The sequence below is a fragment of the Ursus maritimus genome, unplaced genomic scaffold (genome assembly GCF_017311325.1).
Source record: "Ursus maritimus isolate PB19 unplaced genomic scaffold, ASM1731132v1 scaffold_36, whole genome shotgun sequence".
In the NCBI taxonomy this organism is placed as follows: domain Eukaryota; kingdom Metazoa; phylum Chordata; class Mammalia; order Carnivora; family Ursidae; genus Ursus; species Ursus maritimus.
This window is the reverse complement of record NW_024426230.1, coordinates 4863983-5008161: the sequence shown is the minus strand read 5'-3', so window position 1 is coordinate 5008161 and position 144179 is coordinate 4863983. Positions and strand designations below refer to the sequence as shown.

The 144179-nt window shown below is 34.1% G+C and overlaps 1 non-coding gene across 1 annotated transcript; it reads left to right on the top strand.

The window, feature by feature from the left end:
• Positions 1-142729: 142729 nt before the first annotated feature.
• On the top strand, positions 142730-142836 carry LOC121100339. The gene has a single exon (XR_005832089.1). It is a non-coding gene; the product is annotated as a U6 spliceosomal RNA (small nuclear RNA).
• The last annotated feature ends 1343 nt before the right edge of the window (positions 142837-144179 follow it).

Sequence of the window (144179 nt, the reverse complement as noted above, 5' to 3'; positions counted from 1 at the left end):
ATGCAGTATTATTAATTATAGTCATCATTCTGCTTTTATGAGTTCAACCTTTTTTAGATTCCACATATAAATGAAATCATGCAGTATTTGTCTTTTTGTGTCTTATTTCACTTACTATAATGTTCCCCAGTTTCATTCATGTTGTCATACATGTTAAGATTTCTTTTTTTTAAGACTGACACACACACACACACAATTTCTTTACCCATTCATCCGTTTGATGGACACTTAGGTTGTTTCAATATCTTGATTATGGTGAATAATAACTGCAGTGAACAAGGTATACCATATATATATATATATATATATACATACACACACACACACACACACACACACACACACACACACAATGAAAGTGCAGGTATATCTCGTAGATAACAATTTTATTTCTTTTGAATATATCCCCAGAAGTGAGATTGCTGGATCATACGGTAGCTCTATTTCTAATTATTGCGGGACCTCCATACTGTTTCCATAATGGCGGTATCAATTTACATTACCACCAACAGTGTATCAGAGTTTCCTTTTCTCCACATCCTTGCCAACACTTGTAATCTTTCGTCTCTTTGATAATAACTATTGTAACTGATGTAAGACAATATTTCATCTTGATTTGCATTTTTCATTTGCATTTACCTAACGACGAGTGATGTTGAGCATCTTTTTATGTAGGTGCTGGCCATTTGTACATCTTCTTTGGAGTAATGCATATTCATGTCCTTTGCCCATTTTTTAATCAGTTTATTTGTTTTTTGGCTATTGATTCTTTTGTGTTCCATATATATTTTGGATACTAACCCCTTATCAGGTGTATGATTTACAAATATTTTCTGTCATTCTTTAGGCTGACACTTCATTTTGTTGATTATATCCTTTGCCAGTGCAGAAGCTTTTCAGTTTGATGCAATGCCACGTGTCTATTTTTGCTTTGCTGCCTGTGATTCTGGTGACTTCCCAACACCATTTATTGAAGAGATTCTCTTTTTCCTCATTGTGTGTTCTTGGAAACACAGTTGAAGGTCAGTTGACCATAGATGGGTAGACTTATTTCTGAACTCTTTATTCTGTTCCTCTGGTCTGGATCTGTTTTCATGCCAGTACCATTCTATTATGGTTACTGTAGCTTTGTAATATATTTTAAAATCAGGAAGGGTGATGCCTACAGCTTTGTTCTTGTCCAAAACTGCTTTGTTATTCAGGGTCTTTTGTAGTTCCATAAGACATTTAGGATTGTTTTTCATCTGTTTCTCTGAAAAATGACATTGAATCTTCATAGAGATTGCGTTGAATTTATAGATCACTTTGGGTAGTGTGGATATTTTAACAATATTAATTCATCAGGCCATGAATATAGGATATTCTTCAATTTCTTTCATCAATGTTTTGACATTTTCCATGTAGAGATCTTTCACTTCTGTGGGTTAATTTATTCCTAAGTACTGTATTCTTTAATTGCTCCTGTAAATGGGACTATTTTCTTAATTCTTTTGATACTTTGCTGTTAGTATACAGAAATGTAATGCCTTAGGTGTGCCTGCAACTTTGACGAATTCTTTTATTCTAACAATTTTTTGGTGGTGTCTTAAGGTTTTCTACATATAAGATTAGGTAATATGCAAACAGACAATTATACTTTTTCCTTTCTAAGAAGGAAGATGCCTTAGATAACTGTTATTTCTTTTCTTACCAAAGTGATTTTGCCAGGATTGCCAATACTATGTTGAATAGAAGTGGCAAGAGTGGGCATCTTTGTCTTGTTCCTGATATTAAAGGAAAAGTTTTCAGTTTTTTTTTACCACTGAAATCATGTTGCTGTGGGCTTTTAACACCTGACCTACATTATGTTGAGGTACATCCCTTCTTTACCTAGTTTGGTCTTTGTTTTTATCATGAAAGATGTTTAATTTTGTCAAATGGTTTTTCTGCTTCTTTTGAAATGATCATGTGATTTCTATCCTTCATTCTCTTAATGTGGCATATCATGTTTACCAATTTGCATGTGCTGTTTGAGATGTGCAAATGCCCCTTCAAATCAGTATTTTTTATCCTTTGGGTAAATATGTTGGTAGTGCAATTGCTGGGTTGTAGGGTAGTTCTACTTTTAACTTTCTGAGGAAACTCCATGATGTTTTCCACAGTGGTTGTACTATTGTTTGCATTCCCACCAATAGTGTAAGAGGATTCCCCTTTCTTTGCATCCTTGCCAACATGGTTGTTTCCTGTGTTGTTAATTTCAGGCATTCTGATAGGTGTGAGCTGATATGTCACTGAGGTTTTGATTTGTGTTTCCCTGATGATGAATGATGTTGAGCATTTTTCATGTGTCTGTTGGCCATCTGGATATCTTCTTAGGAAAAATGTCTATTCATGTCTTCTGCCCATTTCTTAACTGGATTGTTTATCTTTTGGGTGTTGCGTTTGATAAGTTCTTTATAGATTTTGGATACTAACCCTTTATCAGATATGTCATTTGCAAATATCTTCCCTCATTCCGTTGGCTGCCTTTTGGTTTTGTTGATTGTTTCCATCACTGTGCAGAAGCTTTTTATCTTGATGAAGTCCCAATAGTTCATTTTTGCCTTTGTTTCCCTTGCCTCCAGAGATGTTTCTAGTAAGAAGTTGCTATGACCAAGGTCAAAGAGGTTGCTGCCTGTGTTCTCCTCTAGGATTTTGATGATTTCCTATTTCACATTTAGGTCTTTCATCCATTTTGTATTTATTTTTTGTGTATGGCATGAGAAAGTGGTCCAGTTTCATTCTTTTGCATGTTTCTATCCAGTTTTCCTAACACCATTTGTAGAAGACATGGTCTTTTTTCCCTTTTTTTTTGTTCTTTCCTGCTTTGTTGAAGATTAGTTGACCGTATAGATGTAGGTCCTCTTCTGGGTTTTCTATTCTGTTCCATTGATTTATGTGTCTTGTTTTTTGTGCCAGTATCATACTGTCTTGATGACCACAGCTTTGTAATATAGCTTGAAGTCCAGAATTGTGAGGCCTGCAGCTTTGTTTTTCTCTTTCAAGACTGCTTTGGCTATGTAGTGTCTTTTGTGGTTCCATAAAAATTCTAGGATGGTTTGTTCTACAAAAAAATATTTTTTAAAAAAGACAAAGGATTTGAAGAGATATTTCTCCAAAAGAGACATACAAGTATCAACAGATATATGAAATGATGCTCAACATCACTTATCATCAGTGAAACTCAAATCAAAACCAAAATGAGATATCATCTTACATGGTTAGGACAGTTAATATAAAGAAGATACAAAATAACAAGTGTAGGAGAGGATGTGGCTAATTTGGAACCTTTGTACAGCATTGGTGGGGATGTTAAACAGTACAGCCACTATAGAAATCAGGATGGATCTTACTTAAAAATAATTCAAAATAGGATGATCACATGATCAATCCCACTTCTGCATATAAACCCCAAATAATTGATACCAGGATCCTGAAGAGATATATGCATTCCCATATTCACTGAAGCATTATTCACAATAGCCAAGATATGGAAATAACCTAAGGGTCCACTGACTGATGAATAAATAAACAAATGTGATTACACACACACACACACACGCACACACTGGATGATTTTTGAGCCTTAAAAAAATCTTTCCATATGCAATCACATTAATGAGCTTGGGGTACATTATTCTAAGTGAATTAAACCAGCCATAGAAGGACAAACGCTACATGATCCCATTATATGAGATAACTAAAATAATGAAATTCATAAACATGAAGAATGGGATGGTGTCTGCTGAGGGTGAAGGGAGGTGGTTGCTCTTCAATGAGCCTAAAGTTTCAGTTACAAGGTGAGTAGGTTCTAGGAATCTGCTCTACAACCATTGTGCCTAGAGTTCACAACACTGTAACACTTACATTAACATTTAAAGTGTAACAACACTTTAAAATTTGTTAAGAGGGTAGATCTTTATAAAGTGCTATGACAATAATTTTTAAATGTCATAATATTAAATAAAATAGTATTATTTGAGAAAATGAATAAGAGAAAAATATGTTACTGAAGATAAAAACACATTAATGATATACTTGTGAACATTAATGTATTTAACGATTACTTTGAAATGTATAAACAAAATTGAAATGATCAAATACATAATTTTATTTGGAAAATTTAACATACTCCTTTTGGAAATCAATAGAACAAACGGAAAAATATTAGTAAGGATACAGACAGGCTGAATAAATTGACTTAGTAAACTTGATCTAATAGATAAATAATGACTGCTGTACTCTAGTTACATAGATTAATTTTTTTCTAAAACCTATACAATACTAATGACAATAATTGTATATGGATTCATAAAGATTATATCAATAAACCCAAAGAGCAGATTTTTAATGTTGTATTTTTAACTGCAATAAATGCAATTAGAAAATACTATTTAAGAACTAACCAAAATATTAAATCTTTTGGTTAAACTTCAAGACTCTTCTAAATAATTCATCTGCAAATGAGGGAATCATTCAGTCTGCAAATAAGCTTTACAAATTATAGATCTAAACATGTACACAGAAATATACAGAATTGAAGTTCATTTCTTTTTCAGGTAAATACCGAGTGTATACACAAAGAAAGGCAACTTTCAAAGAGTTATTCAAAAATTTGGGCTAACAGGCTCTGCATTGCTTTCTGAGTGTGCTGGAGGTTTATACTGACCAGGCACAGATGTAAAACAAAACCCTCTGCTCACAATCTACTGACCAGAAATTGTCACAGGGACACTCTAGGAAGAAAAAGAGTGTGAAGGCAGTCCCTGGCTGACTGCTTCCTTCCAATGTCAACTCTACCTTTGGAATATGGTACCTGTATTTCACTTGGTAAACAATGTCTTTTTCAAAAGACAGTGAAAGCACTACGCATAAAAATGCTAGGATGTGACTCCATTTATTTTTTATGCAAAATAAAAACTTGCAATGCCAACCTTATTAGGAAACAAGATTTAACTGAATATATTAGAAATTAAGGTCAGTAATTTAAAAGAGCAATGGAATAAATCCAAATATTGTGGAAGAGAGGATTAAATAAAATTAAAAGCAAAATTCATGACTGAAAACAATTAAAAATAGATGCTTTGAGCTTTCAGTTCTTGGATAAGAGAGTATAGAACCAATTTTCCCTATGCTTTCTTTTTCTTTTCTCTTTTTTTCCCCCTATTCCTTCTTTCTAAATTCAACTAAATACTTAAGAAATAATTCAAAAGACAACCATAAAAGGACTCTGAAGAAGGTAGACTGGTTGGGGCCCATAATACTGAAAGCGGGACAGCTGTGAGTTACCTGGGTTTCATTTTACCTATACATATAACCTATACATATCTAATTTGGTGTCAGGAAGCCCTCCAACAGGAAAACAAGCAACAAACAAACAAAATGAATGATAAAGACAACAACAACATTTAAAAAACAAACAAACAAACAAAAAACAAGAAAAACCTGATCTCTTTGACCAAGGGATCTGCAAAGGGCTGGGCAGCAAAGACTTGGCATTAAGATCCATAAAAAAAGCAGCCTATGTCCATTTTTCTGTGGCGGCATCACCAGCAACGCCCTGGCAGGCCAAGCCATCCCCTCCCCTACACCTTCCGACAGCTGCACCTTGTCTACCCACAGCAAGATCTTCAGTGCAGCTTCTGAGGGCCACTAGAATTTATAGGTTATATCTAAACAGGGCACCTGCCTACCATTTAAATAGGATAAAAAATAGTATACATATAAATGGAACTCAAAGGCATTACGCTAAGTGAAATAAGTCAGAGTAAGACAAATACCTTATGATGTCTCTTATATGTAGAATCTAAAAAAATAAACAATCTCGTAGATACAGAGGACAGATTGACAGAGCAAGAGGCAGGGATGGGGCATGGGAGGAATAGGTGAATTGATTTTTTTGTCTAAATATATTGAATACATTTTTTAAAGAGCATATAGTATAATATTTGTGTAATAATCAAATTATTTAATGAAAATAAGGTATTTGTATATGACCTATGTGTATGTGAGTAGGGAATGTATTAAGAAAAACAACTTCATAAAAACACACTAAATCATTAATAATGACTATATTTGGGTTGGAACTGGGAGGAGGGGGTGAATGAACTTTAGTACTTTTCTCTTTATTATTCTCTACTTTTGACATTTTGACCATATATGAAGCTTGAGGGAGGCAAGCTTCACGGGCAAGGAAAAAAAGGATGCCTACCAACTCATCAGCTGACTAAGCTGAGTCAACCAATCCTTCATAACAAATGGGAGGTTAGATATTTTTGAAACTCATACCATGTAACAGGCATTCTACTAAGTGGTGGATCTCTTGTGGGGCTGGGGCAATTGGCACTGTTCAATGTTTATGATTAAATAAACTCGCTATGACTTGATTCAAAGTATATAGCATTGGGTATATTATTTCTCTCCTTACTTTTTCAAATTTCCCATCTTAAACCAAATACTGATGATGATAATCTCATACAGTTATTGAGAGGATTAATGAATTAATACATTAACATTAGACCTTTGCCTAGCATGTTATATGTGCTTGGTAATACCATCTACTACTATTCTCTCCATTTTACAGATAATGAAGTTAAGGTGAGTAAGTTAAAAACAATTACTCAAGGTCATACATTTACTAGACCTGAAACTAGGAATTGAATACAGGTAACTGACTCCAACTTATGATATTTATCATTGCATCTGATGGCCCTCATCCTATGTTCAATCATTTGGCAAAATAAGTTGCAAATGATGATCTCTGCAAATTAAAGATAGGGTATGGACTCAGGGAAGAGATGAATGGTAATCTTCCATTGCACAAAGAAAGAACAACATCATCAACACAGTTATTTTTTGAAAGGAACAAAGGAACAATAATAAAAAAATGTAGGTATTTGGGTATGGATCTGTGTCTGAATTGACATATGGTAAGCATGGTGAGGTATATTTTAGTTGAAGAATAAACATAAATTAAGGGAGCTCTTAGTTGAATATCAAAAATTATTTTATAGCAAGTACATTAAGTATTATAACTACTTCATAATTGAGTGTGGGATACCTGGGTGGCTCAGTTGGTTAAGTGTCTGATTCTTTGGTTTTGGCTCAGGTCATGATTTCATGATCTCACGGTGGTGAGACTGAGCCCTGAGTCGGGCTCTGGGTTTAGCAGGGAGTCTGCTTCAGGAATCTCTCTCTCTCTCTACCCCTTTCCCCACTCTCTCTCTGTCTCTAATAAATAAATCTTTAAAAAATAATTGAATGAAATATTGACTCCTTAGAACAGTTGTACAAGTATTTTTAATAAACCTAGAATTGTAAATATGTCAAGAAACTGGCAAGAGATATTTGTCAAGGGAGCACAGTTTTCTGATAGAAGAGGATAATTTGCATGGTTGGGTGTGTGTCTTTTCTATTAGCTGTTGCTCTGGCTCTATGATTAATGAATGTCTCCTATTATTTTGCTTGCAGAAAGTATCTGCCACTTCAACAGGCTCAATTTTAATTTAATGCTATAATGAACATTTATTTTATTTTCTTAAATATAATTGCAACATTTAATCACTTTTTAAAAGTTTCTGTGGTAATTGTTCATTATTTCATGAGATAGTAAATTTAACTGGATTTATAGGTAAACGATGTGCTTACATATTCTAAATGTTCATATTATGTTTTTTGGTTGCTTTTGAAGTGTCCTTTCCCTGAGACAGCTGTGCACTTCTCCAAGGATAGTAAGCCTGTCCTGATCTTCATTTTAATTTTCTACAAAGTATTTTCCCTTGGTAGGAAGATAGTTTTTTTGAATGTTTGGTAATTCACGTATCCATTAATTTAAAACAATGCAGAAGAACAGCAGGGAAGTATATTAAGGTTTGCCCAGCAACTTGTGTGCGTGTGTGTGTGTGTGTGTGTGTGTGTGTAGCCAGTTTCTGTATGAAATGAAAAGGACTTCAAATAGAGCCTTTGCATATGGACGGAACATAAAGTTTAGTGCATAGTTAGGACCATAGTTAGGAGCATACATGATATGTTCAAGACATCAGAAGACATCTTCATTATATTTCCAATTTTGTTTTCTGAAAGAATAATCTTGCTAATCATAACATATACTTTCCTTACTTCTATATCCCTTCTTATCTATCATCCAGATTCCATGGTCTTCAAATCATGCTGCCAGTCTGTTAACTTCTGTTGTTGTTTAGAATGTGAGTGATAAAAACCCAATCATGAATCAACATAAATATATTAATAGTTGATTATGCACCAATAGTGAATGAATGAACTGTTGGAAAAATTGCACAGTGGATCAAACTGATTCCATTCTAAATTTGTGATCGTAAATGGAGGACTCTTTCTATCTTATTGTTTATCTATAGTGCTTACAATAAATAGTATCTGGTAAATAAAAGGCATTCTAAATTATCTGCTGAATCAATGAATAAATATCCAAAGTGTAAATAAATCTATCCTTTATCTGCATCCTCTTAATACCAATAGAAGTTGCAATTCCTGAAAGTCCAATTCTCTTTTCACTCTTTCAGGTAGCTTAATCTACATCAGTAGTTCAATTACTCCTAAATGCCAATGGCAGACAGATTCTCTGATACATGCCTCTTAGTTCCAATCCTATGAATTCATTTATTGCATGTCATTTTTATTTGCATATATCAAAGGCACTTCCAACTAAAGTTGGAACTACAGCCCTCTTCCTGCTACCTTCAGCTTTTTTTGGTCTAGTTCTTTCCCAGGGTTTCTTGCTTCAGTGAATATACCCCTACCTGAGCCAGAATCTCAGAATTACCTTTGAAAAACTTCCTATCCATCCTCTTTCACTGTCATTTCCATCATTAAATCCTATCTCTTTTATATATCTAGAATTTTCCAAATTCATATTCTTCATTCCATCTCCATTGCTGCCACACTGGTCTAAGCTACCTTTTATGAAAAATGTATTTAAGTTGAATTTACAGAGTGTGTGTGTATGGTCACTATATCAATCAAGATAAGAAAACTTTCCACCACTCTAAAAAGATCCCTCCTTCGTGGCTCTTAGTGTTCAATTTCCCAACCCCACCCCCTAGGCAATAATCAGTCCGACTTCTATCACTGTGGCTTAGTTTTGTTCATTCTAGAACTTCACATGAATGGAATCAGAAAGAATGCACTCGTTTTTGGTTTAGCTCCTTATTTTTATTAAAATAGTTTTGAAATTCTTCCATGTAGTACATATCAATGATATGTTCTTGTATTTCTCAGTAATAGTCTCATTATACAAATACAGGAAAATGTGTTAATCCACTCAAGTTTGTTGTGTGTTTTGGGATTATTTAAAATTGTAGCTATTATAAATAAAGCTGCTATGAGTATTTCTGTATAGGTTGTTTCCTGAATATATGATTTAATTTCTCTTTGGTAAATACCCAGGACTGGAATTTTGCTATTTTATGTGTTAAGCTCATGTTTGATTTCACCAGAAACTGCCAAACTGCTATGTTTCAGCTTTAACCAATTAAAAAAGCCAGAGGAAAAAGAAATGAAACAATGGTTTTCAGACATTGGACAATAGTCACTACAAGACTGTGATTGCTGAGAGGAGAAACAAATGAGATGAGCTCTAAAATTATGCTATCGTATTGCTATGGCATAGTCTCCAAGACTCAGTGCAGAGAGTGAAGTCACATCCTTTTCGCTCTTCTGCTGAGTTGAGGACATAGAGACCAGATTTTAAGGAAACTGAGGGGACTAGAATTTGCAGGGCAGAGCAGCACAGAGTGGGGAGCGGTATAGAGAAAGGGCTACTAAAAGATGCAAAAGAGTTTTCTTGAATCTTTGGTTGCATTAAATTTGTACATGCATGGCATGAAAGTCCACAAGGCCAAGGAAAGAACCAAAGAAGAGTAAGTCAAACAATTCCCAGAGCCCATAGCAGCCAGCTTGGAAAGACCTCCTATTACACAGCATATTGTACAGTCCTGAGAAGAGTCTTGCCCTAGAATAAAGGATGCTCTGTACCTACCTTAGCAATGCCAGAAAGCAAGCTCTAAATGGACCAAGTTTTGTTTGTTGTTGTTGTTGTTGTTGTTTGCTTGTTTGTTTGTTTAACTGGATGTCAGAAAAATGCCCTATGCTTTTCAAACTGGTACAGCTGATTAATGAACAAAAGAAGAACACTGAAACAATTCTGTATTTTTTCTCTTCCACAAGAAAGGATATATGATACACAATTTAAGCCAATGAGAAATTGCAGAAATCAAGTGGAATCTTTATAAGTCAGGTTGAACAACTAACTGTCCTTATGAGCATAAAACATACACACACACACACACACACACACACACACACCTAGAACTATTATTTAGCAAAAAAAGTCTCTAAGAATCTCAATGGAGGAGTGACAAATCCTTAGCCTAAACCAAAAGAGTTGTTATTTCCTGCCAAGTTAACAAACAGAACTTGAGGAAAAGGGTTTATCTGTGAACTTCACCAGCTCTGATCATAAATTGTTATTTGATTCATTCAGATCGAATCTATCAGAGCTGGTCCTACTTTCATAGATAAACTCTTTACAATGTGTGGCTTGTAAAAATTCTATTTTTGGACTCACTGTGATTAGTTCAAGACAGATCAAAAACTTTCCAAACATATGTGACAAAGGAACTATACAGTCAGATAAAAATTAAAGAAGCTTATATACAAATTACAGAAAAAAACATTGATGGAAGGCCTAAGAATAAGAAAATTTTGTGAATTTTATTTTTTTTAAAATTATCTGAGAAATCATCCTTTGGGAGCAGGGGGACTTAAGTTTCTTGGACTCCAAAATATTTTAGTTTACATTAATTATTATCCAAAATATAGTTTATCTCCTAAAGTTTGACTCTTGGTTTATTTCATATAGATATAAACAAGTTGAAGAATTTATAATAGATTTTTATTCATGAATGTAAAATTCTTACATTTATAGTTAAACATTTATTCAACAAAGTACATTATATGGAAATGGTAACATATTATACTGACATTTAATTTTAATTTTAGTCTAAATTTAATTTGATTTGAAAATGACATTTCCTCTGCTTTGGATTCAGACCTCCTATTTTCTACACTTAATATATATATCAGATTACTTTTTGTAAAGAATTACTTGTTTTCTTCTACTTTTTACATTAAAACTGTTTATTCACTTTCTGTGTAGCACTCCATACCTCTGAAGTAGCAGAAAATTTAAAGTTAGTTCTCCTTAGAGAGAACAGTAAGCACAGGTTTCTAACTTCACCAACAGTAAGCTTCTAACTAAACCAATATTCGAATTCACCGTTAAGAGGGTATATTACATTTCAGGAAGGTCTGCTGAATTGGTTCTCTAGACTATAATATTTAGCTCTTTCTGCTGTGCATTTGTTATCTATTCCTGGCAGCACTTACAAGATGAACTCTCTAAACAAGTCCTTAAACAAGTCGTTTGAGGACTTCTATGGAAAATTTTCCTCCAACTACCAAATCAGGTCTAAGTTGCATAGTTATAGTGTCATAATTCAAAAAGCTAAATGTGGGTGATAAAACTGTCCATGTGTCCAGGTGCATGTATGCATCTCCAAGCATATATGATTGCTTGGAGCAGAAAAGGAAAGACAATCTCCAATTATAAAATAATACTTAATATTCAGTGTCCACACTGTGTTAGACACTATGAGATTTCCATATCTATCATATTATTTAATCTTTCTACAACACTAAAACATAGGTATTATCATTATCTTTATTTTACAGATCAGGGGACTGAGTTAAAAGATGCCATATAATGCCTAACATCACTCACACCACAGAGTAAGATAATCACACCCAGGTAACCTAACTTCAGAGTCTATTTGCTTTGCTTTTTGCTATTGCATTTCAAAACTTGAGATTTAAAAAAAAACATTAATAGTTTCTTAGTACTATTTTCTCTCACTTCTCCCGCTTTGTAGAACGGAAAATAAAGATTAGTGTACAGAAATGCAACAGATTTCTGTACGTTGATTTTGTATCCTGTGACTTTACTGAATTCATTTACTAGTTCCAGCAGTTTGTTGGTAGGGTTTTTTGGGTTGTTCTATATATGGTATCTTCTCATCTGCAAATAGTGAAAGTTTTATTTCTTCCTTGACAATTTAGATGCCTTTTGTTTCTTTTTGTTGTCTGATTGCTGTGGCTAGGACTTCCAGTACTACGTTAAATAACAGTGGTGAGAGTGGACGTCCCTGTCTTGCTCCTGACCATAGAGGAAAAGCTCTCAGTTTTTCCCCATTGAGGATACTATTAGCTGTGTGTTTTTCATTTCTATACACCAAAAATGAATCAGCAGAAAGAGAAATCAAGGAATCAATCCCATTTACAACTGCACCAAAAACAGAGAAATACCTAGAAATCAACCTAACCAAAGGGGTATAAAAGATCTGTACTTTGAACAACAGAACACTTATGAAAGAAATAGAAGATAACACAAAGAAATGGGAAAGCATTCCACGCTCATGGATTGAAAGAAAAAGCATTGTTAAAATGTCAATACTACCCAAAGCAATCTATACATTTAATGCAATTCTTATCAAACTACCATCAACATTTTTCACAGCACTCTAACAAAAATTCCTACAATTTGTATGGAACCACAAAAGACCCTGAATAGCCAAAGCAATCTTAAAAGAGAAAAGCAAAGCTGGAAGCATCACAATTCCAGATTTCAACCTATATTACAAAGATGTAGTCATCAAAACAGTATGATACTGGCACAAAAACAGACACATAGATCAAAAGAACAGAAGAGAAAACCCAGAAATGAACCCAAAACGATATGGTCAATGAACCTTCAACAAAGCAGGAGAGAATATCCAATGCGAAAAAGACAGTCTCTTCAACAAACAGTGTTGGGAAAACTAGACAGCAACATGCAAATGAATGAAACTGGACAACTTTCTTTCACCATACACAAAAATAAACTCAAAATGGATTAAATGCCTAAATGTGAGACTAGAAACCATAAAAATCCTAGAGAACACAGGAGGTAACCTTTTTGATATCAGCCATAGCAACTTCTTCCTAGATATGTCTCCTTAGGCAAGGGGAAGAACAACAAAAATAAACTACTGGGACTTCATCAAAATAAAAAAGCTTCCGCACAGCAAAGGAAACAATCAACAAAACTAAAAGGCAACCTATGGAATGGGAGAAGATATTTGCAAATAACATATCCAATTAAGGGTTAGTATCCACAATCAATAAAGAACTTACCAAACATAACACCCAAAAAGTAAATAATCCACATAAAAAAATGGGCAGAAGACATGAATACATATTTTTTCAAAGAAGACATCCCGATGGCCAACAGACACATGAAAAGATGCTCAACATCACTTATCATCAGGGAAATGCAAATCAAAATTTCAATGACATATCACCTCACACCTGTCAGAATGGCTAAAATCAACAATACAAGAAACAACACGTGCTGGTGAGGATTTGTAGAAAGGGAAAGCCTCTTGTACTACTGGTGGGGATGCAAACTGGTACAACCACTCTGGAAAACAGTATGGAGGCTCCACAAAAAGTTAAAAATAGAACTACCCTAGATCTAGCAATTGCACTACTAGGTATTTGCCCAAAGAATACAAAAATACTAATTCAAAAGGATACATGTACCCAGATGTTTATAGCAGCAGTATCTACAATAGCCAAATTATGGAAAGAGCCCAAATGTCCACCAACTGATAAATGGATAGAGAAGAGGTGGTATATATATATACAATGGAATATTACTCAGTCATAAAGAAGAATAAAATTTTGCCATTTGCAAGGACGTGGAAGGAGCCAGAGAATATTATGCCAAGTGAAATAAGTTAGTCAGATAAAGACAAGTACCATATGATTTCATCCATATGTTGAATTTAAGAAGCAAAACAAATGAACAAAAGGGAAAAAAGAGGGTGGCAAACCAAGAAACAGTTTCCTAACTATAGAGAACAAAGTGATGGTTATGAGAGGGGAGGTGGATGAGGGCATGGGTAAGATACTTATTGCGGATTAAGGAGTGCACTTGCTGCGATGAGCACTGGGTGATGTATGCAAGTGTTGAATTACTATATCATACACCTGAAACTAACATTACACTGTATTTTAACTAGCTGGAATTAAAAACTTAAAAGAATTCTCTGTATACAATTTTGAATAAAATTGAAACTTAAAGACACTACAATATGAGGCAGAGAAATCTTTTTAGTTATTATGAATTATTATGGAAAATAATTATTCAGATAACAAATGTGGAGATGAAAAAGTTCTATATAAATTTGTCAGGGAATATCTAGCTAGAACAGAATTCAAAGATTTTGCAATAGCTCATTTTAATAAAATACCAAGAATAAGATTTACGGTATTATGTGTGTACCCCAGTTAGTCTACAGAAGCCCTGCATCCAAATTAATAGTCTTACTTGGTAGAAAACATTTCCTTCTTTGTGCAAAGTGAAACACCACAGAGAATTGAGAAACACAACAGTTAACACACAGACTATTGAAATATGCTTTCCTTGTATACCAGATTCCACATGATTTTGTATTTTAAATACAGTGTTTCATTTGTTAACAAAAGGAAGCCAAAGAATCAGTTGTACTCTCTGAAAAATGGAATGTAGAAATCTAAGCAATGCTAGATTGCTAGATTGTCTCAACAAAGTGAGACAACTTCAGCGTGAATTTTTTTAAGTTCATAGAAAAAAAAGATATTAAGCCACCTGCAAACTGTGTTCTAGTTTATAATAGTGTTTCAAATATCCTATGCATTTTCTCTCTCATATTATTAGAATGATTTTAGTAGTGACCCATTGAGGTCAATGATGTTAAGGGCTTCTTCCTGTTCACACAGCTAGAATTAACTGGCAAAGCAGAGATCAAAATCTAAGTGTTTTTACTCCAACAAAGTGCTTTTTCTTATAGACCAGAAAGGACTAGATTCTCACTGAGGACATGTCTCATAGTATGTCAAACTTACCAGTATAAAAAGACAACAAGATTATTTTTCCTGTAGGACACAAAATTTCTTTGAAAATATTCTAATCCTTAAACCAGTTAAATGCTGAATGTTATTAATATCTAATACTATATTAAATATTATGTAAAATAAATGAAGACTATTGAAAATTTTTGATTTCATACTAATACACAGATTAGTATTCTTTTACAGTTTATGTAGCTGATTCTATGTGCTTTTTACATTTACTGTACTTCCACAGTGTTAGATTTTTTCTTTTCTTTAGGACATCAAGAAATTAAGCTCGGGCTACTATGTCAGGTCTGCTGATACAGTTGCCCAATCCCTCTTGTAGAATTTTTTACAATAGATTTTTATTTAAGAAACTAACGATCACCATCATTCTTCTTTACTCCAAGCTGGGAACAGTATTGTTAAATTTATACTAAACAGCCCCAGTTTTTTAAACTGCCACTCATCTGACATTGAAAATGAAAACAAATATACTTTCTGTCCCTGTGCTGAACAATTCTGAGACAAAACAGATACACCCTTTCCTGTGCTAAGCAAAGCTGTGAACTAGCAAAATACCTCACTTAAGTAAGATAAAACTTTGTTGATCAAGGCTCTCTTCGAGACCACCACCACAGCTTGCCCACTAATACAAAGATAACTTGTCATAAACTTTGCCCACCCACCCTGTTCACCAACCTAAAATCACAGAATCAATGCATTAAAACACTATAGATATCTTCCACTAATTTTTCTTTTTTGAGATACTATTAAGACTGTCTCAAAGTTGGTTCATCCTTCCTGAAGTTACTCTAGTAAATTCATCTTTACTTTATCCACAAGTTTTTCTGCTGATCTTTAGCGAGAGCTGACTGTCAGCAATATAGCTTCCTACCCACTAATTATAGAGGCCACTTTCTTTTTCACACATTCCAATTCATTAGTGTCCCTTGTAAAATGCGTTAATGAGGAAAAACACACACACACACACACACACAATATTGTGGGTGTGGCACATATCCAAAAGAAGTAAAGGTGTAACAGAATAAATGGGATAAATGATCTTCATAGATGTTCTCAAATGTATGTTTTAAAACTAAACTTTCTAATACTGAAATATATTCTCCAGATTATAATTTTAAAATCTATGTATATATAACTATATAGAAATAAAACTGTGTATTAAATTTATTTCCAGTGTCATTTAGTTTACAAATAACTGTAATTATAGGAACAAGATAACTTTGTATTGATGTAAAATTACCTTCATACATAGTAGATATTTAACAAATGCTTCTATATTCAAAGAAGAAAATGAAAATAAAATCATAACAAAATAAAAACATGTATCTTAAGAGAATAACTGAATTCACCAGCCCACAGAAATGTTGTCAACAAATTCTACATATTGTTTTTATTACAAATTTCTGTGAAAAAAAAAAAAAGTATCTTTACCACTATCTGTTATGTGCCATGACTTAGTGGATGTTCTGTTTTATTGATTGTAACAGTTTCTGTCCAGCTAGACACTACATCAATGTTTTAAACATTTCTGTTGTATTGATTCATGACTATTGTCCCCTTAAAGCCAATTTGAAGAATACTGAAAGAACTAATGATACATATCAAAATTTTCTTCTATTATTATCCTAAAATAGTACTTGTTTGAAATATTATCCAGTAAAAATTTTTCTTCTGAGATATGTAGAAAGCTATCACTATAATATATGCTCAATATGTGTTAAACAATAAGTCATGATTCAGTTCACAGTCTTAGTTTTAATTAAATATACATTAATAGTGCCTACTTTATTCCTGGGATGGTGTTAGGTTCTGGAATATAAGGAAAAAGTGTAATTTTTTAAAAGGTAACACATTTGTTGATTCAAAATTCAAAACACATACTAAGGTACACCATGGAAAAACCATCCTAAAACAATTGCCCTATAAAGAAGCAGCCGATATTGGCAGTGTCTCATTTGTTAACAGAGACAATAACAGGAGATGCAAATTAAATGCATATATGTTTCACATTACATTCCCTCTTTTTAAAATTAATTTATTGAGGTATGATTTACAAATAATAAAGCCACATAGTTAAACATAACTTTAATAAAATATGACAAATATACAGTATAAATACCACGAAAATCAAGATATTGAATATTTCCATATTTGCCAAAGTGCATCTGTACCCTTTTAAAATCAGCACCTGCACCCTCACATCATACCAAGAAACCACTGATCTTTTTTCTGCCACAATAGGTAGCTTTTCCATTTCTAGAATTTCACATGAATGGAATCAAAGGGCATACTTCTTGTGCCCGATTTTTTTTCCTGCCTTCATAATATTTCTGAGTTTTATCCATGTAGTTTTTATGCACTGGTAGTTTATTCCTTTTTTATTGACTATATTATATTGCATGGACATAGCTTATTTTATTTATCTATTCATCTATTGATACATATACACATTATTTTGGGGTTTTGGCTCTTATGAATAAAGTTACCATGAGCATTCACATGTACATTTTTCTGTACAAATATGTCTTCATCTCCTTTGGATACATTTCTAGTCGTAGAGTTTAGCCATATAGTAAGTATATAATAAACTCTGCAAGAAATTGCCAAATATTTTCCAAAGTGGCTGTATCATTTAAAGTCACAGAAGTAGTGAATGAAGCTGAAGTCATGCCTTTTCTCCATCACTTGGCATTGTTAATACTTTTAAAGCCTTTCTATTGATTAGTTATTGGTATCTCACTATGTTATTAATTTGGATTTCTTAACTAAATGCCTTGAGTGTCTTTTCATGTGCTAACTGGACATCTGTATTTCTTCTTTTATAAAGCATCTGCCCGATTTTTTTTTGCCCACTGTTGGGGCTTCTTTTCTTATTGAGTTGGTATGGTTCTTTATTGCAGAATATAAGTCCTCTGTCATCCATATTAATCAGTTCAAGCTTTCATAATAAATACCACAGACTATATGCATAAACTACAGAAACTTATTTTGCTAGCATTACGGGGGCTGGGAAGTCCAAGTTCAAGGTGGTAGCTGATTGGATTCCCGGTGATGGCTCACTTCCTGGCTTGTGAATAGCTCCCTTCTTGCTATGTCTTCATATGGCAGAGGAAAAAAAAAAAAAAAGAAAAGAAAGAAAGAAAGAAAAGAGCTTTCTGGTGTCTCTTCTTATAAAGATACTAATCCTACTGGATCAAGGCCTCAAACCTATGAACTCATTTAGCAATCACCTTCTTTAGGCCCTACCTTGAAATGCAGTCATACTGAAAGTTAAGTCTTCAACATTTGGATTTGGGGTGACACACTTCAGTCAATTTTTCTTTTGTGTTTTTTGCTTTTTGCATTTTATGTAAGGAATGACTGCCCAACCTAAGTTAATGAATATTTTCTATTCGTATTTCTGCTCAGAAGTTTTATAGTTTTAGCTTACATATTTAGACCTGTAACAAATTCCAAATTGATTTTTAATTATGGTGTAAGATAAGGATTAGGATTTTGGTTTTGGTTCTATATACATCTGGAAATTCCAATATCATCTGATGAAAACACAGTTGGGTCCAAGATCTCCAAGGCTACCAGCAGACTCAATGATTTGCTATAAGGACTCACATCCCTCAGAAAAGCTGTTAAACTAGTGGTTATAGTTTATAATAGTGAAAAGATACAGATTAAAATCAGCAAAGGGAAAAGGCACATGGGGTAAAGTCCAGGAAAAACCAGGCATAAGCTTACAGGTATTCCTTCCCAATGGAGTCACTTGGGGATTTGCTAACTCTTCCAGCAATGAGGTATGACAGCATTCGTGTAGTTTTGCCGACCAGGAAAGCTTACTCAAGCCTTGCTTTACAGGGCTTTTATTGAGAGTGCCCACCCGGCCTGGGTTTCTCAAACTCTGCACACTTACTCTTCCCTCACTGAATTACTTTGGCACTTCTGTCAAAAATCACTTGACCATGGGGCACTTGGGTGGCTCAGTCTGGTAAGCATCCAACTCTTGATTTCAGCAGATCATGATCTCTGGGTCATGAGATCAAGGCCCGCATTGGGCTTTGTGCTCACCAGGCAGTCTGCTTGAGATTCTTTCTCTCTCTTTTCCTCTGCCCCTCCCCCACCCCTCACTCACACACTAAGATAAATAAATGAATCTTTAAAAAAATCAATTGACTATATACATATTTGTTTATGTGTGGGCTTTGTTTTTTTTCCATTGATCTCAATGTATATGCTTACATTAGTAACAGTCTGTCATAATTATTGTCGCTTTATAGTATAAATCTTAAAGTGGTGTCATGATAAGGGCTCTCTAAATGCAATAATGGTGACTTAATTCTGTAACTCAGAAGTCCTGCATTTGCTTAGGATAGTCACCTGGATCCTCAGTTTCTTGTTAGGAATGGACTGACAACAGAAAAATAATCAGAGAACAAATTATTTTAACGAACTATGCATGGCCTCTAACACTGTATTATGAATCCATGTTATCCAGTGACTATTTTTTCTATTCTGTTCTTTCACTCCTGGCCATGTTATTGATCACAGATAGATTCACAGAGAGATCAATGATATCAAATGGTATTCTAAAGATACATTTTTTGTTGAACTTTGTATTCATTATTTCAGTCATTTTTTTTTCTACAAAAAGTAAAACTAATACATGTTTGTTCTTGCAAAAGGGGCTATATATTAAGTAAACTATTAACATAGGGAGATACTGATTTATATATATTTTTTAAGATTTTATTTATTTATTTGACAGAGAGAGAGAACTAGGGGAGAAGGGTTAGAGAGGGAGGGAGAGAGAGATAAGCAGACTCTGTACAGAGTGCAGAACCCAAAATGGGGCTCAGATCCCAGGACCCTAAGAACATGACCTGAGCCAAAATCAAGAGTTGGGAGCTTAACCAACTGAGCCACCAAGGTGCCCCTTGATTTATATTTTTAAAACCTGTACCCACTGATTAAGTGGTTCTTTGAAATTTCTTCATATAACGAATACAGTAAAACCTCTATTATTTCAAACTAATGAGAAATATATCACTGATAAACTTGGTGAAATGTTTTTGGAATTATTACCAGAACAGAAAGAAACACCAAAAAAATATATTTTCTAAACTGAATATACTAACTGCTAACCAATAAAATGCCCAATTCTAAACTATACTACAGTTTATTTATGAGTTACCATTAACCATAGATCCAAATACCATACGTGGAAAAGCGAATCTTTGTTAATGCTTTGTGTATATATGTGTGAGTGGACATAGTAGTACTTGACCGACCTCATTTTTAATGTGAAAATGCTATATTCGGCTCTGTAACACCAATTAAATTTACTTTTTCTCGGATTCTCCAAAAACAAGTGGGAGGTGGGGTCAATAATAGTTTTTCATCCCTGCTTCATGGTAATTTGCAAATGCAAAAAGAAAATAGTTGTTTTTAGAAGAGGACAAATATTCAAGGAACGTCTAAAACAATAATTCTCAAGCTCCTTCAAACTATAATTTAAATGTGTATGCATTTTGTACTTAAATGTGGATATACATTTATTAAACTGTGTGGAAAAGAGGAATAGTAATGAAACCATTCTGTTCTGTTCACATTGTCCACTTTAAGTTAGACAAGTAAAGGATCTCACATTTTATGGAAACAAATGCCCTATTTATAAGGAGGGGCTAATTTAAGGCTTTAGCAAAGGGCCCATAAAGGTAAGGAAAAAACACATACTTTTATTTTCTTTTGACAGACTTAGGCTTTGAAATAAGACAAAGGCAAGGAGAAAGAGATGATGAAAGGTGGAGAGATGAAGCTGCAAAAACAGTCTTTATCTTGATTCATTCAAAAGCTTAAGTATTTGGTATGGATTATACACATGTTTGAAGACTGACTTCAGCAATATTCAACAGTATGATCTCCCCACATCTTTGTCCTTAAAAGTTATGACACTCATGGCATAAGTACTAATAAAGTAAGAACCTGAAACCTTGACACAAATGCACATAATTCTACCATAACTTCTACATTTGCTTTTTCTCCCCAGTTCACTTTTCACATTCATAATTTATATCTCACTGTCCTTATAAGAATGCTGTGAGTGGATATACAGTTATAACTGTTTCATTGTTGATAAAATGAATGTTAGTTAGGATTTAGTGCTCCTTATTTGTTTTAGAACATATAGTTTGAACACCGGGTGTATACGAGACACTACAGAGAATGGAGTAGAAGGATAAAATAATATTCAAAACATAATGCCTATTCTAAAAAGTATCTATGATATCCTAGGATAGAAGATATTATATGAATATCAAAATAAAAAAAATAAGTGTACAAGCAATCTAAGCAAAGTATAGAAAAATCTCTCTGGAAGTCAGCAAAATAAAGATTATTTTAGCTATAATTATTTTATTTTGATTTTATGAATACAGCAAAATTTGATATGAGATTTGATCCAATATATGCCAACATGGGAGTAAGAAAGGATGTGACATCTCATTATAATCCTCTAGTAGGTACCACTTGTTGAGCACTTACTCCATGCCAAGTCTTAGCTTAGTGCTTTCATTGTCCTAGTTAGTTCATAAATTATCACATCAGCCCTATGCGAGAGAGAGCATAACTATTCCCTTTACATAGATATGGAAATTATGTTAGAGCTTTTATAGTATATATAAGTCACACAGCTAATAAGCAATCCAGGATTTAAGTCTACATTGACTACAGAGCTCCAAGGCTGCAGTCATTGGAATCAGTCTCTCTCTTAATCAATCACATTTGAACACAGGAAGGCATATAATATATCATCACTTAAAAGATGCTATAAAATTTTTTAAACACACTAGTATTTCTTGATTAGTCCAAATCAGAATTTTTTCCCATCTCATGATGGTTTATAGCAAATATTAATAAAAACTTGAGTTACATTTTTAGGAGGGTACAAAAATTATAATATAAAAATAAAACCAATTAAAAAGAAGAATAAATTTGTCAATATCATTACATATAGAAAGAAAGCAGAAAACGATGACTAAGAGGCATTCATTTGTTCTTGGATTTTCAAATCTAAGAATTACCTAGTCTTGCTGATTCCAGCTCAACATTTCTCAGCTGGGGCATATGTTGGGTCTAATAGGGATGAAAGACATCACACTCTGAAGATGATACAAGTATTAGCTAGCATGTATTGGGAATACCTGTAAGATTGAATTTTGGGAGTGTTTCATCAAAGGGGCCAGCAGCAAGACTAAATATTAAAAAAAAAATTATTAATTTGGTGGCACTTTCTGAAGATATAGGATGCAATACCTGACAAGGACCCCAGCGATAGGGCAAACTTACTGCTAGAATGACTCTAGAAGCCTGGAGCAAGAATGACCCACAGTAAGTGAAATAGAAATGCCTAAGTTTTTATTCTTCAGGATGGTAGAAAAAGAAATAAGGTTCAGGGAAATGAGCATACTGGAAAGGATACATGATAGTAAGGCCAGAAAACCCAGGATTATGTTTCATAGGAGACCCCAGAGGACACATCATCCACCCAAAGTAATCAGCACTGTGCTACTGAAAGGAGTACTTGCATCAGTAAGAAGTTTAGTGGTCCCTCTCTGCTGCTGTCCAGGAATAACTTAACCCTCACTGAGCTAGTCTCAATGTAAACAGGGACATTGGGGCACTGAAATAATAGAGGCCAGGTGGTGACACTTAAACACAAAAATCCAGGAGATTACAGTTACTATATAGAAAGGTGGGCAAGGATGGAAAGGCAACCAACAGGAATGAATCCTCGGGAAGATATAAACAACACTAGGGGAAAAAAAAAATAGTCAGCCAATGAAGGTGATTCTTAACATCCATAATAAAAAAGCAAGAATGGAAATGTAGGAATGTGTGTGATTGTGTGGATAAAGTACAACAATACACTTCTTGGTTCCTGGACCTGAGTCAATATTTAGATCTGGAGCAATCTGACAGAAGAGGTAGACTTTGCAAAACCATGGTAAGTATATGCTATGAAGATTTCCCTGTTCATCGCCAAAGTTATCTACGGTCATTTACTCAGGTAACTGTACAGCAGAAAAAAGGGAAGTGCTCAGATATTTTGAGGACTATTGGGTACAGCTGAGTTGATACAGATGCCCAGAGACCAGAAGTGTCCCCCAGTTAGAATGGAGCACATGGGGGGACATACAGGATCTAGTGGTAAATATAGGGAGCAAGTATTAAGCCTTGCTTGGCTACAGTCTAGTTTAAAATGCATCCACTGGGTCCACAACTTTCCCAGTGGGCCATTTCCCCACTCTGAGGACAAATTTTGATAAACATACTTAGAAGCTGAAGTAACTCCCAAAATGGATCCTTCACCTGTGAGGTGAGGGTTGTAGTAGTGGAAAGCCAGTAAAATCCTCCAAAACTGCCCTATTTTTCTACCAAATAGTAATTTTTTTAATCATCTCCATTTATTTACATGATAAAAAATATTTCTGCACTGAATGGTAAACAAATAACTATAACCCTTAACTCAAGTGGCATTCTCTATAACTCTAGAGTTCCAAGGACTTTCTCACTCTTAGCACTTGGATAATTCAGAAAAAAACCACCTTTGAATTGTGTCCATTGTTTGTTTCTATCCTGACATAGGTTCAATAAAGCTCAGATTTATAATATAAAACATGAGCAAAGTAATTATCAAAGAAGGCAGGAGTTACTTATTGGCCCCCTCAGGGTCAGGGGTAGCATAGATAAATTAAATATATAATAGTACTAAAACATCATTTTAATAATATCCATTAACATTGCTGGTAGTATTATAAACAGCTATTGTGAACACCACCACTGATTGGGTACTCAGTATGTTCCAGACACTTAATAAATTTCAACATTTGAATTCTCCAACTAGCACTGTTAAACAGTAGTATTATTTCCTCAGTTTACAAAGAAGCAAAGCCTCTGCAAAGTCAGACCACTTGGCTAAAGCTAACTGGGTATATCACTGGAAGACCAGTTTTAAACCCACATATGTCTGGCCTTTTAGGTGCTTTGGTTTTTTTCCCTTTCTTGTGTTTCAAGGCTAAAATGATGATTTTGTGAGTTCTAGATCCATTTAATATGTGTTTTAGGAAGTGTCTGTAGGGAGAGCAGCTTCTAACATAACAACTTCCGTGATCAAATAAATTTACAAAACACTGCCTACTTTATTCTTTGCTTAGGGAATTTAATATGTACCTTAGAATTTGAAAGCCTTAGTGAAGTTCTACAGTAAACAAAAAACCAAACTAATTCAAAACAAACAAAAAAAAAACACAAGATAAACTTAACCCTCCAAACAATATTCTTTAATTTTGTTAATTCTAGTGTTTTCCAGAGTTGTTTGACTATTCATCAGTTAGGACACCAGCTAGAAGTAAGAATAAATTCAACTTGAAGTGCTTTAAACAGTGTGGCCATTCATCATCTCTCATAACAAGAAAACATAAGTAAAGCAGCTTCTGAATTGGATAATTCAATGGATCAATACAATTAGGAAACTCCCAGGAGATCTTTCTTCTTTTCACTCTGCCTGCATAAAGTTTTAAATTATTTTTCAGTGTCAGACCATAAAATCTTATATCAAAATACACTTGGAAATACATTTCCTGGCATACCAACTGATCTATGTAATTTTGTAAGGTGATATTAAAGGAAATTTTCCATTCAAAAACATGGGCTTAATTTAGACACGTCTTAATTTTCAAACTTCTAATGTGATGTCTAATTTCTCCTAATTCAAGCCAATAGAAAATTACTTTTGCTTAAGAATTTTAAAATATACTGTGTCAGCAGTACATGAAATGAATAACATTTTTAAATGACCAGGGGGCAAGCATTACTTAAACATTTAGTGGTAGGATTTATTTTCTACCTACATTAAAAATTTACAACTAATTTTGCATTTCTTAGAACACAGCAGAATCATGAAATCAGTAGCTTCATAATTAATATCTGTTTTGAGAATTCTATCATAACAGAGTTTTAGGTTCTTTTTTTTTTTTTTCCCCAAAAAAAGTTAAAGAATGATGGCATTCTAGCCACATCATTTACAACTTCATTAGGCAGTAAGTACCTACATAAAAATAACTTATTCAAACTGTCATTTATTTATCCATATTCAGGTCAGCTGTCCTATGATGCCATTAGGAATCTGGGTTCTATTATTCTTTCTAATGCACCAACCTTAAGTACAGTATTTTGTTTTATTTTGTAATAACGGCAAGATGGCTGCTGTAGCCCCAGCTATCATAAATGTTCGATACAGATATAAAGGCAGAATGTGAGATAGGGATAGTGCTAGAAACACTGGTCTCTTTTAATTAAGAAAGAAGCATTTCCAGAAACATTTATAACAAACTTGTACCTTATTGTCCAGAACTGAACCACCCATATCTGCAAGTGATGCTGGGACAATGAAGAAGAGAACTGTTATGATGGTTTTAGATCAATTATGAACGAATGCCTAGATTTGTTCACATGTGCATCACAAAATAACTAGAGTTTGGTAAGAAAGGAGATTTTTTTGGGATCTTGTCTTGACAGAATTGTAATACTGCCTACTTTCAGAAGCCATGATGCTTATAGGAAAAACATATGAACAGACTCCTGAGTTTGATCTGTTTCTTGCCTTTATTAGTGATGAGACCTTGCGGCACCTGGGTGGCTCAGTCAGTCAAGCATCTGACTCTTGGTTCTGGCTCAGGTCTAGATTTCAGGGTCATGGGATCTAGCCCTGTGGTGGGCAGGCTCTGAGCTCAGTGGGGAGTGGGCTTGAAGATTCTCTTCCTCTACCCCTCCCCCCACTCGTGAGCATGGGTGTACTCTCTCTCTCACAAATAAATAAATAAATCTTTATTAGTTCATTAGTTATAAGACCTTGAACAAATTATGAAAATACAAGAATACTTCAAAATTGAAACAATTAGATGAAAGATTTCAAGACTTCCACAACTATATGTTCTCACCTACCTTCAGGCATATCCACAATACCCTATGTAACCTGACAACATGCATGGATTATCTGTGCTCCCATCTAAATCCATCTCTCTATTTGATTCTTACCTCTTAGCCATTCTTACCTGTTCAAGGGTATTACTTCAGCACTCCTCCCCAACTCTCTTCTGTACCATTAATTTTCCTTCTCTACTGGATCTTTCTCATCAGCTTCCCTATTTTTTTTCTTCTACCTTCTTCACTTTTCTTATAAGTTTCCACCCCACTTCTTTGTTTTCCTTTGCAGCCAGTCATCCTTGAAAGTCACCTATATTAATACACAAAATTTAAAAAAAAACTGAGAGCTGCAACAATTGTAAAAATGATACTCAGATATGACAAAATTCAAAGGGATCATCTTTTCTTCTGTGTTTTAGAGGCAAGAGTACATTTCTCCTCGTTCATCACTTCCAGAATTTCATCACACAATGATGACTAATGGGACCCCCATAACTGTGTTAAACTAATCTGGGGTAAGCCTCTCTGAAATATGTTTGATTCATTTGAGAAATGAGAGTGGACATTCGGAGAAAATTCAGAGTTCTCTTAGTATAGGAGGAATGATGGATATTGAATATATAACCAACAGTGTTTGTGGTACCCATTGTCTTTCTAATGACCTAGCCAATTAGGTAATGAATACCAGATATTTATGAAAGCCCAGAATGGACATCATTTCTGGTAAAACATTAGTTCCCTTTTGGAGTAAAAGTAGCTAATATGCCACAAGACACATGTTTTGGTGAAACACAAATTTGGAGAGCCAATATAGAGAAATGACATAGAATAAAATGAGGCAGATAAAGAGATATAAATGACTTGGTTAAATCTCTAAAGAATAATAAGTGTAAGTTAAACATGAAATTATTCAGAATTGAAAATGCAGTGAACACTCAAAACAAGTAAGATGCTGTAGGAAGAAAATACATTAAAAAAAAATAACAGAAACTACTCTGCCTGAGAAACAGCTTCATGGTCATTGGAAAGTAACTCATAAACAGTCAATTTGACATGCTATTTAAAATAACAATAACATAACAACAACAACAATTTTTTGAAGTATTCAAAAGAGTTAAGATAATCATAGATTCATACCAAAGTAGTTAGTAATTTATTTGTTTTTAGCCTTACAATGAGATGTAATTGGCCTGTACCATCATCTTTCTCATATCCTAATTCATACAGAACTAGCTAAAAGAGGGCAGTTACAGCATAAACGAAGATCTTTAACCAAAAGGGAGGTAATCCTGTGATGTCTGTTTCTGGCTTAATCAGAGATAAGATTTACTCCCAGGTTTCTGATCTTATTCCGGCTATAAATAAGCTGGCACATACTCACCTAACAAGAAATAAAAGAAAAATAGATGAGCAAAGAACCAGAATCTTTTATCAGCAGTCTTCCTCATGAATGTTAATCATGTAGACTCCATGCCTGCCTAGAGCTATGATACTTCCTCTCGCCTTGTTTTACCTTCCCTCAGAGGATGCATCTTAGTGATATCACGTAGCAGGGTAAAAACTAAAAATAGAAAACAGCTCAAAATTCCTCCAAAGTTTCTGTTGGTAATCTGTTGCTTTGAGATAGGAATTGTGCATTCTTCATTGAGGAAGGGCATAAATCCTGACCCTCTGAAATATAAATATAATTTGGCTACTATTTTCCAGAAAAAAATGGAGCACAATGGGAGAAGGCTAGAGTAGTTCACGATGATCCATTCTCCTCCCAATGTTCTAAATATAAAATGTAAGATGGCTATTAAAACAGAGTATGAGCATTATTTCTGGTAAAATCAGATAAGAAAACATGGGAGACACCAGGTCCCAAAGTAGGATTTCTTATTCTCTGGTACTCTGAACTGAAGATAAGTTAGACTGCAGAGCAAGACCAAACTGAATCTCCACTCGTTTCCAAGCTGTGCACTTATTTCCTGCGAACTAGACTCTGAAAGAGATGTTTATCCTACTTAAGGACATTCTAAAGTAGGGGAAAAAGAAAGAGAGAAAGAAAGGATGGAAAGTAGGCAGGAAGAAAAAAGGAAAGAGAGGAAAAGAAAAGAAAATGTCCTCCAGGAGAATATAACCTCCATGAAAGATCTTTGTTTTGCTGTACTTCAAGCTCCTGAAACATAGAGGGTGTTCAATATTTATAGAGTAAACTTCACAAAATTATCACCAACTCACGTACATACATCTTTGAGGTTTTCAAGGGTAGGATCTGTTAGCTCAACAAAAAAGTGTGTTCCTTAACTGAATATCAGAGAATATTATGCAAATTTCCATTTTAATGATTAAGCAGCACATACACCTTTTCTAACTGAGGGTTAATTCTCTTTCTAGTTAACTCCAACTTCCGAAGTGCGTCCTCTGGCAACAGAAATTCACAATTCTGTGTTAGCCCAGAATGAGCATGTGCTGCACCTGGAAACAATTAAGCGCCAAGACCATTTGAGTAGCGCAGGTGTTCTGGCAAGCCGAAAACTTCCATTCTCTGTAACCAGCTGAAGATCCTGATTAATTGACTTGATTTTAACCTCAAGTAATGTCCACTGAGTTGCTAAGAGAAACGAGATGACAATGAACCTTACTTACAAGGAGAGAAGAGCCATCACATGTTTGTGTGAAAAATAAACCCAATTCATCTTAGCGGTATATATAAAAAGATATTAGTATTAATAATTCTTTGGATTTTATGGATGCTTTTCTGATTCTTGTAGAGTTTAATGAAAATAATGGACCTTATGGTAAAGTGGTGAACATTCTATTTATTCAAGGGAAATAATTTCAAGAATCTCCTGTTGAGGAATTTATTTTCCTATACCCTAGAATCAAGTTTCTGCTTTTTTTTTTTTCTTGTTATCTTATTATAAGGAATTGAGGATGATGCTTCCAGGAAAAGGAGATTAATACAAATGTGTGAAACCAGTGCATCACCGATGCCAAAACAATTATTTCTCTTTCTGGACCATATTCTTGCTTAGACTAATTACACACATGTTAAAAATAGTGGCATTCCAAATTTGTGGTTAGTGGTATAGCTAGCAGAGGCAAAATCTTTAGTAACATAATGCATGATAGTTGATTGATCACAAATGCAACATCTAAATTTTTTTGTTTTTAATTTTTATGCTAATAGATCTAGATCGGATTGCTTTCCAGAGCTGCTTATACTAACAGGAACCAGCTTCTGCAAATTAATTCATATGCTTCTTTTCCCATACTTTAAAAATATATTTAAAGAGCTGCTTGCCATTTTTCTCCTCTCCCTTTTCCTCCAATGGTCATCTACCTCTTAAATAATATTCAACTCTTGCTTTGAATAATTTAGATGTTTATTTCATGTTACCGCCTAGCAACTAGACAAGGTTATGGCAGAAAAATGTTTCAGAGCATAGAAACAAAATTTATTCAAAGAAGGTTGTCTATTACTTGAAATAAAGGTGTTAAGTAAGTTCTAGAAAAAAATAAAGAATACAGCTCTGTCTCTATTAGCCTAGAGGTACATTTAATGAGCACCCCATTTGCTGTGACTTCACCTCTGAAATTTAAAAATACATAGACAGGGCTTTCCGTCTAAAGTAAGGGGGTAGGTATAGCAATAAAATGTTTTAAATACAAAGAAGGGGTGCCTGGGTGGCTCAGTCGGTTAAGTGTCCAACTCTTGATTTCGGCTCACGTCATTATCTCAGGGTTGTGAGATCAAGGCCCCGCATCATTAGGCTCTGTGCTCAGTGCTGGGGTCTCCTTGAGATTCTTTCTCTCCCTCTCCTTTTGCCCTTCCCCACCTTGTGTGTCTGTGCATGCACGCTCACTCTAAATGAATAAATAAATAAATAAATAAATAAATCTTAAAAAAAAAAACAGATATGAAAGATGCAAGGCCTTTAATAATAAAAGTTTCTATTTTTTTATATTGGTCTTGAGTGTCTTTATTTTTATTGAGCCAGCTCAGTTTACTCAGATGCTAAAATATTTCTTTTCTGCCATTCATATTCCCTGTCACCCTTCTTACACATATCACTTTTTAAACCACTATTTATTTTGTATATATTTTATCATTTTTTTTATTGTTCCTTACCTTTGTATTTGAATCTAAGCTTCAGGACCTACAACAAATGGTGAGAATAGGTGATAAAGGAGCACCTGGGTGGCTCAGTCATTAAGCGTCTGCCTTCAGGTCAGGGTCCTGGGATCAAGCCCCGCATCAGGATCCCTGCTCCACTGGGAGCCTGCTTCTTCCTCTCCCACTCCCCCTGATTGTGTTCCCTCTCTCGCTGGCTGTCTCTCTCTCTGTCAAATAAATAAAATCTTAAAAAAAAATTGGTAATAAATATTTCTTGTGTAAGTAAATGCATGAATGAAGATATTTCAAAGGCAACAACTCAACTTCAATACTGCCATTTGCTAGTTCTACAGTAATCAACAAGTCATTTAATGATTTGAGTCACAACATAAGCGCAAGGAAGAAAGGATAAAAGGAAACAAAATGAATGGAGAGATTTAGTCACTTCCCTCCCTATCCCTGATAGTAAGATATAGGTCGTCAAGAATGACTGGTGCTTAGAAAATAATTGTGAGGAGCTGACCAAGTCATTGAAGCTTGTCAGCAGCCATTTGGTATGAAGAACATATCAGAATACTATTACAGTAACTAAACTTTATTCTGGGTTCCAGGTTTGCAGTAATTTACATACAATTAATTTTTGGTTATAGTATTTACAATCATTAAGCATTTTTCAAAAGACTTTATTTATTTATTTATTTATTTATTATTTTTTATTTATTTATTTAGAGTGTGAGCAGGGGGAGGGGCAGAAGGAGAAGGAGAGAGAATCGCAACCAGACTCTTCACTGAGTGTGAATCCCAACATGGGGCTTAATCCCATGACCCTGAGATCATGATCTCAGCCAAAACCAAGAGCCAAATGCTTAACCGACTGAGCCACCCAGGCATGGCAATCATTAAGCATTTTTATGAAGGAGCTTCATATTATTCATTCATTGAGGCTTTGTGCAATTCCTTGATTTACACTTACTTTATAATCTTCCTTATATATGAGAAGTATGAGTTTTTATTGGGTTTAAAGTCACAGAAATGACCTGGAGCCTGGAAATGATAAAATATTATCATAACATAGTTTCCAGACATTTCAAAATAATTTTAAAAATTATAGCAACAAGATTTACAGAAAAATTACAAAGACAGTACAGAGTTCCCATATTAGCCACACCAGTTCCTTCTCTAATTAGCATCTTACATTGGTATGAAATATGTTGCAATTAATGAACCAATATTGATACATTTATTACTAAGTAAAGTCCATGCATTATTCATATATTCTAATTTCTAGGCTCATCCTTTTTTCCCCTAAGATTTTATTTATTTGATTGTTTGTTTATTTATTATTTTAGAGAGAGCACATGCTCCTGAACATAAGCAGGGGGAGGAGGGAGAGGGAGAGGGAGAGAGAGAATCTCAAGCAGACTCCAAGCCAAGCACCAAGACCCACATGGGGCTCAACCCCATGACCTGAGAGTATGACCTGGGCCGGAATCCAGAGTGGATGCTCAACCAACTGAGCCACCCAGACGCCCCTAGGCTCATTCTTTTTGATTTAAGGATCTCATGCAGGATACCACACTACATTTAGTTGTAATATTTCCTTACAATTCTGAGGTGCCTCAGAATTATGAGAGTTTCTCAGAATTTCCTTGTTTTTAATGATGTTGACATTTTTGAGGAGAACTGGTCAGGTATTTTATAGAATGTCCCACAGTTGAGATTTATCTGATGTTTTTCTCATGATTAGACTGGGGTTAAGTGTTTTGTGAGAGGAAGACTAAAATGTCACTTCCATCACATCATATCAAGGATACATACTATCAGCATGACTTAATATTTTTGATACTAACATTCACCACCTGAATGAGGTAGTGTTTGTTAGGTTTCTCATTATAAAGTTACTCTCTTTCATTCTCCTTTCTATACCGTACTCTTTGGAAGAAGTCTCTATGCGCAGTTTAGGAATAGGAAGTAAATGTCCCACCTCCTTAGGGGCAGAGTATTTACAAGAACCATTTGGAATTCTTTTGCATAGGAGATTTGTCTATTCTCTATGTTTTTATTTCTCATATCATTTATTTGTAATAGTATGGATTCATTGGTTCCTAGTCTTTTTATGACAAGGATTTTCTTTGATTTCACTTAAATATATAGGCCTTATTCTCACTAGGAATCTTTTTTTTTTTTTTTCATCCTTTCTTCTTTAATAAGGTCTATGGAGTTATGCCCTTGAAACTGAGGTCAGTAATTTTTTTTTCCTGTAGGGGGTCAAATATTAAATATTTTTGGCTTTATTAAATAATCTGGGCTTTACAGTTTCTGTTACAACTTTGTGAAAGCAGCCACAGGCGACATGTTAAGATAATTAACTGTGGTTGTATCCAATAAAACTTTATTTATAAAAGCAGGTGGGACAGATTTGGGTCAGAGGCTATAAGGCCATAGATTGTTGATCCCTGCCTTAGAACATTAACTTAATGTTATTCCCAGATCCTCTTCATGCTGTAATGACCTCTTCCCAGCAGTAACATCTAGGCTTTGGGTTTCTTATTGTCTTCCTTGCAAAAAGACATTTTTAAATTTTTTTAAATGTAATTTAAAGCTTTGATGGAAGAGAATTGGCACATAACTAAAAGAATACTAACCCTGAATTCAAGAATTTGGAGAATAAAGAACATTGGCACTTTCTCTTCATAGACTTTGGCTTAAGACAGAGCTAACCATTCTGCGGCTAGATACTTGGCCTTATTTGTTACAAGCATTTCTTTATGTTTTCCCAAGCCATTGATATGGTGATCATTTGGAGCTGGGGATACGAAGAAGGGAAAATGGAAAGCAGGGTATCTCTGAGCCGAGTAACTTGGTCAATTCCTTATAGGCTAAATGACTTTTGAACACCATGTGCGGGGGTGTATACCACATATGACAGATATATTAAAAATAAAATCAAAACAAAAATTAAAAAAAAAAAGATTCAGAATGCAAACTGAACAATTTAAGGTTTACTCCCTTTTCATACAAAAACTGCATATGCCCACTTAACATAAACATTGTATTAATGATAAAGCATCCACAATACAAGCTGATTAGCTACAATAGCTTCTGTCTATTCAAATGTGTTAGTTCTGAAGGGACATTGCTGCACCTAATTTGATTTCCCCCTGAGCAGTACATGATGTGTTATTTGATGCCCTTCAAAGGACACGATTAGCCGAGCTATAAAGTGTCTGATTTTATTAGCTTTGCTGGGTTTTATCAGTTTGTAAATGTGTTATTTTCTCCATTTATTGTGCCTATGGGATCCAGAGATAGAGTAAGCATCAAGTTAATATGTTTTGGGGAGGCAGCAGTGGCCATACTTTAACACTTACGCTGTGTTGTGATGACATTGAAGGTGGAGTCGTGGAAACTAATGTCAGGGCCATTTATCAAGGCAATTCTTCAATGCTATAAACCTCAGCTCTGACACTGAATTCAACAGTAGGCTTTTGTTTTAAATAGAACCAAGTGTTCTGGGCTTCACTGCTAACAATCATCCTTAACTGAATAACAAGAAGTCAATAATAATAGGTCAGGCAGGTGGTCAAAGGAGAAAAGGAAGTAAAGGTGTTAGCCTAAGATACTGTACTTGAGGTTTCTTTGATTAAAGAAAGGCAGGATTCGATTTTAGGTATTTAAGTAAAAAAGGAAGTGTTCCATAATGATATAAAAATGCCACCAACCCTTTGCTTTTAATTGGGATAGAAAACACAGTACACTCATTTAACTAGATCACCAGGCAGGAAACAATTTCAATGCCATTCATTCAAAGGGTGCCAAATGAAATGACATAATCAGCACTGAAGATGCTCAGAATAGTTAACAGGTGTTTGTGGCTTAGGGTTCCTGTATTCTTTTCAGGCTGTCTTCCACTTAGTTTCCTCGCTGCGTATTCAAATCATTTGCCAAGGCATCAGGGCTGAATACTACACTTACTGTTCAAGCAATTAATTCATTAAAGATAACACCTACTCACACTATGTTTTTATTTTCTGAAATCCTATAATTGGTGTTTTCTTTTAGTCTACAACCCAAAAGAAAATCTGAGGTCTCCCTTCCCCACTTCCCCCACCAGGCTTAACTATTTCCTTCATTTGATCATTTCTATACACTTACTTAAAGGATATGAATATGGCTTATAAGTGATGTGGTTAAGTAATATGCATTAATGGAAAGAAAAATTGCTAAGCATTATTATACAAATTTAAGGACCTAAAAGCAACTTGGGGTGTGTGAGTATGCATGTGTGTGCGTGTACTTATGCTATAGCTTTATTCTACAAGAACGGAAGCAATTGAAATTTTGGATCACTGTTTTTCTGTTTTCCTGCAGGGCAAGACATAATGTCTTCTTCACTAGATTTTTGAATACATTAATCACTATATAAGTTATTTTAATTTTTAGATGACATTCTTTGACTATGTTATGGAACATACTGTATTTTCACAATTTTTAAAACCCTCTAAAGTTTGGATAAATTATTTCGATGTGAAAGAAGAGATCAATGTCTGTATCTATTTTTTTTTTAAGATTTTATTTATTTATTTGACAGAGAAAGACAGCCAGCGAGAGAGGGAACACAAGCAGGGGGAATGGAAGAAGGAGAAGCAGGCTCCCAGCGGAGCAGGGAGCCCGATGTGGGGCTCGATCCCAGGACACTGGGATCACTCCCTGAGCCGAAGGCAGATGCTTAACGACTGAGTAACCCAGGCACCCCCAATGTCTGTATCTATTATCTATCTATCCATCTTTGTCTTCAACATGGCCTGAGTTATTATTTTTCAAGATTACATCCAAATATGAACAGTTCAAGATTGACATTAAGTGGCAAAAATATTATTTTGTTATGAATCATTTTCTCATATACTGAATCAAAGATACTCAGTATACATAAATGTAAGTGTGCGCGTCCATACACCCTCAATTACGTTAATTCAGTTCCTTTTTAAAAGATGTAATTTTTCATATGTAGTCCAAGCTGAGATTAAAATAGCAGTCAGCAATTTATATGTGGTAATTCAGAGTAATGTAGGCATTTAAAACAATATATATGTTTCAGAAAAAAATTTCTACACCTTTTTTTTTCTAATTGATGTTATATTCTTCTTAAATTACAATATTCAAGTAGTCTGGAAAAGTAGTACCCTGGACATACATAAGATAAAGTATCTTTGACAGACTCTTCTAGTCCTACAGAGAGGTTAGCAATCTATGAGATGGTACCTTCTTATCTTCCTGATCTTGCACTCAGGACATATTAAATTGTAGTCTAATACTTTGAGTACAAATTCTAGCATTCTTATTCTAATAATACTGTTGTATTAAAAGAGAAGAGCAATGTAAGAGTACTTATTTTGAAAAGAATTTATTTCCCTACTCAAATGATCATAGAAAACCAAGATGTAGGTCTCTAAGATCTGTTTAACTTTAAAATGGAAATTAGCTCATTAATGATGGAAGTCACAAAGGCCTTTTATTCTTTACTCTTTTTCTATTCTCTTTTCAAAATCAGTCAATTATAATTATACATCCATTATTCTCCTATTATCATAACTATGTATTTACCTGAGTTAGGTATCCTTTTAGATCTCTCCCTGCTCCCTTGGCTAAGAAATCTGTGTACGCCTATGTGTGTGTGCAATAATTTTGGACACATAATGTGTACATGTATATATAATATATATAATTACGAATGCAATGTTTGTATAAAATATGTAGAACATATATGTGAAATATATAATTTATTACATTCTCTCCATGAACATTTTATACTTTTATATTTATAAAGCAGTGATGCAGAAAATAAGATAAAAAAGTAATACACAGAAATCTGTTGTTTCTATTTACTAATAATGAACTAGCAGAAAGACCAATTAAGAAAACAATCCCACTTACAACTGAATCAAGAAGAATAAAATGCCTAGGAATAAACTTCACCAAGGAGGTGAAAGACCTGTACCCTGAAAACTCTAAGAGATCAATGAAGGAAACTGAAGACAACAAAAGTAAGAGGAAAGATATGTTATACTCATGGATTGGAAGAATTAATATTATTAAAATATCCATACTACCCAAAGCAAACTAAAAATTCAATGCAATTCCTCCTGAAATACCAATAGTGTTATTCACAGAACTAGAATAAATAATCCTAAAATTTGTATGGAACCACAAAAGACCCCAAATAACCAAGGCAGTCTTGAAAAAGAAGAACAAAGCTGAAAGTATCATAATCCAGATTTCAAGGTATACTACAAAGCTACAGCAATCAAAACAGTATGGTAATGGCACACAGATAGACATATATATGAACAAAACACAACAGAGAGCCCAGGAATACATCATGCTTAAATGGTCAATTAATCTACCACAAGAAAAGCAAGAATATACAATGGGGGAAAGACAGTCTTTTCAATAAATAGTGTTGGGAAAACTGGACAGCAACCTGAAGAAGAATGAAACTAGATAACTTTCTTACCCCACACACAAAAATAAATTCAAAATGGATGAAAGACCTAAATGTGAGATAGGAAACCATCAAAATCCTACAGAAGACAATAGGCAGCAACCTCTTTGATCTCAGTGGCAGCAACTTCTTAGTAGACATATCTCCAGAAGCAAGGGAAACAAAAGCAAAAATGAACTATTAGAACTTCATCAAGATAAATAGCTTCTGCACAGTGAAGGAAACAATCAACAAAACTAAAAGACAGCCAATAGAATGGGAGAAGATAGTTGCAAATGACATATCTGATAAAGGGTTAGTATCCAAAGTCTATAAAGAACTTCTCAAACTCAACACCCATGAGATAAATAATCCAGTTAAGAAATGGACAGGAGACGTGAATAGACATTCTTCCAAAGAAGATATCTGATGGCCAACAGACACATGAAAAGATACTCAACATCACTCATCATCAGAGAAATACAAATCAAAACCATGATAAGATACCACCCCATACTGTCAGAATGTCTAAAATTAACAACACAGGAAACAACAGGTGCTGGTGAGAATGTGGAAAAAGAGGAACCCTCTTACACTGTTGGTGGGAATCCAAACTGGTGCAGCCACTCTGGAAAACAGCATGGAGGTTCCTCAAAAAGTTAAAAGTAGAACCACCCTATGACCCAGCAATTGCACTACTAGGTATTTAACCAAAAGATACAAAAATATTGATTCAAAGGGGCATCTGCACCCCAATGTTTATAGCAGCATTATCAAAATAGCCAAATTATGGAAAGAACCCAAATGTCCATCAACTGATGAATGGATAAAAAAGTGATACACACACACAGGAATATTACTCAGCCATCAAAAAGAATGAAATCTTGCTATTTGCAATGACATGGACAGAGCTAGAGTGTATTATATGCTAAGTGAAATAAATCAGCCAGAGAAAGACAAATACCATATGATCTCACCTGTAGGTGGATTTTAAGAAATAAAACAGATGAACATAGTGGAAGGAGGGTAGAAAAAAAAAGAGAGGGAAGCAAACCATCAGAGACTCTTAACTATAGAGAATAAACTGAGGGTTGATGGAGGGAGGTGGGTGGGGGGATGGGTTAGATGGATGATGGGTATTAAGGAGGGCATTTGCTGTAATGAGCACTGGGTGTTATATGTAAGTGATGAATCACTAAATTCTACATCTGAAACCAATTTTATCATATATGTTAACTAACTAGAATTCAAATAAAAACTTCAAAATAAAAATATAAAAACAAAAATAAAAAATAGAAATGAAAAATAAGTTATGGAAATGAAAAGTACAGCATAGGGAATATAGCTAATAATACTGTAATAACTTTGTATGGTGACAGATGGCAACTACACTTGTAGTGAGCATTTTGTAATACATTAAATGATAAATCACTATGTTGTATACCTGAAACTAAAATAATATTGCATGTCAGCTATACTTCAATTAAAAAATAGGAAAGTAAAAAAAATAGACAGCAAAAGGGAAATAAGGAATTGCAGGATTTTTAATATGTAATGAATATTTCATTTTCCTCTAATGGAAAATAACATAAAAATTTGGCATTGCAAATGATTTTATTTTTTTATTACTATCATTTTTTAGAAGATTTTATTTATTCATTTGACAGAGAGAGAAAGAGCACAAGCAGGGAGGGGAGGCACGTAGAGGCAGAGGGAGAAGCAAGCTCCCTGCTGAGCAAGGGGCACAATGCGGGACTTGATCCCAGGACCCCTGAGATCATGACCTGAGCCAAAAGCAGCCACTTACCCGACTGAGCCACCCAGGCGTCCCTGCAAGTGACTTTAAAGGCATTAGTTTAAGCTTAGAGCTGATGTTCATTGCATTTATTTATTTATATTTATTATTTTTTATTTAGTGATTCATCACCTATATATAACACCCAGTGCTCATCGCAACTGCCCTCCTTAATACCCATCACCCATCTAGCCCATCCCCCAACCCACCTCCTTCCATCAACCCTTGGTTTGTTCTCTATAGTTAAGAGTCTCTGATGGTTTGCTTCTATCTCTCTCTCTTTAAATTTTAAACAATAGCCCTAATTTCAAAATAATTTTAGAGTTACAAAACAGCAAAGCAAAAATAGCCCTAGGATTTCCTGTATAATCTTTTTTTCCCCCCTAAGTAGGCTCCACATGCAATGTGGGGCTTGAACTCACAGCCTTGATATCAAGAGTCACATGCTCTACAAAATGCCAGCCAGGAGCCTCCTATATACTCCTTTTCCAGGTTCTCCAAATGTTAACCTTTGCCACATTTGCTTTATTATTCTATTTTCCCTGAAATACTTGAAAATGGGTTTTAAATATAATCTTACTTTACTTGTATAGACTTCAAAATGAGTTTTCTAAAAGCAATGGTGTTCTCTTATATAACTAAATATAACTATCAAACTCAGGAAATCAACAACGATGCAATATATATCTTATTCAAATAGCAACATTTTTTTAACTAATATCCTACATAGCAAAACAAAAGAGAAATCATGACCTAGTCAGAATTCAGTCCAGAATCACATCCAATAAATAGTTTTCATGTCTCATCATTCTCCTTTAACCTGGAATATTCCCTTAGGTGTCCTTCATGACCTCAATACTTTCAAAGGGTATAGATAAGTCATTTTGTACAATGTCCCTCACTTTGGATTTCCATGAGATGTCATCGTGATTCGATATAGATTAAGGATTTTTTGCAGAAATAGCACAGAAGTGATGTTTTACCCCTCAAGGGAACCATATCAAGAGGCATATAATACTGATTTGTCCCATTGCAGGTTATGCACATACTGCTCATTTCACTGCATTAACTGCTGTCAGGCTTCTTTATTTTTCTCTTTGAATTAAAAGATAACTTACAAGGATATACCTTGATAATATGTAAATATATTATGATACTTTTGCCTATTAAATATAACATCCATTGATGAATTCTGCCTGAAATAAGTATTGCTATGGCACTTTCTAAATAGTGATTTTTCTAATTTCATCATGCTTTCTTCATTTATTATTTGAAATTATACTTCAAGGAAGAGTTTTCTTTCTTCATTTGTATATATCAATAATGGCGTCATGGAATATTATTTCATTTTATAGTTACAATCCTTTACACTTCATTATGCATTCTGTTGCCAAAACTGTCTCAGATTTGGCCAGTGGAGGCCCCTTCAAGCTGCTGGCTCTTGTGTATCCTTTTGGGTAGGCTTCCATCATTCTTCAAGGACCTCTTTATACCTTGAATAACTTCAAGGCTTATCATGTACTTCCTAAGCATCAGAATTTCTTGAACACATCATGCTCTCTCTTATTTCTAAGATCTTAAATCTCACAGCCTGCTTCTTGCTTGACTTTCTGTACTCCTTTTTCCTTATACTGCCCACTCCGTACTCACCTAAATGCCACAGGCATTCAAATCTTATTCAAATACTGTCTTTTTTGGGGAAAACTCAAGCACTAATATTTCTTTAAATTAAGCACTAAATGAATCACACTAGGTTTGATAACCTCGATCTATACTCCTATCATTGCATTTAGCAAACTAGCTTCTAAGTACACATCTTTCTTATTGCTTTGTCCTAAACTGTGAACTTGAGGGCAGGGATTATCTGCTGTGCTCACCACGATATAACATGGAACTTTGAATGCTGTGGATTCTCAATCACTGATAAACGGGACCATATGCAAGAAACTGAATGAAAAAAAAAAAAGTAACAAAACCAAAACCAAAAAAACCCTAATGGTCACAGTTTATGTAGCCCAGGAGTTAAATGGACACAAAATGAACAAATTCAGTATTGAAGACCTGTCATTAATTTTTCCCATTCTGCTCTAACTACTTTTTTGGCAGATTTGAACTTTGGTTAGGCTCTGTCCAGCAAGCCTGAGTTCATTGGTTATAGAATGCCCTTGCTACCTTAAAAAATTTATCTTAATATCTACGAAAAGCAAACATTTCACTGTTAAAAGATCTAAATTACAAATCATGTACCTTTTTAAAGAAATGCTGAATTGTCTTTATGTGGTTACTTTGAATTTGGAAGACCGACCTGTGCAATTGCTCAGTAATTCAACATCTTCAGGTTGAACTTCATTTTATAATACATGCAATGTTGATAACCTTGGTAGCTAAGCTTTAATTTTTCTATTTTCTGCTTTTGTGATTTTAAGTTTTGGCCTAAAACTTTCTTCAATGCTCCAGCATACCTATTATTTCAATATATTATTTTTTATGTTCCCTAACAGAAGCAGTCATTTATGCAGAAGTAATAAATTATAAGTATTCTTACTGGCTGTTTCTGAGGAACTACTGGGAATGCAACTGGGAAATTGTGTTCTTTGAATTGAAAATACAGACTTTCATTATAACTATTGCCATGGCAATTAAGTGTTTATTTCTAACTGAGTATAACATATTATTGCTTGAAAATAGGCATATAACATCAATTAAATATTGTGTGCATAAACGTTTATATAATCAAAGAAACATATAGAATTATATAAACAGTAATTAACAGCATTAGAAAGGCAGGTTGGAGATGCAGAATGGATGGGTTGGAAGCGGGATGAGAAGAACAGTGTACAGATTTTTTTTTTTCAGAACCTTCTATGTCTTTTGAACTGCTAAAAGAGCATGTATTTATTTTTAATATCAAGCTATAGAATTAAATTCAATGTTGCTATTTTAAAGCATGGGGGGAGAAAGGAGAATTTACGAAATGCAGTCAAATATTTAGCATTTTGTGCTTGAAACATTATCCCATCCACCTATTTTTATTATTGTTGGAAAAGTCAGTTTGTTTTCAATGAAAGCAAAGTTAAAGATACAATATTCAAACAAATCAGCTCTATGACTTAGAATTAGAAGAAAAAAATGTCATATTTCTTAGAACAAAATGTCATTTTCTTAGAAGAAAAAAATGTCATATTTAATTAACTGTACTTAAAATTTCAACTGCTTCTACATGGCACAAGACATTTTATCTTTTTTCTTTACTAAAAGTTTATTTTTTACACTCTATTTCTAAACATTCACAAAGTTTACTTTGATTTTTCTGTACTTAATTTTTTTAGTTCTCATTTTCAAAGTTTTATTAGATTCAGGGAGTATGTGAATATTAAATTTTACTTACGTGTGTTTTATTTACTTTTATTTTTAACAGACTAGGTTTGATTATGACTCTTTACTATATTTGATCCATGTCTCATCAGTCCCTCTTATCTTCTTAAATAAATGTTACTTTAGTACAAGTCTATGTGAAACAATCTAAAAAACATTCTGTAGTGTAAAACAAAATGACTACAAAAGGCAGAACATTTGAAATCTGCAAACTGAAGCAAATAAAGTTAAAAGAGAACCTCCTTCCTGGAGAAATAAGTCCAGGAATGCCCTGCTATTGTTTTTCCTTGATAAAGTATTCACTAATCTCATATAATAGACTTGCTAAGGAGCACAGACCTTTAAATCTCTTAAAATTCTAAAGAGTAAGTGATGATAAATCAAAGAAGATACAGCAATAGACTACTTAAAGATTGGTTATCTTACAGTTACAAGCCTGATTAAATGCTTGAAATTAAAACAACAATTCTGATGGTCATATGATTTATTAATATCCAGATGTATACACTACTAAATAACTTTTATTTAGCCCCTGATACATAACAAGACCTGAGCTAGGTGTGGAGGTCATGGTTACAAATGAGTAAAAATTGCTCCTGCCCTCATGTACATAATGAAAGAGAAACTCAAGTACTTCAGTGTGGAAAATCTACAACATTCCAGGAGTTGGAACTATATAAGAATTTTGTTTATTACTCTGATAGGTATGTGTTTTAATTGTACAAAATGGAACAGGAATAGAGTGAACAAAAAATATAAGCCTATTAGCTGACATGACAATAAAAAGCAACAGCAAGAAAGGAATATCAAAAATTTCTTCTTTCTTAGCTTTAAAATGCTTCAAGGTCAAGAAGAGTTATTATGGGTCAAGGCATTCTTGAGTTTCAAGTGATGGTAGATACATTCCACCAGTTTTCTGGATTTCTCTGTTTTTGGTTTTTGGTTTTGTTTCTGTTTGTTTGTTCTGAGGAAATCAGAAGAGTGGCAGAGTCAGAAAGAGATACTTATTGCATGGCACTTAAGTGCTCAAAATGACATCATTGTACACAGGTGTAGATTTTGTTCCTATGCACAAAGTGATAGATAACAACTTAAACAAGAGTGTTTTAAAAACACAAAAGTATACAAACCCATGTTTGTGACATTTAGAAATCAAGAAAACAGAAATAGGTAAAAGCAAAAAAATGTATAATAAAATTTAAAATTAATTAGGAAAGGAACAAGACAGGGATGTCCACTCTCACCATTACTATTCAACATAGTACTGGACTCTAGCCACAGCAATCAGACAACACAAAGAAATAACAGGCATCCAAATAAGCAAGAAATAAGTCAAACTATTACTCTTTGCAGATGACATGATACTCTATACAGAAAAAGCAAAAGAATCCACCAAAAAATTGCTAGAATTGATATACAAATTCAGGAAAGCCACAGGATACTAAATCAACATACAGAAATCCATTGCATTTCTATATACTAATAATGAAGCAGCAGAAAGAGAAATGAAGAATAAACCTAACCAAAGAGGTAAAAGATCTGTACTTTGAAAACTATAAAACACTTATGAAAGAAATCAAAGATGACACAAAGACAGGGAAAAACATTCCACACTCATGGATTAGAAGAACAAATATTTTTAAAATGTCTATACTACCCAAAGCATGTATACTACACATTTAATGCAATCCCTATCAAAACGCCAACAGCATTTTTTACAGAGCTAGTGCAAACAATCCTACGATCTGTATGGAACCGCAGAAAACCGCGAATAGCCAAAGCATTCTTGAAAAAGCAAAGCAAAGCTGGAGGCATCACAATTTGACTTTGAGTTATATTACAAAGCTGTAATAATCAAGACAGTATGGCACAAGCACAAAAATAGACACATAGATCAAAAGAACAGAATAGAACACCCAGAAATGAACCCACAACTTTATGGTCAATTAATCTTCAACAAAAAATAACCAATGGAAAAAAGGCAGTCTCTTCAACAAATGGTGTTTGGAAAACTGGACAGCAACATGCAAAAGAATGAAACTAGACCACTTTCTTATACCATATGCAAAAATAAATTCAAAATGGATTAAAGTCCTAAATGTGAGACTTGAAGCCATTAAAATCCTAGGGGAGAACACAGGCAGTAACCTTTATGACATCAGCCACAGTAAGTTCTTATAAGACAGGCCTCCTGAGGCAAGAAAAACAAAAGGAAAAAATAAACTATCAGGAGTACATCAAAATAAAAAGCTTCTGCACAGCAAACAATCAACAAAACTAAAAATAAACGTATGGAATGGGAGAAGATATTTGCAAATGACATATCTGATAAAGGGTTAGTATCCAAATCTTTAAAGAACTTCTCAAACTCAACACCCCCCAAAATAAATAATCCAATTAAAAAATGGGGAGAAGACATAAATCAATATTTTTCCAGAGAAGACATCCAGATGGCTAACAGACACATGAAAAGATGCTCAACATCACTCATCATCAGGAAGATAGAAATCAAAACCTCAAAGATCTATCACCTCACACCTTTCAGAATGACTAAAATCAACAATAAGAGAAATAATAGGTGCTCGTGAGGATGTGGAGAAAGAGAAACTCTCCTGCCCTGTAGGTGGGAATGCAAACTGGTACAGCCATTCTGGAAAACAGTATGAAGATTACTCAAAATGTTAAAAATAGAACTACCCTAGATCCAGCAACTGCACTACTAGATATTTACCCAAAGGAGACAAAAGTACCAATTCGAAGGGATACATGCACCACAATGTTTATAGCAGCAGTATCTACAATACCCAAATTATGGAAGGAGCCCAAATGTCCATCGACTGATGAATGAAGAAGAAATGGTACACACACACACCCCAAATACTATCCGGTATTAAAATTATATTTAATATGGAATATTACTCAGCCATAAAAAAGAATGAAATCTTGTCATTTGCAACAACATGAATGGAGCTAGAAAGTGTTATGCTAAGTGAAATAAGTCAGTCAGAGAAAGACAAAGTACCATATGATTTCATTCATATGTGGAATTTAGGAAGCAAAACAAATGAACATAGGGAGGGGAAAAAAAAAAGAGAAACACCAAGAAAGACTCTAAACTATAGAGAACAAAGTGATGGTTACCAGAGGGGAGGTGGGCAGGCAGATAGGTTAAATAGGTGATAGGGATTAAGGAGGGCACTTGTGATGAGCACCAGGTGTTATATGGAAAGGCTGAATCACTAAATTCTACACCAGAAGCTAATATTACATTGTATGCTAACTAACTTCAATTTAAATAAAAACTTGGAAGAAAAATACATAACAAAAAGTAAAAAAATTAAATTAATGCTCAGAAAGAATTTTATGCTCAGAAAGAATTTTAACAGCATTACATAAAGGACAACCATACACTGGAATTAATAATAAATGGTATTTTATGACCTAGTGCATCAAAGAAAAATGGTGAGAATTGACTTAGAAGAAATTTATTACATATATATATATATATTTTTTTTATTTTAGGGCAATATAAATACAGAAATTATTATGCCCAAGGTATATTTTGAGAAAAATCTGAATATATAATTGGCAAAGTCAAAGTTCTCAAAGAATTAAACTATGAAGCCAGATGAGAAATTAGAATAAATCAAGAGGATAATATTTATCAGAAAATACTAAGATAACTAAAATGTGAGTTAGTGGAGATATTGACAAAGACACATAATGAATAGTTGAAAATATAAGTATTTATGAAAGATTAGAAAGCAATACATTGTCTTGTCTTTAGAAAGGATTAAAGTTATTGTCCTTGAAGTTCTGAAAAAAAGTATTCATTATTTTTAAAGATAGAATGCCATGTAACTTTCCTCCAATGTTGATGAAAGTTTTACTATGGTTTTCTCATTCATCCATGTCTTCAATCAACATTTACTGAGCACATTTTATGTTCCAGAAAAACATAAGGCTCTGTATTGGCACAACAAGAATGGACAAATGATGAAGACCATTAAGATGCTCACAATCTATGAGTGAATATTAATATATAGCAGACTACTTACAGTAATGGTTATTAAGTGCTATAATTAGGATTGCCATAAATACAAGTGCCCAGGTGAAACATTTTTATTAAAATGGCAAAGGGAATGATAATTACAGAATGAAACTCTTTACTTTCTACTAGAATTACATATATTACATAAGCTCAACTAAATTTTTGACAGAAAGGAATAAAATCTTAAAGGCAGTCTAACAATGACTTGAAAGAAATATTGTAATTAACAAATGCATCAAAATAATAACATTTTTCAAGTGTTCATTTTGGATAAAAGGACAAGGTACATCTTTTCACTTTAAGGTTATTTGCATAGTACCTTCAATTAACTCTAGCATGACAAGAATCTAGCAAAAGCAGAACTAACTCAAACCATCTAGTAACCAAACAGAAAACACATTATAAAGTCTGTTCACTAGACCTGTGTTTGTTGCATGTTGACCACAGAAGAATAGTATGAAATAGAGCATGTCTCAAAAACCTGAATGGTCAGTTAAACCAGCCCATTAATAGTGAATATGAATAAACTCAAATAGAATCAGCCAAAAAGACAGCCAAAAAAAAAATGTAGGTAAGGACTTTGTAGTTAGGCAAGAACTACAATGAACAGATTGATCAATACAACCATGGGTATCATTTGGCATTACAAAAGGCAGGCAAGGCACCGACTGTATCAGGGAGGCCTTAGCAGCTTAACAACTAAAATATATTTTATTATATATTCAAATATTTATTGAGCAAGTACTCTATGAAAGAAACTTTATATATACTACTATTATGAAAATGTTTTAATCCTTACTTGTGGAAGTTACCTGCTGAAATACAGCTTAAAAACAAACAAACAAACACAACAACAAAAACCTTGGTAATACTTCTCTAGTTTGATCTGTTTAAATTTTTAGACATTTCAAACTAAGAGTAGGTTTAATTCTCTTTGGCCAGTGGCCCAGTCTAGTGTTTTAGCTCCTAGGGCTTTAACTCCTAGTGTATGTGTGTGTGTGGGGGGGGGGTGGCAGGGAGGGGGGTGGTATGTGTGTTCCTGAAAGGGGTCCAACATCCTCATTGGAAAAGGGGACAGAGATAGAAACAAATCCAACTTCTCTGGATTCCTGAGGTTAAAGGCTCTCTAATTTTTCTTTCAATACTGGAGATATTTATTCTCTGTTCCCCAAAAAATTTGTAGGTATTTTTATTACATAATTTGTCATATACTTTTCTACTTAAATTTATAATGCAAATTATACCCTTACTATGCAAATTATCTTTTTTTCTTCTAAGTTTGGTGCTCTAAAAGTCGTATTATAGTAGATATGTTTAGCTATAATAAGTGCTTAATGAATAAGAAAAAACAATAACCCAGAGTTTAACTATTATGAAAACCATATGCCCTCATTTGGGCAGGAAGGGAGCCATGATTTTTAGGATAATGTATCTGAATACCCTAACCAGCTTATGAGCACAGTGTTGGATATTGTTGGCTCCCACTGTAGATTGCAGGTGATATTCTTTTAGTCAACACTACTCAACAGTGAATAATACTGGAGCCAAGAATCCAAGAGAAAAAGTTGTCCAGATTCTTTTATTAATATTATTAATGTGTAAGAGAAACAGTGAAGAATATGGTGCTGAATTTGGCAAGGTAGAGAAATAACTGTCAGAATACATGGAAAATTTTAAAGATATGAAGGAGTCACAGTTCATTGGCCATTGATAATATTGAGGTTAGTGACTGTCAAAGAAAGTGTTTGGTTTTTTTTAAAGCAGTTTTGTTCCATGTTACCTGTTTGTTTTAATTAACCGCAGCTGAATTATCTATCTATCTATCTATCTATCTATCTATCTATCTATCTATTTATCTATCTATGAGGTTCCAGAGAATTAAGATATTATTATTATTGATGGGTGGTGGGGAGGGCACATATTGCATGGCGCACTGGGTGTTATATGCAACTAATGAATCGTCGAGCTTTGCATCAAAAACCAGGGATGTACCGTATGGTGACTAACATAATATAATAAAAAAATATTAAAAAAAAGAAATAAATCCAAAGACCTTATCACAGCTCAGGAGACTTCAAAATACGGTTCCTCCTATCCCACTAATTTTATCTCCTGTTAAGATTTTCTCTCCCCATTCTTTTCAAGTTACAGTGAACAAAGGCCTTCTTCATACTTCTTATCAGGATAAGGTTGTTTTTATTTTACTAGCATAACTAAGTGTTCCCTTTGCCTGGAACACTCTTGCCCAAATCTTCACATGACTAGACCCATCTCGTTAATCAGTTAGTTCAAATGTCTTCTCTTCAAAGAAGTCTGACCTAAATCCTACTGAAGATAACTCTCCTTTCTTTCTCTCCCTTTCTTTTTTTTTCCTCTCCCTTTCTAGTCACCCTTTCTAACACCTTTCATACCACTCATCACACTCTGAAATGATCTTATTTATGCATCTGCTTATGTACTTCTCTCTCCCTTCCAAGAAGACAGGGAGCTTGTTTTGTTGCTGCTTTCAGATGTTTCTGCAATATGCTTAATAGTGCCTGGCACATAATAGATGCTTAAGAACTAACTGTCAAATAAATGAATAAATGTGGTAAGTAAATAACCATATTGCTTTTTTATATGCATGTATCCTCGCAAGGTACATTCTTAACTTGAACTTCGTAGATTTGTATTCTGGGGAATTTTCTATGCAACTTGGACTCTCCTAATTGCTATGCATACCTAAAAAATAAATGAGCTAAAAAAGAAATCAATGAGCTGATGCCTTGGATGTAAAAATCAATGTCTTACCACACCCAAAATATAGATCCTAAGGTCCCAGAGTAATATAAATTAAGACAGAATCAAAAAATAAAACTGGAAGTATCACAATTCCAGACTTTAAGTTATACTACAAAACAGCAGTAATTAAAACAGTGTGGTACTGGGCAACTGAGTGGCTTAGTTGGTTAAGCATCTGACTCTTGATTTCAGTTCAACTCTTGATCTCAGGGTCTTGAGTCTGAGCCCTGCGTTGGGCTCCACACTGGATGCTGAGTCTACTTAAGACAAAAACAACAACAATAATAACAACAAACCAGTATGGTAGTGGCATAAGAAGAGACACACAGATCAATGGAATAGAATAAAAAACCCAGAAATAAACCCACCATTATATGGTCAATAAATCTTTGACAAAAGAGAAATGGATATATAATGGGGGAAAAAAAGTCTCTTCAACAAATGGTGTTAGGAAAAATAGACAACACATGCAAAAGAATGAAACTGGACCACTTTCTTTCACCATACACAAGAAATAAATTCAAAATGGGTTAAAGATCTAAATGTGAGACCTGAAACCATTAAAATCCTCAAAGATAGCAAAGGCAGTAATTTCTCTGACATTGGCAGCAGCACCATATTTCTAGATGTGTCTCCTGAGGCAAGGGAAATAAAAGCAAAAATAAAAATTTGGGACTACATCAAAATAAAAAGCTTCTGCACAGCAAAGGAAACAATCAACAAAACTAAAAGGCAACCTATGGAATGGGAGAAGACGTTTGCAAATGACATACCCAACAAAGGGTTAGCATCCAAAATATATAAAGAATGTGTAAAACTCAACAACCAAAAAATAAACAATGCAATTAAAAATGGGCAGAAGACATGAATAGACATTTCTCCAAAGAAGACATACATCTAGGTGGCCAACAGACACATGAAAAGATGCTCAATATCACTCATCACCAGGAAATTTAAATCAAAAGTACAATGCAATATCACCTCCCACCTGTCAGAATGGCTAAAATCAACAATACAAGTAACAACAAGTTTTGGTAAGGATGTGGAGAAAAAGGAACCCTGGTACACTATTGGTAGGAAAGCAAACTGGTGCAGCCACTGTGGAAAACAGTATGGAGGTTTCTCAAACAGTTAAAAAAAGAACTATCCTATGATCCAGTAATTGCATTACTAGGTATTTACCCCCCAAAAATATAAAAACAGTAATTCTAAGGGATACATACACCTCTATGTTTATTGCGGTATTATTTATAATAGCCAAACTATGGAAGCAGCCCAAGTGTCCATCAATTGATGAATTGATGAATGGAAAAAGAAAATTTGAGATAGACAGATAGAGAGATAGATGATAGATAGGTAGGCAGATAGATAGATTAATCATGGAATATTATTCAGCCATAAAAAAGAATGAAATCTTCCCATTTGCAATGACATGGATAGAGGTAGAGAGTACAATGCTAAGTGAAGTAAGTCAGTCAGAGAAAGACAGATACCATAAAATTTCATTCATATGTGGAAACAAAAGAAATGAGCAAAGGAAAAAAAGGGCGGGGGGCAGAGAGACAAAACAAGAAACAGACTCTTTATTATAGAGAAGGAACAGATGGTTACCAGAGGGGAGGTGGATGGAGGGATGTGTAAAATGGTTGATGGGGCTTAAAGAGTACACTTGCCACAATGAGAAAAATAAAATAAGACAGTTTTTGGTTTTGTTTTGTTTTTGTTTTTGTTTAGCTGACAGAGTGTTAGAAAAGTTGAGTGACTTATGGTTCAAGAAATATTTGAATGACAATATGTTTTTGTTTTGTTTTTGTTTTTGTTTAGCTGACAGAGTGTTAGAAAAGTTGAGTGACTTATGGTTCAAGAAATATGTGAATGACAATATACCTAGATCTAACTCTCCTTGTATAAGCTTTCTAAAAACTTTATAAATGATAATTTCCAAGTCCTATGATATCTGCTCTTTCTAAATATAAGAAAGAGATCTAAATGGAGGAAAAACTACAGGATATACAAACAAACTGCACTATTTCATCCTTTGTGAGACACCGTAACATCTTCTTTTTGTGGGGTCTTATGATCTTAAATTTCCAACAATATTATGGAAGAATCTGAGTTATTCTCATAACGTAAGCATTTCCCAAAGGCCCCACCTCCTAATACCATCATCTTTTACGGTTAAGATTTCAATGTAAGAATTCTGAGGAGGATACAAATATTCAAACCATAGCAGTTAGATACCATTGTTATCTCCACCTTATAAATAAAAGTTGAAATGCAGAGAAATTAAGTAAATTAACAAAAGTCAAACAGCTATTAAGTGGGAGACCAGAGATTTGAAGCAGGTAAATCTAATCCAGGGTTTCAGCTTTCAACCAAGGTAGTTCAGGGAATAGATTGGGTATTAACTGAGACAGAGTTCGAGAACACAGCACAGATGTAACTGGATTCCTCTAGCCCTCTACAGTTGGTCCTCTGTATACCATTAATAGAGGTCTGGGTTGAGATTTTTACTCAATTTGCTAGGATCTGCTAACTATATATATGGCAGCCACTCATTTAAATACCATATCTTTAAGTGCTGCATATGATTTAAAACATAACTTTTTTTTTTTTTTTTTTTTTTTTTGCCGAGGCTGATCCTTTGATTCTAAGGAAGAAGAGTATTTGGATGATAATCCACATCCTAGCTCTTAAGCAATTGATTCATCCGATAAAGTAGTTAACTGAACTCAATGCTTTGTAAATGTAAAGTATGAGCTATACCATCAAGTAGTTTCAACTTAAAATATGAGCTTTAGCGTATTTTTTGAAAGGATAGTGTATTAAAATTTTTACAGCATAAAATGAATAAAACTTACTAAATACCATTTATATTGGTCAGTTAATCTTGAAAAATGATTACTGTGTTAGAGTATATTTAAGAGTAATATGTTATCCTAAATGCTCTTAGTTTAAAGAAAAAATATTTATAAAATAATTTTGATATTTTGAAAATGTATATGAATCTTGGTTTAAAGGTATATGGTAAACACAAAAATATTTATGGTAATAAAATAAATTTGCATGCATATACTTATATGAGTATTACACAAGAGCTGATAAGATCTCATCCTTATTTCTTAAATATTTAAATCTTCATATGAGAGGGCAATTCATATTGGAGTGTCTCCATATGCAGAATGAAGTAGGGTGGGAATACAAAAACAATTGCTAGGCAAAAAATAAAAAGAGAAAGGAAGAAAATCAAACACAGTAAGTCACAACGCTCTTCTTATGATTAATAGTACTACCATATCCTCAAATGTAGTCCTAGATAAAATATTACACACATTTAGATGTACTGGATAATTATTTATATTTACTACACTTTTATAACTGATGCTAAGCATTTTCTTGAATTGTCTAATTGTCATCTATCACAAGTTATTCATTAGAACATAGATCTAAGCCACAGATTTAATAAGATTTACATCGCATTATCATAACACAACATAAACCTTTTTTTTTCCCCTAGAGGGAACAAGTTATGAACACTGAATTATAATTTTGAATCATAGTTAGAATGCTGCCTATCCTAAAATATTTATTCTTCTATTGCTTTAATATTGGTTTATTAGCAATTATTAGAACAAATTAAATAGTGGCCATATAAGCTGTAAATAAAACTATATTATTTTAATAGGCTGTGGTTTTCCTAATGAAAAAAAGTAAGTAGAGTATGCTATATACTATTTTTCACTACTACAGTTGCAAAGGAGATTCAATTAAACCAAAGAATTTGGACTATCTAAATTCTGTTTAGAATAAAGAACAAGTACTCATCACACCTATTATGATTTGAAAAAAAAGGCAAAAGGATAATTCAAGATCCAAATACAAGCAACCTGGGTTAGTATGGTAATAGAAAGTGTAGGTGTCAAGGTCCTATGCCAATACAGAGACTCATAATATGTGAGAAACTGATATAATCATTTTATTCTGATCTGACAAAAATTTCCAAAAGACGAACACTATGAATAAGTTTTTCCTTTTGACATCTGCCTTTGCAGAGAAAGCACCTTCTCACTGTGCCTGGTCTAATATTTTCTCTTGGTTTGACTCTTTTTCCTACTTTCTCCAGGACTAGAGTTCCAGTCCTAATCCATTCACTGGTCTTGCAAAAGTATGCCTTTTTGGGGCACCTGGGTGGCTTAGTCAGTTAAGCATCTGCCTTTGGCTCAGGTCAAGATCCCAGGGTGCTGGGATTCTCCCTCTCCCTTTGCCACTTCCCCTGCTTTTGCTCACCTGCCCTCTCTCTGTCAAATAATTATTTTTAAAAAGATCTTTAAAAAAAGTATGCCTTTTCATTGCAATCCATCATTCATTCAACATTCTACAATAAGTATATTAAAAAAAAAAAAAAACCTTACACATGTTAGGCAATACTTTAGATACCAAGGATACAGCTAAGAACAAGGGTCCTGTTTATGAGATATTTACATCATATTGTGTGTTGTGTAAATCAATAAGTAAATACCAGATTACTGAATTATGTTTTTTTAAAGATTTATTTATTTATTTATTTATTTATTTATTTATTTATTTTAGAGAGAGAGTGCTTGAGCAAGTGCGGGGGGAGGGGCATAGGAAGAGGGGGAGAGAGAATCTTAAGCAGACTCCAGGCTGAAGGCAGAACCCAAGGTGAAAACAAATTTTTGAGAACAAACTATAAAGAGGTGGGCAAGAAGGGAATCTGAAAAACAATTAGGAAATAATTGCTTTGTTTTGCAAAATGATAAATGTAGTTTTGACTAACAGGCATTGGTAGAGAAGAAAGAAATAGAAACTGGATGGAATTAAGAAAACAAAGGAAATAAGGATCATGACCATATTTTTGCTTGAATGGGACTGTAAAATAATTTACTGAGAGAAATATAGATGGAAAGACGACCATAAGAAATCAATAGTTCTTTTTTAGAATATGCTAAATTTGAGGTGAATATTAGACAACAAAATGATGTGGTCTAGTATACAGCTGGATATATGAATCTGTAATTTCAGGGATAAATCAGAGTCAAAGATACAGATTTGCGAATCAGTCTCTCTTACTCTTCACTCTCCCTTATTCCTCATTTGGAGATGCATCACTACACCAATTTCCGCTTTTAGCTTTGAAGTAAATTGATCTTTTCAACAATTGCATTCTATTCTTTAAAATAATCCCATAATCCCAATAGTTTGGTAATTCGTTTTGATATCTGACAAAGTAAGTCCTTTAGTTTTTGCCTTTTTCAAAACCATCTCTGCTATTTTGCCCCTTTGCAATTTCATAGCAATTTTAGAATTTGCTTGTCCTACAAGTTTACCGTATGGGTTCTGCGTATTCTTTGTTATATTAATTCTAAGGTACTTGCTATATTTGATATTATTAAAATTACATATTTTATCAACATATACATTAAAAGAAATTTTATATAAACTGTCATTTTAGTTGCTAAGTTCTTTACTAATAAGACATGTTTAAAGAAAGCTTATTAAAAAAAAAAAACAAAAAACAAAACTAAGACAGATCCTGAAGCATGTAGCAAAGGTACTCAGCTAGTGACATTATTTTAATACGCTTGCCCCTACTTCTTTCATTGAGTAGAACCCACTAGTATCAGGCTCAATTTGTGTAGTGCCAGAAGTTAGAACTTTATCTACTTCAACTGAAACCCTTAAAAATTGCAGTCTCATTATAGTCAATTTAGAAAATACAAGAAAGTAAGTAAAAATTCTTATAATCTCATCAATCAAAGACAGTAACGTTTAACTGCATTTATTTCTAATGTTGTTTTTCTACTTACGTCTTGGTTTTCTTCTGATGTGTTTCTATGTATTTCTATCACTACTAAAGTAAAATATTTTCAACTTAATGTATGAATATTCTAATTTCCCTATTAAACTTAAGCGTAAATACTTGAAAAATCTATCCAGGAACTTATATCAATATAGATTGACTCACTAGGAAATGAAACAAAAATGTGAGTATCCCTCAATTTTATAGATTTGCCTGAATTACATATCTAATTTCAACTCAAAATTGTCATGTGTATGTATGACACTTGGCCCAAAACATCTCCAAATCCCCTTATTTTTAGATATCCTTTTCATTACCCATGACTATGTAAAGGCATTCATTTTCATGTTAAGCAACTATGACATATTATCTAGACAATAAAAAAAAGATAAACATTTTTGAATGTCAGCAAGGGTCAAATCAGGAACCAAACAAATTTAGGACCTAAAAGTATAAAAAATTAGGTGGTTAGTTGGAATGGGTGTTCTCCAGAGGAAAAAAAGGTTTGGAAGTGCCATTTCAAACTTTTGCCTATATTCCAACCACCCCACCACTGGCTGATTGCCTTGATGCCTGTCATCTCGTTTTGATCTCTCCCCCATTAGTGTATAGAGTAGATTAAAAGCAGGCAAGATTCCATTTGGAATTTGTTGGGTCAGTTTATTTGATGTGGAGATAGAATGGCAAAGACTTGGGAATAATATTGACACAATATAAGAAGTTTTACATCTTTGATTGGATTTCAGTCATTACAACAACACCCTTCATCACTGTGTTATAAATTTTGGATGCAGCTATCTAACAGAAGGCTAACGGAGATTATGAAGAGACAACTGTTTGGCTCATTATAAAGTCAGATGTGTTCTTTGGCATTTGAGTGGACAGCAGAGACTTTGACATTAACACATGGCTCATTAGGAATGAATTTGAGCTTGGCCTTTTGCTGCACTTAAAAAAATATCTACTATAGAAAAGTAACTCCTTGAAAATGCCGATACAATGTCTTAAACATACCTAGCTGTAATTTAAAATGAAGGCACCATTCCTCTAGGTATTTGCCATTAAGAGCACAATGCGTGTCTTAAAATTGTGAAGAAAACAATGAAACAACACAAGATCATGTTTCTTTTATCTCTCCTGTTCCTAGTGATAAATACACTGACTTTTCCTGTTCCTCCTAACTGTTTGTCATGTTCTAGAAGAGGCCGTCTTGTAGTTTCGTGATAGGGTCATGTTTACAGCATTACATAGCAGTTAATGGTCAGTTACCACATTTATGATAAATTTGATTTTGCAACTCAGCTGATTCAATTTTCACCAAGCTGAAACTTGAAACATAAAGCAGTATACTACCACGAACCTACCAAGCAGAACAGTCTTTTATGTTAAGGCAGCTTAATAATGTGTATTTAAAGCAGTATGTACACTATTAGCACAAAGTTTAACTCACAGTGTTTATCAGTTTTGCATTCTTCTAACTGCATCATTTTTGCTTTTCAAATACCCTTAGCTTCCTACAATAAAATACTGTTTTATTCTAAAATAATTTGAATACCACTTTCATTTAATTTCGAACAAGTCTGTTATAATCAGTTTTGCTGCTCTGAGAATTTAAGATTATAAACAAATAAATGCTGCTTTCGTAATTTATGTATATCAAAAATATTCACCAAGTCAATTGAGAGAACTGTGTCTGCCAGTCCTGTCAGTTATGATGAAAATTACAAATTCCTCATACTTTGAGATATGTTTGTAGAAGCAAATATGATGCTTAAGAAAAGAGCACATCCATCAAATATTTCATGGACAACATGACATGACTAAAAGCATCAGAAGTTGAGTAATGCTGAAATGCACAAAATGGGTTCACTTATTTTTAAACCTTGAAGATTTTAAATGATAAAAAAAAAGGTAGTACAAAGACTCCACAAAGCAAACAAACTAATAGATAAAATGAATCAAAAATAGTTTGAGACTAAGCCAGCATCCACAGCTCCCTCTTCTGCTGCTTACTCTTGGTAGGGACTCAAACAAGGCATATTTCATACTGCAAATGATGAAATGCTCTGCTAGGGGGAGGTGGACTAGGAATATGGCAGAACTTTCCTAAAGGGCCTCTCTGTCTTGGGTTTAACTGACGTATATCCTAACCAGAATGAATCTATATTGTTTTATTCTTGTATTCCTTCATGGTTCCCGAAAATAGGAAAAACTTAAATATTTTTAAGTGACTTGATACCTTTTAAATTATTTTTTTACAAGTTTTTTTTAAACACATGACTGAGCCTGAGTAAATATAATACCAGAATATGAAATGAAAATAACTACATAGTTAACAGCAGTGACTAGAAATCAGGATAAGTGCTTTTTAGGTATGGCCAGTGATCAACTATTTAAGCTAAATCTCTTTCTCTTTTGGTTTTTTAATCTGTAAAATGAACAGAATGATATTTCCCTTTCCAATCTGTGAAGAACAAAATAGAAAACCTGTAATAACACTTTCTAAAAATTACAAATATAGAAGATTTGGGAAAATGGTATACATTTAGAAGATCCAAATTTGAAAAAAAATTTAGAAAGGATTTATGAAATTTAATGACAGTTAAAATTCTCAGTAGAAAGTGCATGTCTTTATCACATATAAATTTCGCTTTTTTTTTTTTTTAAGATTCTATTTATTTATGTGACAGAGAGACAGCCAGCGAGAGAGGCAACACAGCAGGGGAGTGGGAGAGGAAGAAGCAGGCTCCCAGCGGAGGAGCCCGATGTGGGACTTGATCCCATAATGCCAGGATCACGCCCTGAGCCGAAGGCAGACGCCCAACACCTGCGCTACCCAGGCGCCCCATAAATTTCCCTTTTTGTAGTAAAGGATATACATCTTAATTAAATAGGTGGAAATGTTTTTACTTCACCATGCATGTTATTTGAAAGGATCACCATCACCTGAGAATTCAAAATCTGAGCTAAATTTCTTTCCTGAGCTGGAGATCCAAGTGCCCCTGACCTCAAACATGTGCTGAGGTACAAAGCAAAGCGGAATTCTCTGAAGAATTGTTCATTCTCTGAGATTTCTGGGTCCTTCAGACCAATTTGGATCATTCCTCATTGAATAAATGTCTTACTAGCAAAAGAAACATTCTGATTTAACCCTGTTTTGTATAGATACATGCATGTTCCTCGTTCTATATGAAATGTACAGAGAGAATAGTTTGAAAATATGCCTGACCCAATGATTTTAATAGATTCACTTGGATTTGGAGAATATGGAGTAAAGCCAGTAAAAAGTGAACATAAGAATGAGAAAGACAGGGGCGCCCGGGTGGCAGAGCGGTTAAGCGTCTGCCTTTGGCTCAGGGCGTGATCCCGACGTTATGGGATCGAGCCCCACATCACGCTCCTCTGCTACGAGCCTGCTTCTTCCTCTCCCACTCCCCATGCTTGTGTTCCCTCTCTCGCTGGCTGTCTCTATCTCTGTCGAATGAATAAATAAAAAAATCTTAAAAAAAAAAAAAAAGAATGAGAAAGACAGAGAAACAGAGAGAATGTGCAACTGAAGGTTTCCAAAACTATGTCTGGGAAACTGGGTAAAATACTTATAAGTTATCATAGACAAGTGTAAGGATAACTGTATTGAAAAAACTACAAGATTCTGCTGTTACCTGACAAATGTTTACTCAATTCTTAGTGTGGAAACAGGAGGAAGATGATATCAAATGTCTCATTTGTAATAATTCCAGCACTGAAAGAAATATGGATTTGAGGAATGGTTAAGAAATCATATTCCATCAAATATAGCAGATAACTATATTAAATTCAAAAGGTCTTTCATCAATTATTTTGGTAACCCTGCCACACACATGAACATATGCCCACACATGCACACGTGTGTGCGTGCACACACACACACATTTTGTTCATTTAAATTTTTCCAATTATCAGTCAGTAGTTTATATATAAATAATGCGTATGTCACCTAGGTGGCACTAAGGAAAATGGAGACCTCAACTGAAAGAGCCTTTTCACATTTCCCAAAGAGATTGTAAGGCACTACTGATGTGTTAGTTCAGTTGTTGCAATAGTGGGTTCACAGGCTGTACTGCAGAAAATTAGGACAAACAGCTTTAAATTCACTGCACTGCTTACCTAGTCCCCTCCTTGATCTTCAGCTCCCAAAATGCACATAATGTATCTTTAAATGAGTTTCAGGAAAAAAAAAAATCCTGTTTATCCCAGAGTACTCCAAGCTGTGCAAGCAAGCCAAGTCGGACTCTAAAAATGTTCTGGGATTATATATACATGTGAATTTCAGGAATGGTAAAGTTTTCAAAATCATTATTATTGTATACCAGTTAATTGCACCTAGGTTTGTCACTATATGCAGTCTCTTGTTTATCCCCAGTTCAATTCATTAATACTCCAAAGTCTGAGATTAAGAGAACGACAGCAACAACAACAAAAGGCTTGCAAAATAATCCTTCAGAGTTATGTCACGTGTGTGATCACTTCTAGAAATGAAAGGGTGGAGATGATTCTCAGCACGAAGGATATTTTGTTTTTAAGGTTCATGGCTTCATTTCTACTTGACTACCAAATTCCTTTTTGTTTGTGAAGCCTTCATTTACAGGTATATAGAAGTATATATACAGGTATATGGAAGTATATATACAGATATATAGAAGTATATATACAGGTATATAGAAGAATACAGGTATATAGAAGTATAACAGTTTTATACTGTTACATACATTTGCCACATTCTTTTTTGCTTGTTCTTCATGGTACTTTCTATTTTTTGGAATTAAATTTGAGGAAAATCTATATCCCCATCACTTCTCTAAAAAGGGACACTCTAAATAGATATTGGTTGCTAGCAAAATTGTAAGCACTGACCTCTGAATGTCCTAAAGGAAAGAGCTCTCATCCATGGCCAAAAAAGGTCTCTCAGGGATATCCCTACTTGTATTTGACTAGATTTCTGAGTCTGAGAATCTTTGTGCACCACAGCGAAGGCTATCCCTCCTGGTATAATCATCCTATCAAACAGTCATTTATCCTGAACAATACTGTGCTGCTGTCTACATTTAGTCTCATAGTAAGAATGAAGTCATTTCTCATGAAATCCCTTAATAGATATCTCTACAACTCATTATTTTTTTATTGTAAATAAGGTGCTAGATAGTAATAAAGCATGATAAAATGTAAAATACATTAATGTTTTTTAAGGCTCAAAATGGTGTTGTACCTTAAACCCTATCTTTCAGAAAAGGTTTCTTATATTTAAAGAGGGCTCAAAATTATGTTATTCAATAATTTTACTTTCATGCATATGTGAAATGACCAAAAAAAAAAAAGGAGTAAGTAAATGGGGATTTTAAGCAGCAGGTATACTGACTGCCATGACAATCTGCTAAAGAGAAAGAATCATTTCCCTACAAAGCAAGTTCTCAGTTTAGTGAGGGATCAAACTTGATATTTAAACACAGCATTTGAAAAATCATCCACAAGAGGAAAATCAAGTATAAATAACAAGGGACTCATCATTTGAATATCCACACAGATACAGATAAATTTCAATGTCTCTATTTCAGATTTTTTGTTTATAATACAAAAAGGGTCAAGTAATTCTCTTCATACAGCAAAATAATTGAACTCATTCAAAAATTTATGTTTACAAAATAGTTTGAGGTATTTGAAAGATGGTTTTGTACTTTGATCAGATTGGATAAAACTGCAGAATAGTTAAAAAATTTTTAAACTGTTGTTTAGTTCATATTTTATAATTGTAAGCTTAACTCTGGCAATCTATTTGGACTTGGAGAGGAATAAGGAAAATATAGGACCCAAAGAACTGCAGTGACAGCACAAAGATAGAATACTGAGAGCAGATAGAGGTGGACGGGTGCTCTCTGGAGCCACAAAAGGAGGAGTCTGATAGCTGAGATAAAATACAAGTCAAATGTTTTAGAGATGTTCACAGTGGTCAATGGTGATCTTGCTGGTCTTGCTATTCCTGAACTTGTAAAGCACTCTAGCCAATCTTAAGGGTTAACCTGCTGACCTAAGGCCCTTGATCTGTAACAGAACTAGTTTACTTTCTTTGAGATTTGCAGACTGCTGACCTTGAGGAGTGAAGAACTGGAACTTCCCCAGGCCACAGAGGACAACAAGTCTATATGAAGCTGCCTCAGCTATCTGATTAGCCTAGCAAAAAAAAAAAAAAAAATAGCGGGTTTTCTTTCTTTTAGGTCACACAAATGACTTTACTCACTTTCCTTTGTGTATCTGTAGACGTCATCCCCCTTTGCAGATCACATCACAAAACAGGAATTGGACCCACTTGCACAACCCATGAGCACTGAGATAATGGTTGTAGCTGGAATCGAGTCTTCATGTGATTAAGAAATGTTCCAGGCTACTGCAGTCCCTTTGCTGATTAACTACCTTAAACCCCTTTAAAAACCCCTGAGCCAGGTGGAAACCTCAGAGATGGAAATGGCTTTTGGACAAGAGTCTGCCTTCTCCCCAGGTGGCCAACCTCCTGAATAAAGCTCAAATTCCTTTCCATCACAACTTGTCCCATGAGTAATGATCTTTCAAGTGACCAGTAGCCAAACTTGGGTTCAATAACAGACCCAAAGTGCTCCATGTCTTCTACAGCATTTTATGTACTCTTTCACCTTGCTAAAAACTGTATTTGCCATCCAACTACTCAGTCTTGGCAATACAGATGAAAAACTGGGAACCGTTTATGTTGGGTCCATCATTTTCCATGGACAAGATGTCAGGCAGGACCCCTATACTTGCGGATGAAATTCTCATCATCAAATTTTTCCCCATAGATGGACTTGCCAGTGCCATTAGGGCATGGGAAGTCACCACCCTGGCACATAAAACCCAGAATAATACTGTAATCTGGAATCCTTATAACCTTTGTTCCTGGTACTCCGAGCACAAGTTTTCTGCTATCTTTGGGACTTCAACTTCAAACAGCTCAAAGGAGACATGGCTCAAGGGCTCAATGTTGAACATATTGGGGAAGAACAAAGTTAGGTGAACCAGTGGTGTGGTTGTGCCTCCTGGAGCTGGCAGCAGCATTAACAAAACCCAAAACAGATAAATGTGTAACTGAACTCTTCATTCAATTTTTCCTTCCCACATGTCCCATCACATCTTCCAGAATAGTACCCTTCATGTATCCTCCGTCCTTAATATTCTCTTCCACTCTAGTCATAAAAAGGAAAACTAATCTGATTTGATATTTCAATAGCTCAGTGTTTTAAATTCACAACATTTCCTCATTTATTTATCATGAATGCCATGGAAGAAACGAGCAGTTTCTGTTGTTTTCTCCACTTCTCCTTTGGCATACATTCCCCAGTTTCATTTGCAGGTATGTGTAGCCACAAGACTTGAGTACTATCCAGAAATGGTAATGAAAGTGTTGTGTATCACTTCAAGCTATAGACCATAAAACCATTTATTTCCTCTGTGCTATTCTTCCTGTCAAGGTAGGGTAGAATGTTGACCATGGAGACCACACACTGAGAAAGGCAAAGAAGTCTCAAGCAGCCTGCATTCTGAATCACCACGTAGGACCATTTCTGCTGATCGAAAACATCTTTCTTAGGACAGTTACACCACAAATCATAAAAGTCTATTCTGCTTAGTTCATTATCCACTTTCAGGGCTATATGTTTCAATAAGTAGATTATGTCACTTTATTGAATACATATGCCCATAAAGATAGTTTACATATGGTAGAATTTCAGACACCCACACTCATAGGTTATAGAAAGAGGAAATTGTATTTAACAATTCATCCTTGATACTTTTCCATACTAGTATGGAAAAAGGTTATTTCATTGTTTTTAAGGCTGCACAGTATTTTATTTTGCCATATTTTATTTCACTAGTTTCCATTGATAGAACATATATTTCATTCTGTTATATATTTAAATGTTTGCAATGCTTACTGAAAGTCCTTTTATACCACAATTTTATCATTTTTATACCATAATATTATCATGCAATGCTTACTGAAAGTCCTTCTATACCATAATTTTATCATTTTATGCCATAATTTTATCAATAATTTAAAATTTAATTTATATTACATCACTTGGCTAAATTTAAACATTTTCATTTTGTTTTTCAGGAATGCTTGGATGGTACCATCTTTGAAGGCTTTATGTGTTTGCAACCTTCTGTCTTCTTTACATTTAAATGAAAACTTGGCTGCTGCCCCCCCCCCCACCGCCCCCAAAAGGAATATTTGGTTCATGCTCTTTTTCCCTTAAGATGTGTAAGCTCCTTGGTCATCTTGCATTGAACGTGGAACATTAAGACAAACCAGAGCTTTTCCTATTTTTTTTGGAACAAGTCTGCCTGAATACTCACAGGACTTTTTCTTTATGCTGGTGAGAACTGAAAGCAGAGAGTCCCCCAGTTTTTTACTCTATTAGTTCAATACTATACAAGGATATCAGTACCCTTTTTGGACAAATACACCACTTGATATGGAGATTCAGATTTTTATCTAATGACATCACTCTTTTATAGTGTTACTAATTTTAGGTAGATCAATTATGCTTAAATCGTAAACTTTTTACCTAACTTCTTTATATATCAACATCTCTTGGGGTACACGTATTTATTTACTTATCTGTCTAGGTTTTATCTACTGCAAATTATATGATTTTTCAAACTTGACACCCATTTCCCTAACTCAGTTTTAAGGTGTATCCTTCCTAGTCTTTATTGCTTCTAATTTCTTTCATTTATTTTATGTCTTTATTTAAACTTTAGGAATCTACTAAAGTGAAAAAAAATATTTATTATTTTCTATTATCATATTCCTTCTTGGTTCTCAATTATTTTTCATTGCCTTTATTTTCTTAGGAGTCATATTCTCTATTTTATGATAGGGGGTAGTATTCATCTGATTCTTGTATTACAGAAAAATTCCAGCATATTATTTTTACCATTTATCTACCTTTGGTCCATTATATTTATCTACTATCTATCAGTAGAGTTATTTTATGATGTACTGTCCTTATTATTAATATTTAGATAAATAAGTTCTATCAAGACCAATAATTTGTTTAAGGATAATATGATAAAAGGAAATTGGGAGAATAAGGAAGATACTTCCAAAACATCCAACTGTAGGGCAGAAGTAATTAAAGAACACCCCAAAAAGACAGGTCATCTTTGTTTTCTGCAGCACTATCCTTAATCATAGTAATGGCTTAACATCAATGCAGGATTAGAAAAAGATTTGGAGTAGTAGTACTCTAAATTTGCAGAACTGTTTCTTTTAAATAAATTTACAATTTTACAAGGCTTTTGGCCCTCATATAAATCCTCATATAAGATTCCTAAAATATCTATCCCATCAATTCTTTAGATATGCCCTATCTAAATCATTCAGGAAATATACCTTGGTTTTCAATTGGTTTTCTGAGAAGACAAGAAGAGCAAAATACAGTTATAGTAAAGAAGAGAATATGTCTTGGGGAAATAACAAAAAGAAGAACATCTGAATAAGAGCTTGGTACATGCAAAATTTTTCCAAGTTGAACGTAAAATCAAGAAGAGCATTCAAGAGAAACCAGAAACACTAGAGTCATTAAGAAGCTTTTTATGTTCCAGAAACATTTTTGAGGATCACAAAGTACAAAACAGAGCAATATATGTGAAGTATGGGAATAAGACAGGAGAGAGATTATCTAGGACTTCTTGGACTAAGCGAAATAATTTGATGTTATCTTTTAAGGCACAGATAAATGTGTAAGGTTAAGCCTGGTTAATAGACACACCTCTAGTTTTGAAGGGGGTGGTTTGTTTTTTTAAAAAGAAATCTTCCAACACAGTACAGGGTAAGCCAGTCTGCAAAGAGATTACTGGTAGACAGACCTGATCATTTTCTGAAATAGTCCTGAATTAGTGCAAGTATAGATTAATTTGTGGTGATTTAAACACTGTCAGTATAGAAAAGAAAAATCTACATTCAAGAGTAAGTTCATTAATTTAATAAAACGACTAATAAACTGTCAATAAAACTGGGTTATGATAAAAAAGAAAAAAAAGAAGGTGGGTAAATAGTAATAGAATTTGTTGACAAGATAATTTATATATATAATATCTTGTGAAGGTAAGTCATGAATTCAACAAAATAATCTGAGTTAAAATGATTATGAATGAAAATTCTATATGGGAATATTGGTATGAACTTTCAGTAAGGGCATTATGAAATTCACTATAGTTTGGAGAAAGAGATACCAATTTGAGAATGCCCAGCTTAGAAATAATAAAATTATCAGAGTTAATACGCCATTAAACATTTGTCATGTAAGTGTTTAAAAAAATACAGAGTAACCAAACCAAAAATAACTCTGAAGTCCATTATTTAATCTGGGGGTAGATTAGGTCAGAAATTTAGGAGGAGAATCAAGTGCTATCAGAAGGAATGAATTGCAGAAGCCAATGAAGAACATATTATTAAACTCAGAGTACAGATAACACCATCAAATACCTCAAAGACGTAAAATATGGTAAACATTTTCTATAAACCAACTAGTATAATTTCATATAAGCCAATCACCATAAGTTGATATTGAACATAATTTTTTAAAAGACTGAATAAAATAGTGTGAGTAATGGCCAGACACTAATGCCTTAAGAAATGTGTGCTGTTGAGAAATTTGAGAAAGCTGAGAAAACAAGTGCAGATATTATTTCAAGATGATATGTGGTAAAGGAAATAAGAATTTTCAAAGGAAATAGAGAATGATAGTCTTCTCCCTGGACAATTTGTTTTCATCATTAAAGAATGCTACAACACAAGAATTGGGAAAAAGACATAGCGTGGACAAAGATCAAAGACAGAAAGAAAGAAGGAGAGCAACAGAGGAAAAGGAGAAATGAGAAACAGAAAGACAGACAATGAATGAATGAATAATTAAGGTAGTAGGGGTATAAGATTCCTGATAAAGATGTGTGGGAGGCAGAAGTAAAGATAACAGACATGAGCTTTGAAAAATGAAAGAAATTACAGTCTCTATGACAGAATGGAAAAGTGGAGTAGATCAGTAGATTAAGGAGTAAGAGGATGGAAGGGTTTTTTTTTTTCTTTCTGACATCATTTAAGCTCTAAAATATTAGGTATGAATATTGCCTTTACAAGTGTGACACAGTATTTCTATATACCTAAAGATGGTATCTATGGGTTTTGCAGAGCCTATGGCACCACAAAAAGCTTTATGACTTTGCTTAGATCCCAGCTCTATCTGGAAAGTATAGCTTTGTAGCTCCAGTCTTCAAGGTTGTGCACTTCTCCTTGGCAATGTCAACTGATGTTAAAACAATGAAGGTGAAATGCATAACTTTTTTTTTTTCATTCAACGCTTGGACTAGTTTAAGGATAAACATGAAGTTGAGAGAGTGGCTAGACCTGGGGAAAGTCTTGTTGGTATTAAATCTGGAATCCAGGTTTGGAAGGTTTGTACTCTGAAAGCTATTATTCCACTTGAAAATCACAGGCTAAAATTCTTGCATAAATCCATTTTTCCATTTTGAAATATCCTGGTCTCTGTCTATACCTCTCACTTTGCTCTATATATTTGTTCAATGGTTCTATATATTTTGTTCTGCGTATTTGCTCAGTGGTTGAGTCTGAATTACTTTACTTCCCCTACAGAGTTCTGGTATGGGCACACTTCATTATAACTATGCTATTATATTCCTATTCTTTAAACTCCCTCATAATTTGTACACAGGAACCCAGTAACTCTGTAGCATTTACACTTGAATTGTGACCTGTATTCCAGTTGGATGTGCATGTTCTGAAGCTAGTTTTTTAAGAGTTTAATCAATTGAATCATATATCCTTCAAAAATGATTGTGGACACCACAGCCAAATTTTCACTGAAATATTGTGATGTGCCTTGTCCGTTTTATTAATGTATTATGAGAATTAATTAGTAATAAGTTTTCAATTCCCTTGCCTTGGCTTTATGCAGTTTATAAGTGATTTCACAGCTTCCAGATAATTAATTCTGCTACTATCCTTTGATCTTTAATCAACATTTCACATTCCTCTGTTTATTTCTAATGGTACCCTGCAGCTTTTAAATTTATTTTATTCCCACTTTATTTTCAAGGCCTAAAGACAAAGCTTAATTTTCTAGGTGTAAGAACAGGAACAAAACAACTATGCCTCAAATTCAACAGCAAAAAAAAAAAAAAAAAGGTAAAATAATGATAATTAATAAACAAAATAATTTAAGAGAAAATACAAAAACAAAAATAAAAGCAAAGTACCTCTACAAAAACCTTAGAATCTCATTCACTGCTTTTTACTGAAGTTTTCTATGTTCTTATTTTAAGTTTTATTATAATTTTACAAAATATTACAAATGGTAAAAATTTAAGATCTTAAGATAATAAAAATATCTGTACCCTTAGTATCTAAAATATGTCCAAAAAAACTATGAATTCTGAAACATATCAGATAATTTGAGGCACATTTTTACCTCAATACAAAGATCCACAAAACATACAAAATGTCCCTACATCCCTAGTTAGTGCTATATTGTGGTACGACTTCCAATATGAAAGAAGATGACAATAAAAATTTTACTTTTCTGCTGCAGATAATCAATAACTGATACAGACCAAGATTAATTTTTTTCTAAAAGGATACACAAAAAATTATATGAATTTAAAGGTTTTAAAAAAGTGGATGATATGACTCTACAGATTAAAAAATACAATACATTAGAGTTATAAATGTAAAATCTATTTTGAGTTTAAATATGAGAAGTTCTACTTGCAAAATGTTTTACTAAATGGTAAATAAAAAGAGTTGCAGCACTGATAAAAACTTATTTTTAAAATTAGATTAATGCATTCACTAACTTTCAGGATGCCAAAATACAGTACTTTATGAAATCTACCTAACTAGAGATAGTGCTAAAATGCAAAGACTTGGGTTGAAAAAGTGTGGAGCTGAACTCAACCAACTGAACTATCATGGTATTTTTCTTAAAAAAATCACTTAGTTATGAAAAATAAATTTATTTACAAAATAGGCAGTACTACAGTATCAAGTATCAAAACAGAGAAATGATGGTAATGACTTACAAAATTTACAACAGCCCAGACTTACCATGGCATTTTAGATAAACTGCACTTGACTTCACCCATTTATTTCTTAGACACTTGATGTTTGTATATTTCTCTCTATACATAGGCTTAAAAAGAACATAGGAAATTTTAATTTAAAAATACTGACAAAAGACTTTCTAACTACAATGGGCAACTTGTAGAAGTCCAACACTCCCACTGAAACAATCAGATTGATATTTGTATATACACAGATACATAGATACATATAAAGATTCAATGAAGGCTTGGAGATCTGGTGAGATATCAAAGACTTAGAGTGCCAAGATCTCAGAAAAACGTGAAATCAACCATAAGTAAGGCAATTTTGCCACAAGGGCTGTAATCACTTTTGGCAAATCTAAGCAAAAGGCTACTATTAAGGGAAAGATGGATCAACAGAGGTTTTTTGCAGCCTTATAGAATTTGCAAGGCAAAAGGTGGAGTCCTGGGTTACAAAAGCAACTAGCATCTATGGGGCCAACCTCCCAAGAGAGGCTTAGAAACATGAATCCTTTATTTTGGTGTTTTTTCAAATTCTAAATAAAGATCAACTAGAGCGATAAGAAACCAAAATATAAATATAAATGAAACCAAAACCATGAGATTTTCAGCAGTTTCACCATTCTGAAGTGACAAAATAGGAATTCAGAAAGCAATCCTTGAAAATACCACAGGGTCAGTCAGAAACCCTTTAACTGAGCAAAACTCACATTGATCAAATTATACAAAGATTACAAGTGAGTTTTGGGCTATAAAATCAAGTAATGATCCATGGATGACCCAAATATTCATATTTAACATGGACATTAAAAATAACAATCAATAATGAGTAAGTTCGATATCTGTAATGAGGATCCTGACTCCATTTTTTCATGTTTGCTCATAGCTTTGAAGCCCCACTCCTTCTTCCCTTTGTGCCCCACAACTCGATCACCTGATAATGACATTAAATGTGGTAAGACCCAAAGAATAATGAGGATTCAGGATTTCAAAGTTCTCAAATAACCTGACCCGGATGCTTTCATGCCAAATTTCATGGTCCCTATTCTTTCCAACAAGAAGCCCTCTTAGATCTACTTGAGTTGAGAACTCATCCTATCTGGAGTTCTGCTCCCTTTATAATTAAGCTTCATGTTCAACCTCTCGCTGGATCCGACTGTAAGAAATGAGAGCCTCCAAGCTGCCAAAGAGGACTTCTGGCTTTCAAATTTAGTCTTAATTGGTGATTAATCAAGCTCAGACTTTCATTGTCTTTCTTCAGTGCTTTAAGGGCACCCAGCAGTAGCAGTCCAATTCTATAATACTTTAAATTAGTCCTTCCCCCATACTTCTCTAATACATCAGACATTGTATAGATAATGCATTCTCTACTATCTCATTCAACACTAATAAGAGTTTTGACAATTACACCATTAGTGTATTCCAATAGTTATCAATTTTCCACCTACTTTCAGTAATAGTTCTCATTGTCAGCCTGCTAGCAGGGATTCCAACTTCAAAAACCCATTGTAGAGACTTTTCCCCAGAAACATTTCCATTACTAACTGTCTTAGATGTGTTCTCTGGAACAGTCTCTGAGGTAGAGATTTGCAGGACATAAGTTTCTTGGAGGATGATCGCAGAAACAATATTTGAAGGGATTGAGGGAAGCTAAAAATAGTACAACTCAGGATCCACTATATTACAGTTCACATAATTGCAACTTAATACAATTTTAAAAGAAGTAAAACTAATATATAGCACTAGAAATCAGGATAGGAATTAACTTTAGGAAGATAATTGGAATAGGGCATGAAAGGAGTTTCTGTGATGTTGGTAATGTTCTATCCACAGTATCTGTAATTATTACATGGGTAAATTCAATTTATGAAAATTCCTCAATCAATAAATTTATAAATTGTGCATTTTTGTATACATGGTGTATTTCAATTAAAAGTTTAGTTTAAAAAGCAACATGACACTTAGACACATAACTGAAAGAATTATTTTATAATTTAAACTTTGGTTTTACTTTCATGTACGTTTGTATTTTGGAATAATTTTATTGTATTCTACCTATAATTTAATATTCAATTCTCCATAGTGACTGTGGATAATTATTGTGGCTGGAATATTTTTGAAACAACCAGTCAGATAGGTTATTTGCATAAATCTTTAACTGATGTCTAAAATGTTCTATTCCCAAATTATTAAAATAAGAGAAGTATCAGAGTAACTATAAAAATGCCAATGACAACTGCTTTAAGAAATATACACTTTGGTAGTTAAAAGTTATTTAGCTCAACCACTTTGCCTGAAGAAGATTTAAGAGATGAAGTTGACTAAATTAAAGGAAAGACAATATAATGGCTTGGTAATTGCCATGCAAATACCCCATCATTACAGTGTGAATATGTGATTGCTTCTCTCCTTTAAAGAAGATTCCAGTTTACATGGTATTTACTTAGGGACTATTAAATGTAATTATAGGGTACATTTCAGGAGAATGGAAACAAAGCAAAATCTGGTTATATACACACATACACACACACACACACACACACACACACACACTCTAGGAGTTAATAGTTATTTTCCAAAAATCATTTTGCTTGGTTATGAGTGCAATGCTTGTCCCTATCCTTAATCAATTAATATGGTTGCCCCAGAATAATTTTTTTGATGTGACATCCATGCTTAATATATTGCATATCTTATTATTACTTGTTTCTTAGAGAAAGAAAGTGTTCCTATGTGTGCAAGAACAGCAGGGGGGAGGGGCAGAGCTCGAGAAAGAGAGAATCTTAAGCAGGCTCCATGCTCAGTACAGAGCTGGATGCGTGGCTTGATCTCATGTCCTTGATATTATGACCTGAGCTGAAATCAAGAGTTGGACGCTTAACTGAGCCACCCAGGCAACCCTATATTGCATATCTTATTTTGAAAATATAAGAATATTATAGCAGAGAAATAAAATGAACTAAGGTGATCATGAAATTTGTCAATGGCAATGATGTCACACAATAATTGTTACAGTTTTTGTAATATGTAGTGAAAAATATATAAACAGTAAGACTCTACAGCAGATATTCTGTGTTCATGAAATGTATTTCTACTGCCTGCAAGAGAAGCCAGACTACATTTCCTAACATTTAAATGTGGCTCTATGACCAAGTTCTGACCAAAGGATTTTCTTTGAAGCTGAAGTACACCGCTTTCAGGACTAGCCCAAAAAATTTCCATATCCAAGTAATTTCCATACTCTCTCTTTCCCTAGCTGCCAGACAGAGGCAGACAACTGATCAGAAGCAGGAAGATAACAAAGAAAAATATGAAAGGAGTCTAAGTGTCTAGATGACCAAGTCCAAGGCTATGCTAAGACTGGAAATATTCACACCATACTTTGGTTGAGTGAGAAAAATATATTGTGCTAAGACACTGAAATTCAGAGGTATGTTTGTTATAATACTCACCCTAAATAATTATTTACCCTAACTAATACCAAAAAAAAAAAATAATTGTAATTAATGTGCTGCCTTTAAAAAGCTAAACTGTGTGGCATTTGTATAAGAAAACAGGTAACACAGACTGAAACCCTAGAGATTTGTTACAGTGTGACAAAACCCCCATCTGCCATAACTTGGAAGGCAAGTCAAACACATAATAAGACTACTGCTCTAGAGAAAATGACTTGCCTTTAGCAAAGTGTTTCTAAAAGGATTATCTTACAAAGTTTCAAAAGAATGGGAGATTCAGGATTGGAAAGACAACTATTCTAGATTCTCCTCTAGAAAAGTGCTAAGCATGAGGGGGGGGGGGGAAGTGAACAAAAATGATTCAGGGAAAATTAAATAGGTAAGAAAGTTAAATAGTTGAAAGGGAATAACAGAGAGTGACAGAGTTAAGAAAATTTGAAACATTTAAGAACTTTGGGAAAGAACTTTGGGTTTTGCTTATTATCCCATAGAACCAACTGGACTCAGATCAAAAGCTTAACAAGTTTTGGTGGGAATTATATAGCCAAAAGAAACTAAGAGTCTCCTGCAACTAATATAAATCGTATGTCAATTATGCTTCAATAATAAAAATTTTAAAAAAATATCTAAGACTCTCATCCAAAATGCCTGCAGCTTTTCAAACCTAAAAACAACAAAACCACCTGAACAACAAGTAAACTGCAAGCATATGTAGACCTGAGTCAGAACATACCCTCTTGTTCACATAAGATATGAGCACTGAGGATTATAAGAAGGAACCCTACAAATGGTAGAGCCAAAGCCCTGAGAGAATGATTGATAGAGTAGGGATATTTCTTTCAGAATTCAAAATCAGAGTCTAATCAAAGGATTTTCCTCACCAACCTCTAATGCAAATGTGAGCCTCCATAAGGCATGCCCAGCAGGGTTATCAAACATTAAGAGTATCTGTAATACCATGTCTTTTAATTTCCACTTTCTTTCTTCCTTTTTCTTTTTTTCTTTCTTTTCTTTCTTTTTCCTCTCTCTCTTTTTTTCCTTCCTTCCTTCCTTCCTTCCTTCCTTCCTTCCTTCCTTCCTTCCTTCCTTCCTTCCTTCTTTCCTTCCTTTCCATCTTTCCTTCTCTTTTGCACTCTCTCTCTCCTTTCCACCCTCCCTCCCTCTCCTTCCTTCCTCCCTCTCTCCCTCTCTTTCTTTTTTTTTTCTGGACCTTCTCCATCATGATGTATTTGATAGATTAGGGACAGATAACTTGTCTTTTCTGATTTAATGATTGCTGGACCTGCTAGAGAGTGCACCTAATCACCAGAAAAGTTTTAAGGTGAATGGAATACTGAGATAGGATGTTGGACTGTCTCCCAGGATATGACCAAAGGATATATTCAATTTCTGGGCCCGGTCCATAAAATTCTCCTGCATAATCCTCCACACTCTTGTCTTCCTCCATGTACTGCTTGTTGCAGATGATCCAGCAAAGGACAAGGCTCTACAGTAAAACCAGAAAGTTAAACAAATCTTGAATCCTGAATGATCAGGATGAATATTGTCATCTGACCAGAAACATCAAAGTTTGGACTTTATATAAGAAAAAAACGAACCCATTTTATGGTAAGGAACAGAGATTTGGGGTTATTATAGAAGGTAGTGTTGTTTATCCAACTAATAAAGGTCCATACTATGATAATAAATCTTATATGTGACAATATATAACTTTATCCAAAGTAAGAAAAAAAATTACAAAAAGAAATAGGCTTTGCATATTTGGTAATTCACTTGAGTTCTACTGGTTTGTTTTTATGTTGGTTAACTAAAGAATTAGACTGAATCACCAAGGGTCTTTCCAGCACTAATAATCAATGATTTTATGACCTCCTCTCTGGAACAAAATGGTGGCATACAATCATTTTTTTAGAACTTTAAAATTCCATAAAGTTGCATGGGCCACACAAGGTGAAATCTGATATTTAGAATTCATGCCAAAACCCACGTAATTCATTTACTGTAAGTCCTATGGTTCATCACTAGCCAAGATTCAGACCTGGACACCACATATTCATGATTTATGTGTTTCTTTTTGGAGTATTTCAGGCTTTTTCTGCCAGCAATCTGACTTTGCTATTGATTGAATGAATTATCAACACCTTTCTATCAAGACTCTGGTTTCTTTACAGGTAGGTCATCTTAATATATGAACTAATTATATCCTACTAGAAAAGATTTTCAGAAAATTCCCCTCTTTTTTCAAGAAACGGGTCTGTTTTTTGTGCTACTAAAAAGATTTTCCATGATCTGGTTAGCCATGATACTAAGAATGCCTTCTTCTCAAAAGGTGTCTTCCTGGCTATTAGTGGTTGTCTGGCCACTCATAGTGTCAGCCTCTGCGAGAATTCATTGGTATAATGAGTATACTAGGGAGAGTACTACTTAGTGGCAAATGGATACAGCCTCTAAAACTGTGTACTAGCAAGAATCAGGAGGGAGAGTTTCAAGTAAAATAAATAGTCACCTTGCACTTTTTAAAAAATCAATGTATTATTGAAATGGTATTCATTCAAGGTTGCACAGCTGGTTTAATGCTGATTATGCTTTGAGCCAGAGAGAATAATTAAATAGAACAGAAAATGGTGTAAGATTATTCATGACAGAAAAGATGCCAAAAACCTACAACAAAGGCCACTTGCTGATAAAAGAAAGAAGCTAAGATAAATTTAAAGAAAAGCTATTAGTTTACAACTTTTCTTCCCTCATTTAAAGAAGTTAGTTTTGTAAAATATTGTATACACTTGGAGAGCCCCACACTTTAAGAACAACTGCAATACATTCTTATTGTTCTCATTTCTATGGCTTATGTGTAGTGAGTAGGACGTATAAAACCCAATTAAGGTTTAGCTTATGGGCTATTTCATACATATGTTAATCAAATAAAACAATATTCTTAAAGAAAAGGACTCTTTTGGGCCTAGGGTAAAACATAAAAATAAAACAAAATTCAAGAAAAACAATCCTATCACAACTATTTTAATGGGTATTCATGAAATAAACCTGTATTGGATATTTATAGATATCTACACCTAGATAACTAGATAATTTTAAGGAAGCTGGATTTCACTGCAAATACTTTAAAAATTTTTATTAGCATTTGATTTTCTTTGTTATGCCCTTTTATTAATGATGCATTGATATTAATCTTTTAAATACTGATGCTTCTTTAAGCATAAAAATTAAAATTACTCAAATATTCAGACATCATTTTTAAAAAGCAGTGTTAAGCTCATTCATGTAAATTTTTGTTCTCAACTTTAGAGTTAACATTACGGTACTTCTCACTTGAAATGACTTGTTTCATTTATATTAGGTTATTTTAAAGGTTATCCCCTTGCTGAATCCACTCCAAAAATGTATTAGCCTTGTCATTATTGGTTAAAATCTGAGATCTTTGAACTGTTAAGTGCACAGATATACATGAGTTAAAGGATATCAGAATCTTTTAAGAATCAAGTTAAATTTATACATACACATATATACACATATATTTATATAGCCTGAGGTTTGGGGTGATTCTATATATCTGATGAAACCCCTAAAATTTAAAAATTAAAACCCCAACTTCAATGGCCCTAATAAGTATATAAAAAACATTAGTTCTTCCTGTGGATGGTTGCACAAATGCACTTCATAGAGGAATTACAACTATCTGTTACATTTTCTTCTATGAATTTTAAACTCTCTAAGCAATGATGCATTTTACTGAGATCTTCTGCACTATCATTATATCAGATGAGGTAAGACCAAGATGTAAAAATGTCTCTTCGCTTTAAAGGAAAACAAAACTTTGGGCTGGATTTACTTTTTTAAAGAAAGAATTACTTCCATTGATGTTGCATTGGTTCAGCAGCAAAATTAGTATAGTTTTGCTCAGCACTTTCCTGTTTGTTCAGTCTATCACAATATATAAAATATCACTGCTCTGATATCATGGCAATTTTTCAAAGCAACTGTATTCAAAACATAATTAAAAAGCACTACTTTAAAAAAAAAGATTTATTTATTTGAGAGAGAGGAGGAAAAAAGTGCAAGAGAGTAGGGGGAAGGGCAGAGGGAGAAAATCTTCAAGCCCACTGACTGCCCAGTGCAGAGCCAGACTGGGCTTGATCCCAGAACCCTGAGATCATGACCTGAGCGGACAGCAAGAGTCACACATGTATCCAACTGAGCCACATGCTCAGGCACGCCCATGCTACTTTTTAAAATTTCCAATGGTCATTTTATAAAATACATTTATTTTTCCATAACAGTTTCATTTACTAGTCATAATTAAAGAATGAATTTGATTTCTTTTATTGAATACTTTAGAATTCCAATTTTCATTTAAAAATTTATTAAGTAAAAGTAATATTGTCTCTTATCAGTTCATGGTCTCTCACAATCTTCATTTCCTCCTAAAAAAAACATTTAGCAACATTTTCACATTGCTTTAAAACGAAATTGTTTTAGCTTGTGAAAAGATAAATTTGGTATTTTTTATATTGGATATATAAAAAAAATTCTTTAATTTTAATAATTATGCAATTGAAATACCTGGCTTACTCACATACTGTATCCAATTTCTAAACAAATTAAGCAATGGTCTATCAACACGAAAAAGAAAAAGTGTTTGCACCAAGAGTGCATTTATGTAAGCAGTCCAACCAGCTGCCAGATCTACCCGGATTCATCTGTTTCAGTTTCTCTCCCCCTCAGCAGTTTTCCAGACAAGCATACACTGAATTTGGTAAGGTATAATCAAACCATTTCTGCCGTACAGTCTTTGGATCCTATAGGCTTCCATAAGATAGTTTTGCTAAAGATACATTAAACGGATTCATTTCTCATTGTGGGGTATGATTGGAACCACCTGGGTTCGTGAACAAGTGTGTTTATTCTGGTGAGATTCTGCTGTTTCTAAAGGTACAGGATGTGACTCTCCCATTACTGTCACCAAACTAAAACCTGGCAAACTTACTTTTAATTTCGTGAAAATGCCATGTTCCTTCTGATCTCAAGCCTTCACCGATCCTATTTCCTTTAACTGCAATTATCCAATCACATCCTATCCATTTCACTATCTGGAAGGTATCTACTCAATTATCATGTCTAGTCAACCTCAATCCCATTTTCATTTCACTTGCTTTTCATTGTGTGTTTTCAAAATACATTAAACTGTTCCTATATAACAATTGCCACAATTATGATAAATTTGCTTTTCATTGTTTTTTTTCCTATGTCTGCCTTTCCATACACACCTTAGTTGCCAATAAGACTGAAGTTGTGTCTATTTTTTAATCACTTTATTACCAATAAATCAATGTTCCATAAATGTTTATCAAAAATCTATTCAAATAATATAGATACATTTACAGAAGTATTTGAAATGTAGATTCATATTTTTCTCCACCCATGAGAGTGATTTTTTTCAGCAAAAATAATTCTAAGAATAGCCTAGAGTAACTATTATTATGATTTATATTATTATTATTATCACTATTATTATTTAGTAGGAGACTACTAGTCAGGACACATTCTGCTGCAAGTAACAAAAATGATTAAGAATTCAAATTTTTGGGGCACCTGGGTGGCTCAGTCTGTTAAGTGTCTGTCTTCAGCTCAGGTCATGATTCCAGGGTCCTGGGATCTAGCTCCCTGCTCAGCAGGGAGTCCACTTCTTGCTCTCCCTTGGCCCCCCACCCCACCCTGACTTGTACACACACACTCTCTCTCAAATAAATAAAATCTTAAAAAAAAAAAAAAGAATTCAAACTTTTAACATCAGGAAATGTATTAACCTCCTAGGACAAGAAGGTCAGGCATAGGAAGAATCTAGACATCAAATCTGTGTTAAAAAATATCCCAAAGGCCCCAGATTTTATTCATCTTTAGAATCCTAGATGTTTCCTCTGACTAGACAACTTTAGTAAATCTATGTGTCACTTCCAGAAATGAAAAAAAAAATCAAATAGTTTTCATATATACTTCTCTTTGCAGCAGAGTGCCACTCATGTCTCATCAGCTGGAATAATACTATATGCCTACAGCTAAACCTGTCACAAGCAAGAGGAAAGGGACCACCATGATCAGCTTAGACCAGTCACAACCTACCCCTAATGCAGGGATTGTGTCAGTCTCCACTGAGGCATGAACTATAAAGAGGAAAAGGGCTACCAAAATAAACTGGTTTTCTTTTAGGAAGGAGGAACTAGTTTACAGAATTAAAATTAGGTAGGGGGGGCGCCTAGGTGGCACAGCGGTTAAGCGTCTGCCTTCGGCTCAGGGCATGATCCCGGCGTTATGGGATCGAGCCCCACATCAGGCTCCTCCGCTATGAGCCTGCTTCTTCGTCTCCCACTCCCCCTGCTTGTGTCCCCTCTCTCGCTGGCTCTCTATCTCTGTCTAATAAATAAATAAAATCTTTAAAAAAAAAAAAGAATTAAAATTAGGTAGGTATCAAGCAGTATCAGAATTAGTGACCCAAAAATATAAGGTAGTAAGATAAATAAGATTAATTTTTTAAAAGTAAAACAAGTTCTGGGGCGCTTTGTTAATCCTCAGACTCTTGATTTTGGCTCAGGTCATGACCTCGGGATTGTGAAATTGAGCCCTGCATCGGGCTCTGCGCTGGGCATGGAGCCTACGTGGGATTCTTTCTCAGGGTCCTGAGATCGAGGCCCCTGGCATCCAGCTCTGTGCTGGGTGTGGAGCCTGCTTAAGATTCTCTCTCTCCCTCTTCCTTTGCCCCTCTGCTCACCCCACACGCTCTCTCTCTAAAAAAAAAAAAAAAAAAAAAAAAAAAAAAAAAAAAAGTAAAACAAATATTTCTATCCTTTTATAGTTTTACCGAAGACATTAATTTAAAAAAAAGAACATTCTGTTTTTTAGTTTCTCCAATTCATTACACAATTTTCACATTGTGATTTGTGTGAGCCATTTTCTTCCATTTAAAAATAAAAGACAGTTTAGGCTTAATGTTTAGTAAGGCTTGTGTAAGAAGCAGGGTGGGCATGACAGGAAAAGCTTAGGGTAAGGAAGGTTAGTCTGTACAACTACAAAGGTGAAAAGAAATATTTTTTTAAATAAATTTAAATTTTTTATTATTAAAATTAAATTGAAATAAATTTAAATAAATTGTTTAATAAAACAATGTATTCTATATTTTATGAAAAAGTTATGACAATGAGGTGTTTTCTGTCTTGGGAAAAATATAGATAGATAGATACAGATACTATATCCAAGGAAAGCAATGAAATGTGACACGAAATGTGGAATCTTTCTTTCTTCAGAGGTGACTTTATTTATTTATTTTTAAAGATTTTTTATTTATTTATTTGACAGAGAGAGACAGGCAGTGAGAGAGGGAACACAAGCAGTGGGAGTGGGAGAGGAAGAAGCAGGCTCTCAGTGGAGGAGCCTCATGCGGGGCTAGATCCCAGGACCCTGGGATCACGCCCTGAGCCAAAGGCAGACGCTTAATGACTGAGCCACCCAGGCGCCCCTTCAGAGGTGACTTTAAAAATAAGCATAAATTTCTGGGGTGCCTGGGTGGCTCAGTCGTTAAGTGGCTGTCTTCGGCTCGGGTCATGATCCCAGGGTTCTGGGATTGAGCCCCGCATCGAGCACCGCATTGAGCCAAGCATCGAGCCCTGCATCCGGCTCCCTGCTCCGCGGGAAGCCTGCTTCTCTCTCTCACACTCCCCCTGCTTGTGTTCCCTCTCTCACTGTCTCTCCCTGTCAAATAAATAAATAAAATCTTTAAAAAAAAAAAAAGTATAAATTTCTTACACGATTCCAAAAATCCAAAATAAGATTTCAACTTTTTTTTTTTTTAAGATTTTATTTATTTATTTATTTGACAGAGATAGAGACAGCCAAGGAGAGGGGGAACACAAGCAGGGGGAGTGGGAGAGGAAGAAGCAGGCTCACAGCGGAGGAGCCTGATGTGGGGCTCGATCCCATAACGCCGGGATCACGCCCTGAGCTGAAGGCAGATGCTTAACGACTGCGCCACCCAGGCGCCCCAAGATTTCAACTTTTTATTTTCCTTTTTATTTTATGAGCTAATGATCTACTAATGCATTTAGCTGAAACTGGATGTGAAGTTCATTAGCATGTGTTCCTTGCAGTCAAGAATGTTATGAAAAGCATCCTAGCATGATACTAAAACCTCAATGTATACAAGCAGGGAAGTTAATCACCATCATTACCATTTATACCTCATTCTGGTAACTGCTGGGTCTTGCAACAATAAATTACACAGATGCTATAAAACAGAAAAAAAATATTATATTCAGCAGAGAACCTAAAATACCATATATAATACCAGTCTTAGATTTGATTTAATGATTATTTATGTAAAAATAAAGAAAAAATAACACTAATAACACTAGTTTTATCATGGCAAAGGAGATGTCAAAAAGCTCACTAGTTTTATAGTGGGTAGAAGTACCTTGCTATGCTACAATTGCTCTGACTATAGTTAATCATTGTTTATTCAAGAACAACATATCCACTATAGACACTGTCCAGACCCCCTTTGCATCTACTCTATTGCTCTCTTTCTGAACTTCTGATCATTTCAACCCTCATTAGCATATTTATTAAAAGACAAATGAGAGAATGAAGCCGAATACAAATAATTTGGTCAAAGTAATTCTGGTAGAGGAAAGGATTGAGGACTTTCACTGAATATCAACTACCGATTTATAGAGTAACATTCAGAATACACTACTTAAAAATTTAAACATGTCAACGAATTCAAGTTTAAAATATTTGAGTGGTATATTTCCCTGGAAAATTTCAAAACATTTAAAAGAATGATAAAATAACAGGAATACTGTTTAAAAGAAATCAGAAGAGTCTCTTATAAAAATGGTGTCTTGTTTCTCAAGTCAGTGCTCTATCATGTCACCTTACATTTTAGGACACAAAGGAAAAAATACGTTGACTTTTAACAGCTTTCTTGAAATATAACTGAGGTAAAATAATTGTACATGTTTGTTTTCACATATGTGTACCATCCTCACAAACATAAGAATGAATACATTCATCACCCTAAGTTCCTTATGAATGTTAAAATCAGGATTTCCATTTCCGAAAAATCCATTAGAATTTTGATAAGAACTGAACAAATCTGTAGATCACTTTGGAAGGAGGGATATGCCATCCTAACAGTATTTAAGACTTCTTACCCATAAATACAGGATCTTACCATTTTAGCAATGTTTTAGTTTTCAGTACACAAGTCTTATACCTTCTGTTAAATTTATTACTAAGGATTTTATTCTTTTTGATATTATTGTAAAAGAAACTTGTTTTTAACTTTCTTTTCAGATTGTTCTTTGCTAGTGTTTACTAGTTTTCTGAGTGTTTTGTTGGTGGTGTTGTTTCATCATGAAAGCATGCTAGATTTTGTGAAATGCTTTCTCTCCATCAGTAGAAATAATCATGCATTTTTGCTTTCCTTCATTCTATGTTGATTACTTTTATACTATGAGCCACCTTTGCATTCTTGGAAAAGGTTCCACTTGTCATAGTATATAAATCTTTTTTATATACCACTGGATTTGGTTTGCTAGTATTTTGCTGAAGATTTTTGCATCAATAATTTATAAGATATATTGGCTTGTAGTTTTATTGTCATGCCTTCAATAATGGCTTCATTATCACATTAATGAGTTAACTAAAGTGTTCTCTCCCACCTATTTTTTGGAAGACTTTGTAAAGGACTATTGTTAATTCTTCTTTAAATATTTGGTAAAATCCACCAATGAAGCCTTCTTGCTCTGGGCTTTTCTTGGTTGGGAAATTTTTGATTATTTAATCTCTTTCCTTATCATACATCTACTCAGACTTTCTATTTTTTCTTGAGTCAGTTTCTGTATTTGTTGTGCTTCTAGGAATAAGTCCATTTCACATAGGTTATCTAATTCATTCATACAATTATTCATAATACTCTCTAAAAATCCTTTTTCTTTAAATTTATGTAAGGGTATAAGTAATGTCCCCAATTTTATTTTTTATATTATTATTTTGAGTTTGATCTCTTTTCTTCTTGGTCATTCTAGCTAAGGACTGTCAATTTTGTTGATCTTTGGTTGTGTTGATTCTATTGTTTTTATATTCTCTATTTCACTACTCTTCTGCTTGCTCTGGGCTTAGTTTGTTCTTTTTCTACTATTTCCTTTGATTGGAAACATAGGTTATTGATTTGATATTCTCCTTTTTTATAATACAGGCATTTATATATAAATTTCCCTTCAAGGAATACTTTTACTAAATCCCTTAAGTTTTGATATGTTACATTTTTGTTTTCATTCATCTCACTTAAATTTTCCTTGTGTCCAGAGGAGACAAAATAAAGGCAAATGCTCAGGGATCCTTCAAGGAACCACCAGACAGGTCATAACACACAACTATAATTTTTGGAGACTAAGGTCTGTCACTCTCTATGTAACAAAAACCTGCACCAGGAATGCAGGCTGCTGTCTTCAAGGTTCCTCCAACCTGGGGAGTGAGACATGGTAACAGAGTATGTTAAAATGCCACTCTTATCAAAAAGCTCTCTTATCAAAATTCAGCTGTTCTTTTTTTCTTTGTTAAGCATTTTTTTTATTGTGTTTGATTAAATGCCATAATTCAGAAAGAGTTCATTCTGACAGTTTTTGTGAGTTTATTCACTGCTTTTGTGGAGGCATGGAGTTTTAGAATAACTATCATTTTCACTCCTGTAACTCTAATTATGCTATTTAAAAATATTGGATATTTTATTTCTTCAAGTCTTTATACTTTTGTTTTTCTTGCCTCATTGCAGTGGTTATAAATTCTATTACACTGTGGTATAAAAAGTGGTGACATGTTACTATCATGTATACTAAGAAGAGAAAATTAAGTCGTGCACTTTTTATGAACAACTATATTTAGGAGTAATTTGATTAAAAAATTCACATTAAATTTGTGCATTGAAATGACTTTTTGTAAATTTGCAGACCTATGCAACCATAACAATATTCCACCTTTAAAACATTTCCATCAACCCAATTCCACTGTATGAATATATAACATTTATTTATCCATTCACCAGCTGATACACATTTGGATTGTCTCCAATTTTTTATCATTATAATGTTGCTATGAAAATGTATATACAAGACTGTGCTAATGTACAACTTAATTTCTCTGAGATACCTAGATGTAGAATTGCTGGCTTGTATAATAAATTTATGTTTACCTTTTTATGAAACTGCCAAATTATATTCCAAATGGCTGGCACATTTGATATTCCCATAAGAAAAGAATGAGAATTCTAGTTTCTTCACAATCTGGCCAGTATCTGCTTGTGAACTGATATATTATTGTGTTTTCAGTTTTCATTTCCCTAATAACTAATGATTGAGCACTTTTTATGTCTTTATATATCATTTGAAAACCTTTCTGGGGAAATGTCCAGTAAAATCCTTGAATTTTTAAATCTTTACCTTTTTTATTTGGTGGTCATATTATTGAACTCTAAGTTAATTTTCTGAAATACACATTCTTTATCAGATACATGACTTGCAAATATTTTCCCCAACTCTTTCGTCTTTTCATTAGCTCACTGGTGTCTATTGAAGTGAAAAATTTTTTAATTCTCACAAAGTCTAATTTAAATTTTTTCTTTATATAGTTTTGCTGTTGGGGCTAAGAAATATTTATGTACCTCAAATGTGTAAAATTTTTCCCCTGTGTTCTCTCCCAAGAATTTTATAGTTTGAGCTCTTACATTTAGTTTTAGTTAATTTTTCTATATGGTGTAGGATAAACCTCTGAATAGATCTTTGTGTACATAGGTATCTCATTGTCTCAGCACCATTTCTTGAAAAGACAGTCTTTTCACTAAATCACCTTAACACCTCTGTAAAATTGTGCGGGGATCATTACTAAACATTTTAACCACCTTTGAAGGAATCAAGCACATACTTTTGTTGTGGGTACTGATACTGTTATTATTAGGATTACTATTATTATTACACCCAGCTTTTGTTAGGATGCAGTATCCTACCTTAACACAGAGACCTTACATAGACTCATTAATGTCGCCATCAGTTATTTCTATTTAAAAAACACAAAGACGTTCAAAACCCTCATCGCCTACCCAATTTTTTTTCCGGAGCCAGAATAATTTTTGGTTTATGATTCTAATATGATCAAAAGCTATTCATACACTGTTTCCTAAGTGTTTAAATTTCTTTTACGCATTCAAATTATAAATAATGGTGGAATAGATGCCTGAATTGTATATATGCCGATACATATAGATGCTATATACAACAGGATATACTGTTGTGTATCCTGATATTCTTTTAACTAAAAATTAAATTATGAATATATTTCCATGTCACTGGTACTTACAGATATTATTTTGTGGCTTCACAGTGTTCTCTAAAGTGGAGCTTGTGATATAATTTTATTAATATTCTATTACAGAGTTCTGGCATCAGCGTCTACTTTAAAATAATTACATTGTTAGTTTATTTTTCTGATATCTCTTCTATCTTCAGCTCCATATCCCAGATATAATTTGATAAAGGCTAGAAATTTGAACAGGATGCCTTTACCTTGGTGTTCTTTTATAATTGCTTTACTTACCTTGAGATCCAATGATCATATTTTCCTACATTCAGGCCAAGTTGACCAAGCAACTACCTAAATTGTCAATTGATAACTCAGAAATAATGGAGTATGCATCAGTCAGTTTATACCAAACTTATACTTTTTAAAATAATTTTTTATTCTTTTGGGAACTGAAAAGTGATGTCTTAGAAGTAACCTGCATTAGTATTATTATGGCTCTGTTGTATTCAACATAAGTTTTCAGAGGAAATTCTTACCTCCTTTATGTCTCAAGTTTTAGCACCAGTCAAAATAAGTGGGTTACTACCTAGTCTCACAATTTTATATGAGTTACACATTATGAGTCATGTATGGAAGTGTATATAATAAATATTTGAATCTTAAAGAGTTTGAAAATTAGGCAGTTTGGATTCAATGTTAACAAATAGCTGTAGTTCTAAATGTTCTTTAGCATTTACTTTTATAAAATGAAAAAAACTATACGTGTGCACACACACACATATGTGTATCATATGTACAGACACACAATGAAAGAATGACAATGAGGAATAGTCACATTTTTTAATTTGTTCAATACTAGTCATTGGGTTTTAGAAAGGTAAGGCAGGTCAGCTGTTATTAGACATCTAAAAACACTTTGAAGACATTAGTTTTAAGGAGTCACTATAAAAGTGTCCACTTGGGAAGATGAGAAGCAGCTCACCACATTAAAGTACTGAGAATTGTGCAGAGCCGGTATTTCTCTACATTAGTGACTATGAAAAGTAACGATTATACAATTATAATACCTAGATCACTGCATCAAAATTTTTCATTTTATGTCAGTGTTTTCACTCTTTCTCTGTTCATTTCTAGTTGCCTCAGAAGAGAACAGTTATTCTTTGTCAGGTTGAGGGCATTCAAGTGAACCAAAAGGTCAATCTAATTAAAAAAAGGAAAGAACTTCAAACCACAAGGGGAAAAAAGATCCTGCTAAATGCCAAGGAATTTATATTACCGAATGCATGAAGTAAACAGTCAAACAATGAGATGAATGCACAAAGGTGTCAAAGAGGGGGGAAAAAAGAGTCCGTGACCTTTAAATTATTATTTTTTTTGTAAATTAAATGATATTTACTCCTTGAAAGAGAAACATTGGACATTACAAACATTTAAAACTACAATTAATTTTTATCATGGCTTAGTTTTGGAAAGCTTTATTTTCCTCCAATGAGTCACAAAAATATATATTTATAAACTACTGAGTAGGGAAACTAGATTAAAAGGTACTACCATCCTTTTTGAATGATTCTTCCCAAGAACACACTGAATAATTTTAATTATTAATCTTTGCAAAACCTATCCATCATTTGGAACTCCCCCCACAAAATACTGTTCAAAATACATTGCTAAAGTTCAGTTAAACCTTTTTAAGAATAGATTTCTGTCTGGAGTATTAATGGCTTGCAACACAAAATAGAAAATAGTCATAGCTGGACCTTTCACTTTAGTTTTATTTCCTCCCATGTTCCCTCGCTTCCACTAGTTTGCTCTCACTCACTCCCCCTTCTCTCTCTCAAACACTGTGAACCCATCCAGCAGTGACTATATAATGCAAATTTAAAAGTTCATAAAGGGTGGAGGTATCTTCCTACACTAGCCACATTGTTAAACTGACTATATTGCACTAAGTGATTTTAATGCACTTCAACAATTCAGTTAAAGACTCAATGGTAAAAGTCTATTAACAATCACTAGTTTACCAGGGACTTCAGTGTCATGATGGATGGGAAGTGAGATATTCCACTAATAACTATATTACCAATTATTTCACTTCTTATTATATCTACTGGCCAAAGCATACAATATTCTGGGTCAATCTTAGTATCTACCTTCCCCCCCCATGCTTTAAAAAATTATAGAAAAAAAATGTACACTGCCTCTGCAAATTGATGGTCTCCAGTTTTACCTGGTTTATCAATAACCTAAAATGCACTTTAACTTTTCCCTAGTCAAAATATTTTTAATTGAAAGAAGACTAAGGATTCATTCCCCAGGTGCTAGCCTTAAGCTCATGAATAGACTGAGGCAAAACATTTTCTATTCCTTCTGTTGCTTTCTCCTTTTCCCCTGTGCTTACTTTGACTATAATTGTTCTAATTTCCTAGGCTAATACCATAGTTCCCCACTATGACTAGCACTCAAGCCTTCAGCACTGCACACTTGGTCAGACCTGGCAAACTAGCTAATTCTTACCAGGTCCCTCTGTCTTTGGTGGCTCCAGCAGCCACACACCTGCATCTGCTCCTACTTCTTCTCATGCAAACATCTCTTAGAACCCTGACTGCTCGGGCGCCTGGGTGGCACAGCGGTTAAGCGTCTGCCTTCGGCTCAGGGCGTGATCCCGGCGTTATGGGATCGAGCCCCACATCAGGCTCTTCCGCTATGAGCCTGCTTCTTCCTCTCCCACTCCCTCTGCTTGTGTTCCCTCTCTCACTGGCTGTTTCTATCTCTGTCAAATAAATAAATAAAACCTTTAAAAAAAAAAAAAAAAAGAACCCTGACTGCTGTCCACCTATTTGCTCAATATTTTACAGAATCATGGATTTGCTTCTGCTCTGCCTCACACCCTGGATAAATCCTAAAGGTGTTTACGGCTGTGTAAATTACAATGAAGCCCACTGTATCTCAGTATTTGTGCCTTGGAGCTATTGATTGCCCATAAGAACCAGCCTCTACAGTGGCAATAATTAGCCCCTAAGTAGTCGTGTATTTATTGAGTTTTGGCCTAGTTCTATCTATTGTGCTGTCACTTTCCTGCTGGATTAGTAAGTATTATCAAGTATTAGCATATCTTCTACCAATGATTCCAGTTTTAAAGCATAACCAACTGACAATTTCACTAAACAGAAAATTAGCCATAATGTAGTTGATTGCCTTTTGGCATATAGGCCTTGCTAATTACTCTGAACTACAGATGTCATAAGAGAACATTTCTGAGGGCGCATTTTTCACAGAGTTTAATATTTCTAATGCCAACAAATTCAAAATCAAAGGATTCAAAAATAATTTAAATAATAATATATTGCCCATGGTCTTTCTTTAATTTGGGAATTAAATTTTTATTTTTAATAATATATTATCAAGTGAGGACATATATAATTTCCACAGACAGAATGTAAAATTATATATATATATATATATATGTTAGCAAATATAAACTTGAGAAAACAAGATAAATTGGCTGTATTTCAGTAAAGTTCTCACGCATAGAATATTTTCTTTTAAAGAAAATCTATTGATATTCACTTGTCAAGTGCTCTGGAGAACTTCTAGAGCCTCTTCTTTGCTGAGAAAGTACTGAGGGATTTAGATTTGCTTTCTGAACAGGATTAAGTCAGTGTAGGCCTCAGAAACAAGCAAAATAAGGAGCCAGATTCCCAGCAGGTCTGATTTGCAGAAAAGTAGAATGACTTTTTTTTTTTTTTTTTTTTTTTTACACTGGAGTACCTGTCCTTAGGTAGTGATTTTCTATGACTCTTTATTGATGGTCTAAGGATTCACTATGACACGTGAACTGTAAAACTGTCCTAGAGAATTAAAGGGCTTGATGACTTAGCACATGTTACTTTTATCTCTATTCACTGCGGCACATCTTATGATCCTTCATTGCAGAAATTTTTACTGAATATAATGGTATTCCCTGACTACAATACACAAAATAAATAAAGATATGAATCCATGATGTTAAGATCAGAATATAGTTTTAATTTTTCAATAGATTCTCACTTTTGGAAGGATTCTGAATATGAAGCAGTACATGGACAGAAAATATCAACTTGCTTTGAATATTTTCTATCATCATCTTTTATCCCCAATATCCCAAATGAATAAGGCGGGCAATGTTTGTTTTTGGCGGTTTTTTTGGTTTTGTTTTTTTTTTTTAGTAAACTGATAGTTAATGCTTTCAACTGGTCCACAGACTTAATGTTGTCAAACTCCAGATTTGACTATTCTTGGAAAGTTGACTCTTGTTGATATTGCAGTAAACTGAGATAGGAATACAGAGAAACACTGATTTATACTTTAAAATCTACATTCTAAAGTAAAAGAGCACTAACACTATTTAGATACACCACTAGGAGAAGCAAATTATGATTCATCATTCTCTTGGTAAGAATGGACCAGAGTATGGGGATTTGCATTTTAGGGAACCACACTCACACACATCAATGACATTTGGGATATATTTTCTGGGATCAGATTTAATTGGCTCTTCAGGTACAGAGCCAATGGACAGTGATTGGAAAAGTACTCCTAAAGACACCTTTTTAATGTCTTTAAAAGAGAGAGAGAGAGAGGCGGAAGGAAGGGCAGAGGGAGAATCTCAAGAAGGTTCCATGTCTGGCACACAGCCCAGCATGGGGATTGATCTCACAACCCTGAGATCAGGACCTGAGCCAAAATCAAGAATTGGACACTTTACCGACTGAGCCACCCAGGCGCCTAATACCTTATGCCTAATTAGGTATTTCTAGTACCTTACTACAACTCCACATCTATAATTTTGTATCTAAAAACCTGATATCATGTTTTCTCATCCTATGCCATTACTTCTAAGCTGAAAGCAGTAAAGGGTACCAAAAATTTCCTCCTTTTCTTATTTCTGTTCCATGGGCAAGCTAAGGACATTTAATATTGCAACATTTCTTGATAAAAAACATTCCTCTGTATCAGAAGGGAGCTACCATGTGACATTAAATATTTTTAAAAGAAGTTGTACTTTGGGGCACCTGGGTGGCTCAGTCGTTAAGCCTCTGCCTTTAGCTCAGGGCATGATCCCTGAGTCCTGGGATCAAGCCCCGGATCAAGGCCTGCATCAAGCCCTGCATCAAGCCCTGCATCGGGCTCCCTGCTCTGCTGGGAGCCTGCTTCTTCCTCTCCCACTCCTCCTGCTTGTGTTCCCTCTCTCGCTGGCTGTCTCTCTCTCTGTCAAATAAAGAAATAAAATCTTCAAAAAAAAAAAAAAAAGAGAGAGCAATTTTAAGTCCTCATTAAAAAAAAAAGTTGTACTTTCTATTTTCTTGACTACTGCCTTTTAAAAAATCACATATCTCAAGAAATTTAAAGTATTTTTCTCACTTCTTAAGATCACTGTTTCTTTGTGAAAAAAAAGTTGTACTTTCTATTTTCTTGACTACTGCCTTTTAAAAAATCACATATCTCAAGAAATTTAAAGTATTTTTCTCACTTCTTAAGATCACTGTTTCTTTGCTGTATGTCTACATTTATTTGTCTACTACAAATTTTGTCACACAGTGGGAGTGTTTTACATTTTACTAATGGAGGCACTGTGGCACAGAGGACTAAAGAAACTTCTAAGGTTGACAATTTGCCAATAGTTTAACAGGAACATTTTTATGTGTGCTACTCCAAGGTTATAGTTTATTAAACTACATCATCAAGTTCTAGTAGTATATATTCTCCAATTTCTAGGATGGCATATCTAACTTTTCCTTTTTAATCTCTATCTGGTCCTTAACCTATAGAAATATTTGGGAGATGCCTTAATAAAGAATTGTCATGTATTACACTCCCAGACCCCCTATTTCTTTGGAATTTCAACTAACCCGTCATCCTTGCTTATTCTGCTTGCCTAAGTTCTGTAGAGAAGAGACAATTTTTGGCTTTACCTGTTGTTGCTAGCAATGAATCATGTTTGTACTGACCTTAGAGCCTTTTTGAGGGATATCTCTAGTGGTGCAGAAACTACAAAAAGAGGACAAACTCTCTGAACAATCTCTGGATAAAAGAACTGTAGATCCCCGTACACCTTCGCTAATATGTTCACCAGCTTTTAAATTTACTTATGAGTTTTCCTAAATTGGTGGGAAGAAGGCTGACAGTGACCACTGCAAGAACAACAAAATACCCAAACCAGAATCCTAAATGTACTAAGGACTAGTATATTCATTTTGCATCAAATATAAGTTGAAACAGCACACATTGCTTAATTTAAATTATAGGAAGTATGAGATTACTCCTATTGTAACATTAATATCCCTTCATAGCATACACTGAATGATACACTAGCTTTCTGAATGTCCCTGAAAATGGTAAGAGTGATGTGTAACTTGAATTCTATATAAAAAAAATTAGTTTTATTGATACTAGCATCTAAAGATTACTCAAAATAATTCAACAATTATAGAAAATTTTGCAAAGTAGACAAAAGTATTTTTTAAACAAATAAGTGGTGAAAATATACAAAATGTTTCATTTCAAACTTGAATTATTTTTCTAAGTATGTTCTCTTTTAGGAAAACAACACATCGTGCAAATGAAACCATCCACAGCATTCATACTTTTAATAATTTGATTCAAAGAATTAACACTAGCATCAAGCTAGTAAAATACCACATTAAATTGCATGTATATATTTTGCTTTATTTGTCAAAGGTACTTTTAAAAAGACAGACAATGAGACTTAGCGATAAAACTATTTCATATAATGAGAAAACAAAGGTAATCTATTTTCTAGTGACATTTCTAGTGTAACAAATATTAAGGTAATGACATCATTAGTGTGAACAATTAATAAGTTATTATGTTATTCTGGCCTGATAGAAAAGAATAATAATCTAAATTTTCACAATATTGCATTAAATTAGTGACTTAAAACATCTTAAAGTCTTCTGGAATATGACATAATGAACTAAAGTTATGACTCCCAAATTTCTAAGCCAGACAATGTAGGGGATGGTAAAGAGTAATCTAAGCTTTCACAGAAGAATTCATTGTTTCTGCTCACTTATAGAAGACTTAATGTAAGTTGATTCAGTGGCAAACCCCAACTAAATCCCTTAAAAGTTAATAATTAATAATATCCACTAACTGACAAAAAAGGCTTTTAAAAATCCCTTTGTAATTCAGTCAAAATGACAGAAAAATGTGATAGAAAGTTGTACCAAAGGCATTAAAAAGTGAATTTTCAATTGTTCTTTAGATCATAAGACATTCAAGAGATTTTTATAACTGATGATTAACATAATTGGCAAGTTCCAGTTTCTCTGTCTGCAAACAAGCAGCTTGCATTTTAAATTAGAGATGTTGGTAGAGAAATAACAGTTTTGACTGTGAAAACCTGCTAATGAAAGCTGCTACTTCATGCTCAATGCATAGAAATTGCATAACTACTCCACTGAATTGATAGTTTCACAGCACAGAACTTCATAAAAATACCAAAAAACGTAATTCATAACTTAGCAATTCCTCTTAAACATCTAGCATTAAATAAAGAAAAACACCCGAACAAGAAACAGAGAAGTTTTGTTAAAATATACACAAAGAAGGCAAAACTAGGTGTTTTTAATTTATGATACACATTTTAGGTAAATAAGATTTCTCCTAGAAATAGAGAATCAATAATCAATCCAACTGTAATATTAAAAAGTGGTCCTATACTAGGTCAAAAATAGATATAGACTATTACATGATATATGGAAATGTTAGTCCCAAACTTCAGTTTGGGTGAAAGTACATACTATTTCCATAGGTGTTTTAGTAAAATCACCTACAGAAATTAGCTGCTATAACACCTGTGCTAGTATCAACACCTGTATTAGTACAGTTGGGAAATATAACTATATAACAATATATAACTATCTCATACAGGATAACATCATCTTCAGTTTTAAGTATATAATATCTACAGAATTAGTAGTATTTTAGTTATAATATTACCATCATCAAAGACTTAACAATAAGTTGTATAATTTAATTATCATAAAAACAACATGGTGTAAAAACTGATATTATCCTTAATTAACGTATGAGTAAATGAAAACTTAGAGGCATTTAACAAGTAGATTAGGGTCATAGAGCTAATAAGTGATAGACTCAACGTATAAATTAGGCAGTTTGGATCCAGTTTATGACCCAATGCAACTGATTTTGCACAAAATTCCATTATTTGAGATAGCAGTTGTAGCAAGGAAAAATAATATGCTCCTAGTGGCTCATTTTTCTCCTCAGTGACTTTTTTAGGCAACCATAAACTCAAATGGCAACATCAAAAAAAAAGAAAAAAGAAAAAAAAAAGACACTACTAATAAGTCACATATCAATGAGTACAGATTTCCACTTCTAAGTATGATGAACAAAGAACTGTCTTGCTTCAGACCAGTATCATCAGCTAGAAAAAGTAAAGACAAATGAAAGAAAAAGAAATATCAGAGAGGATTGAGGACATCAGAAATGAGAGGCCAAGATCAAAGACAGAAAGCAATCACAGGTTAGCAGATGTTCTGCTCACCACCCTCCCCCTCAGCATTTAATGATTCTTTGTGCAAAGCAATAGGCAGAACCAAGATGAAGATGTATGCAGAAAAGCCAGATCTATTAACAATCTTGCAAAAATACACTTACAGCTGACTTACGAGAAATAATTAAGTCCAGGAAACAATGGAATAACAGCTTTAAAATGCTGAAATACTACAAGTTTTCTATATAGAGTATCATGTCATTTATAAATAGTGAAAGTTTTACTTCTTCCTTGCCAATTTGAATGCCTTTTATTACTTTTTGTTGTCTGATGGCTGTGGCTAGAACTTCCAATACTATGTTAAATAACAGTGGTTAAGAGTGGATAACCCTGTCTTGTTCCTGACCATAGAGGAAATATTCCACCAAAAACTCCTAGAAATTATTTTTAAAAAATTCAGTAAAGTTGCAAGATACAAAATCAACATATAGAAATCTGTTACATTTCTATATAGCAATAAAGAAGCAGCAGAAAAAGAACGAAGGAATGAGTCCCATTACAATTGCTCCAAAACAGTAAGATACCTAAGAATAAACCTAACCAAGGAGGTGAAAGACATGTACTCTGGAAACTATAAAACACTGATGAAAGAAATTTAAGATGACACAAAGATATGGAAAAACATTCCATGATCATGGACTAGAAAACAAATATTGTTAAAATATCTATACTACCTAAGGCAATCTACACATTTAATGTAATCCCTATCAAAATACCACCAGCGTTTTTCACAGAGCTAAAACAAACAAACCTAAAATGTGTATGAAAAAGAAAAGCAAAGCTGGAGGCATCAGAATTTTGGACTTCAACTTATATTACAAAGCTTTAGTGATCAAGACAGTATGGTACTAGCACAAAAATAGATACATATATCAAAAGAACAGAATAGAAAACCCAGAGATGAACCCACAACTATATGGTCAATTTATCTTCAACAAAGCAGGAAAAGAATATCCAATGGGAAAAAGATAGTCTCTTCAACAAATGGTATTGGGAAAACTGGACAGCAACATGCAAAAGAATGAAAATGGACCACTTTATTACATCAAACACAAAAATGAATTCAAAATGGATTTTAACAACCTAAATGTGAGACTTTAAACATAAAAGTCCTAAAGAAGAACACAGGTAGTAACTTCTTTGACATTGGCCATAGCAACTTTTTTCTAGATAGGTCTCCTGAGGCAAGGGAAACAAAAGCAAAGATATACTATTGGGACTTCATCAAAATAAAAAGCCTCTATACAGCAAAGGAAACAATCAGCTACACTAAAAGGCAGCCTATGGAATGGGAAAAGACATTTGCAAATGACATATCCAATAAAGGGTTAGTATCCAAAATATAAAAAGAACTTATCAAACCAACACACACAAAAAAAATCCAATTAAAATGGGCAGAAGCCAAGAATAGACATTTTTCATGGGGCGCCTGGGTGGCTCAGTCATTAAGCGTCTGCCTTCGGCTCAGGGTGTGATTCTGGTGTTATGGGATCGAGCCCCACATCAGGCTCCTCCTCTGGGAGCCTGCTTCTTCCTCTCCCACTCCCCCTGCTTGTGTTCCCTCTCTCGCTGGCTGTCTCTCTCTCTGTCAAATAAATAAAATAAAATCTTTAAAAAAAAAAAAAAAGAATAGACATTTTTCCAAAGACATCCAGATGGCCAATAGATACATACTCAAAACATGCCAAAATATGCTAACATCAGTCATTATCAGGGAAATACAAACAAAAATTTCAGTGAGATATTACCTCACACCTATCACAATGGCTAAAATTCTAAAAAAAAAATGCAAGAAACACCAAGTGTTGGCAAAGTTATGGAGAAAAAGGAACCCTCTTGCACTGTTGTTGGGAACGCAAACTGGTGCAGCCACTCTGGAAAACAGTATGGAGATTCCTCAAAAAGTTAAAAATAGAACTTCCCTATGATCTAGCAATTGCACATAGTTAATCAAAGAATACAAAAATACTAATTCAAAGGGATACATACACCACAATGTTTATAGCAGCATTATCTGTAATTGCCAAATTATGGAGACAGCCCAAGTGTCCAGAGACTGATGAATGGAAAAATAAGTGGTATGTGCACATGTGCGCACATGCACACATGCACCAGGGAATACTACTCAGCCACAAAAAGAACGAAATCTTGCCATTTGCAATGGCATGGATGGAGCTAGAGAGTATTATGCTAAGCAAAATAAGTCAGTCAGAGAAAGACAAATACCATATGATGTCACCCATATGTGGAATTTAAGAAACGAAACAAATGAGCAAAGGAAAAAAATGAGAGAGAGAGAGAGAGAGGCAAACCAAGAAACAGACTCTTAACTATAGAGAACAAAGTAATGGTTACCAGAAGAGAGGTGGGTGGGGGGATGGGTTAAATAGGATGAATTTAAATAAAAACTAAAAAAAAAAATCATTACAAGTTTAGAATTACATATCCAGTAAAAATATCCTACATAAGTGAAATCTTGGTAAAAACATTTACAGATGATTAAAAATTGAGGTAATTCACCACTGAAAACTGATACTAAGCAACTATTAAATCAAAATGTTCACACAGAAGGGTAACAATTCAGAGTGAAGCACAGAAATGGAGGATGTAAATAACACTGAGTATAAATAACAAATATAACAACATTTAAAATATATGCATAATTAAATTGCATGGCAAAAACAGAAAAAAGAGAATAAAGTTACCGTAAGTAACTTGGGAATTAAAATGTCCCAAGGCCATGAAATTATCTGAGAAGTGGTATTATTACAATATTATAAGATGCATACTGTAATACAGCTGCAATACCCACTGTTTTTTTTTTTTTAAGACTTTATTTGAGAGCAAGAAAGAGAGAGAGAGCACTAGTGAGCACACAAATGGGGGGATGGACAGAGGGAAAGGAAGAGAGAGAAGCAGACTCCATGGTGAGCAGGTGAGCACAGAGCCCAATGCAGGGCTCATCCCAGGACCCTGAGATCATGATCTGAGCCGAACTGACTCAACTGGCTGAGCCACCCAGGTGCCCCTGCAATACCCACTCTGATAGAACATCCATTACCATACCTTTTACACCCCAGATGTGAATAAACGATCCCAGTACAGTTTACTCAGCTTTAAAGGAACAAAGATGACAGGAGACTCAGGATGCCAACAGGGCAGCATCACCAGGAATTTTTACAAAAATTCAGGAACAATTCTTTGGCCTACCAATTGAAAGCTTAGGTGTAAGGCAACAACACATCTGAGTGCAGAAACTTTATCTTAGAAGCCACAGGCTTCACATAAGAAGGCTTGGGAATAACTTCGAGATCCCCGCAAAACCAAACCAAAACAAAAACAATAAAACAAAACAAAACACACCCTCTTTATAAATCATTTTACAAACAAGGAAAATCGAAACTGTATCTTCCAACCTGATATTTAAAATTCACCCATGGCCTTCCTTATCAATCCAGCTGCTGGGAGTTTACTAATTATAATTAGTATAACAATTGAAATACTGTTATCATCAGGGCTCTCTGCTAAGTGAAATAGCTAAGTGAAAGTTAACCCAAGGTCAACTTCCCATGTAGAAATAAAGTGTTGTTAACTTTATACTCACAACTATGAAAAGAATAATAACAAGCTGAATATTAAAATAAAGAGTTCAGGGGCACTTGGGTTGCTCAGCTGGTTAAGTGTCTGACTCTTGATTTTGGCTCAGGTCATGACCTCAGGACTGTGAGATGGAGCCCTGCATCAGGCTCTGCACTGGGCGTGGAGCCTGCTTGGAATTCTCTCTCTCCCCTCCCTCTGCCCATCTCTAAAAAAAGTAAAATAAAATAAAGAGTTCATGGAAAAGACAGCACAAAGAGAAAAAGAGGGCAGGAAATCCAGTGGAACAAAACTAAATCCTAAGATAGCAAATACAAGTCCAAATGAATAAGTAACTACATTAAATGTAATTAAATATTTAGGTAAAACTTGTAGAGTGAGTTAGAAAATAACAATACCTGTATCACTTACTAAAATCACACGTTCAGTGTAAGAAAAAAGGATAAAAAACACACACTGTAAGTACATTACACAAAAGAAAGTAGTACTTAAGAATGAGAAAGAAGTTACATAATGATATATGGAGTAATAAAGATTATCAGTCATTTATGACCATTATAAAACTATAATTACTAATAATTATCTATTCAAATTATATAAAGTTAAAACTGAAAAATTTGAAAAAAGAAGCCTATTCCAAACTAGAGAAAGTTTCAGATTACTTTCTCAATAGTTGATAGAAAAAGTAAGCAGAAAATATAAAAATATATTAAAGAATTAGACACAATTATCAAACTTGATCAATTCAACATAAATTAATCTCCACAGCTAAAAAAGACATACTGTCCATTCTTTTAAAGTATGTATGAAAAACTGACTATATAGTAGCCACAAAGCAAGTTTCTCAAAGTTGGAAAAAAAATGAAATCAACAATAAAAACTAGAAAATCCCTTAAAGAAGGGAACTAACAGTATATTTTAAAATAACCTATGCATGGGGTGCCTGGGTGGCTCACTGAGTTAAGTGTCTGCCTTCGGCTCAGGTCACAATACCAGAGTCCTGGGATGGAGCCCTGTGTTGGGCTCCTGGCTCAGCAGGGAGTCTGTTTCTCCCCCCCCTCTCCCCTGTTCATGCTCTCTCTGTCCCTCTCTGTCTCAAATGAATAAATAAAAAATCTTAAAAAATAAATAAAATAACCTATGGATGAAGAAAGTTCCAATGAAAATTATAAGATACTATGAAAATAATGGTAATGAAAATACATTAAAACGTACTGATTTTAGATAAATCATGACAGAGCTAATTTACAGCCTTAAAAGCACACAACAGAAACAAAATAAAAGGCTAAAATAAACACTATTTTATGAAGTTAAAAAGGGAATGACAAAGTATGATCAATAAACTCTTTACAAGACTGATTTTTTACAATGGAGGTAGGAAAAGAAGGCACAAATTTCTAATACCAGGACTTAAAAAAAAAGTAATTTTAATATATCCTATATTAAAGTTAATATTAATACAATATATTAATACATTAATATATCCTACGTTAAAGTTAATAAGATATTAAGAAATATTTATAAAAATGAGACAATGTCTTAGAAAAATAAATATAAAATTGCGAAAAGAGGAGAAAATCTGGATAATTCTATATGTTTGTAAAAATAAATTCATCATTAATTAAAAATATTCCCAAAAAGAATATCTTAGCCCCAGATGTATTTACCAATGATTTCCTACAAGTATTTAAGGAAGAGATAAGAAAAATCATATACAAATTCTTCTATAAAATATAAAAATATGCAGTATTTACCAGTTATTTTGTGAGGTAAAAGTAACATTGACAAAAAAAATTCACAAGGACTACAATAAAGAAAAATCACAGTCCAAGCACTATCATGAATATATAAGAAAACTGTAAGTCAAATAGTAACAAAATAATTCCAGTGGCATATGAAGAGAAGAATATAACATGACTTGGCCCCACTACTGTACTTGTAATGTGGGACCATTTTGAGAGTTGATGAAGCCCGTTGTCACTAACAGATGTCAGTAAACTCACCTTGAGTTTAGAGGTTTTACTATTTACATGAATGGTTAAAGTAAACTTTTTTTTTTAAGATTTATTTTAGAGCAAGAGTGCATGCAAGGAAGCTCACACAAGTGGGGGAGGGGCAAAGGGAGAGAGAGGAAAAGAATCCCAAACAGACACCCTGCTGAGTGGGCAGCCTGAGGTGGGGCTCCATCTCATGACCTTGAGAACATGACTTAAGCCAAAACCAAGAGTCAGACGCTTAACCAAATGAGCCACCCAGGCACCCCAAGATAAAGTAAACTTCTAACCCACAATTTCAGTCACTTCACCTCTCAGGATGCAAGTTTCCTTATCAGCAAAGTGAGAGGAATGTACTAGATAGGCTCTACTATTTCTCTCAACTCTAATTTTCTGTAAGTATGTGTACATAAATAATTATAATTTAAGCATCTTAACATGATACCTTAGAAGAACTGAGGCTGTTTAAAGAGGGAGGAGAGAACCACTGGATGGGAAGATGATTTCAGCAACATGAGTCTGAAACAGCTCTGGGAGTTACTGTCCATGGAAGGGTATTCAAAATATAAGTAACGTAGGATCACAAATTTTGATGAAAAATATGTGTATCTAGGAGAATATTAGAAATTAGCTTGGATAGGTAATTTGAGTAGGACAAATATGTAGTACTATGAGACCTAAAGGAAGCTGGAAGTACAGTCTTGAACACTGCAACTTCAAAACACTATGTATTAGTACAATAAACATATAAAATATTCAAACCAATATCAATGGATATATTAGAATGCTCATTTACATAGTATTTATTGAAAATATCCAAACGAATGCCAATAATTTGTTAAGGGAACATATTTTTCTCAACTTTAAATTCATGTTTACATGGTAAGATACCCAATAACTTTCTTTATTCTCATTCAAACGCATTTTAGCACAAAGGAAAACAAAATATGACACAAATTAAGATGTCATCAAACATAAAATACAGTGCTTCATTTTATTAAATAATATCAAAACATCTATTGTATATATAGTCATTTCATTGCAGATCTGAATTCATTTTATTTCTATAACGGTACACAGTGCAGCAGAAGTCAAATGTAACATATATGGTACCATGAAATCAGACACTATTCCTAACATTCATTAAGCCAACTGTTTTCTGCTCCACTGGTGCAATGAATTAATTGAAATTGAGTGTATCTTAACATAAATTTTGAAATGCCTTTGCTATGTTCCTTCTATTAAAACTTGCATGAATTAAAAATTCATTTGACACAAAGTGAATTACTGTAAATTCTCTTAAACCTCTCAGTTATTTTATGTAGTTTATGCTCATTCACCTTGACTTACACAAATTATCGGTATGTGAGAATTAGAGTTCATCAGATCCTATATAAGGTCATATCTTCCCCCATTCTATTATTCCTTTATGATGAAAACATTACATTCCGAAAGACGAGAAATATTACTGGCAGTGTGAGTTTTGATGTATACATCTGAATAAGCCAAGATGATGTGAACGCATTTTATTATGCTACGAGAGAGTGAAACACATAAAAAGGCCATATAAGAGCAAACTAATGAAAAGACATTAGCTTTGTGTTCCTTTAAGAATTTATTCTTTTTAATACTTAAAATGTTTTCACTTTAATCATATGTTTTTGTACTAAGATGAAGTTTTAGTTCTTATGATAGACTATTTAATTTTTAACCAAATAGCCAAATATCTATTTTTCACCTATCAATCCAAATGAACCAGTGTCTCTTAGTGCTTAATTATAATCCTAAGAACACCTTATATTGTTTTGTTTTTAGACACTTTTGATCTGTCTTTTTTTAAAACACAAAAATTCCTAGACGAACACTTATACATAAATCTGAACTGTTTTCTGAGAAACACTGCACTATTTCTTGAAAAATACTAAAAATAAGAACCAATCTGGGTCATAATTTTAAGTTTTTCATTTAATAACTTTATTTTACTTTAATTTTTACTTTCTGATAAATATAGGATTTAGAATTCTAAGAACTTATTTTTATTTTCGTTTACTAAGTGTGATTAATATTTAATAATCTAATTAAGATGACAGTTATTTTATTTTACATGTTATGCTTGTGTTCCTTCACCATTTACCTCCATTGCTTGGATTGTAGATGTAGCAATGCTTAAAAATTCAGCCTCTTTCTTAAACTTCCCATAAAGAACTCAAACTCAGTATGTTCAAGTCTGAATTCTTAATCTTCCTTAAGAATCCTTGTACTTCGGTGATTCATGTCCCCATTATAGTCATTACCTTACACCCAATTTTACCAACTAGAAACTTGAAATCATCTTTTAACCCTATTTCCTTTCAGTTCCTATGGCTGTTCAACTAACAGCCCTATGAACTTCAAATCTTAATTATCTCTTTAATTTATAGGGTTTCCTCCATCTTTATTACTAACATTCTGATCTATGTGTCATTATTTCTGCATTGTGCATTTGCAAAAGATTCAACCCATGTCCTAGGACTATTCTAGAAACCTAACATTCATGTTTTACACTAGCATTAGAATAATTAGAATATATTTATACATTACTTGTTAAGTATCTGGGTTCTTCCCTAGAATAGATAGAATGTAACTTCCACAAAGGCAGGGATCAGGGTCTGTTTTGTTCATAGCAGCATTCATGGCACCAAATGACCCACTTTGTGTGTGGCAAACACTCTACAGATACTTTATTGAATCTATCGCCCTGACTGCATAGATTATCAGTAGGCATTATGTTTGTTTTTTCATGGAAATAAAGAATTTCCTCAAGTACTGTATCAGGATCAGATGAAGAACTTTGATAAGACCAACTCTGTATAATAACGGCAGTTAATGCTACACTTCAGTATTTTTATAGGAAACCCAATTGAACTGTCTTATTTTAATCTGACTAGCTTAGCATTGCAAATGAACCTGAAGCAGGAATAAGTTAAGGGTGGGAGAGGCCTAAATAACATTGGCACTTTCTGCATGCATCTTTAAAAATCTACTTAATATTAAAAAGAAAATTCTGAATTCTAAATTTAAGAGCAAGAGGCACAATGAAGTTAATAATGAAAGCACAAAAATCTCTTTGAATTTTTTACTTACATGGAAGGCATAAACTAGCATGCAGACAAAAACAAGGGGTCTCGATCCTACAGAAAATATGTCATATACTACCTTGAGATATTGTTTCTTTAGTTACTTTTAAAAACTGTCATTCTATCTATTTTCTCCAGTTACTTTTACAAGAAGAAATATACAAAGCACACAGATAGTACCCAGAAAGAAAACACGAATAGACAACACAAAAAAAGTGGAATAGAAGAAATGAGGGAATGTTGCATAATTCACTCAACTTTCCTGAATCTGACTGTGCCTATGTTTTACCAAATAATTCATTACATTGTATAGAACTTCAGTATAGATTTTAAGATGGCCACTATGTACAAGTTTCACATGCTTTTTTCAGGGCTGAAAGGTTGATAGCATTTTTACTGGGAGGGACAATCACTTAAATTTAATTTAAATTGAGACTCGATTAGGTTCATTTACAATAAACCTCATTTATTATCACAGTTAACACTCATAAAACTCTTCAAATTAGATACACAATTTATATTTTCAGGGAACATAATACATGCTACTCAATAAGAACATTAAGAACAATCATTCAAAGTCAGAATGCTTCTCTAACACTGGCCAGCCACATTCTATGAATATAATTTTGCTATAAGGATGTAATGATAAGAACACTACTATAAAAAGTCAAAATATGTAGTTCACTATCTGGATGATATTTGGTAGGCTAAACTGCAGAATCTGGAAATAGTTATTGACAAACAGCATAAGAGAGACTGTACAAGTTAAACATTTTAGAACACAGAGGTCTGAGCACTCCAGTTACTGGGTTGGGTTTGATGTTCATCCTGGAGTCCAGTCCCTCTCCTTTCTAGCAATTCCTGGTCAGAGTTTTTGTCTCACATAAAAATAAAAATGTTGAAATGAATAAAATAATACTGCTTCATGAGAAAAAGTGAGAAATAATGGAAGCAGCAAGATGTTAAACTTAGATTTACCAGTGGTACTTTAAGTCATTCATTTCAAACAGCTTTGAATCTCATAATAAAATGATTCTAATGATGTGTACCTTCTAGGGTTGCTCGGTAAATTACAGTTAGTTAGATGATCAATGAATGGTAACCATTATTATTTCCATCAGTGAAGCATATCACTGAAACATAAATTCTGGCATTAGAGAGAATGCATCATTGTGATCAGTTAGTCTGGTCCCTGTTGGTTGATAAAATCTAATTCCAGATCAGATGTATCTGCAAACTTCACCATATGTATTTCAGCCAACGATCTGGGCACACACAATTTATCTTCAAAAAACTTCAAAGATAATAGCAGGAATAAAACTTAGTTTGACATAAAGTTCTAGAATGTGATCTCTCTTTCCAGTCTCTTCTGAATTTGTTGGGGCGGGGAAAGCTACTGTATTTAGGTTGCACAGATACTGTAGTAAATGCTAATGCTGATTTAAATCAAGCCCCTAAATCCAATGTCAGTAAAAATAAATGAATTTATTGCAGACAAGTCATGTCCCACGAATAAAGTAGAGGTCATCTGCAAGCATGAGTTGGGTATAATTTTAGCCCTGAGGTAGAAAGAGAATGTCTGGCTTGTAGTTTTGATCAGAACCAAACTCCAGTCAACAAACCAACACAACACAGCTTTTTTATTGCACTTCACAGATACTCCATCTTTACAAATTGAAGGTCTGCATTGAACAGGTTTATTGGTGCCATTTTTCCAACAATATGTGCTCACTCTGTGTCTCTGTTTCACAATTTGGCAATACTTGTAATATTTCAAACTTTTTCATTATTTTTATATTTCTTATGGTGATCTCTGATCAGTGATTATAACTCACTGAAAGCTCAAATAATAGCATTTTTCATAAAGTATTTTTAAATTAAGATATATACATTATTTTGAAAAATAATGCCATTGCATATTTAATAGGTTATAGTTTAGCATAAACATTAGCTTATATGCTCTGGGAAACTAAAAAAAAAGAATCATTTGACTCACTTCACTATACTATTTGTATTGCAATGGTCTGGAACCAAACCTGCAATATCTCTAAGGTGTGCCTTTACTTCCATAATAATCTTACCACTCAAGGCTCTTTAAAAGTCCTTCAACGTCATGGTGCTTACATGTCCCATTTCATAAAAATACTATTTTATTCAGGCCCATATAGTGTTTTTCACTAGACTTTCACTATGAAAGGCCTGAAATTATATAAGAAAAATAAATCTATATTATTATTACCAATCTCTAAGAGACAGAATGCATGTGAGATGATCTTTTCAGATCTTCATCTTCTGACTTGAGTAAAGGTAATCTGGAATATGAAATTATTTTTAGTAAAGAGATTCAATTTGCAATGTTGGATTGTCAATTCCTCACCTATAAATCACTTTTAAATAAATTTCAAATTAATTGTAGACACATAGTACAAAAGTTAAAGAATCTAAGGAGAGCTGTACCCTAACCATTGTAATATAATTAGAATTAAGACATTCTTAAGTTGAATTCAGTTCAGTAAATATTTAATTGATAACTTACCACACTATTACCAAGAAATCCTTATACCTATTTAAAATTAATTCCTCAGACTTCAGTATTAGCTGATTTTATTTGATGACTACAAAGGGCTACACAAGAGAATTTTTAGGTTTGTGGAGTATTCTGTGTGGTAGTGTGTCAGCAGATATATGATTATGCATTTTCAAAACCAACAGAGCTATAATCCACAAAGAATAAGTTTTACTATGAAAAAATAAAAAAATAAATAGGGTATCAGGGAGTTTTGAATGGAATACTCATTACGGAGAATTAATCTCACTATATTAAAATGAATGACATACTCTCACAGAAGGAGGTGGGAAGGATAAAAGAAGTTGACCTAATTAACTTTGGAAAACAGTGTTTTGACTGGGTAATGCAGAATTAAATTACAAAAACAACTGTCCATAAACATTGGTAATCTATTTGGTAATTCCGAAACTACCAATGTATGGGGTTGAACAAGTAAGTAAATAAACTGTAAAAAAAAAAGCGGGGGGTAGTTATTGTAAGAGGTAGAAGTTAAAAATAAGAGGTAGGCTAGAATGAACCCTGTGAGGCCACAATAGATCCAAAGGTAGATGATAAATACTCAAATGTTTGTATATAGTTGAGTTAGTATACATACATATATTTCCTACTTCTGTATGTTAAGATGGTAGATAGCCTATAAACACTGACATCCCACCAGAAATGATCAGAACCATCATCTGTATATATCTTGGTTTTTAGATATCATTTTCTAATGAACAGATCTAGGAGATGCTTGGACAGTGGCTGATTCTAAAACTAGGGCCAAAAATACAAGATGAGCCTGGAGTTTCTTGTAGTAACAGAAAGAAAGAAAGTGCTAATATGTAGGCAAAATCCACTGAAGAATGTTGAAATCAGAGGGCAAAACTTTAAAGAGACTAGGATATTTGCTTGGTGTCAACATAGCTTGCTCAAAATATTTATTAATTACTATGGTAGTTTTAAAACATGTCCACAAACTATCTGATATTCTTCCCTTCAGTAGAGAAAGCTAAATTCCCCTCCACTCAAGTGGTGGCTGGATTTAGTAGCTTGCTTTTAATGAACAGAATATAAGTAGGAAAAAATTAGTAACTGTAGTGAAGAAACTCAGAAATACCATCTTAACCAAGTAATTGAAGCTAAAATCAGCCATAACAATTCATGTAGATACTATGTACCCACAATATAAAGTGAGAAGAAGGCCACTTCATCTCTGTGGTATCCTTCTCCAAGACCCATAACCTGTCTAATTATGAGATGCATTAGACAAATCCACACTGAGAGACATTCTACCATACAATTATGCTTCCAAGGCATCAAGGTAAAAAAAAAAAAAAAAAAGGAAAGACTGAAAAACAATCACAGATTGAAGACTAAAAAGACATGATGACCAAATAAATCATGGTATCCCGTCCTGAGTACTGGATCAGAAAAAGGGTATTAGCGAAAACACTTCTGAAATACAAATCTGAAATTAGTTAACAATATTGTGCCAATGTTAATTTCTTCATTTCGATAAATATACCAGATCGTATGAGTTGTGAACATTATCCCATGTGCAGGGCATGTGGGAACTCTCTGTATTATCTTGGCAACTATTCAGTAAATCTAAAATCATTTCAAAATAAGTAAAACACACACACACACACACACACACAAACCTAAATTCCTCTCTACCACTAATTGTCATCTCAAGTTCAGCTCACTTGTCTTTTGTTTTCTGCCTTATTTCATTTTGTTTCCATTTTTCTAGAATATAACTGCATTTGGCAAACCTTTCCTTTAGGTTTCCTTATAAGACTTCTGACTTCTAGAAATTGACTGGCAAAGTTCAAAAAATACTTATTCCCTGATCATTTCTTTGTGCTGCCAATGTCACTCACATCCAAGAACTTTGACCCACAATTCTTCTAACTAAATTTCTACAGTGTTGACTGTCATTCAAAGAAACATAAATATCATCCTCTGAGAATTGTATGTGCTGTATGGGGAGAAGTTCTATCTTTCAAATGATTCAATTTGTTTTAAATTCATCGTAAAATAAGTCAATGGAAGAACAGTCCGAAATTCAGGCTGAGATAATATATTTATTTCATTAATACAAGTCACACATATGACCCAATCATTTAGTATTCATTGCATATAAAGCAGTAGACATACTGCCACAGAACTAAAAAAGTAAAAACGACCATCCTGTCCTAAATTATAGAATTAGATCACACATAAGTACCACTGCAATTTTAATATGCCACAAGTCTATGTATCCTGGCACACAATGATTTCTAGTAATTGTATTAAATGATGCTTTTAAGTGCCCTTGACAATTAATACTAGTTACCTCCAATGACTGGCTGGAGCACTGAAAAGTACTGGAATAGTTGTTACTTTCACATAACTAAGATCCCACTGATACTCATATCCCTAATCTACACACTAAGCATCTAAATGAATTCCTGACTCTTGGACAATTCCATCCCCAAATGTTCACTCTTAGCCTCCATTTACATAAAAAAGTTATCAAGGAAGTCAACTGGCCTTATAGACTCATCCAGAATAGCTGTTTCTATCTTAATTCTACTTTGAAGCTTCTTTATTATGTATCATATTATCTAAGAGTGAGGTATAAGCCTTATTTCTGGGTCAAAGGTAGTGGTAGGTTAGGGATGAAGGGATAAAATCCAGAACCAGAAGAAACATGACAGATATAGGGAAGAGGCAGTAATAAACAGCAAGCCAGGAGGATGGTGCAGATTATGAAGTTTGAAAAAAGCAGAGGTCAAGAAGGCAATATTGCTAAAAAACTGTCTAGCAATCAGATACCAGAAAGAACGCCCAAGCTGAACTCAACTGGTCGGTCAGATAAGGTTTTGGACATGAGAATCAGATATAGCACACAAGAGATGAGAGGACCTTTGGATCAGGTAAAATCTAACCTCAGAAATATATATAATTTTCTATATCCTGCTGAAATAAGATATATTGAGTATGGCTAATCAGGGTAAAGCAAAGTTCAGACTGCTGAATTGAAGTAATTCTCTTTTCAAACAAATATTCTGAAATATACAAAGTTAAACTCAGATTCATTCACAAAATGCAGTTTGTGCTTTCAGCTTTTTTGTTTTTGTTTTTTGTCTTTGATACCAAAAAGTACCCAATCATTTGTACTTAAATCCACAAAATTATTTTAATGCCTCTCACCCTTCCATGGTAAATATATAAGGGCATCTACCCACAACATCTTTGGCATTCATCCCCTTTCCTTTATGTTAGTTTCATCATGTCTCACAAGAAATTTCAATAACCTCTTAAATGTTTTCCTTGCTAAACATCTTTTCCATATTTAAGTCATTCCCTCAAAGCCTGGTACAATCATATCAACCAAAGACCAAGAATCTTTGATTGCTTATAGAATAGGCTTAACCTTTAGAGCGAAATTGTAGATCCTCCTTAAACAGGCTGTAACATCTATTTTCCAGAAAATGTGCTGTTCATGCAGACTTTGTTGACCTATATTGGATCACTTAATCTTTCCAACACTCTAAATATTTCCCCCATAACTACACAATTACTTACCTTGCTACTGCTCTAAGCAATTCTCTGTGATCCCACCTCCACTTGTGAGAATCCTCATCATCTTTTTACAACTCAGTATAAATGCCACTATGCCTACCATTTAATATCTCCTATCAAATATTTTTTTCTCAGCTTCTATGTTACCATACATGATATTTATATTCTTACATGGCACTAATCATATTGGTTTTTCTTCATCAATTGCTTATCAGCCATCGAGGTAAGGAAGCCTCTCTGGTTAAGCTTTGTATAAATTCAACAGCTATATGGATTGAATAATTGCTAGAGAATTAGTTTGAGCAATTTGGAAGGACATTAAAATTTGAAGAGGATCAAGAGAAAAACAGAATAAGAAATGAATGTAAGATTTTATAAAAAGAGAACAACCTTCAGAATAGATCATTCCCTAAAATACATCTCATCTTAGCAGATAAAACTAATTGCTAATAGATGAAACAACTGATTTTGAGCATCTGACACTGAAAAAATTATGTGCTTTTTCTTCTTGCTCAAAATGGTGCTTCGCCTTGGACTAGCTAAAGAACCTCTGTATTTGACTCTCAGTAAAATTTACAAACTATCATTAGCTCATATATATCAGAAGTTACCTAGAGGTGGCTGCTCTTAACAAATTCCCTAAATAAATCATGCACTCTCATATATTTTCATACATATATGCCAAAGTAACCAAGATAGGAAAAATATAAATGTTCTATGCCTTTTGCAGCTTTTCATTGTAAGATTATTTTCATCTAAGGGGTATTAAGTAAAAGATCCAAACCAACTCATCTTTACTATCATAGGCAATCACATTGGAATAATGGCAACCAACCCACCTGGCTTTCATTTTCACGGGCTTGACTTATACCATTTTGCCTTCTGACTCACTCTGCGTTTCCTAGGTGATGTGGCCAATGCTAAGAGGAAAAACTACTTGTTTTAATCTCACCCTAATATAACTACAATCCTAAACATTCAATAGATAATATTTCCAGGAAAGAAAAAAGAAACAGAAAAAAGCAGCTCATTCAGAGGAGGAAAAAAAAAAAAGAAAGAAAGAAAAAACATTTTCTGAAAACCTATACCTTCAGGAGGAGAGTGAAGTTACACGGGACATTTCTAAATTCTGTCTGCACTACTATCCATAGCTGTTTAGCACCTCAACATCTACCTATCTCCTCCCTAACTAAAAGCAGATAAACCTGGCTCTTTACTTCACTTACTGTGGCAGAAACAGTACTGTCAATTATATATTCCGTGTATTTCACTATATTACCCAACCTTCCTGAAATAATATGAGGATTTGTGAATAGTTCGAACAAATGGACTATGATTTATCCATCTGACAAACAGTAGAGCTGAGCTCTCCTTGTGATTTCTTTCGTCATCACACAGACTAAGAAGGCGACAAAACAGAAGCAATGAGGATCATTTAGTTATTGTATTGAAATCCTGGAAAGTATTGGGAATCAGTGAATTTAGCACCTGGGAAATAACTGCTGGGTTCAATTATTTAGATACTAGGGTTGTTACTGCAGACTATACTAGCCTACTATGATAACAGTTGTATTATGAGTTTTCAGATAGTAGGGAGGCTCAACGTGTACTGTTTATATTTATGATGCTTATAGATAACTAATCAATATTTTAGAAAATCTATTCTGGAAACAGACCACATCAATTTTTTTTTTTTCTAAAAGGGTTCTTTTTCTATTACATTGGGTGTACACTTGTATTACATATGCAGTGGTCCTCGATCCTGAGAATTAAATATTTTAGATAGATCGATAGGTAGGATAAACAAGCAAGTCTCTCAGCTCACACCAATTAAATCAGAATGCCTGTGCTTGAATCTAGATTTTTCAAAGCTTACATGATTCTAGTTCATAGTGATAGCTAAGTACTATTGCTATATGTGAGAAAGTTACAGTTTTCAGTTTGTTTCCTTTTGGATAAACATACCTGGGCTGCAAGTCAAAATTTCAGAAACTTATGGGGTGTGTGTGTGTGTGTGTGTGTGTGTGTGTGTATTTTTATAATAAATGATGAAAAACACTAATAGTAATAGTAGTAATGTAACTATAAACATCAACAACTCCTTTTTATTTCTGGAATATTACCTAGCTCATATTTTTAGAAAGAAACAGTCTAAATCCAGTAAACATGCAAATCAGTAGAAAGAACATAGATTTGGAGTTAAAGAAATCTATGTTCTGAGTCCTTCCTTTACTTACTGTGTGGCCTCAGGCAAATTCCTTAATCTCTTTGATGTCAGTTTCTTCTTCTGGAAACCTGAGATAAAACTTTTTTTATAGTGTTGCTCTAGGATTACATGAAATAATTTGCATAAAGCAATAATCACTCTTCTTAAAGTTGCTTATCAAAATTACGTAATTTTATATAAAATCAAGGGGCCAAATTGGTATCATGACTCAAGGATACATTTCACACTAGTTTGCCAGTGCTGAAACTTCCAAAATTAAAGGCCTATGCTTCTGGTTAAGGATGTACTTCCTGCTTGAATTTCATATACACTTCAGAATGGTAACACATTATTCTTTATCAAGAGTGTATTCCCTTCCAGCACTGCCTCCATGCTCTCTTTAGGATTCTATTCTAAAAAGAGTCCTTGAGAGGAAAAAAATGTTGGGAAAAGCATGTGGTCACCGGCCTCTTTGAAAACAGAGATCAAAATGGCACTAAAGAAGAGAAATGGTTTAGAAAAAGATGTTATCTTTGTTTTAAAAATCAAATTTATAGATATGGCCTACAAAAAAAAACTGTTCTCAAGGTGATTTGAGCATTTGAGATATTATTCATTCCTTCTAAGCTCTTGACTCTTCTTTGCACACCTCCCTTCTACCTGAGACCCTTGTTTAGTGCCACATACTGAAACCAAACTGGATTTGAAAAATGCCCTGCCTTCAGAGAGCTTTTACTGTAATTGGTGAGAATTAACATAAAACTAACTAGTGACAGGAGTATAAATATGAATCAAATTCTAATACAGGTTACCAGCAACAGTCTATAGGTAAAGAAAAAAAATAGATAATGATATTCACCAATTAAAGGAATGAATTCTAGCAAATAAATTTCCATTTCTTTTTATAAGATCTAACAAAATAAGAAAAGAAAGTGCTAAAGTGTTATGGGTGAGAAAGAAGAGTTGGAAAAGAAATATTGTTTTGGCTGCTTCAGATTCTTAATGCTGTTAACATAAGATAACTGACTTGGCAAGATCACGCAAAGATCCAAACCAGTTGCTCCATTCATAGCAGATGCTCACACTTTTGAAAGAATAATTCAGTTAGTAAATTGAGTGTTCCGAGTCACCCGGCATGCAGTCTCCTGAAGCCTGACGAATAATTATTTGCCCCCAAATCTCTGACAGTTTTGTGAATTCACAAATTGTGGAATTATACTGGACAGAATCTGGAACACTTGCTCTAGAAACAACCTGGTAAAATAATGTTCTCAAAACAAAAACATCAATGAAGATAAAAAATATTTTTGAGAAATATTGCAAAAATAACAAGGGTGAATTTAAAAAATAACAGGAGGTTTCATAAAGTCACACACACACACACACACACATGCACACACTCGTGATTCAAATTAAGGACTACAAACATTTAAGAAAATATTTATGCATTTGACAGTATATAAAAACAATTTTTTTCTAGTCTGTTGCAATGTTTTAAAAAAATTATCACACCCATTACAGATCATGGTACAAAAAGAACACTGCACTCGATATTCTTATAATGTGTCAGGTGGCTTCAGGAGTGTTAGTGAAGGTTGAAGAGATAGCGCAGAAGGAACTGGAGAGGTTACTCATTTTGTTTGGTGTACACTTCTTCACACTACAAATGCAGGGGAAAAAGGCATTAGTAGTGAAAACATATTTAGGTTGTTACATTTATATGCATTTAATTTTTTTATAGAAACTTTTCTCTAAGAAACTTGAACTGTTGCTTTTTGAGGAAGTCAAGTGATTAAAAGAGCCTAATGAGGAAAAGAATCAATGGCCCAGAAGAACTGAAATTAGAATTAAGAATTAACTGATTTTGAAAAATCAGATTCAAAGGGAATATTAAATGCAATTCCTCTAGAACCATTAAGCTTATAGTAATAAAATGAGTGGGTATTTCTCCTAAAGTGGAATATTTTGATTAGATAAGTTTCAAATTTCAAGAGGTTGGTTTTGAAGAAAGTTTCTCTGAGAGACATCAATAATGTCTTCCTTCATTAGTGAAAATAACATGAAGCCAATGAGGGCAACTTCCTTTACTAAAAGAGCAAACTCATGATTTGATGTAATCACTATTTTCATATGAAAGTATGCATATTGTCATGTCTTATAGGTACGGATACGTTCTAATTATAAATATAAAATGATTAATTTAGCCTTTCAACCTCTCTTCCCATCTTGTCTTTGCTTTGACATGTAAATTAGATTTTCATATTTTGCTTTTGCATTAAGAATCAGTCAGTTATAATCTAATATATTGCTACTAAAAGACTGAAACAAAGAGCAAAGCTGTTCTGCAAACACTTTCAAATTATTTCCTACTGGAAAGTATAATCTTGCCATTGTGTTCTAAAATCAGAGAATATCCATGGTTAATGTTGTTGGGAAATTAGCCATTCTATTATAACCATCTTTATTGTTTATGAAGTATCTAAATGAGCAGATGTGTTTATGTAATTTGGTTTGATAATTTACAGAAATTATAAAACTCCATACAAGTACCAAAAAATAACAGGTGCTGCACAGAAGGACTCTAAGGAAGCTTTATGGAATTTTATGGATTTATCGTTTAAAAACCCAAAGTATATGATATGATAAAACTGTAGGCATTAATAAATGCTAAGAATCCTGATAAGAATATATTCAAAAGAGAAAAGAGAATCTATAGAATCTATTTTGATAAGACTGAATCCTATGGAGTTTGTTCTCCCTCCCATCTCTCCCTCTCTCTCTCTCTCTCTCTCTCTCTCACACACACACACACACACACAGTTGGCTGTACAACAGACTATCTGAGCGCATAGCTGACTACATCTAACCAATATCACTGATGGTATACAAGGACATCAGTACAAGAATAGTTCATGAAAATGAAACTAGTATAACAGTAAAATATACAGCTAATATATTTTCAAATTATATAGTTATATTAAATTTGGAGGGCATCCAGAATGTAACTCCAGGTTATTTCTTTTTGAAAACTCCTGTGGGAATTTTCCACATCTATACTACTCACATGAACCTAACCTACTATGCTCTATGATATTAAGAAATTATTATAGTAATACAAAGGATGTTCCTTTCCCACTTTAACAAGTCTCTTATCTTACAGTTCACTTAATATATATGGAAATGGTATGTTTAGAATATTACTTTTAAATTGTGTTTATTACAAATCTTATGCAATATGCTACCAATGGAAACCGGTATTTTTAAAACAGCACATTGCTAAACAATAAAATCTTTTCTACAGGTTTAAGTAGAACTCTGTGATATCGCTTTGCCTAAGAGTAACCATCATCAGTTACCAATATAATAAGTCAGTTTTCAGTGAATCAAAGTACAGTATAAAGTAAGCCCTAGCAATACTGTTGCCATATTGAGTCACTAACTGACTGATGGATGTTTCCAGGTAATTTTAAGAAAGAGAAAGATGAGATCAAAGTTTTGGATAAACAAAATAATTCTGTACACTTATACTTAAAATATGTGAAAAGGTATCTATTTGTGTGCATATTTTGTTGTTGTTGTTGAGGCTAGAACTAATTCCTCTGTATCTGAATTCAAAGGTGTCTTTGGACTATCTCACTTCTAACATTCGCATTTTAAGTAACCCAATCTATAACCTCCCCCATAACTTTCAATGTCCCCAAAATACCACACACTCAATCTGTACTTTTGCTTTGCTCCAGCTCTTTAACATGCATACATTTATCTGCAGCCTCCTCTGTTACCCAAAAATCTTGACCTAAAAAAGTTGTACTTTGTGACCATTAAGAACACAAAGTCTTGTGTTAGACTCCTTGTATTCCCAATCTTGCTATACTCCTCAGTAACTCAGTGACTTTGGCAATAAACCTCAATTTCTAACTTTGTAAACTGAGAATATTTCCACTTTATTTCTTTGGGTCTTCATTTTAAGTGAGGTAATATAGAGAAAGCCTTCAATGCCAGTTACTACTAATATCTTATTGCTCTTCTGGTTCACAATGATCTATTTATTCCCTTCTCTTAATCTCCATGTTGGTTGTTTCCTGAGTCACTTGATATACAAATATTAACCTGTGTCATGACTAGATTATGGATTTATTGAGAGCACTGAATGCACTTTATGTTTCATAGGCATTACTCTTAATGACAGCTCCTTCACAGTAAAAATAAAAACTACACAGCATATTAGCACTCTCTTGCTGGTATCATTATGGCTATAGTAGAAAAGAATGACTTGAATAATTGGCAACAGTAATTAAAATATGAAAAGAAGTATGCCAGGCAATCTAAAGTACTTTATTTTATATAATTCCAACAAAACTTGCTACAAGCCACACAGCTCATGTATTGAAACTAAGATAGAAATATGTATATCTGTCATTTCAAAACCAAAGCACTGCCTACCTACATATTATAAAATTAGCATAGATAAGAAAATTTCCTTTTAATTTATGGAATTATGTATCTCTAACTCCAACTATGGTAATTTTAAACACATTATCATGCCTTACAACGTGAGACCTACAAGTTACAGTTACTATCCAGTGTTCTTATTCAGGTAATAAGAATCAAAGCCTGAGTTTTATTTGTTTGTTTGTTTTTAAGTTGGTAAAGTGGCTGTCAGAGTGGGACTCTCATTTTCTTTGAAAGCAGGTTAGGGCAGATAAATGAAATTTGAAGTTTAAAATATAGGGTTCAATTCCACATATATTGGCTGAGACTAAAGGCTGTGTTTAAAAAAGAATATGAAGGGTTTTGTTAAACACCCTAGTTATATCACTTAACATGTAAGTTTATTAGTAAAGGAATACAAAACAGTTCTTTAGAAAAAAACTAACCCAACCATGTAAGTGTGTTTTGCATTCCCAAAATATATCTACATTAATACTGAGTTTAAAAAGCAAACATTTATTGGAAGCAATAGATGCACAGGTCAGATATACTTGTACAGCAATTTTAGATTTGCCCTCAGAGGACAACTGGCTTTGTAACCAACATGATTTATCATAGAATGACAAGATGGGAATGAGCTTCAGATTCCATAAACTCCATTTTTTCCCCTCCAAATAGAATCCAAACTAATTTATCTAAAGCAGATAAGAGTATTTCAAAGTAACCAAAAGGTTACAATATGGACTGCTACCCTGTGGACTGCACTATCGTGCTGTTAAAGAATAAATTGGTCATTGATGTCATGTCATGAAACACTGGTTAGTTTAAGAATCCCTTCCTGGGGAGGTAAGTCTTCATTCGACACAAGACACCCATCACTGGTGTAATTTAATGCATCAGTTGCTCAAGACAAAGCAGCAGTAACTGTTTTTACATTGAAAAGCAAAAGCAAAAACAAAAATACCATTGGCTTCAATGACCAAAATAAAGTCTCATAGTACACATGCTTTTGCTGTATAGTCGATCCATTTTCTGCTCAGACTCAATTCAGGAATTTACTCTTTTTTAACCAAAGCAAGCAAACAAACAAAAATAAATAAAACAACTATTACTGCATCACCATGCATAAACACAGGACCCAGAATGCTCAGATCAAAAGTAATTAATAAAAAGAAACAATAAAAATATGTGCTAAGCTCTGGCCAAAAGCATTACACATTTTAACTCCTTTAATTAATTCCTTTCAAAGAGACAGAAAATACATTTCTTATATAATGAGTATGTAATGACATGCATTTTGCAGAGATGAACAAGAACTAAAATTCCTTGTAAATATCAGATATAAAAACTATATTGCTTAAATTTTTGTAATTATAGACCTAATGACTAAGAATGTTTTTCTTTTTCTTTCTTTTTCCCTTTTTTTTTCATTCTTTCTCTCCCTCTTTCCTCTTCCTTCCTTCCCTCCCCTTTCTCTTTTCCTCCCTCCCTCTTTCTCTTTCCTTCCTTCCTTTCTTCTCTTTCTTTCTCTTTCCTCTCTCTCTCCCTCCTTTTCTTTCTTTCTCCTTCCTCCCTCCCCTTTCTTTCTTCCTTTTCTCTTTCTCTTTCTTTCTTTCTTTCTTTCTTTCTTTCTTTCTTTCTTTCTCTCTCTCTCTCTCTCTCTGTCTTTTTCTTTCAGTAGGTTTCAAGCCCAGCATGGACCCCAACATAGGACTTGAACTCATGACCCTAAGATCAAGACCTGAGCTGATATCGAGTCAGACACTTAACCAACTGAGCCACCCAGGTGCCTCTGAATCTGTTACTTCCTATGTAAAAAAGTGGCACCCACTTTCAAATTTTAATTTGTTTACTCAACAACATTTATTAAGTGAGTTCTATATTCCAGGTTTCCTATCAAGTTCTGTACTTGAGTTCATCAACAATGAACTAGACTAATATGGTCCTGCCTTCATGAAGAGGGCACCCAACAGCTCAGGACCCACAGAACGACTTCTGAGTAGAACACAGAGGACCTAACCTGAAGAAACTCCATTTCCGTGCTACTCCTATATTAGTGTTTTAAATAACTTATAAAATGACTAAAAACTAGAAATCCATATCAGAATCTATATTTCATTTTTAGTTTCTAAACAGTTATGGTTATATTTGATATATAGAATTATATGTATTTGTTATTCTGTATTACAGTCTGAACCATCAAACTTTTTAAAAATTTGACTTAAAACTACATTTCTTTATATTTCCTTATAACTACATGTCAGGTATAAAACATAAAAGCTCCTACCACAATAAAAATATTATCACCTCTGACTTTTTTTTTTTTAATTTTCTACTAACATCTTAGCTATTTTATTTCTACCTTCAAAAATATTAGAGTTATGCTTTGGGTTGATCATATTTAGCTCTCAAACTTTCTGAAAGTAAGTGAGTACTAATCATAATGAAATGTTTCTATAACAGTATGCTTAATAATATTGACTATGTTGAATTTTACAGCATAGTTTTATTTTATCTACATATTTTATCTACATATCCTGATAAACTGGGCTAGGAAATCAAGAAAGTAGGCATCATAATATAGTGCTTCCACCTGAACCATGAGCACTAGCATGTAGGTCAGATTGGCCATCTAATAAAATCCCATCAGACATATTTTTCATAGTGGCATCTCTAAGATCTTGAAAAAAGAGTTACAGATGTGCAAAATGTAATAATGTAGACATTTAATTAATCAATTGCATGTCTGAACGTGCTCTTGCTGAATCTTTAGATTTCAGAACTGCTTCTCTTACTGCAGCCAGATTAGAGAAACATTTGTACAGAAGAAATACAATCTTATATTTCACCACACAAATTAGAGGCATATTAGATATTTCAAATATTTGAGTAAATACAGTGCTTTCAGGAAGAAGAAAAAGCCTATGTCCACAAAATAAGCTATTTCATTAAGATTTAATTAGAGAAACTCTTCTAAGGACGTTTAGGTAACATGAAATAAACCAGGATAAGACAAATACAGTAAATTGAATAAGTAGTTTGACTCAATGACAGAAAATACCCTACTTGTAAAGTTAAAGATGATACTGTACTGGGACTAGAAGCCAAAGAAGTTGTATTATTACTCCAGATCAAAAACAAATCTAAAATCTGATTTATTTTTTTCCTTATCTTATATCTATTTTAGCCCTATATTTTACTGATAAAACAAAATTATATTTATATCCAAGTCAGTTGTTCATATAACTAGGTTAACATACTGTTTGTGTGTGTACTTGTGTATGTTTAATATACAGAGGAGATATAATTAACTTTTTTCTCAGAGAATCTCAGGTTTTGACTCTCAATTTGGAACAATTTGTAAGAACATCTATTTCCACTGAAGGTCATAACTTTAAAGTCCATGGTTACCAAGGGAAATCTACTGATGAATTGACAGTTTAAACTCTTGATTTTCATTCAGTTACCTCATTTCTATTGATTGTTCTCTGCAAAGACCTTCATTTCTGCAATTCCACTTTCACTCTCATGCTAATATGTAATCACTTTTGCCTGCTTCCAAGAAAAGTAAGGGCTTGCCAAGAAGGAGTTTAGGAAATTTAATTTTGAAAATAGTGTTCCCAACGTAACAATGTTCTTAATGCTGACTGTTTTACTAGACAGATTGACATCCACCTATTCAATTTACTGACCTAGACAGAGCTATAAATAATAGTGAAAAATACTAGCAGGATGATGGCTAAATTTTTGGCCTTATCTCTATGTTGTCAAATAGAAGAATTACAATGCTTATTCTGAAAATATTCTCATATGGATTATTTTTGCTTCAATCTCTTAATCTACAAAATGCAATTATTTTTCTACTTAGTTAATGCATGCATTGATTGCAAGGAGAACATAACACTAGATTCTTAGAATATTGTAATCATGTTTATATATATATACATATATATATATATTTTTTTAAATATTTTATTTATTTATTTGACAGAGAGAGAGACAGCGAGAGAGGGAACACAAGCAGGGGTAGTGGAAGAGGAAGAAGCAGGCTCCCAGTGGAGGAGCCTGATGCAGGGCTCGATCCCATAACACCGGGATCACGCCCTGAGCCGAAGGCAGATGCTTAACGACTGAGCCACCCAGGCGCCCCTCATGTTTATATTTTTGACATGACTTAATTAACAACTTCTCATTCATGATACTAGGTGTCAGATGCTTCCCCTATGCTTCAGCTAACGTACTGAACCTGCTATCCCAATAAATAGAAAACAAAATAAAATATAAAAACCTCTCAATTAAGAATAAAATCAATCAGTATGAATTTGTGTAAATACTGAATTATATACTCCTTTTGGAAACATGAAATTTTACAAATAAGGCTATTAAATATTCATAGATCCCTTTTTAAATAACTAGATAATGATAACTTGTGATTTTAAAATAAGTTTTAGTGTAGAAATGTATTTTTCAGGGGTGCCTGGGTGGCTCAGTCGTTAAGCATCTGCCTTCGGCTCAGGGCATGATCCCAGGGTCCTGGGATCAAGCCCCGCATTGGGCTCCCTGCTCTGTTGGGAGCCTGCTTTTTCCTCTCCCACTCCCCCTGCTTGTGTTCCCTCTCTCACTGGCTGTCTCTCTCTGTCAAATAAATAAATAAAATCTTAAAAAAAAAAAAAAAAGAAATGTATTTTTCAGGTTTGACATCATTATTTAAATATTTTTCCTTTAAATGTTATGTTCTCATTCAACTTAAAAAAATAATAATAAAAAAATTAACAATGTGCTTCTACCCAATATTCCAAAAAAGAAGTATTAAAGCCTTAAGGAGGGATGCCTGGGTGGCTCAGTCAGTTAGGTGTCTGCCTTTGGCTCAGGTCATGATCCCAGGATCCTTGGATCGAGTCCCGCATTGGGGGGGGGCTGTCCCTGCTCTGCGGGGAGCCTGCTTCTCCCTCTACCCCTCCTCCACTTGTGTGCACGCTCTCTAAATAAAACTTAAAAATTAAATAAATAAATAATAAATTAAAAAAAATAAAGCCTTAAGGAGATTTTATTTTACCCCCTAGTTATTTGTGGAAAATAGACTGATTTTGTCTGAATGAGTGAAAGCAAGAAAAATCAAAGATTAATGTCTATTGTGATACATAAATATTTAAATAAGAAAGTCTTCACAGTGACTTCATGAGCTATCAAATTAGACTCAACATCTAAAACTATATAACTTAGCATCCTGTGAGAGCTTTCAAGTTAGAACAGTTTCTCTTCTGAATGTTTTGCGATGAATGGCTAAGTAGACCAAAAGTTCAAAATCAGAACTTAAATTTAATTAGCCAATGCAAAGTCTAAGTGCTGCCATCATGTTTCATGACTACAGCCAGCTCCTAATTTATACAGTAGTTATGGGAAGGAGCCCTTTACTCATATATAAATTAATCTGCAATATTTTAAGGGCAAATATTTTAATATTTTAAATACCGTTTGCTGCCATAACACAAACTTGTGGTGATTCTTAATTCATGAGCTTTGAATCTATCTATTCCATTTCTAGCTGGTTAACTTTGTTTTATTTTCACATTGCATATAGGACAAAGTCCAAGAGCTTTAAAATGGCAATACGCCTCTATATGACCCAGGCCCAGCATCATCTCTCACCACTCTAAAGAGGTCCTGTAATAACAAAATACATTTAGTTTTCACACACTAGGCTCTTCTTACTTCAATGTCACATTTCCCATGGTTTTCCTCCACTGAGGCTATCTTCAGTTTCTTGTTCACTTGATTAATTCTTAGCCATACAGTCAGAATCAGCTAAAACTCACATAGAGAAAATCCTCCCTGATACTTCAGAACTGGAGCACTTGAAATGGTTTTATCTTCTTGCCAGATATAGAACCTAGACATATTTCTAATTTGGCACTATAATTTATTTCTCTATTCACAACACACCATGAATTAAATGAAAGCATAAATAATTCATCTCCCTTAGTGACTTTACTCTGTGTATGCATACATAGTTTTATATATGTGTGTGTGTGCACGCGTGTGTGTATATAGATAGATCCATTTATATATGATAAAATGTGCATATTAAAAGGAAATATACACCATCTGTGTTAATCAAAGTACTCAGGAAAAAAGAAACCACTGTATGCCTTCCACACGAAAAAATTTAATTGAGAAACTTAGATGCTTTCAAAAACGTTGGAAGGACCAGAAAATGAAGATCAGGAAGGTCAATCCAGCTAGTTTAGTTGAAATTGGATAGTTTCAGGAATCACAGGAAAACCACTAGTTAGGTCACAGCTACCTACAGAATTAAGCAGGTAATTTTCAGGAAACTCATACAGAATGCATGTCTATCACTGCTCATGAGCACGCTTGCCACTGCTGGAAGTTACACTAGTATGAGTTTTGTCTTTTTTCTGCCTTCCAAATATCAAATGAATACCTTGCAGAATCTAACCTAGATTCTTTTAGTAAGGACACCAAGAGCGTAGTTCCCAATCTTTCACTTCTTAGGATAACGTAGAGAGCAAAGAAGAGAGAGAATGGTGCAGAGCGGCTAAGAGACAATCAGGCACATTCCACCACCTTGGCTATAAGCATCCCTACAGCTTCTATCCATGTTTATATTCCAAATACAATAATTACAACATGAGCATTCTTCATTATTATGATGTAACCACCCTAAAGGCATAATATCCTTACACAAAGGAAGACATGCTTCCCCTTTACAAACCCCAAATTAAATAGTTCATTAACCTGTGGTTCTTTAGCAACTGAGTTACTACACCATGTTTATGCCTAAAGGAACAAAGGAATGGATTGAATATAAAAACTAAAAAAGAGCTTTAGTTCAACTAGCTCCAAAGAAGCAGTGACCTTCAATACAAGGGAATAGTTAGCATAAAGCAATCTTAAAGGAAGAATTCTGGAACACAAACATGCTGACTTCAGATCCTTTCCCAGGTCTCCTCTATTAACGGAAACTAGAAATCAGAGACTGTTGATATGGCTTATACCATTTATCATCCTAGAACAGAATGAAGAGTGGAGATGATAAAGAGTAAATCAGGAGGTACAGACGAAGATATGCTTTAAATTAACTAAGGTTACTCACTGATGCCAATATAAGAGTACTGGAGTATATTATGCCTCCACATTGGTTCAATGTCATAAGGAATCAGGTGGCAGTTTTAGCATGCAATTTGGTGAAAACTTTATCTTAGTGGAAATATTATTCTTTGAAACTAAAATCTTTAGACCAACAGTATTTAATCCTGTGGAGATAGGAAGCAACACTGTTGACTGGGTTATCAGAATCAAAACAGAATGACTCTCATGTTCCCCTTGGTTCCTGGACTCGTGTTTGCTAGTTAAAGGAGAAAGAAAACCATTTACTGACTGCTGGCTTGGAGCATTTACTACCGTTTGTAGGACATCCCTCCACCCTTAGTAAGCATATTAAGAAGGTCTTTAAAAAGCCAGTACACCATTCCATGAGGCCAACAATTTCTGCTTGATATGATATGTGGCAGTAAAACCTCTGAAACCTAGGAAGTAAACCAACTGCCTCACCAATTTTCCTTTATCATTACTTCCTTGGTTGGGAGTAGTAATGTATGGGATACAATTATCTCAAGCCCATACTCTAGGCTTAGTTTTACAAAAAACAAGGAACATTTTTCTTAGAAATGTATATAATAACTCATGGGATTTACTGGGCCCTAGGGTCTTCATAAGAATAAGAATTTGGTGCAATGTCTAGTTTTACTGCAGGCCAATGAATCATCTGTCAGTATATGTGTATTCTGCCATGATATTCAATATTAGTCTTAGGGTATCTATTCAGATTCTTACCATGAGAAAAACTGGTCTCATGATTAGGCTTACCATTTCTCAGGTCTACCTATAGTATACTGGCTTCTATGGAGAATGCTAGAGAATATCTCACTGAGAGAAAACATGTCACTGCACAGTGATTTACCAGTGACTAGCTCAAACGGCTTATCAGTCCCCACAGCTTACTGAGATGGAAAATTTCCTTTTAGATCATAAATGTACCTGAATGGAAATTTGCTCTTTCTTTTCCCAGACAGCTGAATAAAATGAGTAGAATAAAACCAGAAACATTATGCCACCCTAGTTTACATCATTAAAGATGGGACACAGATTATATCAAACTTAATTTATACTAATTTATCTTATTGCTCAGAGATGGAAAAAAGAACATAAATGGTTAGATGTACATAAACTCCTCCGGACAGTTGCACTTTGGTACTGGTTTATATTCTGTAATATCATCCTACCCTTTTAATTAGAAGGAAATAAAAAAATAAATAAAATAGAGGATCCAGTCTTAGTTTCTCTTTAATATTCCTTAGAAGTAAGATGCCTATTGGCAAAAAGATACGTACAAAGATATTAAAAAATTAAATATTTCATTATTATAGCAGAATTAGTTATTATACAACCTTCACTATACAAACTTAGATTATACCCACATGAAAACCCAGGTGAGCAGTATCAAATATTTGATTTTTCTTTTTTTCTTTTTTTTTTTTCGATTTTATTTATTTGTCAGAGAGAGAGTGTACACAAGCATGGGGAGCAGCAGGCAGAGCAGGCAGAGGGAGAAGCAAGCTCCCCACTGAGCAAGGAGCCTGATGTGGAACTCAATCCCAGGACCCTGGGATCATGACCTGAGGCAAAGGCAGCCACTTAACCGACTGAGCCACCCAGGCATCCCAAATATTTAATTTTTAAAATTAAGTAAAAAAATATGGTAAAAATGACACCAAAAAAAATAAGCAAACATTAAGTAAATTGGAATCTTCCAGTTGTTTGTTATAGCAGAAGTTATCAAACTGAGTCAAATTGGTTTGATTATTAACACATGCCTTTGCAAAAGTGTAGCTAGTGTAGCTATAATAATTTGTTTTTTTTTTTTTTAACTAGTTAGAAAAAAAGCCACAAAGTCTTCATTCTCTGGTTATTCATGTTTACTATATTTATTCCGTTATCCAAAAAAAAGGCTTCATAAAATTATATTGTTATACAAAGTAGTTATTATATCGTTAAAGTCGCAAAAGTTGGGTAAATTAACCAGTAGAAATCAGGTAATTCAAAAGAGGAAGAGGTCAGCTTGTGGCAGAAGTTGAGCAGGTAAAGGCATGCCTTTATCTCTACTTCTTTCTGATACACTAATAAAATACAGCACAGGTGTAAAGTACAAATTGAAAAGGGTAAAGGCAAGGGATAATACAAAGAGAGTCAATAAAAATTGTCTGTTTTTATCGTTTACCTTTTGGAAAGACTGAAAAGAAGTATATGAGAAGTCACTGACTTTTCAGAACAAATAACTTCTCTGAACTTTTGAGAATACTGAAGTTCCTACTTGGACATAAACTGGTAGAAGTAAACAAATTTTCTTACAGAATCCCAGAGATGTTCAGGAAGAAGATGGACCAGAAGCCACAGAAAGTGATAATGAGTTGTTGAGATAAAAATTCAGATTTTGACTAGTATGTGGAAAAGAACCTTTCACCCATGTTCCATATATTATTTCTCTCTCGCCAAGCAAAAAAATTGAGTTTTGCACTGTAATCGAAGTTTATGCATAGGTATGCTGGCCATACCTATCCCACCACTGATTTTGTAAATAACTAATGGAGCACAGTCACACCTACTCCTTTACATATTGTCTGTGGCTGCTTTTGTATGGAGCAGAGTAGTTGTAGCAGAGACTGTATGTTTTGCAAGGCCAAAAATACGTATTATTTGCCTCTTGACAGAAAAAAAATTGCCAACTTTCACTTAATAAGTCAACTAGAGGGACCCAAATGGAGGTTCACCTAAAAGAGGGATGAAAACAAAGGAACAGACTGAAAATAGGAAGACAAAGTATAATTCTACACACTATACAGTAAAGGGTTTCCAAACCCCTTCCCCTGCCCTCTGCTGAAAACACCAATCTAGGCCACCTGCATAGGGATATATACATACACACACACACACACACACACACACACATATAATGTATGTATGTATGTGTAATGTATGTGTATGTACGTATTTGTTTTTGACAAAGTGAGTACTTCAGGCTTATTTTTTTTACAAAACAAATTAGTCCAAATATAAAATTAATCCATTTTAAACTGATAAATGATTAAGCACACAAACCAATCCTTCGTCAGAGGAACTGTCTCCCTAATGCCCTCGCTGGTCATAATGCAGATCCTGAGTGCTCCTGGTATATATGTCCCTCTCCATTGCAGAAAGGAAGATGTCTTTCACCAGCCACAAGGCTCTAAGGACAGTGGGACACATCCGTGTTCTGTATTTTCTTAAAACCAATCTGGATGTCAAACAGGGGCTGTAACATGGCACTTACCAAGCCTCCAACCTTAATGGAATCTGTCTGCTAGGACCTGTTGGAGGATATTTGAGATCAAGAAAGATACACAAGTAGATTATACCTGTTGGCAATATTCTGATTCTTGATATGGGTGGTATTTTCCATAGATAGCAACACGATTCCCTATGCCCTTCCATTGTGACTAATACTTCCCAACAGAAAATAGGTGCTTGTGAATGTTCAAACAACTAGTAGATGAAGTGAACTAGGTCAGGAATAGGATAAAGCTTCTGCTTTGCTCTATATGTCAGGGCACTTGCCTTTGGAACTCTAATTACCATGATGTAAGGATGTCCAAATTAGCCAATGACTTTTTCTATTTTATGGTATTAGATATGCTGCTTTTTCATTAACTTCCAGCACTTCCAGAAACACAAAACTTAGTTCAAAGCACATTAGTAAAGTTGATAGATTCCAGATTTAACTCTTAAAATCTCTGCCTTCTTATTTCCACTGTTCACATACTTAATAGATCTCTTTTTACATGTTGACAATACACAACCTCAAAAATTCTATTTCCTATATCCACTCTGATCCATATTACACACTATTATGTTATTTTTCTAAATCACAGTACAGATCATATCACTTCCCTGATTGAAAAAAAAAATGGCATCATTTATGATTTATGAAGGTGAATCAAGCACCTATGTCTATACTCTATTCTTCAGAATATAAGGGTAAAACAGAAAAGTATATTTCACAATCAATAAAGTGTATATAATACAGGACATGAGTGGGTAAGAAATGCTAAAACTTCTCTGGAAGACAAAAAATAGTTGAAGATGAATGCAAGGATAAAAACAAAAGTGAAAAAAATGTTAACAGTAGCAGAGGATACAGCTGAATGGCTTTGAAGAATACCAAGAGATGCTGAACTTCAGGAATACAGTGACAGGCAGAGGTAGATATGAGAAGTGGGGGTGGGAAATGAAGTGTTCGATGGCCCACCTGAACCTCTCCCCTGCCTCCTCTAGTCCTATTATAGAAAAAACATACAGATTAAAAAAAAAAAGTCATCTCTAATGAGTTTGAACCAATAGTCTTAAAAGACATAGGATAATTGGATATCTGTACCACACAATAAGAGAGTCTGCACACATTTGTGTTACTACGGGTTTAAGAATACCCTACATAATAGCTAAATTCCTGTGGCTCCTTAGCTTAAGTCTATAGCCTAAAAGTCCCACCTATTTAGAAATGAATAGACCAAAGACCACTAAACATGTCAAGGAAACCTGCAATTCAAATAAGAATGCTAATCCCTGATTCCAGATGAAAAAGTGATATTTCAAATATTGAAAAAACTGTATCTAACTGGTATCTTTATAAAAATTCTAGATTTTGTATTCATAAAAAAACAGAATGGGTTTCTATGAGAAACTGGGGGGAAAATGACAGAAAAAGAAATAACTTTAAATTAAGAGTGCTGAGAAAATGATAGAATCAAAGAAAAGCCTTATAATTTAGAGTAAAACAACTAAGAAACTGAAAATTTGGGAGACATGAAGGTATGCTTCATGTTGTCAAACAGACAAATAGAAATTCCTGAAAAGAATATAGGATATACAGTAAAATAATAATAGCAAAAAATTTCACAGTAATAAAAAGTGACAGAAGCACTAAAATTGATTGGGCTCACTAAGTGGAGAAAAGGATTAAATACCCTGAGCACATGCACGCACACACACCCCCACGGACAAAATGACCTCACCCAAACATCTCACAGTGATTTTTTCCACATACCCAAAATGAGTAAAATAACAAACAGCTTCCAGAAAGGAAAGCCAAAAACAAAACAACACAACAACAAATACCAAAACAGAAAATATAAAGTGAACAAAAGTTAGAATGGCGTTACAGTCTGCATCAGAAAAACCGCATGCTAGAAGACAATGGGAAATGACTCCGAGTTTCAAATGGAAGTAACTTTCCTTTTGAGTTATATGTCCACTAAATTGAAACTCAAAAGTATGAGTATAGAATTAAACATCAGAAATCTGATCTGCTACTCATCTTTATCTGGGAAGTTACTTGCAGATGTACACCAGAGTAAATCAAAAAGGAGGAAGACAGGATATCTAGGGAAGAGTAAATACTAGCTAGAAGGGCAGTAAAGGGAAATGAAAAATGATAATTATGCACCAAGCCTCCAGAGTAAACAACGGTCCAGCTGAAAGCAGGAGAAATAATTTCTTGATGGTAAATGTGCAGTGTTAGAAGATCATTAGGATAACATAAAGACAAAATGTAACATAAAGCACTTGGAGCGATGAAGCCCTCATTACAAAAAATAAAATGATTTAATCTAATATTAATTATAAATTACTTTTCTTTGTGGTGAGCCATATGTACATTATCGTAATATAGGAAAAGTAGCCTGTTATTAAAAGCCTTTCAAAATCATTTTTTCCTGATGGTCCCAGATCCTATGTATTTACTCTCAAGGAAAATTATACAGCCATTAATTGTTGCATGGTAAATGTTTATCCTTGCCTGTTAAAAAAATGTTGTATTCCCTTCAGGTAACGTCCTCTCACAACCATGTCATAGGAGCCTGCTGAAATTCTGTTTATTCATATCACTGTGGGTAAAACACAAAGGCAAACAGCTTCATCCACAGGTCTAGCTGCAGTACTGTGAGAGTTATAATCTCTCTAAAATCTCTCTTGATTTGCGGCCAATAGACTCTGTTTTCTTTTGCCTTTATATCTCAGTAGCACTTTGTTTCACCTCTCTAATGATATTTATGTCCTGTTACATAGTATTTAGGTACTTATTTCAACCTTCCCATGAGATTGAATTTTTTTTTTAAGATTTTATTTATTTATTTGACAGACAGAAAGCCAGCAAGAGAGCGAACACAAGGAGGGGGAGTGGGAGAGGAAGAAGCAGGCTCCCAGCGGAGGAGCCTGATGCGGGGCTGGATCCCAGAACGCCGGGATCACACCCTGAGCCGAAGGCAGATGCTTAATGACGGAGCCACCCAGGCGCCCCGAGATTGAATATTTTTAAGGAGCAGGCAGAGACATTCTCACTTCTATATTCAGCATCTTGGCCACAATAGGTGTTTGCTAAATATGTCATGAATTGAAATGACTCAGACCAATCAAATCACCTTAAGCCTTGCCTCTATATAAATTGTGGGTAGAGGACTGTTAAACTGTAATTTCCAGGGAGGGCTTTTGCATAAAGCTTATCAGAGAGTCCTTCCTGATTTACTTGACAAAAATGAACATTTATAAGGCTAGATTGCAGCTTCTATTAGTCCACTCCCCAATTCAAACTGTTCTGGGGCTCCCACTGTCTATTGCATCCATTAAAAACACAGTATAATATTTAAAGCCTTTCTCAGATTGTAGGCTTCTTTCAGAGCCTTCATTTTAATAATTACATAACGTATATTTGCACTCAGTAACTATTAGGTAAAAGTATGATTTAATAAATTAATGAAGTATTTTCGGAATAAGAGATCTAAGCCTACCACCTTTTAGTTCAAGCAGTCATTGATATGCTATGGAGAAAGCACCTGGAAGTTAAAGTTCTTGTTTCACTTTAAAAAAAAAAAAAATACATAAAAGAGAAATAAAATTCCTGCCATCCTCACTCAGTAGGATACCACAAAGATTAATGAGGTAATGTAATAAAAAGTGCATTGAGCTATTCATATGAATGGTGCTTTACAGAGGTACTTTATTGTAATTATTCTCTGCATTTACCTTTAATGCCATATCTAAAGGATTTTGGACTAGAAAAGAGAGTAACTTTCCAGTATACAAAAGTTGTTTCAAAGTCATCTGTCCCAATCTTGACTGTTAGCTATTTTTTCTTAAGTTAATTAAAATACTCACTTTACCCAATTTCTATTATAGATAAATGTCATGAATTAAGTGAGGTAATATATTTAAAGTCTCTGGTTCTTTTTTTTTTTTTTAAAGATTTTACTTATTTATTCGACAGAGATAGAGACAGCCAGCGAGAGAGGGAACACAAGCAGGGGGAGTGGGAGAGGAAGAAGCAGGCTCATATCAGAAGAGCCTGATGTGGGGCTCGATCCCAGAACGCTGGGATCACACCCTGAGCCGAAGGCAGACGCTTAACCGCTGTGCCACCCAGGCGCCCCTAAAGTCTCTGGTTCTTGATAAGACCCTAGTAAATGCTTGGTTTTTGTTGTTGCTGTTATCGTTTATAGTCAAAATGGTTATAGAAATTGTTTTAGAAGTTATATAAATATAATTTGCAGGAATAGCTGGAAAAAGAGGACAGCTCAGGGAGCAAATTAAAGTTGGAATGTTAGCATTTAATAGACTATCCACAATAGAGTAAAGGAATAGAGATCATATTCTTAGATGATAGTTGCCTGCTTGTTCATGTGCTTTTGAGTGTCCTATTGTCCAATCATATCACAGTTTAAAGTTTAACTTTCAAAAACAGTGCATAATGATGGTCTAGTTGAGATAAAGTTTTTCAAAAAACAACTCATCGCTAAGTGATCATTACTGAAGAATTTTCTTTTTTGGAATGCAGGAGGTATAACCCAAAGGCAGACTGCTTTCAATGTAGTGATAAATTGGATGTTAATAGCCACGGGTAAATAACGTATGCCGAACAAAAGTCATGGTGATAAGCCTATATGCATCATATTAAACATATAGGTATTATACTTCCTGATTTCAGAATATTATTACAGAGCTCCAATAACCAAGAGAGTTTGGTACTGGCATAAAAACATACATATGGATCCACGAAAAAAAAAAGAAAAATGGAGAGCCCAGAAATACCCCCCCCCCCCCCCACACACACACAGAGTCAACTGATTTTCACAAGGGTGTCAAGAATACACAACGGGGAAGGACAAGTGTCTTTGATAAATGGTGTTGGGAAAACTAAACAATCTCATGTAAGAGAATGAAACAGTATCCCTCTTTTATGCCACTCACAAAAATTAAGATGAATTAAAGACTTAAATGTAACACCTGAAACCATATAACTCCTAGAAGAAAACATGGGAGAAAAAGCTTCTTGTCATTGGTCTTGGCAATGATTTTATGGATACAATACCAAAAGCACAGGCAACAAAGAGCAAAAATAAGCAAGTGGGGCTATACTAAACTATAAAGCTTAAACTTAGCAAAAGAAACAGTCAAGCAAATGAAAAGGCAATCTATGGAATGACAGAAAATATTTGCAGATCACATATCTGAAAAGGGGTTAATATTCAAACTATATAAGGAACTCACACAACTCAATACCAAAAAATAAATAATCTAATTATACAATGGGCAAAAGATCTTAATATACATTTTTAAAAGAAGACACACAAATGGTCAACAGGTACGTAATAGGTACTCCATATCACCAATCATCACCAATCACCAGGAAATGCAAATCAAAATCATAATGAGATATCACATCACAACTGTCATACCAGCTAGTACCAAAAAAAGCAAGAGATAAGTGCTGGTGACAATGTAAATAAAAGGTAACCACAGTTCACTGTTGGTATGAATGCAAACTAGTGTAGCCACTATGGAAACAATATGGACTCCTCAAAAAATGAGAAACAGAACTACCATATGATCCAGCAGTTCCATTTCTGGGTATATATCCAAAAGAAATGAAACCATTATCTTGAAGATACATTTGCATTCCCATGTTTACTGAAACAGTATCCACAATAGCCAAGACTGGAAACAACCTAAGTGTCCACTGATGGATGAATGGATAAAGAAAATGTGGTAGATCTTATCAGATATGTCATTTGCAAATATCTTCTCCCATTCCACAGGCTGCCTTTTAGTTTTGTTGACTGCTTCCTTCACTGTGTAGGAGCTTTTTATCTTAAGTCCCAATAGTTCATTTTTGGTTTTGTTTCCCTTGCCTCCAGAGATGTGTCTAGTAAGAAGCTGCTATGTCATATGTCAAAGAGGTGGCTGCCTGTGTTCTCCTCTAGGACTTTGATGGTTTTCTGTCTCACATTTAGGTCTTTCATCCATTTTGAATTTATTTTTGTGTATGGTGTAAGAAAGTGGCCCAGTTTCATTCTTCTGCATCTTGTCCAATTTTCCCAACATCATTTGTTGAAGAGACAGTCTTTTTTCCATTGGATATTCTTTCCTGCTTTGTCAAAGATTGGTTGACCATAGAGTTGTGGGTCCATTTCCAGGTTTTCTATTCTGTTCCATCGATCTATATCTGTTTTTGTGCCAGTATCACACTGTCTTGATGACTGTAGCTTTGTAATATAGCTGGAAGTCTGGAATCATGATGCCTGCAGCTTTTCTTTCCTTTTTCAACATTGCTTTGGCTATTCAGGGTCTTTTATGGTTTCATACAAATTTTAGGATTGTTTGCTCTAGCTCTGTGAAAAATTCTGGTGATATTTTAATAGGATTAGTATCCAAAATCTATAAAGAACTTCTCAAACTCAACACCGAAAAAAACAAATAATCCGGTTAAGAAATGGGCGGAAGACATGAATAGACATTCTTCCAAAGAAGACATCCAGATGGCTAATAGACACATGAAAAGATGCTCAACATCGCTCATCATCAGGGAAATACAAATCAAAACCACAATGAGGCATCACCTCAGACCTGTCAGAATGGCTAAAATTAACAACACAGGAAACAACAGATGTTGGCGAGGATGCAGAGAAAGGGGAACCCTCTTACACTGTTGGTGGGAATGCAAACTGATGCAGCCACTCTGGAAAACAGTATGGAGGTTTCTCAGAGAGTTAAAAATAGAATTACCTTATGACGCAGCAATTGCACTAGTAGGTATTTACCGAAAGGATACAAAAATACTGATTCAAAGGGGCATGTGCTCCCCAATGCTTATAGCAGAATTATCAACAATGGCCAAATTATGGAAACAGCCCAAATGTCCATCAGCTGATGAATGGATAAAGATGTTACACACACACACACACACACACACACACACATTGGAATAATGGGTAAAGAAGATGTCATATACACACATACAGACACACACACACACAGGAATATTATTCAGCCATTAAAAAACAATGAAATCTTGCCATCTGCAACATGGATGACTTCTGCATTATGCTAAGTGAAATAAGAGAAAGACAAATACTGTATGATCTCACTTATATGCAGAATCTAAAAAAAAAAGAAAAGAAAAAGAAATTTATAGAACTAGAGTTGATTAGCGGTTGCCAAGAATGAGGGTATGTACGTATGTGTGGGTGGGTAGGATAAATGGGTGCAGGTGATCATAGGGTACAAACTTCCAGTTAAAAGATGAGTAATTTCAAGGGATATAATATATGGCATGATGACTACTGCTAACAATACCATACTGTATATTTTAGAGTGGTTAAGAGAGTAAATCTTAGAAGTTCTCATCACGAGAACAAAAATTATAACTATGTGAGGTGATAGGTGTGTTAACTAATCTCATGGTTGTAATCATTTCACAGTTACACATATATCAATCATTAGGCTGCACACCTTAATCTTGCAAGGTTATATGTCAATGTTATCTCAATAGAGCGGGAAATTAAATAAATCTAAGGAGACATATGTGACAGGCAGACATCTGAAATGGTCTCCAGTGATGTCCACCTCCTGGTATTCATGTTCTTGACTACTCAACACTCATGCTTTGAGTATTGGCGGAATATATGACTTGCTTTTCACCAACAGAAGATGGACAAAAAAAAAACAAAAACAAAAACAGCATCTCACTTCTGTGATTATGTCACGAAAGGTTGTGACTTCTGTACTGCTAGCACACTTCATTACCTTCCTGGCTTACATGGTTGATGAAGCAAACTGCTATGTGGGAGAGGCCCACATGACAATTAACTACAGGAATCTCTGACCAACAGCTATTGGAAGAACTGAGGTCCTCAGTCAAACACCCCTTAGGAACTGAATGCTGTCAACAACTACTAAGTAAGCTTGAAATTGGATCCTCTTCTAGTGGAGCCATCGGATGGAACTGTAAACTTTGGCTAATACCTTGGTTGCAGATTTCTGACAGACTGAAGCAAAGGATCCACTTAAGCCATGCCTGGATACTAGAGTCACAGAAACTATGAAATAATAAGTGCGTTATTTTAAGCCATTAATTTTTGGTGTGATTTGTTATGCAACAACAATATCTAATGTCTTACATTTGGAAGCTTGTTCAGAACTGATTTTTTTTTTTTTTTTGGATGAATGCGTGACAAGTAGGTATTCTGTCGTAGTTTTAGAAAAATCCAAAGCAATTAAACCAGTCCCCATGAGTTTTAATATTATTAAAATTTTCTTTTTCCTAAAACCAAAATGTTATGCAATTTGCAATATTAAAAGCTCAAGACCTGCCCAGATAGCACTAGGCTAGGGAAAGGACTTTCAAAATTTTCCAAGGCACACATTACAGTGCTTGATTGAATTATAAAAGAACATTAAGAGTTGAAACTCATTTTGATATAAAATTACCTTAAAAAGTTAGTAAAAATATTCGGAAAACACTAAAACTTGCCTTGATTTCCTGAGTATATTCAATGTTGCTATGAATAACTTCAAATAATACTACCTCTCTGAGGCAAATTTTCCTCTGGTGGATATTCACCTGACACTGGCTCTATAATGATCATTTGTGTTAAACTCCCTTGTGTTATCACAATATACATCCTATTTCAAACAGTACATGCCCTCTCTCAAACTCACCATTATGACTATGTCCTTCCAGCGTGTCCATTTATATATACTTTAGGCCAACTGGAAAGTAAGTAAAAGGGAAATAAATCTATATTTGACCCAACTTTAATATGAATAGACTGGATTAAATCGGTTTTGCTACTACATATTTTGAGTTGCTTCCCATCCATCTGTCATAAATATGTATGTATATTTACTTATTTATGTATATTTATATATTTGAGAAACTATTACATATATTATCACATAATTATTAAAAAATATTATATAATTTCCCAAACTATCTTTCTCTTTTGATCCTCATATATCCTATCCTATAATACTATCTCTAACATTTTTGTTGTTGTTGTTCCTTCTTAGGATTCCCCATCTCTCTGCTTATATTACCCATCCGTTCTTACATGCTACCGACTCTATCCATTAGAACCTTTATCATATTAATCAGTTTTGTTTTTGTTTTATAATTCCCAGTTGGACAAATACAACATCCCTGCTATGTCTGGTTTTGATGTTTGCTCTGTCTCTTCACTTTTTCCTCCCTTCGGTATGCTTTGTAACTTTTTTCTTGATAGTCCAATATAATGTACTAAGTAAAAGGAATTGCTATAAATAGGCTTTTAGTAATATGGTGGTGAAGTGCCTGGAGAGGTGAAGCATTCTACAGTCCCATGAGTAGGTTTCAGTCCTCCAGTGAGCCTGTACCACTTCGCAAGTACTTAATTTTTTTCTCCCTCCTTATGTGTGACAGGATGGCTAGAATGGGCTGGAGTTTTTTTTATCTCCCTCCCCAAACCAGTTAGTCTCTGATACTATCCCAGACTGTCAGACTCTGGTTAACTTCCCTTGAGTGTAGGTCTTATTGAAAAGAGCAGAGCGCTCTGACATATTTCAAAATGGTTTCTCCCTCACCACCCCAAGGAGGAAGCAGGAGGGGATTTTTCTCTAATATTTATTGTAGGAATCTCACTGAGCTCCTAGAGGTAAACTTCACAATATTTGGGGAGCCCCCTGATCACTGGATTCCCATGGACTTTTTTAATTCTCAGATTTGTCACACCCAACTTCAGCAATTCATCAATTACGTTCTGGTTTTCTTACCTAAGCACTGGTTCCTGACACTAGTTCCTGTAGCAGTTTCTGCTCATGAGTCTCTGCTATGGTAAGCCAAACTTCCTACATTTGCTCATCTGTCTCTCCAACCTTGAGGGGCTTGCCATGTCCTTCCCTCTCTTATGCATCAAAAAAGTTATTGATTTTTCAGTCTTTTTAGTTTTTTATTTGTCATTAGGGTAGAGTGGAGACTTTCAGAGTGCAAACTGGAAGTCTTCTACCCACTCTATATTTTTACATTCATTTACTCTCGGGCTACTCCTCCAGGAGTCAGGAATTTCACTGACTTCTTTTCCCTCATTGCTCTTGTTATTAAATTAGGCATTTTCAACATTAATGTGGTGACAACCCTAAATTCTAGTTGCACAATTACTTGCCCTCCACAACTCTAATAATAATACCACCATCCTATTACTTCAGCAACATTCTCTCATGATGACATTCTAGACCTTCCTACTGCTGGTTAGTGGTCTACCTCAGGAGTTTTAATTAGCTCCATCTAATATAAATATCTGGGCTGCCTCAGTCCTTTCTTCCCATTAAATTCAGTACTCTTTTATTTTAGTCTTCAGTCCCTGTCCACTTCATTTTACTTTAACCCATAAACTACCACTAAGCCTCACATCTTTGCTGTTAGATATAATATATTCTATTATTCTTCCCAATTATCCACTCCCTTCCCCAAAGAGTTTTATACAGCTTAGATTTGCCAAGCCTCTCTATATAATGTGTATAGTACCCTATATTCTGCGTGACCGTATGATATGGCTTGCTTTGGTCAATGAGATGTTAGTGGACATGACGTGCTGTGTTTCTAAGATTCTTTTAAGAAGACAAACAAGGTAGAACAGGGCCAAATCAATGCTGACCTGTACATCTATCAGCAAGTCATAAAAGTGTTTTGTCATTATCCACTATGATTTTAGGGTTGGTTGTTGCCACTGATAAAGCTGGTTCACATTCCCAAATTGAATCCCATGGCTCAGTATCTCTCACCAGCACCCTAACTTCCTTCCCCCTTGATTTGCTGCTTTACATACCAAAAACAAACAAAAAAACACAAAAAAATAAAATCCTCAAAAAGGTCCCCATTCTAAAACAAGCTTTTTTTTAAAGATTTGCTTATTTTAGAGAAAGTATGTGCATGCATGCACAAGTTGGGGGGTGGGGCAGAGGAAGAGAATCTCAAGCTGGCTCCATGTCGAGAATGGAGCCTGAGTTGGGGCTCAATCCCAAGACCCTAACATCATGACCTGAGTCGAAACCAAGAGTTGAACACCCAACTAACCAAGTCACCCAGACACTCCTAAAACATGGTTTCAATTATGTTCTAAGAGCTTAAGATACAAATTACATAAATGTATACTTTGTTGCCATTATACATTCTCAATTTCCAAACTTAGTGGAATTCTGAAAAATAATTTATCAATCTTTTTAGTTATCCTTGATCAACAACTTCTGTTATCCTCAATTGCCATTCCAGACCTCCTTCTCTCAAGTCTCCTACCCAGACAGCACACCCTTCTTTCTCAGCAAATTGCCTTGCATCCATCTTCATATATTTATTGATCTTTATTCAGGTACTTATTTACATCTGCAGCCATTTTCCTCCCCTTTTCTCCCCATCTCTGGATCCGATGTCATTTTTCCATTTTACGAGTAATACCACTACTCATGTTTTACCTAGTTACTACCTAATCTTACTTCTTCTTGGAATTTGATATAACTAATATCTTCTTTCTTTCCTGTGTTACAAATGTATCATCTTTGTTCTTTTTCCATCCTGCAAAACAGAAGAGCTTCAAATTCGACTATGGGTCCTTCTTCCTAATCTGTCTCTATCACACCCAATTTTGAGTGTGGTTTGTTACTACTTCTCTCAAACATACCTCAGCCCCCTCAAATCTGATTTTTACCTCCACCTTTACATTTAAGCTGCTTTGATAAACTTGTCATTACCTCAAACTTCTTTTCATGCTTAATTTGCTCTCATTGTACTTCTCTATCCTGCATTTCTTGACACTTCCTAAACAAGTTTGTTTGTTTTATTTTCACTTATCCCAATGCAGCCTTCTTCCTTTGGTTTCTGTAAGGACAGCCGTCTCTTTTAATTTCTTTTCCATTCTCTATCTGTGATGAATAAATGAATGGATTTTTTTGAACATTTCTTGCTATTATTTGAATTACTAACATAAATGTTATCTCATGGTCATTAATAAGTGTAGTGAGAATGCTTTTCTTAGGAAACTATGTTCATAATGCACAATTTGATTAGGAATAATTATTTTTGCCTTAAGACATTAGAGAAATTTTCCCTAAGAATGAAATGCTTGTTAATCCAATCATCTGTTGAAGGGCATCTTGGCTCCTTCCACAATTTAGCTATTGGGGATAATGCTGCTATGAACATATATACAATGGAATATTACTCAGCCATCAAAAAGAACAATTGCACCACATTTGCAGCAACATGGACGGGACTGGAGGAGATAATGCTAAGTGAAATAAGTCAAGCAGAGAAAGACAATTATCATATGGTTTCACTCATTTATGGAACATAAGAAATAGGAAGATCGGTAGGAGAAGAAAGGGAAGAATGAAGGGGGGGTAAACAGAAGGGGGAATGAACCATGAGAGACTATGGACTCTGGGAAACAAACTGAGGGCCTCGGAGGGGAGGGGGGTGGGAGAATGGGATAGGCTGGTGATGGGTAGTAAGGAGGGCACGTATTGCATGGAGCACTGGGTGTTATACGCAAATAATGAATCATGGAACACTACATCAGAAATTGGGGATGTACTGTATGGTGACTAACATAACATAATAAAAAAACATTATAAAAAAAAAAAGAAGAAGCTCCACAAAGAATGAAATGCTTGAAATGAGTCTTGAAGGATAACAAAACAGTAAGTAGGTACACAGAGAAAGAAGGGCACCTCATGAAAAGGGGGGAAAATAGGTTAAAATGTATTTATTAACAGAGAATTCAATGTGGCTAAAGCACCCAGGGGAATAGTAAATTATGGAATGTAGCAAATTATGAGATAAGGTGGGTCAGGATGGATTTGACCACCAAGCAACTTACCAAAATTTTAGGTGGTACCTGTAGTAAATCGGAGGTCATTGTAAGGACATTTTGAAGGGGTTTTTCATGAATGAGGGCTTTTTGTTTTGGTTTTTGTTTTTAATAGATATGACTCTCTACAGATGAAGCATGTAGAATTAACTATAAAGAAAAGAACTTGATAATCGTGAGGCTGCAGGGTATTTGGTGCAATACTGTGGAAAGACCTTCCCCCGCTGCCACAAAGTAAAAACAAGAAAGTAAAATTCAGTATATGTAATATACAAATACATAAATTTATTTTATATTATGTAGTATTTCATATATATGTTTATATATAATTACACAGATATATGTATTTTTCCAACTGAAAGAAAATGATGTTAGCTTTAGGCCCTACATCACTACAGTATATAATAGAAAGGAGTCAACAAAAGCAAAATCCTAACAAAATTAAAAGTTTCACAAATGAGCCACATTAAAAATGTCTAAAAAGTGTTCTAAGAACTTCCTAATATATTATTTTTTAAGTAAGCTAAACATTGATACAATTTGATTCTTGTATTATACAATGTTGATGTTTGGTATATGCTCCTTTTCCTATACTAATTAATACTCAGAATAAGCAAAAATAACTTGGCTACTTGCTTCATGAAATACATACTCTTAGGAAACTATGAAGCAACTAAACTATGTTATTTATAAAGTCTAATTTTTCAAAGCTTGCTTAAAGTTCTTGCTCTCCAATCCAAAGCTATTATGTCACAAACTCTGCCCAATACCAACCAGTTTCCAGACTTAGAGTCACCACATAACCATTTAGCTCATGGCTTAAAATCCTATAAATATCCTCTCCTGAATTCCCTAAGACACTACTTAAACTACGTCAAGAAGATTTAGTTCATGAGTATGTTTTTTGGATGGTCTTTTGGGAAGTTCACCCTACAGTTAATGTACTGATGCCGGTGGTAGATTTCATAGTATTATTACTACTTATTTATGTTCAATTGGTGCTAGGAAATATTCACAAGATATATTGAGATTTCAACTTGAAGCACACTGAGCTGGAATTGTTGACTTTTAGGACATCGGAAGCTGAACTGCCAGAAGAATATGGCTTTGAGAAAGATGTACCTTTTCCATTAGTGAGCTTTATGAGGGATGGTTATGCGTCTTTTGTATAGACTGCTATAATCTCAGGATCTCATGTTATGATTGGCACACAGTAGGAAATGAATATATTGTTTAATTAAAAAAAAAAAAGGTACCACTGGAGTCACTGCCATCCTAATGTGTGAATTTAACTAAGATTCCATTGGTGGTGTTCCCATATATTTGCGGCTGAAAGAAAACTGATTTCAGGATGACAATTAGCTATATGTTACTTGGTTAGGGACCAACCAGTGACAAATTGCTCAGTGGTTACCAGGCTCTCATACCCTCAGGGGAAGATATAATCTTGAAAAACTGGATTGTATATGTGCAACAAATTCCACCTATTATTATTAAATGAACTGTACTCTTTTAATATATTACTCATCATAAGTAGGCTTTTGTAAAACAAGCATGTTATCATAGAAATAAGCAAATAATAACTCAAACATTTTATCCATTCAAGTATTTATAGTATTGAAAAACAGAAGGATAATTTGTTTTGAGGATGAACTGTCCTTGTTTAGAAACATCTTTGATGGAAAAAAAGAGTTGCTGACAGAGTCTAGAGGGAAAGGGGAAAAAATGAAGGGAGGATTAAGTTCCTTTGCATCAGCAATGTATAGAACCTTTTCGTTTGCTTCTATAGTGATTTCTCCAAAATGAAAAGGGATGAAAGGAAAGGAAGGAAAAACAATGAAAAAGTGCAAAAGCATACATTATTTGAGCAGACACGACAAGTGAATAATTTACCAGTGAAGACTTGGGGAGAAAAAAACTACTTTTAGAACAATGGACGCTATCAGTTAGTCTTCAATACACTCTATTTGGGGGATAACGATTGTTACCATTTCCTAAAATTTTCAGTAAATTATTCAGCACACACAAATACCCCATGAAATTATGTATGGTTTCATGAAGTTTTATATCCAAGTGTGCATGGAAAGGAAAGTATAGGTAGGATATGGACTTAATTCATGAAATCTATTAATCTGTTGAAGTGAAGCTTTGAGTCAGAAATAATTATGATGATGTACACCACAAATGTATGTACCCTAATCCTGAGGCAGAGGTGGGTGGGTATATACTGTTATTAAATTTCTGCACACTGTACAATGTAGACTTGAGTTACTATCATAGATAAGGGCAAAGTGACAACATTTAAGAGCTAAACTAATATAAAATGATAACAAAATTCCAAAACAAAAACCACCACGAAAGTGATTCCACATATGGAATATGCTAAAAAGAAGAATTTCCATGTATTTATTTGTAGGTAATGCACAAAAATATTTTTTCCACATCCTATACAATCTCAGGCAAAACTTGAAGAAAGCATAGTGCATAGATATAGTATATCATTAGTTATCATTTATGGTAATTCTATATTGTAAAATGTAGTCCCTGATAATCCAATTTCATGTTTACCCATTAAATTTTTGTTTTTTCATAGATAATAGAATGTTTGTGGGATGTAGATTTGATCAAAGAATGTAAAATGATGAACTGCACATTGAAATTACCGTATTAGGTGATATGAGCTTTAAAATTTTACCAGCTTTGAACTTATAACTCTGCCATTAAACATGATTTTCAACACCATCAATTAAAATTTGTTCAGTACTCTAATTTGTTATGTGCTTAAGCACTTCAGGAATATAATTTATTGACATCAACCTATTTTAAGTATGTTTAAATTCTATTTTAACAGCCATTTGAAATATGCCATCTAGTCTCCTCCAAAAAATGAAGCAATAATGGAAAAGTCAAAAGCATAATATGTTGGTTTCCTTTTAGTGCATGAAAGAAAGAATGAAAGAAAGAGGAAGAGGAGAGAAATAAGAAAGAAAGAAAAAGAGAAAAAGCAGTTCTGAATACTGAACACCAAAGAAGTGAGAAGGTTAGACACATTTTGACTATATCATCTCATCAGTTTCCATTATAAATTAAAATGCCACCTCTCAGGTTCACTTTGAAACCATCTGGAATTTTATGCCATCCATTTGAAAGCCTCTGAATGGGTTATTTATAAATCTGAAATGGCCAATAACAATTCATTTACATTTTAAAGATTTTATTTAAGAGAGAGAGAGTGGGGGGGAGAGGCAGGTAAGAGGGGGAGAGAAAATACCAAGCACACTCCTTGCTGAGCACAGAGCCCGAGGCTGGGCTCAATCCTAGAACCCTGAGATCATGACCTGAGTGGAAACCAAGAGTCTGACGCTTAACCATGTGAGCCACCCAAACACTCCTTCATTTACCATTTTAACACTAGCTACTTTATCTATATTTTAGAGAAAGAAACAGGTGGGGGGAAAAAGCCCCTTTTTGAACCACAGCATCCTGAATCCAAATTCAAATTAATAACCCTGGATTTACTCACAAGGAGAACACTGCAACATTTTTGTTGTTGTTGTTTGTAAGCACTTCTAACATTCTTCATCTAAAAAATAAGCAACTCTCTGTGCCACAATGGTTCATGACCTGATCCTTTAAATAGAATGCATCTACAGGATCACTGAACAGTCCCATCAGATGCTCTTGAAAGGCAAAATTCCTTGATGAGAGATTCCTGGGACATAACCATCCCCTGAACTCAACAACAGTTTAAAAGCAAGGTAGGGTTTAAACTGGCCATTGGCTACACAAGAACCTCTCAGGTTCTCATTGAAATAAGTTGGGATTTCTATGCCACTCATTTGTATGGATGTTTTATGTGTTTTTAAATTAAGTTCTAATGGGAAGCATTTATTAAAAAAAAAGGCAAACTCATTCATCTTAGTGGTAGAGAAATATAACTTCTAAAATTATGAACAGGGAATAAATACTATCTCTATATTCTTATTTACCTTTTATCTGCTAAAAGGATAAGGAAAAAAGTTAATGGTAATAAGAGACAAGATTAAACTTTTTTATTAATGTAATTTATTTCCATAGGATAACACTAAAGCAAACAGTTTAGTGGCACTTAAAAAACTGGATTTGATTTAGTGAATGGAAAGAGTATCTGTAGTTATTTTAGCTGGGGCTGAGGCAATTAAAGGCTTTATATCTGCATGCTTCATAATAAAAATTAGATACTTAGCTGGAGAAAACTTATCCTTTTATTCTGGTGGTTTATTATAAGTAAATGTATTCTCTCAAACAACTATATAGCTTTTTTCGAGGTTCAGAAATCCTTCTATCTGGGAATCTGGGGATCCAAGGGTTCTTACCTTGATGAAAATCTTAGACTATTCCTTAAACGACCATAGTGCAACACAATAAAAAGAATTATGATATTAAAGCTGTGTGGCATTCATCAAATGGTAACCCAGGGGTGAAAGGTCCTATATCCCATTTCCAACTCTTTGACCATCTACTGAACTACTGTATTTTTCTCTTTAAAATTACCTAAAAGATATAAGATATCCTCGTGCTTATAAGATTTTTGAAATTTTAAGGAATCAAAAGAAATTTGTTCTGTGAGCAGGTTTTTCAGTTTGGTTTGGGGCCTTTGATTCAGGGAACAAGCAATCTCCTTCTAACTCTCTCCAATGGACAGATGTCCTCTTTCAACCTGTCTCTTGGTCCAGTACAAATCAATGAACTCAAGACCCAATACACCATGTCTTAAAAATCCATTTAGAAAACAATTGCTCTATTCAAAGTTCATCTCCTTCCTTTATCAGAAATTGCTGGAAATGTAATTTTGCAGCAAGCATTTCATTTCTTGTCATGAAATAGACTGAGGTAAATGTAAAGTCAATGATTAGATAAATGTAATGTCTTGGGCTGACGCCACGATGCAATATTTGATGGTGTGGTCAGTACTGATGGATGTTTTGTATAGTTACCCAGTTGTATAATAGGACAAATTCCCATGACTCTATTTAAAACACCATGTGGCTCCTCTCAATTAATATTACCGAAAGTACTTTGGCACAAATACAAAAAGCATGAGGGATTAGTGCTGAGCACACAAGTGCAAGTCTTCTTTGCTCTACAGATTCTCCTTCATACAATAAACCGTATCTGTGTGCAATTTATTTACTAAGCCACACTGCATGCAGTAAATAACACAACAAAGATTATTCCTCCTTCAAAAATCACTACTATGAGATTATAAATAGAAAGCGTGTGCTCAGTAATCTCCAATAGTACAGTTAAGGATTAAAACCTGATGAAGTTAACACATACATAGGCACGCACATAAGCACTACAGCCATAGATACACATTGTTTATGAAAGTCTCTTCATTTTAATGTCAAGAAAATATATTTATCTTCTTTATCTCCTGCTATCAATATACATATTCAATATAAGGGGGGGGGAGAAAGAGATGATTTCCTTTGAGAATAAAAAACAGAATATTAGTAATACCTTTAGAAAATATCTTTTGGAAATGTACAGGCTAAATTTTCTGGCACACTGATACCCAGACTACATAACACAGGAATTAATCAAATGATACAATAATAAGTATCTTTTTAAAGCTCCCCTTCCCTTGATGACTGTTCTTCAGTGGTTGTATTTCAGTGTTATACAGAAACCCATGATTATCAAGAACAATATTCAGTCACTATCATGTGTTTCAAATTGATACGTTTCCACTATTGACCTTTTTAAAAATGAAAAAGTCTAATATTTTTTTAAAACATCTAACACTTAAATAATTGTCAATACACCAACATTTTATTTTCTAGTGTCCTCAGGTCCACCAGAGGATAGTGATTTAGAAACTTTGTTGTCTCTACTATTGAAGTAAAGTGAAGAATATGTGACCACTATTTGTAACACTTAAAAAAAATATATGACCATTTTTTAATTATTAGTATTCATATTAACCACAATCCTATAGTTATACTCATTTCAGTAGCACACATACTAAAATTAGAATGATACAGAGAGGTTTAGCATGTCTCCTGCACTAGGACAACGTGCAAATTTCTGAAGTATTCCACAAATCCATGTGCATATGCACGTGCGCGCGCGCACACACACACACACACACACACACACACACACATTATATAATCCCTTGGTTCCGTATAATGAAAAAAAAATCTTGATACATTTTTGAAGTCATATGTTTATGACCATGACTTACAAATATAGATATATTTTGAAATTGTTGTAATTTTGTAATTTTCTAAGTTTTAAATCGTTCTTTGTAAATTTTTTTTTTTTAATTTCTCCAGAGATACTTGATTTTTCTCTGCATTGGTGGAATTCTATATCACACAATCCTGTTTTTTAGCATGTTTTCTTTTTTCTCTGAAATCTCTTCTTTTTATTTCTATTTCTGGTGTTACAAAATGGCATGATAAAGTATAACTTAGTTGAGACTTTTTTTAATTTAATAATATTTTTTATTATATTATGTTAGTCACCTTACAGTACATCCCTAGTTTTTGATGTAAAGTTCCATGATTCATTACTTGCGTATAACACTCAGTGCACCATGCAATACATGCCCTCCTTAATACCCATCACCAGCGTATCCCATTCCCCCACCCCTCTTCCCTCTGAAGGCCTCAGTTTGTTTCCCAGAGTCCATAGTCTCTCATGGTTTATTCCCACTTCTGTTTACCCCCACCCTTTCTTCTTCCCTTTCTTCTCCTACCGATCTTCCTACTTCTTTTGTTCCATAAACGAGTGAAACCATATGATAATTGTCTTTCTCTGCTTGACTTATTTCACTTAGCATTATCTCCTCCAGTCCTGTCCATGTTGCAGCAAATGTTGAGAAATCATTCTTTTGGATGGCTGAGTAATATTCCATTGTATATATGGACCACATCTTCTTAATCCAGTCATCTGTTGAAGGGCATCTCAGCTCCTTCCACGATTTAGCGATTGTGGACAATGCTGCTGTGAACACTGGGGTGCATATGGCCCTTCTCTTCACTACGTCTGTATCTTTGGGGTAAATACCCAGTAGTGCAATTGCTGGATCATAAGGTAGCTCAATTTTTAACTTTTTAAGGGAGCTCCACACTGTCTTCCAGAGTGGCTGTACCAACTTGCATTCCCACCAACAATGAAGGAGGGATTCCCTTTCTCCACATCCTCTCCAACATTTGTTGTTTCCTGCCTTGTCCACTTTTTTCCATTCTAATTGTTGTAAGGTGGTATCTCAAGGTGGTTTTGATCTGAATTTCCCTGATGGCTAATGATTTTGAACACTTTTTTCATGTGTCTGTTAGCCATTTGTATGTCTTCATTGGAAAAGTATTCATATCTTTTGCCCATTTTTTGATTGTTTCTTGTGTATTGAGTTTGAGAAGTTCTTTGTAGATCTTGGATACCA